This window comes from Chaetodon trifascialis, chromosome 22 (genome assembly GCF_039877785.1).
Source record: "Chaetodon trifascialis isolate fChaTrf1 chromosome 22, fChaTrf1.hap1, whole genome shotgun sequence".
Classification (NCBI taxonomy): Eukaryota; Metazoa; Chordata; class Actinopteri; order Chaetodontiformes; family Chaetodontidae; genus Chaetodon; species Chaetodon trifascialis.
The window spans coordinates 4,789,005-4,919,499 of NC_092077.1; the positions used below are offsets into that span (position 1 = coordinate 4,789,005).

Sequence of the window (130,495 nt, forward strand, 5' to 3'; positions counted from 1 at the left end):
TTGTGTTGCTGTCCTCAGACTTTGCGTTCGCAGTCAAAGCAAAGGCACAAAGCCCAGTCTATATGCCTACAGGTGAGGTTTGAGCTAAGCAGGTAGAGCAAAGACGCCATTCAACTCCTGGAAATCATTAAACATCACAAATCCACGATTTGCAACAATGAGAAAATTAAAAAGCATCCTGAAATCCTCTCTGTTCTGTGCATGCTGTATGATTACTGCCAACCCAGGATTTTAGCCTTATTGTGCTACGTGATCCCTGCCTTGCGTGTAATGCGAAGCATCATTTGAGTGATATTCACTCCGACAGTTTTGTCAGTGATAGTTGCCAACTTCTCACCCCTGCCGCTATCATCTTACAGCTCGGCTCTGCTCAGGCCTTTCTTTGATCGCCTCATGCACTTTCTCAGTAGTTATAATACCATCAGAGTTAGTGCCGCAGCATGACCTGCCAATGACATGCTAATCCAGGTTTGGTTGTAATCAAAAGATCCTTCCAGCCTTCAGTTTGGCTTCACTTTCACAAGCCGATTTGGGTTATGCTATCAAGCCATCACTTTCACTCTTGTATTCTTGGAAATCAAACATTGTGATGCACACAGCAGTATTGTGAGGGCTTGAGTTAAGATTGATTCATTCATACTGAATATTTTGTATTGACCTTAAACCACAACCCACAGTGGTACCTACTGATTTGGCTGTGATGACACAGTGATTCATGAAACCTTTCTCAACATAGGCAGCTGGTAGTAACTCATTTATCAGACAGACTTGGCTGTGGAAGCAGGTCACTTCTTCACTGATTCTGACCCGTTTATATAAGAGTTCCCCGGCATGTGACAGCTGCCAGTAAATCAGCACCCGCTGGGCTCTGAACACAGGCTTCCCGTTGGGTTTGATCTCTCAGTCGTGCACTGGTTTTACTTTTGTTTTAGGCGGCAATTAGCAAACATGAGTCGGTATGCTGAGGGGCCGACAAACGCTGCACAGGACAGTTTTAGATGAGCCTCCATCTCTGGCTTTGACACTGGTCCAAAAAGGAAAGGTTTGAGGGATGTAGTCAACTGATCAAAGAGCAGAGGGACCTTTGCTTGATTGTGCGGTGTTTTTGTCATTGTTAATGTGAATCTTTGAATGAGTGAAATGGGGACACAGTGTGCTTTAAAGGTTGCGTAAACAGTGCAAATAAGCAGTGTTGTCTCATTAGGCATGATAAGGGCAAACACAGGCTGTAGTGAAGCAAACTCTCACATGCATTCAAGTTCACTTCAAGGCAGAGAGTACGTGGCTTGTTGATCAATGTGTGCTCCAGCACTTGATGAGCTGTCTGTCTTAGTTGGCATCTTAGCTAAAGGAACAACAGACTGTATAAAACAGAGAGTGGCTCCGATCCTCACCATCTTGGCAGACTCTGGAGCGTGGGTGCAGCTGAGGCGGGCCAAACGAAGCCTGGTTGCTGAAATGTGTCCATTAAGCTCAGTGCGATCAAGCTAGCTAAGGCCTACAAGCTAGGCTACTCTGCCTTGCTACCTGGCTAGCCCTCTGGTCTTGTTGCTCCTGATTGGTACCTGGATCACGATCGGTCAGCGTCTAGAGTGTAATAATCCTAAAATATCCACTCTAGTATTAATATTAAAATATTTACATTTGGTTTTGTGAGCCGTCAAATTTACCTTTATAGCCTCAATAACCAACTAACCTATGCAGCAACATATAGCTGCCAACCAAAGATTTCTAAAAATTTGCCCCTCATACAGTAGTCATGAACAGGGAAATTAACTGTAGAGACCTGAAGTGATATGGATACCAGGCTGTGAATGTGTTTATTTCTGCTGTAAAGTTGTGCATTTTAATATGGGGGTCTATGGGGACTGATGACTCACTTTTGGAGACAGTGTTGGCTCCATTTTTCAGCCCTAAAGTTGAACATGATTGACATCCATAAAGCCAACAAAGCTGCTGCCAATTCACATGCAAGCACTGGCCATCATGTTATTCCAAATTTTTCCTATTGTTAACAAATCCATTTAACACGCAAAACCAATTGCACGTGGCACTGTAGTCTATAATAAACATTACCCAAACAGGAACTTCACTCAGTGGTGTATTAATCCACATTTGATAGTGACTGCCTGGGGCTGTAGGACAGTGTCTGTGGGATTGAGTGAAAAGAAATTAAAGTGTGTGTTAGTGGTAATGAAGCAACATGCCACCCAGTGTAACGCTGTGACTCACTGAAATGTTTTTAATAGTTTCTGCACAATAATGGAGCTCTGTGGCACAGGGAAATAAGATCAGGTTCTGAATACACACACAATATTCATTAGAGGGTCAGTTCATTGTTGGATTTGGTCTTCATGGGACTTTCTGACAATAACTGAATTATGTAGTTAAAAAAGCTTTTGTAAGGCGCATTCTGGCTGAGCTGAAGGACTTCATATACAAACACACAACACCTGCAGCTTTGAGGAGGACTTATGGCCCCTTTGAGAGAATGTCTGCTTTCTCTTGTTTTTGAGGAAACTACCAGCTCATATATCCAAACAACAGCTTGTCCAAAGCGTACGTTTTTTTTTACGTTTTTCGAGCGCTTTCTCAGGCCTCATTACCAGAGACAGAACAGTGTTACTTCCTTTCTTACTCTCTGCTGATTATTGAAAGCCACGTTCTGTATCAATATTTCTAACATTTGAGACATCATGTTCTTATAATTTGCTTATTTAGTTGTGACTCCATAAAAATAGACCACACCTTAGGAGCACGCCCTCCACCTCCTCCTCCCACCTTTCCTCCTCCCACCTTGCACAAAAAAGATGACTCAGTCAGAAATAATGGCCAGAAATTTCAGCTTTTCTGAAGTCACTGTAATCTCTGTGTTACTTTCTGTACTTATGGATATTTTAGACTGAATGTACGCTTTTATAACTGAGTGAGGTTTATTCCACGAGGAACCAGAGTGTGGTAGTCTAATGATTGCTGCCCCCTAGTGAACAGCATGTTACATCAGCACAGTTCAACATACGGCAGCTCCTGAATCATGATGCTTCCCAGGAGGACCAGGCTGAGTTAACCTCCCAATACGAAACAAATATCATCTATCAGTATATTTGGACAACAAAAGGCAACATGTTTGCATAGCGTTGTCTTGGATATTGAAATAATTTTTTCACAAGTCATCATTAAATCCCTATGAAGAATCAATTTGGAGACATTTTCCCACTGCTGTGCTGTTAGCATCCTCTTGGCTGCTTCACTAAACTTTATTTACATTGCTTGTTTGAGATGGTGTACAACTGAGTTTGTTTGAACAGCTTGTTGTCTCTGTCCGAGCCCTCTCAGTCGAGTTTGTTTGGCATGGCTCACCAGTGCAGTGGTGTGTGGGAGGAGACCTCAGAGGAGGGAGCTAACGGGATGGTGCTCTGCCAGCTTTGTGGACAAATGAGGGATTGGATTTCAGTGTGAGAAAGATGATGGTGAAGGACAGAAGTGGCTGATAACAGCAGAAATCATAGCGCCTGATGAAGAAAGCTGAAGTGCAATGTCCCTGTGCACAAAACCAGGCTGATAAATGGTTCTCCACGTTTGATGTGGAAGACCTTGGCTGGCCTGCACAGAGCCTCGACCCCAATCCCATCCCAACACCTTTGGGCTGAACAGGGAACATTTGAGCCAGGCCTTATCACCATGGTTTTAGGATTAAAAGACCAGAACAATCACATATGGGTCAAGTATAGAACATACTGGGATTAGTGCTTTGCTTAAGGACACTTCAGCACATATATCATTAATAGATTACTGTAAGAATAAAGTATAGCGTAGTAAACTGTAACACACACATACAACTGATTACCTTTTCAAGTCAAGATGAGGGAAGTTTGTCATGCCTGGTGTCTGTAGTCTGCTTTTATTGTGATGTTATTCCATTTTTATTCCACATTTGATGACTTGACTCTCAGGTCCTGAAAACCATCAGTATTTTCTCAATCAGCGTCTTATTGTGAGCATTAGGGTTGTACGTGATAGCAAAACTTTCTATCAAACTTTCACTTTTCAATTTAACAACATTTAAATGAAAATGTGATCATAGTTGGTGGGTTTTGTTTGCCTTTTAACAGTTAATCAAATTGGATTAAACAACACCCATGCTGATCTCAAGAAAGTGGATAAGCAGTTAAAGAGACTGCACTTTACGAAAGATGAAATAAAACAGTCTTCATTCAGAAAATGAAAAGCAGGATTCATAAGCACAGAAAATGTGCCCTTGCTCAGTTCAGTACACTCTGGGGTTTTTGCTGCTTTACTGTTACTTGGTCTGGTATGACCAGTCACTTATGTTGGCTAATGTAAGCTCATGTTACCAAACTTAACATCACACTGATACATCACTTCACTGACATGATGACTCTTCTGTACATGTGGCACAGCTGTACTATGTTTTAGCTCAGTCAGGTCAGCTTATGATGATAACTTTGGAAAATGAGGGGGATTTTCATGCGCCTTAATTTTGTAGTTACCACATGTGACCACAGTGGTCGCTATTCAGCAAAAATTACAGCGTCACTTTAAACTCTTAATAAAAGATACCTGAACGTGATAGCAGTAAATGAATGGGATATCTGGACAGGGAGGTTCTAATGATAAGTAACTATTGAGTTGCATTATGGGAAGTGTATGATCCAAAGTTTTCAGAGCATAACACAAACAAGCGACGAGCATTTCTCAGCCTTTGCTGCTTCCATTTTGAGCATTCTTTATCAATCCATCTCTCACAACAAATGCTCCAACTTTTATGAAAATGACACACTAAATTGCAGGAGTAGCCCTTTAAATGCTGTTTAAAGGATCAATTTTAGGTAACATTGCTCCCAATTAAACTGACCATACAGCACTTATTATTTTATGGCAAAAGAGACATAGCAAAGAAATCTGACACTGCCATGTTTTTCTGTGTGGTCATCTTGTTTTGGGTAAAAACACATTTACAAATCAGGACTTACAGCAGTTTACTGTGCACAGTCTTTTGCCACATTCCCTTTGTGTATGCAGAAACAGATGAGCTCCAATTACAGCAGCGAGATACATGAGACAAGGAAGTTAGTGTGTTTGTTTATGGTTTATCATTCACCACAAAACATAGTCCAGCTACCTGCAGAAGTGTGTAGAGTGTTACACTCATGCAGGGAGCTGGAGTGGAGTGACAGAATGAAACAGAAACATGTGCTCTGACTCTGTGAGCATCTGCTTGTCTCAGCTCACTATGAAACTAACGCATGCAATGCATGCTTAATGAACCATTTTCATGTGCAATGCTTCACCTGAGCTAAGGGGAAGTCGACCCTTGGAATAGCCCCGTGAAGAGCACTGATGTGCGAGAGGCCTTCAAACCACTTCCTGTCTGTTGGTTAGTGTACAGGAAGTCACATGGTTGCTGCATCCTGCACAGAGTGACTTTGTGCTCTGATTGGGGTGTATGTATGAATAACACAGAATCAGTGACGGGACAGATACCTTGCCCGCTTACTTCTTTTTATTTATTCCCAGATATTAATGATGACAAAGGAGAAAAAAACATGAGATCATGACAGAATAGTAAAATAGAAAAGCTGCCACACACATTCATATACATATAAAAGTATACTGTAAGTGTAGCTCTGTCTTTGCGGGGTTGTCTTACGCATATTCCTGCCTTGGCTGCTCCCTGCGCAGCAAACAAGTGATTTCTAGATTTCTTTCAAGATTTCTTGAGGTTTTTTTCTTTTTCCTAATACACTATTTGAATGAAGGGAATGAAGAGCTGAAACAATTAATTGATAAGTTATCCATCCATCCATCCATTATCTATACCGCCTATCCCTTTCGGGGTTGCGGGGGGCTGGAGCCTATCCCAGCTACAATGGGCGAGAGGCGGGGTACACCCTGAACCGGTCGCCAGCCGATTGCAGGGCCACATGAAAGGACAAACAAACATTCACACTCACACTCACACCTACGGACAATTTAGAGTCATCAATTAACCTAATGAGCATGTTTTTGGTCTGTGGGAGGAAGCCGGAGTGCCCGGAGAGAACCCACGCATGCACGGGAAGAACATGCAAACTTCACACAGAAAGGCCCCGCCTGACCCGGGGATCGAACCGGCAACCTTCTTGCTGTGAGGCACGCGCACTACCTGCTGCGCCACCGTGCAGCCTAATTGATAAGTTATTGGACAGAAAATGAATCCAAAAATACTTTTGATGCAAGCATTTGTTGCTTGTCTTTGCCATGATGTTGAGCTGAATATGTTTGGGTTTTGGACTGATGATCATATAAAAAACAAGGAATTTGAAGACATCGCTTTGGGCTGTTAAAAATTATGATTTTTCACTATATTCTGACATTTTATACAAAAAGCAACAAATCAAGAAAATAATCAGCGCTTTAATCGATAATGAAAATAATAATAAGTTGAACAAATCTGGCAGATGTGTTGCATGATTTTCTGTCACTAAGTGCATTTCCATGCAGATCCTGATCCTGTTTTTTATTGGAGTAGTTCAGCAGTAAGAAAAGATTGATACCACTCACACACACGTCTTTCCACAATGAAGCTACAGCCAGCAGCTTAGTGTAGCATCAAAATTTCAGACAGGGAGAGCCAGCTAGATTGTGTCCAAACAAAACAAAATCCACTGACCAACACCTCTAAAGCTCACTAATTAATAAGTTCTATCTTGTTTATTTAATCTGGACAAAATCAAACCTAAAGGGTATTATGGGCTGGACTATTCATTGGCTGGGTGTGGTAACTTCCTGGAGCCTTATTGTCATTCTGGGGTTGCCAGGCAGCCAGGAGAAAGTGTTAATTACTGAGCTTTAAGTTTAATTTATACTTTCTGCATCCTAACATCCTTACATGTCATCTACCTATGTCCACGTGCACTGTTTGTGCACAGTCCAAAATATATGATAGCACAGATGAATATGTCAGTGTATGTAATCAGACACCCAATGTAGAACCATGTGCACATTTGTTTTTGGCTACATCCACACCTTCAGGAGCTTCTGGTAAAGCCAAGCTAGCTGTTTCCCCCTGTTTCCAGTCTTTATGCTAAGCTAAAACAAACCAGCTGCTGGCTGTAACTCCATATTTACTACACATCCATGAAAATGGTGTTGATCTTTTCATCTATCTCTTGGTGAGAAAGCTATTAAGCACAATTCCTTACATTTTGAACAATCCTTAACATGTTCTTTTGTTCTAGAGATGATTTATTAAAGTAAATACTGCAATAGAAAAATGTTAAATTACAAATAAAAGGTTAATTGGTACTACTAGAGGTCAGTGTGCTTTCCACTACTGGTGGTTTGTGTTCCACTTGATGCTTTAGCTGTGCAAAAATGACTTTTCACAGAAAGGCATCATATCTCTGTGCACTATCTCTGTGCTGATGAAAGAGGAACAACTAGAGGACGGGTTTCCAGCTAAACTCACAAGTCAAAGGCAACATTAATTACATGCAAATGTCCATTTCACGGACATTTACAGGGTTAAGGGTTCATTACCATGTGTGTCCGTGTACTCGAGGGAGAGTCTGGGAGAGACTGAGCGACTCTTTATCTCTGTCTGTCTTTCTCACCTGCTGTCTGTCTCTGTGGTTCAAGGTCAAAATACATGAAGCAAATATAAGAATCTAAGCCGCAGTGGTGATCTCAGTGTGACTCCCTGAAAATAGTATTCAGACAGACAGGCTTGAGATGTGTGTTATCTCCTGTTAACATAGCTTTGGGTTGTCAGGCGCAGTGTTTATCAAAGAGCAGCGCTGTCCTCCGCTCACAGTGGCCCGAGTCTCAGATAACTGTGAGAAAAGAGGGAGACAAGTTGTTATTGAGCGGTGGGGAAAACAAAGCTCTTCAAGAAAAATGTGACATCTCGTGTTCGGGATTGTTTTCAACCAGAGAGTGATAAGCACTTTAGGTCAAAGGTCACAGCGCAGGAAGTGTTGAAATTCTCTCGAGGCCGTTACAGTACTGACAGCCAAGGACAGGCCACACGGATGTGGGCCATCAGGCCTTCCTCATATCCCGCTGAAATGTTATCTGCCTCTTCAAAGTGACACTGCAGCATCATGCCAAGGTTTTCTCCAGCCTTACTTAGCATGATTCAAGTGTTTCGCAGCCAAAGGTTCAACATATTTCTGATAATCTGTGATATTTTTCTCAGTAAGGATGCTCTGCTTGCTGCTTAAGGCTGCAACCAGAATGAGGATTGTCAGCAGAGAAAATATCTGAGATAAAAGACGTGAATATTTGAGATTGGAAAATCGTTTGTCTGCAGAAACTTGGATAAATGCTGCACAAGCAGTTTGGTGACATTTATCTCACTGACATTTTATTTTGCTTGAAGCTGTAAAAGGATGTTCCATTAACTTAAGTGCTTTGGCACTCTGGCTGTGTGTTTGTACATTTATGAAACTTAGGACTGAATACTCCAATGAATGGCTGAATTGAAGTATGACTACACACTTCCAACATGTCATTCAGACTACTAATTCCCAAGTAAAATGTAAGTGGAGCTACATGGTCCACATAAGAGGCTCTTTCATCAAAGTCCTGGCAACAACACAAGTAGAATATATTACAGTTGAACTTTTACAGACTTAAACCCAACCACATCATCCTGACCATGTAAAAAAAACATATGCACAAATAACAAATGCACTCACGCAAATGAGTGTGCGATTGGTCTAACCCATACACCAAATTAAAGGGCCAAACAGCCCTTTTGGGTTGACAGAATTCTGATTCTAATAACATTTATTTTATTTATTTATTTATTTATTTATTTATTGGATAAGCAATTTTCTTAACCATATAATAAATTATTTCATTTTAGCAGTATTTTCTATAATGAGAGACTGTTGCTTTGGAGCAATTCTGGCCCCCCTGGAATAATATTGTTTTTAGATGTCTGTGTCTGCACTGGGCTTTTTGTAGATCCTCTTTAGTTTGGTGCCCCTGGAATCATCACAACCTTTCACCCCTCTTGCGACGGTACTGTTGGGTTTATTCTAGGTTTTGGTCAGACTGTTGGCCCCCGAGCTGGTTTGGCTCCTCACATGGGACATTCCTGCCGAGCAGCCCCTCCCTGGAAGTCCTTCAGTGCGCAGACTCGCGGCTCTCCGCTGTCAGGGCAAGGCAGACTGACAGTATGGCGGCGGGGTGCAGCTGGAAGGATGCTACTGTCGCCCGTGATGTGTATATCGCCGGTAGGACGTAAATGGACTATTGACGGCAAAAAGAGAAGAGGATTTAGCGAGAAAGGCCTGTCGCCGTGAGCTCCAAAGATGGCCAGGCTCGCCGACTACTTTTTAGTGGTCGGTTACGACCTCGACAAGCGAGGTGGGTGTTTGAGCTAGCCTGCCCTGCTAGCTTGAACGGCATATTATTAGCTGTGGGAAACAGCAGGCGAGGAGGGAGGCGGGGACGGACCGGGCCGCCGCTCATCAACGGCTGAAGCTAGGCGCTCTCAGCACGCAATTAGCCGTCAACTTTGGGCCGAGGACGCGCAGGCCTCACGGGATTAGTGTACTTACATGCTAGCCTGTCAGCTGGTGTCTCCCGTTTCTGACGGGAGAACACATTTAATGCACAACCCCATTGTAGTGTTCAACGTCCAGACATGTTTTAGCTCTAGCAAAACAAACAGTGTTACTCTGTTGACAGCAAACTTTGGCTAACTTTATTTGCTAAGAGCTAACGTTAGCCGCCGGGCTAGCTCTGAGGGGGGCTGGCTGCTTGGTCGGCTGTGACCTAAGACGGATTTGTTCAGCCGTTTCACAGTTTCAGTTGCATCTTCCCCAGTTGACTCTCTTTTACAGAAATGACAAAGGGCAACTGTCGCCATTTAAATGTGGCGTTTTTGAAGCCGAACTTCAGACAGAGTCTGCTGGACAGCGAGTTGTCAGTGTTGTGGCTGCAGGGTCCTGAGCAGTTGGGACAGTCAGAGCACGAAAATCCGGCTGATTTCCGCTTGGACTTAATTTTGGGCGTTATTTAAACTGGAAATCGATGCTTCTGCTGTGTGGAGTTGCTGATTGTTTTCTTTGTCTGTGTTTTGTGTGGATTAACCCAGATGGCTTTGCCCCTCCCTGAGCCCCCTCGGACCGGAGCTCTGTTCCCTTGTGTTGTTGGGACGGGGTTTGGACCGTTATCTGAGCCCCCCTCCCTTCAGCCTGAGCCTTGGCCTAGATCTGTGTAGTATAATGGCCCGTTTAATCATGAAATATTCAACCCGCCTATCCGATGGAAGCATGCAGCTTGTATCGTGGTAGAGTCTTTTATTTAAAGTGGATTTCTGCCCATGATTTATTCAGAAGAGGCAAATTGTAACATCACAAGCCCTCTGTGGCTAAAAGCAGGCAGAGAACTGGCTTTTATTGCTGGAGCAACCCGCATCACTTTTCTGATTGCATGAACGCACTTATTGCATCTTGCATTTTTATTTTCAGAGGGAGGTGAATGCAGGATGTTAGAACGTGGACACTGCAAACGTTGCAGAAACACTCCTTCCTGTCTGAATGCAATGCAGAGCAGAGCAAGCCTGTAAAAAGCATCTGGGAACCAGACATTAAAACCACAGTGGCTTTAATGGATCAAGGCTCCCATGCCTCGTAAAGCCAAACACTTAAGGGTGATGATGATTGTCGGTGTTGCACCACTGCTGCTGCCTCACTGTTTACACCAACTTTACTCAATACTGAAGTTTCTAGGTGGAGACATACTGTTGTGCTCAACATCTCCAGTAGATGTAGTGAGGTTATCCTCAACATCTCCATCTGACAGCCATCACCAACTCCCCTACTGCAGTCAGATTAATACTGCACAGTTGTTGCTTTAAATAGTTATATTCTAGTATTAGACTATTCTGTCTGGGTCCTAAAACATCATTGCTAGGCTCCAAAAAGAGATGGATATAGTGATTTTGTGCATGTTCCTCTTGAAAACATGCCCCCCAATCAATAATCAATGTCTGCTAGAGTGTTAGAATCAGGCCTCGGGAGGTGGGGTTGCAGTTAGTCTGCCCCAGAGCCCCAGATTTCCAAATAAAGCTATAGTGCATGTGTGTGATAATTTTTCATTGCATTTTAATTTTTCCAGTGTTGGTGCTGCTCTCACTAAGTGACTGTAAAGAAAGCACTTGGCTGTGCATCAAGAATGAGCAGTGCTCGTTCATAAGAATACCAGGAATTCTGAAACACAGCAGAGTTTCCGCTCGTGTCTAAATATTTCATGCATCCTGTCTACGTGTGTGTGTGTGTGTGTGTGTGTGTGTGTGTGTGTTTTTGCGTGAGTGGTTGCTGGTTGTCAGTCAGTCGGTGGAATGTTTCGCAAGCGTGGGTCCTGACAGGTTTTCAAGCCTGACATCATCGCTGCTCGTCTGCCTCTCAGAGCTGTCAACAGAAACGTTGTGGGTGTTTACAAACAGAACATCCTGCCGGCAGAGCTGAGCAGATTTCTTTTTATGATTTTTAAATGAAGCTCTAGTTTGTGGTTCATTTTTAAATACCCAGCGACAGTCTTGCTTGTCTAACAGACACTAACCTGGGGGCAGAGCCTTGAATCTTCCATTCACCCTCTCAGTTTGTCTTTACAGTGTCAGGTTGCTCACATTGTGCTCAACCTAGATGCTAAGTTATACTATCAGTGGATCTAACGTAGAGCCAAGATGGCTGCTTGTGGGTTGGAGAGAGACCATAGTTGCCGGGGTGTGGTCCTCCTAGCAAGGGTCTCTTGAGAAACTCCACAGCATGTCACTGTGTTTTGACAGTGGTTCCTCTGCTGAGCCGAGGACCCAGCGGCTAAATGGATACGCAGTCCGAAGCCCAAACAGGAAACTGGGGAGAGGACCCGAGGGAGACTTGTGTTTAGAGCGAGAATCCAGATTGTCTCCCTGTGCGTGTTTGAAAACCAAGAAAGGGGCGTGTGTTTGTGTGCGACTGTGGGGCGGTCTCGTTCATTTTGTGAAGAGACACACATGCATGCAGACACAAAACACACACACTAACATACAGGCTCTATTGTAGCTCCATCTGTGTGCCTCTGGCGGAGCAGTTTGAGGGTGTTGGTCATCGCTACGTCGGCCCTAAACAGCATGCAGGATGGTTGTTTTTTTGCAGGCGGGGGTGACAAATCTGGCACATCAATCCTCCACTGATGCCCGGCCTCCTCTTCACACACAATTGCACACGCACACACACACACACACACACACACACACACACACACACACACACACACACACACACACACACATACACATACACACCCCTACAGCTTGCAGTCAAGCTAGAATCATTCATTACATTAGAGGCCAGCGAGGACACAGAGGTGCATGCATGGCAGACTGAGTATGCATGTGGGCTGTTTACAGATCTCAGGTTGTCTCTGTTACTGTAATACAGTGTCATGATTGTAGAATTGTGACATAGCTAACCATGCGTAATATTCAAAGGTGCTATTCTACCTCAACAAACAAAATAAGAGCCATCAAGCAGTGTGCTGTAGCTCTTGATTGGTGCGGTTCTGTAGCAGTGATTGTAGTGTCTGTTGGTTGTCAGCTCTGTTTGAAAAATGGCTTCATATTTCACTTGTTACACCACTTTCATCACCATCAAAGTTCTTGTGTTGCTGCTTGTGTTGAGACAACATTTAACATTTGGAAACGTTTCTCCAAAGCTCTTAGAAAAACATATTCGGCAAAGTAAGATATAGAAAAAAGCATTGTTAATAATATGACGATTCCAACCATCAGGAGATTTTTGCTATACAATTTGTACTATGGTAGCTCCTCCTTGAATATCTCTGGGTGTATAAGGCCGTTGTTGGCACTTTTAGAAATCAGTGAGCAGGACTACTTGATTGTAATATTGGATTTTGACATGATTTTTGCGTCAATGTCATGAAATACCTTGATTTGTCAGCTATTGAGTTTTGCTGGATTCCCCCAAAATAGATGTTCCAGGCTGGATATTTTATTACACCTTCTCCTATGATATATACATATATACATTTTTTTGCCATTCTTGATGTCATGTGTTGATGACAGTAGGGAGATGACAGGAAAGGCTGGGAGAGATAGCAAACCACATTGTGAGTCATGGTTGGCACCTTAAACCCCTTGGCCACCAAGGTGTCTTGAGGCAGGATAGTTTTGGCAAAGCTGTTGAACGCTCATGAACGAGTTGATCTAGACTGTTACTGCATTGAAGAAGGGATTTCCGTTATTGTGACAGAGTTGTGACTAATTTATGTAGTGCTCGCAGGTGCAGTCAGTACTGAGAGCATGAATGCATCTGAAGATCTACACGAGGCTACATAAAGCTCAGAGGGGAAATAGAAACTTCTCAGATTGAAAGCAAGATGATGCGAGAGAGTGAGTGGAGGAGAGAGGAGTGTGTGTGATGCTGCCAGCAGTGCCTGCCTGTGGGCAGCCACTTCCTCCTGCGTCCCAGAGCAGGGCTGCAGCCTTTCAGGCCCTCCAGAAATAGCCCTCACAATCTGCCTTTCATAGGGGGACAGAGTGACGCTGGGTCGTGGCTGTGGTGCACTGACGCTTGTGTGTCTGTGTGTTGGCGTGAGCTGCTCTCCTCAGCCATTCAGATGGCTGCCTGAATGTTTGTGGCTGTCTCTGTGTGTTTGCTGCATTACCAAGGCAACGCTTACCCCTCCTGTGGGTTTTGGTTTATGGTGAGCGCCTGTCACATATTGACCAATTCACAACTAGTCATGCGGGCTGCACCATATCATATTGTTCTCAACACTACTGGTATAATTTTTAGTTTAATAATAAAAAAGCTCGCCGTGATATTGGCAGTATTCTGACTTGTTGACGCAATGACATCATACAGTTACACACAGCAACAAGAAGCATGGCTGAAAGCGAAAGTAACTTTGCTACCAGCTCCACAGTGGAGGATTTAGTTACAAAAAGGAGAGCGACAATAGCAGTGTGGGGCTTATTCCCCACCTCAAGCAGAAGCACCTGGTAGCCGAAAAGCACAGCTAGACAGATATTGTGAGTTCTAAACCCCAACTATTTCCCAGTATTTTGTGAGACTGTCCGGAATATCATTAGTCATGGTGCTATTATTTTTGGGCTGAAGGTAGTAGACGCAGCATATCAAGCCGATAAGAAGTAGCTTTTAATTTGAGCAGTGCTGTACCAAAGCCAAGTTTCTTCATAATTGATTTCATCTTTCTAAGCCAGCATTTACACCACCGCAGGACACCAAAACTCTCCACGGACATTATGTTTAATTTTAGTGTCTGCAAATCATGAAGGCAGGTAGACCAAAAAATAAAAAATCAGAACCGTGCAGTTAAAAGAACAGGAAACATATTTCCGGCCGTTACAGACAGCTGGTGCTGTCATGGTGCTGTGGCAAGGGAGAAAGCTCCATCATATCACTGTTGTGACGTTGCCCCAGTCCATGTGTGTGTGCGCGCATGCACATACAAGCACAGTCTGTCTGCTGTGCTGAATACTTGTTATTCATGAGGAAGACGGTGGCCCCGGGGCCCCACTGCTGCCCTCATTCCCTCATTCCTACTACACAGATACAGAGGAGAATGTGTGTGTGTGTGTGTGTGTGTGTGTGTGTGTGTGTGTGTGTGTGTGTGTGTGTGTGTGTGTGTGTGTGTGTGTGTGTGTGTCTGCGTGCTGGGGCTAGGGACGCAGATAGACACACAGCGCCTGCGGACCGCTTCTCTCAGCAGACGTTTATTCTTTTGTCATATACTGTATAAGAAAAAGCTGTGTGGGGCAGCATTATGTGTGTGTGTGCGCGCGCACACGCGCTTGGTTTTATGCCCTAGATTGAAGTACAAGGTACAAGGTTCATTAATTTGTCATTCTACAAGACAGTGTTGTGTAACAAAATGCTAGTCTTAGACCCTTTTGCTTTCCTCACAAAAGAAAAATGAGATAAGCGGATGAATTAATAATAATAATTAGTAATAGTGGAGTTGAGTTTTTTGCGAGATCGTTAGTTTCAGTGTGCATGTGTAAAGATTTGTTGCAATTAAAATCACGTTTCCTGTTCTCAGGTTGGTCTTCAAAGAAAATCCTCATTAATACACACAATTTTAGGCAACTATAGGCCTTTTAAGGACTGAAAACACTCCTAATTTGGAAGTTAGTAAAGGTGAAGACAATATTTAAGTAAACATTGTCATAGTTCTGTAAGTGTGTGTGTGTGTGTGTGTGTGTGTGTGTGTGTGTGTGTGTGTGTGTGTGTGTGTGTGTGTGTGTGTGTGTGTGTGTGTGTGTGTGTGTGTGTGAGAGAGAGTCGGTGTTAGGGATGCCCTCCTCCTTGTTGCTTTGATGGTTTCCCTGGAATTCAGAGAATTTCTCTGTCCCCTCTGAGGACAAAGGCTGAGTCAGTGCTGCTCACAGTCAGTCTGTTGGTGCTTAAGGGAGCAATCATTCAAATCCCTCAGGGGTGATTCCAGCGTGTCCGGAGCAGTTTTGATTTGGAGATAGAGGGTTGTTAGGATTAGCGGAGGTGGTTGTGTGAGCCTGCTGTGGTAACTATGTCACTGTTTGTAACGCTGTCACATGTGTGCATGGAATAAACACTTGGAATATTATCATTAATATCGTTAGATGTGTTTTTAATGTAATATCCATCAACTTTCCCGATCAGATTATGCTCTCAATTGCTAGTTTCAAGTCTTCTTGTCTTCTTCTTGTTAGTTTAGTAAATCATAGGGTAAAATAGATGATAAAGCACGGTGTGCTTTTGGATGTGGCTATTTTATGATGCGTGTCCTTATGTTCTCAGTCATCCAATCAGGATAGAGGTGTATCAAAGTGTATCCTCCCCAGCTTCACAGTCTGGTCTGAATGTGGTCATTTCTAGCTCCGAAAACCCAAGATGGCGACCGCCATAATGCGAAACGTGAGGCTTCAGAACACTAGTCCACAAACCAGGGGGTGACATCATGGTGGCTTTACGCTTCGGCTAGTTTCTGTTCCACTAGCTTCTGAAGGGCAATCTTAGTCAGTGTTTCTTTCATCTGCCTCTCTGAAAAAATCTTCATGGTTTTGTGTGAGCAATGAAAAAACTGCAAGTGCAGCAGCACGGATACTTAATGTTACTGTCACCTGGCCTCATCCATATTCATTTAAAAGTCGAGAAAGGGTCATTTCCAAGGCTGCATTTGTACTGATTAGCATGGTTACAAATTTCAGTGGGATTTTGATTGAGCTTTCCTTACGTGAGTCTATTTCTCTTACTTTTGGGTGTCATTTTTCAGTAATCTTCCTTACGATGGCTAAATAAAAGCATCAGAAACACCGGGCGAGTGACTGGTGGGAGAAGATTAAGGCTCATCTTTATTAAGTTGGCCTCCAGGTCAAATCTGTTTTACAAAAAAAAAAAGAAAACCGAAAGGAAAGGAAATCTGCCTCCCAGACACCCAGTGTGCTGCCTCTAATCTTGTGTGTAGCCTGTGATTGGTTTGAATATGCAGCTCAAAGGACGGTTATTAGTCCAGACCTGGTTTGATGTCTTTATCACTGGACTGTATTTATGACATGATTTGCTGCTATTCCCTCCCCCCCACAGTGAGTTCTGTGTTGTTTAAAGGTTGCACAGATTATTGTTGAAGACCAGGGCTTTAGATGTATTTAACACTCTTGGTGTCAACTGCTAAGACAGGGAGTAATGACCAATATATTACATCATGCTGTCGGTAGGTGTCTTGTGACAAACATGCAGACGTTGTCATATAGCCGGTGTTCCATTTTAATGTTGCCACATCACCGCTATAGCCCATTTCAGACATGCACTTGGTAACGTAAATGAGGTGGCTCTATTACATGTCGGTCTGATGTCTTGACAAGTGCATGAGACAGTTTTGCATTATGTAAATGTCAAGGCTGCAAACCTTTCAGCACAGAACTGTCATTGCTAAAGTAAAGGCAGCATCAGTATCGAGGTTAAATACCTATCATGTTCTTACTTATCAACAAGGACGTAATAAAATAAAACCACCGAACGCTGTGAATGGGGCTGCTAATATCGCATGTCAGATTCGTCTCGTACATCCATTTTGTGATTAGTGATTTCGAGACATCGTACAGTGTAAAATGAAGCCAGTGTTCCCAGTATATTGCCGGCAACCACAGGTAGCACACACTTTTAGGTGTTAATTATATGCGTCACATTTGACTCTTGCTTTACAGACTCTCGTCTGGTTCCTGTTTGGTTATGAGACATGCACATGTCTGTTTCTTAACTATTGGTTGCCCAAGTAACAAGATGCAATTTCCGGGCCATATGCGTGGGTGATGAATGCTGTGGTAGGAGAAAAGGTCTCAGGGTTAATTTGCAACTGAGTACAACATGGCACTAGACTATAGCAGAAGTATTAAAGGAGGGAAGAAGAGTGTTTGGTTGAGATGATTAGAGGGATGTAATGTCTTGCTGAGTAAAGACAAAGGTCTGCATGCCAGAAGATAGGTTGTGATTGAGTGCATTAGCCCACATCCCATCATGTTTCCTGTTGCAGTATTGTAGGGCAGCACACGGAAATGTTGCTTGCATCTTGTTCTTGAGCTGCTTGCATTAAAACCGTATTTCCTGTATTTCATTGTGTCTTTGATGTATTACCAGGTTTATTAAGACAGCCATAAATATATACACAGCTGCTCTAACATACCTGGATGTACGTTACCAGGATCAAGAGTGATGACTTCAGGACATCTTAAAGCTGTTTGTGAATTGGTGAATTATCTCATTTACCCGCAAACTTTTCTCAAGTCCTTCACCATTCACCACCCTCATCACATTGCCCTCTGAAAGCTCCTTTTGAACCACAAGACTGGCCGTCATCTGTGACCGCACCATGCCAGCATGCATGCAATGTGCCTTCCTCATCATGTGATTGTCAGCCACTGATGAGTCCTCGAAGCTGCCCCTGATTTTTGCCACTCTCCTGTCACTCCTGGGTGTCACACCAGCCTCATTGTTACATATTGGGCAATGGGCGCTCTTTGCACACTGGTCATCATGCATACCTGACATCAGATGACCTGACCTGCAGTGTTTTCTTGACTTCTGCTTGACCTTTTTATTGACTTAGATGTTTTTCAGGCAATGCTGACTTTGATTGTAATCACTTTCATTGCTGTAGTCTGCTCATTATGCGACGGCTCATAATGCAACTGTGCAATAGTATAAGGCTGCTCGGATTCCCCCTCACACTGACTTTAACTTTATGAGATGATAATGTTTGGTGATCTTTCAGTTTTTGCTCTTGCTACACGCTCTTGATAACTGATCAAATCAGTGCTATCAAAACAACTTATCACCGGTCATTGTGTTGAATTTGTGTGTCTAAGTTCAACAAAATTATATTTGGCGTGAAGAAGTTTTGCAGATGCACTTGGCTCCATGTTTGCATGCAGCTGTTGTTGTGATTGCATTGAAATGAATTGATTTTGCAGTGAAATGTTGCTGTTGGTGGTGACCAGGACTTCTTTTGTCTTGTGACCTATAAAGTTCTGTGTTGGCAGGTGTTACTGCAGACACTTGTTTGGGGAGTGTGGTTAAATTTCTGTCATTATTATTATTATTGTTATTTGCCAGTTATAATTCAGAATTGCCGACAACATCTTTCCATTTTAATTCAGGTGTTTTATTGCCTGCACTTAAAAATAAATCTGACATACTATTAAGGGCCAGGATGTGAATGACTGAACAAGCCGAGGTCTGTTTGTGTTCAGTGGAAGTTGAATACTGGATATGCTTTAGTCAGGAACACAGCCCAGAGTGACTGGAAAGTAGATGGCCCATAGTGTGTGAGCCCTGGCAGGTTTCCCCCTCTCTTTTGAGTCTCAGACTGAAGCAGAGCGCTCCAGCAGTCAGCCACCTGTAGCTGGGGAGGCAAAATGAGAAGTGAGACGAAGTGAAGCTTATGTATTACTCATCAGTCTATGACATTTTGTTCTTAGCTAGATCTGAAACAACCTACTACCTAAAACCAAAATGTGTTAAGTCACTGTAGCTGCTCCTCCGTCCCTCTCTGAGGCCTTTTCCTCTCCTGGAAAGCCTTTCTGGTGGAGAGGGGAGGCATTAGTTTTGCAGGAAGGATGTGAGTTTGCTGAAGAGCCTTTGCACAAAGAAAATGTCCCGCATTGTCTCCAGGGTGACGGCGGTTGCCAGATGGAGCAGGGGTTTTTTTTTCAGCCTCTGATTTGGTTCCTAAATGGCAGCTTCACTCAGACAGTTGCTTTTAAACATGGGCCAGCTCATTTATTTATGCAAGATTACCATCTTTGCCGTCAACTGACACCAAATTCAGACAGCTGTAAATGTCAGGTGTTACTTATTGATGCGCAGATCCCCTCCGTGGCGTTCAGTGACATAAAGCTGTCCTGTGTTGCTTCTGACCCAACGAGGGGCCTCTGTAGCTGCTTTTAATCAGAGAGTGACTCACACTCCTTCATATTACTCAACAAGACTGTCCTGCCTGTGTGTGCATCAGAAAGTATGTGCCCTAGCATTCGTGTGTGTTTCACAGCAAACTGGGTGGACAGTGCAGAGAGCGCTGTCAGGGTGTGGTATATCGAATAGAATGATGTCATAGATTTGTATGTTTCTGGAGATGTTATCTTAGCACAGTGCAGATACTGTTGTAAAGTAATGCAGTGATGGCAGCTTTTACCTCACATGCACTCTGATCCCACTTAACCTGCATTGTTGTTGCTGTAAGATGGTCACGTGGCTCAACTTAAGGGATGAAACAAATGACACATGGACTGTAGTATTATTGTTGTATGTAATCAGCATGTTTTTGTTGCAGCTTTGAGTTACTAATGCAAGTTGTCACCATAAAAAGGTCACAGAGCTTGTGAATTAAAGTGAGCAGGAAAAGTGTTACGGCTGCAACACAATGCAACAGTAAGATATTAGTAATTAGTTAAACCTTGTGCAGGAGTGAGCTTGCATTAGACCAAATTCTACCTCACACACATACTGTCTGAGCACACAAAGATGCATGGAAACACACAATGCTTGGAGCTCTTTTGTCTTGCCTGCTGCAGTCACTGTGGAAACAGCCTGATGTCGTGTCACTGTGGTTTGGAAGCCTGCAAACGAGAAGCTTTGGTTTGGTTCAGCACCAAGAACATGACACACACAATGAGCTACACACTCATTTCAACTTGACTTCATCATTCAGTGATTACATGACCGGCCAGTCTCCTTCCATCACTCCGACACACACACACACACACACACACACACACACACACACACACTGAGACACACAACCACCGTGTGTGACCCACTTTTCCTCCCCTGCTCCTGCCTCTCTCTTTCCCATTTGAAGTTTTTCTTATGTAAGATTTACTGGATAGGTTACACTTGCTAAGGTTAGCTTAGCAAATGTATTAGCTTCAAGATCAGACCATGATCCTCGGTGGCACCTCAGTTGTGTTGACCGGTAGCTTTGTTTTGCTTGAATGTTGCTGGCATGAGGCTATGACTGGATCTGTGGCATTGGCCTACTGAAATACAGATTTTTCAAAATAAGGGAAAAAAACCTGCCATTTTTTGCTCGTAACTGCTAATAATTACTGATTATAGCAGCCCAAGCTCTCGGGCTTTTAACATATTTTGGTGTCTTTTTTTGCTCAAGTGATATGTAAGCAGTCTGAACCAGGAGTTGATAAGTGCTGCAATTAAAAATCTGAATTAGATCACTAAAATGATACCCATACTTTATTTTTATTTTCCATTATTAGCAGACGCAGTTATTAATGACAACCTGGCTACACTGGAAAGCTAATGTTTGCTAATCAGTGACGTTCACTAACATGTAAGCAGCAGTTGTGCTCCTTTCCAAACCCAACCTTATCATAACTAAAACATTACAAATTAGCCAATTCAGGAAACGAGCAGGGCTGTAACAATAGTTAATGAGTTAGTTTACTTAGTTTAGGATTTTATTAGTTATTAGTCCAAAGATACTTCATCATAGACCCTTTTTTTCTTTGGTAACTGCCCATGTTATAGCAGTGATAATGCTCTGAGGAAAATGATAGAGTTGTAGAAGGGAAATATATGTAATTGTTTGGAATTATTGTTAATATTTAGCAAAGAAGTGGTCTTTTTATAAACAAGATGTAGTCTCAGTTTCAGTTGCTGTTCTCTGTAAAGTTGATAAAGTCGTTGTTGAAAGAAAATGATGTCAGAGGGGCAAGATGGTAGTAGTTGGGGATATTAGATATAAGATGTGTAACAAGAAGGGAATGTATAATTAATAATGGGGTGGTAACAAAGTGGCCATTTAGTTTATATTTATTGTATTTAGAATAGATGTGAACAAAAGATTCTCTCTTTTCATTGACCCCAACAAAGGGGCTTTCAAAGCTTTCCACTTTCAAACCACTTTGAATCAACTTCAAGAGCGTTTTGAAATTGCCAGGCTGAGCTATTGTGTGAAAGAGAATGATTTCGTTTGGCAAACCAGGAAGCGTGGAGGTCTGATTTGGCTGTCAGTGGCTGAGTTCAGCCGTGGCTGAAAGGCCTGTCTGCACATTGACCGAGTCTCTTTGGTTGCTCGCCACTGTAGGAACTGAATGCACTGATCGTGACTTGCTGATTGTCTTCAAAGCTGCAGTCTCCATCATTCAACCTGTCTTTTATCAGATGCATTCAGAAGATAACGTTTTTAGTGAATCAAGTTTGACTCAAATGGCTCAGCTTTGGGCACATTACACACACAGCCATCACCGCAGAGAGCTGACATCCTCTGCAAGCTGCCATATGATCAGGCTCTCATCTCATCTTGTCTGTCACACCATGTGATGTTTTCCATTTTAACCACCGAAATAGTTTTACCAAAAGTGAGTGAGTTTCATAATCATTGGAAGCCAAAATCGTAAAATAAAATGCGATTTATCACCCAGCCCTGCTGTCACACTTCTTCCGAGTCACGCGGTGGATAAGATCACATAAACAGTACAGTGCAGTAGCTTTCTAGCACTTCGGTTTTTGTATGAGTGTCTTGTTCTTGTCTGCTCTCTCGGAGGTGTTAACTCAGGTCGGGAGTGATTTTTGGGGCTGTAGTTTGTTGTGTTTGTGGTGTGACGCGTTAATTGTTAATGCTTTTTTTGTTGTTGTGACTTTGGAGACATTGTTGGAAATGAGGGTGTGAAATTGTGAACGTAATATGCATGGTGTTTGAATGAGCTTTAATAATGAAGGAAGAGATCAGTGAGAAGTTATTTTTTATTGTTGCAGCAAGACATGCATAGACGGGCTGTCCAGGAGAAAACAGATGCATGGTGCAATGATGGAAACCCACACATAGTGTTCATTGCCATATCCTGAGTTTGAGAGATGAGGATATACAGTATACTGTCAGAGGAAATCATCTATATCAGGAGGATACAAAGGCAGTCTAGTGCCATGCAGGCACCCCCAACATGGCGGTGGGGTATATTTTTCAACAGCATAGTTGTAGAAACTGATAGACCTCCAGTCACAAACCTGCTGTATGAAACAGGTGTAGCTGAGAGCGGAATGTCACATCCTTGCAAGCCACTCCACTCGTTTCACATTCCTCTCACGCCGCAGACTGATTGGAAACTCTTCTTACATCATCAGCAGCTCCGTTATACAGTCATGCCTGCAGACTCACTAGTGCCTAAACAGCAGCACTCTTTGCAGAGCTCTAACTTAATTCACCTGTTGCTCGCACACACCCAGTGTAGACATTTGCAAAATCCACGCATTTACCCTGACTGGATGACTGTGGTTAAAATTACAATTACTTTTCATTGTGAAAGAAATTCAAATTCAACATCAGTGCGTGGTCCAAGTGAAATGAAGTGCTTGAATAAAACATCAGTAAAAATGTCAAAGCTCCTAAATGCCAACCTGCAGGAAACAAGTCATACAGTGTGATTGGGTGGGATGCATTTGTACAGTGAGCATCACTCCTTTGCAAACATCATGCTGGAGCTTTGCCAAGTTTTGAGTCAATTCAGCTGAATCTGAATCTCTGGAAAGCAGAGAGTGACATGGAGGAGACCTGTATCAAGTGAGATGCAGGCTGGATATTTTTGCTGAATCACTATGACATACAGGTATTTTTGGCATACTTCAGATTAGGGCTGGGCGATAAAACGATAACGATATGTCTCGCGATAGACACGTAATCAGTATCAATAAAAAATGCGTTCGATAAAACATTCAATAATTTTTTTTCTTCGTCGGAAGAAACCTGAAGTTGTGAAGCGAGGTTGGTTGCATGAACAAAGGCACTCGCTCTCAGGTAACTGAGCAACGTAGGGAGTAATCCCTGATCACTGACACGCTAACACACCAATCATGTAACAGTATCAAGTTCGGTTGCGCCATCTCGTTGTCTCGTGTTTGATTCTTTGTGAGGAGTGAGACGAGAAATAGAAAGTGAGCTCTGCAGCGAGCAAAGAAATTGTCGTTAGAACAGGGAAAGTCAGCTCGCCAGTGTGGAGTTTTTTGGATTTTATGTCGGACCATAGTCAGACCAATGTGGTCTGTAACTTATGCAAGACTGTCGTCCCCACCAAGACCGGTAACACCACAAACTTGTTTAACCACCTTAGCCGCGCTCACCCTTTGGAGCGCAGCCGTATTCGCCAATGTCCAACAACATCTGCAACCGCAGCACCACCACACAAGCAGCAGACCACCATGCAGAGGTATCTGCTTCAGTGCCTGATGACAAATCATCTAAAAGGCACGAAGACATAACGGAGGCAGCGGCGTATCATATAGCTAAAGACATGCTTCACTGAGCACTGAGGAGAAGCCAGGTTATAAACATCTCTTACACATGCTTTTTTTTTTTTTAACACACTTTCAATAAAAATATAATTGAATAGTTCATGTATGTTTAGAGTAAGAAGAGTGACTAAAGTTGTTCATATGTCTAGGCTGGTTTTATAGTTCAGTCAGTGTTACTGTGCTGTCTATCATGTTTGCTTGTTTGTATGTTACAGATGTCAAGTCTTCCTCAGTGTCTATGTTTACAAAACACTGCCCATATCTGAAAACATTTTATTCAGCAGAAGGTGAATCAGCTTGTGAACTTTCTGCACTAAACCTGCAGAGAAAAAGTTCTCAGGTTTCTCTCTGTTTACATTTTTACACTTTTTTTTTACATTTATTATTTGAGTGTTTTCCATGGTTGTGTTGACATTTCCTTTCCTTTCTGCCTTGATAGCTGAGGGGATTATAATCAGAAGAAGGTTCAATTTAAAATAAAAATGTTTAAATTGAATGTATTTTTCTCCTGGTCCTTATTTTAAATAGGTCATAAAAAATATCAATAATTATCGATATCGACCGATATAAAACACATATTGTGATACAGTTTTCAGCCATATCGCCCAGCCCTACTTCAGATGTTGCTTTTGTTTGTGCATGCTACGGCCAATCAGTAAGTCCTGCTAGTATAGTAGGCGGTTTCAAATACAGCCTGACTTTGCAAATTGTTGCCTGGTATTGCAGGAACAGTATAGTTAGGCAGTCCACATCCAACCTATCAGACTCTTAGGAAAGCTAATATGGCTGCATGGTGGCGCAGCAGGTAGTGCGCGTGCCTCACAGCAAGAAGGTCCCGGGTCGGGCCTTTCTGTGTGAAGTTTGCATGTTCTTCCCGTGCATGCGTGGGTTCTCTCCGGGTACTCTGGCTTCCTCCCACAGACCAAAAACATGCTCGTTAGGTTGATTGGTGACTCTAAATTGCCCCTAGGTGTGAGTTTGAGTGTGAATGGTTGTGTGTATGTGCCCTGCGATCGGCTGGCGACTGGTCCAGGGTGTACCCCGCCTCTCGCCTGATGACAGCCGAGATAGGCTCCGGCCCCCCCGCGACCCCGAAAGGGATAAGCGGCATAGAAAATGGATGGATGGATGGATGGATGGAAAGCTAATATCTGACTTCATATAACACAGAATGCAATAACCAACGAATCTCATTTTGTGTTGGAACATTATCATTATGTGAAACAGTATCGTCCACTTCACACACCGAACCTGTGACTTTATTTCTGAGCACAGTGCTGAGAAATTGTGCAAGTCCGCAGGTGTGTGTATTGCACAGTACCACGGCTCTTTCACAGTGATGTTGCAGAATCGTTTGCACACAATTCGTAGTATTTGTTTCAACATTTTGATCACCATCATTAGTTGTGGTTCCACTCAGAGCAATCTTTGTCTTTCAGCCAGTACTGACATGGGTGTGCTTCTCAAAAATTCAGTGTCATACTCCTGGAAGCTTGCAGGTTTTCTCATGAATAATTAGCTTTCATTCAACATCAGATTCTTTCCCTTTCTTTTCAGTGCATGTTAGCCAAAACAACTGATGGAACCTGATCAAAGAGACAAACTGTGAAGGTGTTGGCTGCATATAAAATGTATGTGTATAAAATGAAATGACAGGCAGCAGTTTTACTGTTTCTGACGTCAGAAAGAGTCCTGCAGGCCACCATACAAGCTCAATGCAGCAGTGTTGTCCCAGAGTACGACTTCATTGCTTACACAGGACTTTGATTACCCTCTCTTGCTAAAACATAAGACAAAGCTTGCATCTTGAAGTTTGGTGTTTATGCAGTTGTCATCAGGGTTTCGGTGTAGACCCTGCTGCGTTTGGCAGCACACTGCTCTGCCAACAAACACCATATCAGTCCAGTGACACGCAATAGTATTTCTGCAGGAGCTGGAAAAAATTAGATTTAATAACGGGTAGTTTGATCCAAGCAGTGTGAACAGCCAAAGACACATTCCAGCTCCAATAATGAATCCCAAAAAGCAGTCCCGGCAGTCCTGTATGCTTGAGCTCTTGTGGTAGACCTTGCTTTTTATTCGGGTTGTATGTACATCAATAGGAGCAATTCAGACAATATATATATATAAATGTTGACTGTTACGCAATTGTTGTGCAAAACATGAAAATGCTAATAAATAAGTGTGGTGTAAAATGATGAGAGTGTGAAAGCAGCTTTGGCACTCTGTTAGAATTAAACTTCACTTCTTAAAGCTGAAGAGTAGTTAATTTTTAGAAAGCCACAAGCATCCCTTACACATTGACCTTAGAAGCTTGCAGATTTTATTGACGTCACACAGCTTGATTTTGATATAGCCTCTTTATCTTTGAATATACAACCAGTTTTTTTTTCCTCATGTGAAACCTTGACTTGTGTGGTAGCTGTCCATATCTGTCACCTAGTTCACTTATCTAAACTGGCCGAGCCAAACAGTACATAAGCCAGCGTTTCAATTACGTCAAAGTGACCTTCTGCAACTGCCGGACCATAATTCCTATAGCAAAAATTTTCACCTGTTCAGAGGGTGTCACAGTTTGAATTTTGCATCACACTTGATCTGGCATTGGTTTGAATCCACTCCGGTTCTGCTGATTTGGAGGTACAAATCATTACTGCAGCTCCCTGCCAGGACCGACTCACAGCTCACCGTTTGTTCTGTCCCTTATGCTCCTCTGCTTTCTGCAGCTCTCGTCTGAAAGTGTAAACAGCGGCAGAGGTTGCTTTCATTTTTTGTTACCCGGTGGATTAGCCCAGAAAGGCCCTAAATGAGAGGTTACAGGCTTGTAATTTTATTTCAGTTTTATAAGCTAGTCCAAGGCTGGAAGTGTGCTCCGCAGTTGCATTAGGAATATTCTCAGACTGCTGTCGGCACCATTTGTGAACACTGTAACTCCAAGCGTGCTCCGCTAATGGGAAACCACACCAGATCATCGACCGTCTGAAGCTTGGAGTCAGCAGACATGACTCGGGTTTTTCAAAACAAGAAATATAATTTGTAGAACTTTGCATAATTGACCAACTAAGGGTGACGCTGTGTTGAGATGGTGATGAATAAGGCTTGTGATATGAACAAGGAATCTTCTGTTCTATTTGTAATTTTATGTCACAGTAATGGTATGTATCATGTTAGCAATTCTAATGTACATTTGATTCAGAAATGGTGGAAAGTAAGCATACTGTGCCATACATCGTCTTATTAGATTACTGTCCTGTTGTATTGATCATTTTCAACTGAAGAGATGTCGCTGTTTCTTTTCCAAAAGAAAAATGGTTGAGTTTTTGCTTTTGCCTGGTCGGACTATCCCTGGCTTTAACCACTACTTAGAGCTCTGTGACTAACTTGGAGAACCTCTGAAACACAGCAGAAAGGGCATGGTCTGGCAGATCAGAATAAAAAAGACAATAGTCAGCACTCTGGGTACAGTGTGGGAACACTCACAGAGCGGAGCAGCTGTACATTGTGATTTTAGCTGCACAAAGTTCAAATGCAAACATCATTGTCTTTTTCTGTATTTTCCTTTTGTGCAACTAAACCAGTTTCAGTGTTGTAGTAGAAATATGCCATGGTTGTAATTTGTTTTTACCGTGGCACAGTCACTGTCTCTCTCTGTGCTTTCTCAGTTGTCTGTGTAATCGCTGGTTTTGTGAAGTCATTTGGGAGCCTTTAAGTCTTGTTTACATTCTATAGATTCCTTTCATATACGTGTCTTGACATCACTGGATTAGAGTGAAAATGATCCTCTTGTGACGAGGAGACACTTGTTACCTCTAGCCTGCCTCTCAGTGAACCAGCCCAGTTCAAGGAGTGGCCTGGGTTTAGTTTGTGTTGAGGGTTCTCTCAGGTGGATTGAGTATATTGTGTCAAGTGTCTGGTCGTGAGTCCTGCATGTCACTCCCTCAGACTCTCTTTCTGGTTTGTTCACACACTCCTCCCTCAGCTGCAGGATGGCCTGCTTTACCTGGCTGACTATTGGCTAACGGTACCTCCACACCCACCTCATTTTGCACCTTCACACTCTGTGCATGTGTGTTTCTTCACTGGCAACATATTTTTCGAGAACACAATGTAAGGCAGCAACAGGTGACACGTGCGCCGCTTTTTAAAATCAGAGTGTGTCTATGGAAGTAGTTGGAAGGTTACATCAAGTCCCAGCATGCATCAGCTGCACCAGGTGATTCATCACAGTGTACTGAGGAGGGTTGGCACGTGTTCTCACTGTCATGATGATTGTACACACTGAGTTGTGGTATATGAATAGTCTTACAGACAGAAACGTCAATGTTTTCTTTATTGTATGAGGCTGACAGTCCATCTTGAACTCATACAGGAATATTTTTTGTCAACAAGTCCACGTGGCACTCAACATTCTGGGCCCATGATTCCCAATTTATTGATGCCCACGTATGTGGAAAAAAAAAAGCTTTTTCTGCTTCTGCTTGTCTCATATTGCCTCTCCAGGTTCCAGTGATTTTGGTTGATGCCAGAATACTTGAGAGCAGATTGGGGCTCAGGAGTTAGGGCCAGTCACCTCCCAAAAAAAACAGGGAAATGAACTCATTATCTTTGATTGCTTGATCCCAGAGCACCACTCCCACAAGCATCGACATAACCCTTGTTTGCAAGAGAGAGGGGATGACTTAAGCATTTCCCTGTGTGTTTTGGGAGCTGGCCTACTTTCTGTTTGTGTATTGTCCCTGTGTGTCTGTGCTTCTGTTTTGGTTCCTTTGGTAAAGGCCCACGGGCTCTGCTGTATTCTCTCAGGCAACATTTAGTCCAAACTGACCAGGTTTGGTCTAGAAGCTGGTGAAAACTTGGCCCTTTTGTACCACAGGCTTCTTTGCTTCATTGCCTTTTTATGTTCGATTTATATCCTTTGCATCAAGAGGAATTGTTTTGGGAAGTGTATTCTCTGTGCGGATGAATGCTGCCATTAAGCAGCCTGCAGGGCTTTAGATGGAACCAAGCTGAAAGCCAGGCTTGTGGTGGTTACATAAGTCTGCCTTTGCTGTGTCATTGTGCCACTGTGATGAGCCAGGCCCCGGCCAGCAGTGGAAATAGCCTCATTAACCAGTAGCAAATCAGCATTTAAGCACATATTGCTACTGTTTAACATGCACATATTGACTCATTTGGCCTTTGAGGCTTGATGATACACTCACATGAAAACAGCTGTAACTAATGTGTGTCATACTTAAGTTTTATCTACATGCATGTGGATATTATGTCCACATGCAGACAGAGTTTTAGCTCACTAAAGTGGAAATGTTTGAGACGGCTTTCTGTGGTGCAGACTCCAGTTTCTGTGTATTTGTGTGCACATGTAAAACAGAGCATTTGGGGAATTGATGACATCATCGCCTCAGTTAGTGCATTCCTGCTGTTGCTTTGTGTGACGAGCATGCGCCTGAAACAACAACAATGGTGGACTACCGGTCTGTTTGTGTTTTTATTAGCACTGCTAGGCCATGTGCCAGAAAGGTGTCATGTAAAGGTGAAGAAACGGGTGGCAAATAACGACAAATAAATAGATCATTAGCTGCTATTGTTTGTGTTTTTAAGTTACAGAAAATAAGCTCAGTACACATGCTCCAGTTGTGGGGACAGAATATCTTAAAATCTACATAATGTAGACCTCAATGTGCCAAGTTACTTGGGTCCTCTAGCATAGTTTGCTTCTGCTTAATGACCACGTCTGCATGCCACACTGACACCACACTGATCAAATTCATAGTTGTAATTTGGGTGCTCAAAGCTCAGAGTAGCCTAGTATACCACAAACAGCTACCCTGCCTTTTTTGTCAAAACTGTCATAAGCTCCGTGTTCAATATCGAATTAATGTGTCTTCATAGTGAAGTTGCCAACTTTACACACTTCCCTAACTTCCCTAGAAGAAGCAGGTGATTCTTGGATGCATTGATAGCTGGCTGGCTCCTTGTCAGATTCCTGTATTCACTCTTTGCTCTCAGAAAGGCTAAACGTGGATTGGACCAATCTCTGCACTGAATACACGACATGAATATCAAAGTAAATCTGTAACTCCCAACAAAACAGCACACAAGTTGCTTGTTTGATTACCAACAACTGAAAACTGATATAAGAAAAATGACATTTCTTCCTGAAATGACTGCAAAGATGAATTGATTATCAAAAAGTTACTGTCTGCTACTAATTGATTAATCCCGTTCTTGTTTCAGCTCAGTGTTTGAAAATTTCCGTGAAAGTTCAATGTTTAGACCAAGTTACAGAGATCAATTGATATCCTGAAAATTTCTTTTATTGTGATTATTTGAATTCACAGTTTATTTATATGCTGACATACAGATGATCAAGCACAAACACCAGCATGCTGATATGGTCTAGAACTCAAAGGAGCTTATTTAAAGGAACAAACAGACAACAAACCATCTAAGTCACATGGACTGACCTCTGTGTTCGTGTCTCTCTGTGTCTCTGCAGTGGAGGGTGAAGGTCAAGGTCGCATTCTCCAGAGGTTCCCTGAGAAAGACTGGGAGGACAGCCCGTTCCCACAAGGCATAGAGCTGGTAAGTCGACACTTACAGGCATGTTCCAGTGTAGATCAGTGGCTACAACAAGACGCTTAACCCAGGCAGGGTTAGGGGTTCAATTCCCTGGGCTGCTCAGTGGTTAGAGCAAGATGCTAACTGCCACATTTACAGTATTTATAGTAGGGACTGATGCATTCGTCACACTCAACTGGATCACATGTGTTTTTGTGGGGATTGCTAAATGTTAGAGTGTCAGTTGTGGATAACTGAGTCTGCTGGAAGGTTTTAGCAGAAAAAGGGGAGTCAGCAGTTTTTTGAATGAAACTTTTATGCCTTTGATGAAACTGGTTCTTGCGGTTTGTCTGAGGTTATTTATAGATCCAAGAAAATATATTTTTTTCTTTCACCAAAGAAGCGAGCAAATGTTTGATCTTGAGAATCATCATAGAGCAGCTGAACCATGATGAGTCTGATTTGCGTCTCACAAATAAGCCAAAATAAGAGAACTAGTAACATATTGGTATCATATCAGTACTGGGAGAGGAAAAGTGAAATTCTTACATCCTTAATGTTGTTGCAGGTCAGTTGTCAGGCCTGTTGAGTGAGCATGGACTGAAGGTAAAATCAAATTGAGTCCATCAAATGGCATCTGTACCGTGTGTTTACACGTGCCATTTATAGGCCAACTTCACATCAAGTCAGTGAGGCAACTTAATGAATAATGACCATTAACAATAAATGTCAGTCTTAACAAAAAAAACACTGTGAATACTGACTTTCCGTTGTTTGCTCACCTGAGTCAACACTGCCGCAGTATTGATTGCTTCATCAGCATTTCATGTTTTGCAAGTAAATACTTGAAAATGACATACTGCAAAAAAAAAAAAAAAGAAAAACCTGATTGTTGGTTGCTGTGCAGCACGTTTGTTACTTACTCAGCATTGGTCTTCTGTATCTGTTTTGTGGCAAAATCCAGCTGTTTTTAGTGTAATATTACAGAACAGAACTCTGGAAAATGGCTTCTGCAATCCTAAGTTTTCTCTGGATGTTTGGCTCGAGGATTATCTGATCCCATGTATACATAAAGTCTCTCCATTTCTGAGCACGTGTGAAAATGAGCAAAATATACGTCCATGTTTTTTCCCATGCTTCAGTCTGAGCTGTGGTGCTGTCCCCATATTATTAAAGCGGATGGAAAGTTTTCAGAACCTGTTTTGTTGTGTTAATGATAGCCCAGCACAGCATGAATCACCCTGAGGTGTTGTAAGAACATGTGACCTGCTGTGATATGTCACCCAGGTTGGTATGTACACTAATCTTTTTTTTTTTTTTTTTTCCCCCTTCCCTTTCTTCCCACCTCCATCTCATTTCCAACCCTTGTCCCTGTTTTCCTCTGGCACCAACTCTGCTATCACCTTTTCACCTCTCGTTTCCTTCACCTGCTCTGCAGTTCTGCCAGCCCAGCGGTTGGCAGCTGGTTCCTGAGCGGCAGCCCGCCTCCTTCTTTGTAGCGGTTTTGACTGATATCAACTCCGATCGTCACTACTGTGCCTGCTTCACCTTCTGGGAAGGCTTGGACAACTCACAGGTGAGACAGACGACACCTATTTGGTGTCTTGGTTGTTGTTGCTGCAGCAACAATAACATGATCCCTCACTGGTTTCTCATCAAGGCTGCAAGACTGGGCTGTGTGGCTGTCTTGGTGTCACGTGACACCCTGACACCCATAAATACTTTTTGCCATTTACATCCTTTAAAAATGGTATTTCTTTGAAACTGGAGTAAACATGCTGACACATATTTAAAAATGATCTGTGTAGTACATTCATTGAATATATTTGTGTGAGTGTTTATCTCAGCTTGATATGACTGCAGTTAAATCTGCTCTGTCTCTGTGTTCAGCTGCCAAAGGCCGAGACCAGCGAGGTGGACGAGGTGTATGAGGAGCCGGCTGTCGTCCAGCCAGCTCAGGTCTTTGCCCCCAAGAGCCTGGTGCTGGTGTCCCGACTGGACTACACCGAGGTGTTCAGGGTACGACGCACAAAGCTAAAACACAATACTGAACATAGACATTAGTGCTTTTTTACAAGGTAAACATTATTTTACTAATCTACATGTTGTGTCATGTCTATGTTAGATACATAGACATGTACTGCAAATAGCATATAATGATGAAAACCAGTTAGCCAACAATGCTATTTGGACCCAAACCATGATCGTTTGTTAAACCTAACTAAGTACTTCTGTTGCCAAAAGTGCTTCTGAAAATTGCCAATAATAAGTCTTTTAAAAGAAGAAGGAAAAAGTCAGCGTTGACTTTTGGTTTCAGACAGGACTCGAGCCCCCGTCTCCTGGGTGCCAGTCCAGTGTTTGACCCTTTCGTCCACCACAACCTCCCCCCTATGTGGACTCTGTTGCTCTTTATACACCATCACCTTGTGATGAACGTAAATTAGTGGATTGCTGCCATTTGACTTCTCACCCATATGTAAATAGAGGCACTATCATTTACAGCCTTTCCTTTACTGTAAACATTGTGTGATTGCTGTCTACATGTGGCTGGGTACCATGTTGACCCTTGACCTCTGTGTCCCTCCCTCTTGACTGAACAGAACTGTCTGGGTCTGATCTACACCGTCCATGTAGATGGACTGTCTGTCCCCTTGGAAACGGTGATTGGAAATCTCCTCACCTGTGTCATCCCCATTGCTGGAGGCTCGCAGGTAACAGCTGATCATCTCTTTCTCACACCTGCACAAATGACACTGCCCTCCAAAGGCGAAAGTCAAAGACCGTGATTTGATGTCATTTCAACTAAAGCTCACCAAGACAAACTGAGACACCATTCTTGAGTCTCTTTTCTCATGCTGTTACAATTATTTGGCTTTGCTTGGTGGTACACACTCCTAATGTTAGCCCATGCCTTGCTCAGCAGCGCAGCTTATTCAGGCACTAAGCAGTGTAAAGACACAGAGCTTGGTGCCGCCTGCCAGTGTAGCACCTTGTTCAGCACTGACAGCCGGCTCTTACTGCTGGCATTGCTAAGCTTGCGTCCTTGTTAGGTTGCTGCAGCAGAAAAACATTAGCTGTTGTTGGACCCTGTTTCATGTGTTTACAGTCTGTATGCGTGCCAAAGAGGCTACGACATGCAGAAGGGCTTGTAACGTGCCTGCACATTTCTTTGTGCATGCATTATTAAATCATTTATAGATTGCTATCTAGAGTCATGATGTTTGAAATGACACTATTCTCCTTGACTGCACTGGTTTTACAGCAAGTATCTATCCCTGTGGTGTCATACAGCTCAGTCAGCAGTCCTGTAAACACTCTTTGTTTTAACATCATTCAGTTTATTTTTATTGTTATGGGCTTACTGGGAGACATTAATTTCAAAGCTTTATGGAGCACGTAAGCTTTGAACCCTCCGTTTATAACCAGGAAAACAAATATTATTTTCTTTTCATAATGTGTCCTGTTTGAATACCATACAAACTCAATACTTGCAACCAGGCTTCAGGTTTTTTTTTTATTTTACATTTTACATTTTACATTACATTTGTGTGCTTGCTCTATATGTGGAATAAGTCCACCAATGAGCCACAGTGTTTTTTCTTCATGCTGAAATTACAGCACAGTATACACAAATAAGATGTGAACACGCACCAGTCTGTCCGTGAGAGCACGTATGGGTTATTTTCAACTAATTTCTCATTACATTTTATGGGCTCTTCTTATCATTGTGTCGTTTTTTGTTAGTATTTCTCTCCCCTCTTAACATTTGTTCATATGTTTTGTAAGATCCATGTATTTTTTCATCTCACGTCCATAAAATAGTCACTTCTTTCTGTTTTTTAACCATTCATTTGTGCAAGTAAACTAAATATATAAGTGCAACGGGGAATGGCTATTACCTGTATTCATACCCACGGTGCACATACGGTAGGAAGTGTCTATTTTCTGTAAATGCACATCAGTTGAACCCTCCCGCTGTCCTTTCCAGATGTTATAACCCATGTGTGTCATTTCTGTGCACTCTACTGTACACTGGTTCCTCTGTGTTACAGATAAATGAGTCCCCAGTTTGTAGTTTAGACAAGGTTCCTCAGGCCCTGGCCTGTGACTGGCTGCTGGCCTGTCTCCAGGTAACTTTACCGTTCTGCAAGCTTCACCAGTCAACAGCCGGCTGAATGTTATTGATCCTGTTAATCAAACAGACTGGAGTTGTTTTCTTTTCTTTAAGGAATGCGTCCTTTCTTGTGGTCATTTCAAATCATGCGTGATTGATGGCGCTTCAGCTGTTTCTTCACCTGCTTTTTTTGTGTGTATCATGATCAAACAGTTTCCACGGGATCACGTTAATCATTTCAAACATCTCATGTCTTTTTTTTTTTTTCCTCCTGTTATGTTTGTTGTCAACCTGATTTGTTGCAGCTATTAATGAGCATCTGAGAACATTGATTAGTTTCAAGTTGTGTGTCCTCACTTTTGAAAAACAGCCAAATACACACACACACCCCCACACAAACACACTGTCAAACCCGTTGCTGTGCAGGTCGTAGTTCAGTTGCTGGGTGACCATATGGGATGGCAGATGGCCTCCTACCAGGCAGCACAGCGTCTGAATGAGAGTCTCAGATCTAATCAGTATTAACACAGATACGGACCCAAACAGCAGAGGCTAATGCTCCCTTCACACACATCTGAAAACACAAACACAGGCCAAACTTAAAGCTGAGCCCTAATTGATTCTGACTTCAAATGTTTTCAGTGGTTGCGTTATTGAGCTGTACCATACCTATAATATACACACATAAGCAGTGTAAGTACACAGCTCGTTAAGGCCCTTACAAATGAGTTTGTACCGCTGCTACCCAGCCAAGCACAAACAGTTTTCTTCCGACTTAAGAGGAGGACAGAGCTCTTGGAAATGAGTAACACACAAATACACACACACATTCCTGCGCCCGTTTAATCACACAGGACTTTTCTATCAGCCGCACTAAATGTCTGTCATTACCGCAGAGTGTGTCCGTTAATGTCAACCTCTGACCAAACACACACAACAGAAAGACTCCAGCAACGTGACGCTGAAATCCTGTCTGCCATTAGACCTGTTGTCATGGCAACACCATCACACACTAAGCAGACAATCATCTAACCTTGTGCAAAGCCTACATTCGACTTGCATTTGTGAATATATGTTAATATATGATAAATTGTCTTGTTGTGCGATCAACCACCCACATTTTTTTTTTTTTTTTTCATTCAAACACTTCCTTCCAAGTTGCACATTACTGAAATCCTTTCACTTGATTGAAGGGTAAAAGTGAGTGGAGTATATTAAAGTGTGTGTTAGTCTGCTCTAATGTAAAGTTAGACAGACACTTAGCTTCTTATTCAGATTTTTGTGTCAGGTCACAGTGTTATTTTTGCCACACACATTGCTTAGCCCTCATCCTAAAAGCCTTTTTTCTTGTATCATTAAAAGTTATTGTAAAGTGCATATGTACCGTTTGAGAATGTAACGTTTGAGACAGGTGCAGCAACAGTAACTAAGAGGGCACATTCACCTAAAAGACATGATCAGTTTCAGCTTGTGAAATAACTAAACTGATTTTTTAATGTGTGACCCGCAGGATGTTCCAACACTTAATTCATTTATCTGAGTTTTTGAAGTGAACTTCAGGCTGTTGGCCCAATGTGAGAAGTGGTTAATTCAAAAAGTAAAGCAGCAGGATGGCCTTCTGGGTAGGAAAACCATCCTTAACACAGAAGTGACAGACCATGCATCCTTTCTCATCAAGTCCCCTTGAACAACATAGAGAATCCCTGCAATCTGGACACGACCCTGACCTATGACCTGCCTGTGTGTTTGCATGTGTGTGTGTGTGTGTGTGTGTGTGTGTGTGTGTAGATATATATATGTATTTGGGTTAAGATAAGGTTAGCTTTAGGGCCTAGGGAATATATTGTGTCAATTAGTGTCCTCACAAGGGTAGAAGTGTGTGTGCGTGTGTGCATGCTAGTGTCATATTTCCCCATGGTGGGGCACAACTTCTATTTAATATGGACCAAAGTCAAGGGCTCATCTTCCCATCCATTAGTGATTGAGCTGTTACAGGAACATGTTTAAACATCTGTCTCTGCAGTGAATTCATGTGACAGAGGGAATTCCAGCCCTTGTTTCTGGAAACTGTCTGTCACACTGCCAAGCGCTCTTACTGTCACACTTTGATTAAGCAGCAACACATTAGAACTTTACAGCAAAACTACAAAATGAAAGTCGTCCAAGTTGTGCTGAAAGGCATCAGGTGTTCTCATGGAGCCTGTGAACTTCACTTTTCCCATTAGCTCTTATCATTGCATCACATCAGTGAGTTGGCGGCTGGAAGGTGATGTGAGTGCAGGGACTCGGTTGTTTCCAGTTTCAGTTTGTGTACTTCTTGCGGTTTAAACAAGTCATACATTGCTGGAAGAGCCAAACAGTGACCAGATGTTTTCAGTTCTGGAATAAAAGTCTCTCAGTTTTAGAAATTCCCTTATCACACCAGCAGTGTTTTTAACTTTATCTGTCACAAGACATAAGCAAATATTGTACCTTCAGTGTGTGTGTGTGTGTGTGTGTGTGTGCGTGCGTGCGTGCGTGCGTGCGTGCGTGCATGCATGCGTGTGTGTGTGTGAGAGAGAGAAAGAGAGAGACCTGCACTGAATTGAACTAGTAGAAGTATTCACCTGCATACATCTTTTCCCCTCTCTTACTGTTATCATTGTTACATGTGACGGATCAGCGTACCAGTACTTGTGCTGCTCTTGCTCTCTCTGTGTGTTTATTTGGAGTTTTGAGTAAAATGATGTAACGTATCATCTGTTGCTTTTATCGTCCTCCCGAATGTTAAATGAAGGCTTTACTTTGTCTTGCATGAGTGTCTCTCATGTCTGATGTTGCACTCATCCTATATTTTGACACAGCCGTCATCTTGCAGTTCATGTTGATGATGTTATTGTTTGTGCAGCTTACTTCTTTTGCCATGCTGATACATTACTGTCATGTTGTTGTCAAGTATGGGCATTTTGTGCCCTCACTGCTGTTTCTAACCTGTGTCTTATCCTGCTGGTGTGTGTGTGTGTGTGTGTGTGTGTGTGTGTGTGTGTGTGTGTGTGTGTGTGTGTGTGTGTGTGTGTGTGTGTGTGTGTGTGTGCGCGTGTGTGTTTGCGTGCGTGCGTGTGCGTGCTGGGTGCTTGTGTAGCCGGGCCAGGAGGAGAGAGAGGAGAGTTTGGTACGCCAGCCTGACTTCATTCTCCCCTCGCCAATAATCAGCTCTGAGCATCCTCAGCTTCCTTTTCTCCACCCATTCCCCTCAGCCAATCCACGCACACCTCCTGTGATGGGAGAACCAATCAAAATGCTTTGATACAGGCTCAATATGTGACTCACAACTGATCATTCATATCATATTAAGTACACATCAACTGTGTAGTCAGGATAGCAGACATTCTGACTTCAGTGGGTTGTTTTATTCATGTAACTGCTGCAGTTCTGTTGAGGGTCTGACATCCAAAGTATAAACAGTAGTGAAATTTGGATTCCATAGTATACTTTGAGATCAGTGCACTCTGAGCAGCATCAGTCAAGATGTGTTCACAGGACTAACGCAATGTAATGAGGAGCGTGTACATAGTCATTGCGATAGATTTAGATAAATGTATGAGTAAGGGGTGACCCATCAATCCAGAGATGTGTTTGATAACCGCCTGGCACTATGTATGATTTCTGCCTGCTAAGCACACTGGAACATTCCCTTTGTTCCCTGGTCCAAAGAGTGCATTTTTGTAATAACCGCATGGCTTTGCTGTAGCATTTATACCTGCTTTTAACTCCATTATAGTGTGCTGTGAACCATTTATTCCATCTTTATATGTTTCTTTTCAAGTATTTCCCAGTAGTTGAACCTGCTGACTTCGTTAGTTTACAACTCCAGCAAGCATTAGAGGCCAGTAACCTGTAGACTTCCTGTTATGAGAAGTTATTCAAAACAGTGATGAAGATGCTACATCCAAGCCATGCTGTTATTACAAAAACAGATGCCTACCAGAGTCAGCACTATGCATATCTGCACCTCATCACCAAAACTCAAAAGCCAAACTGTGAATTGAACTGATCTGATGATCAGATGTTGGGTCACTGTATTGAATTGCTAACAGCTCGCCTGTGGTTGCTGATGTTATTGCTGCTGCTGTCAAGAGCATGAAATAATGCTGCACTTCTCCTTCCCAGCTAGCCTAATGTACACACAGCCATACTGACTGGGAGCTTTTCAACCACTTTCAGAAATCACTCATTCAGGCTGGTTTGTGAAGCCTAAAAGCCCTCTGGCAACATTAAAGGACACCTTGGATGTCTACTGTTGCTCAGTCCAAGTGTTGATACGGCTGCTTTCATGCCTCTTTGTTTTCTCTATCCATAAGGTCATGATATTAAGATTATATAAGAAGAATATCTGGATTTTAATCAGCTTAACTCAACTGAAGCAGTGGGATGTTTTTCATTTAAGTTAAAGAAGCCAAGTGTACATCAGAAATCATCCCCTAATGTATACTGTGCTCAGCATTCGTGGTCTTGCCTCGTAGGTCTCATCTCGTGCTGCAATGCTTACAGTAGTTGTACTGTGTTGTTGTGCTGTATTGATTCATGTTTTTATAGTCTAAATCCTATTTCGACTCCCGCATATGCTTGTAATCCAGACCACACACAAATCAATATTTATTGGCTTTGTATTCTGTCTGGAGAACAGTAGACTTTCAGTTTCACAAAGTCAGTTTGGTTATCTGTAGTGGATGGCATAACGATGGGACACAGATCTTAAATGTCCCATCACAAGCAGTATCTTTGCTGTTGTAACCTTTCATCATACAGATTGCCCCTGATCAAGCTCCTCTCCCTCCAACGATCACCTCCGCATGACACCTGCCATGTGCGCTGGGACATCTCTCTCCCATAAAGGCATCATTGACATGGTGGTGCTGGTGTTTTGTAGTGAGGTCGTTGGCATGGAGTCCTGCCCTGCTCCATTCATAGTCCTGATCAGCTGGAATGGCTTGTGTTTTATTTGTGATGTACCTGCTAAGCTTCTGGGATTCTCCATCTCGCTGTTGCTGACTCACGCTGCTCTCTGGACACGCACAACTGATTAAACCACGATGTCAGAGCCTGATTTCCTGACAAACAGCCTTCGTTCTTTGGTTTTCTCTCACCTCCCCTTTCAATCCCACTTTTCTCTCTTTCTCTCTACATCTATAGAGGACTATAACGTTAGGTGCTGGTGACCGGCAAGTTATCCAGACCCCCATCGATGACTCGCTTCCTGTCAGTGGCAGCAGCGTGGCCCAGCTCTTCAGACAGCTCGGTACGGGCAGTCATTTTGTAATACGTGATTTATTGTACAGCTGGTCCAATTCCAATTCATGTTTCTGTGAATCCAACTCATGGTTTTGCTAAATGATTATGAATTAGCTCTCTGTCCATGACTCTGTGCGATGCCCTGCCTGTGCTCTCCTCTCCCTCAGGTATCGTGAACGTGTTGTATCTGTTCTGCGCCGCCCTGACGGAACATAAGATCCTGTTCCTGTCCAGCAGCTACCAGAGACTAACGGACGCCTGCCGAGGACTGCTGGCCATCATGTTCCCCCTCAAGTACAGGTGTGACGCAACTCCTCAGCCTGTCCTGTGCTGTGTCTTTAGATCTTTCTTTGGCCCTTCTTTATTTTTTTTTATTATTATTTTATTATTATGAGTTGCAATGACCCTTAAAGGTCCAATGTGTAGGATTTTAATATCTTAATATCTATTCATCTCACCCTCCCCTATGATGGCTGCTCCAAATGTGAAAGGTGCTCTCTAGAGCCAGCGTGCCTATTCTGGGCTACTATAGCAAAACTGTCCCTCTGTAGATATAAAGAGCTCAATCCAAGCTAATGACAACACAGTGATGCTTATTTTCAGGTGACTATGCACTAATGAAAACACAACTGTGGATCTTATATTCCATTTCTGCCAGTAGATGCCCATAAATCCTGCGCACTGGAATGAAAACAGGTGGCAGCCCTATTCACACTTGATCTAATATTCAATGGGTAAAGCACAGTAAAGCATGGAGCAGTGCATTGGTACAGTTGACAACAGATGTGCTCAGTATCTTCCTGTGTGTGTGTCCCTTTCAGCTTCACCTACGTTCCCATCCTGCCAGGAAAACTACTAGAGGTCCTGAGCACCCCCACTCCCTTCATCATCGGCGTCAATTCATTCTTTCGCTCTGAGACACAAGAACTGGTGGGTTCTCATTACTCCAACATGACAGAACGATGTAACAGTGCTGGTGTGTGTTTGGATAAGACAAAGGGTGCCAGAGATGATCACTGCAGCATCAGTACTCCATACTATGGTGCTTCTTTTAGGTCAGATCTTGAAATGTCCTGACTAAGGCCCACCATAGTTGTTTTATGGAGACTGTTGGCTGCCTTTCTGAAAGAGGACATAAAAAAAGCTTTTGAACAGAAAGCAACCAGAGATGCAGTCTGAAGCAGCAGAAAGTGTTGGCACAGCTCAGCCAGCTGGAGGAAAAAAAAGCCAACTACACACGACCCACTCCATCAACAATAAACAAACAAACCAGTATCATTAAACAGCCCAGCGTGCACTCGGGGGATACACAAGCTGAAACACCTGCGACCAGTTCCCAGCTGTGTGACAGAAATGGGATATTATAAAAGCAGCCTTAGTTGTTAAAAGCTGGATGCATTGTTCCTTAGTTTAATAAATGTGCTCCCAGAAGGACAAGAGGAGGAGGCCATACTTCTCTATGAGGAGCCCTGTTGCATGCTTGCCCTCACCTACTCATACATTATTATAAGAATGTTTCATGTAACTCCTCACTGACCCTATAAGCAGTGGGTCACCTGTCTTTTAATAAACTGCTCCTGCTGCTAGCTGGTCATTTACAGTGTTCTTTACAAACCTTGCCAAAATACATTTTGCCAATATACATTATAATAATCACTGTCTGGATGTCATGATCAAAGAAAATAACTGGCTGCTGTCTTATTAAAGCCTGATGAGAGTGTAATGAACACTCCTGTCTGACTGTACGCTGCTGCATGTGCCTCTGCTGCCCTGATGGAGCCATTGTCTCACATCACAACAGGGCCTGTGTTCTATACAGTAGTCACACAATCAATGCGACAGGGTCAGAGGTCAGAGGTCAGTGTTTGGGCAGCCTCTCCTGCGGTCTGCAGCAAGATGTGAATGTGTGTTTTGTTGTTCAGTAGCTAATGAGCAGCCGTTGATGGAGACGACTCTGTCCGTCTCTGCGTTTGTCTTTCATTTGCTGTAATCAGCTCATCTATCCAGCCAGCCACTGTACGTTTATCGAATGCAAAAGCAGACATGAAAAGTGTGTTTATGTGCGTGTGTGTGCGTGTTTTCAGTTGGACGTGATCATCGCCGACCTGGACGGCGGCACGGTGACCATCCCCGAGTGTGTCCACATCTCCCTGCTGCCTGAACCGCTCCTCCAGCAGACTCAGACTGCGCTGTCCATGGTAAACTTCTGAACACACCCTTAACACACACGAGTACTGGGAAATCTCATCAATATCCAGTGGGTGGGTTGTATTAAGCAATAAAATATCTCACCCGTGATTTATGGGTGGGGATGCCAGTAAGCTGCTCAGGGTTTGTTTTCCTCATATTTCTTTGGGTGACTTTTTCAGGTTTCATTTTGGTTTTGGTAGGATTAGGTGATTTGATAGGATGCAGGACTTTCTTAAAAAAACAACTGATAGACTCTTACTGCAGCCTTTGGACAGTGTGTGTGTAGCCCCCAGCCAATAACTGTCGGGACTTTAAAAACGTACCCAAGAGGAAGCTGCAAAAATGGTGGACACAGTCCCAAAAACTGCTTGTTCGTCAACAGTAACCCACACTTCCTGCAGATTGTGCCTTTAAATTTGAGCTCCGAATGATGCGTTGTGACATCATGACAGAGGTTCAGTGCATCTTCTGATGTTCTTATCATGCACTTTCCCTCATCCTGCAGCTTCAGCTCCTTCCAGTGGTCCAGTGCCAGCCCCTTTGGAGAAATTATCTTTATGCCTTTATATGTGTAAATACATTTCCCGCTTCCTTATTCTCTTACTGGTAACACAATACAGGAACATCTTTCCCACATACTACTGGGATTTGTTGTTACTCAGTGAAACTGTTGCAGGAAATTGCACTCAGCTTATGATCAATTTACCAGATATTATGATTGCAGTCACATGTGAAACATCAAAGGGAATAATAGGTGAACACCGTAAAAAGGCATATTGGTGGTGCTCTCCGCCCATTTTTTTTTTTTTACAGAATTATACAATGCTCATAAACGACATTCATGTCACGTAACTTCTCCGTGCTGGGGCCCCTCATCATGTTTCGGATGTTTATTGTTAGAATCTCTGATAAGATTGGAGAAAACTAGATAAACTGAACTAGCTACCTGTTCATATAGTAGCCTAAAGTAATCCAGTTTGAGGAGTGACAACAGTAAAATGCTGTGTACACATTAAGATAAGATAAGACTTTATTGTTCCCATGTCAGGGAAATGCACTTCTTACAACAACAAGAATAAAAAGGAGAGGTAGAAAAAAGGACAAATGGACAATAAAAAGATATTACAAAATAAATCCACGATAGAGGCTACATGCATTATATACAAAGAGCATAAAAAACATTGCCTTGTGATGAAGTGATGCAATTTCATAGTGGATTTTGAATTGCACATGTAAAATGTGAATAGTAAAAAAACAGTATGTTTGTGCTATTGCACAAGATAAGCTGCACATAAATAACACAGGATCCAATTAATCCAATCCAATCTAACCCATCACAATTTCTAAACTTGTTAAATATATTCTTTGTTGTAAACCTATCTTTGTACATCCACTGTTTAATTATGTTAAATGATGTTGACTTGAACACTCTGACAGCTGTTGGAATGAAGGACCTGCAGTAGCATTCATTCTGACACAGTGAATCCAGCAGTCTGTGACTGAAGGAGCTGCTTAAGCCCCCTGCCGTCTCATGCAGGGGGTGGGGTGGGTTTTCATTGATTGATGTCAGCCTGGCTAACATCCTCCTCTCACCCACCTCCTCTATGGTGTCCAGAGGGCAGTCCAGGACAGAGCCAGCTCTCCTGACCAGTTTGTTTAGTCTTTTTCTGCCCCTCTTGGAGCTGCCACAGCCTCAGCAGACCACTAAGTGAAAGATGGCAGACACTAGCACAGTCATAAAATATTTCAGTGTCATGCTCACTCCAACGGACCTCAGCCTTCTTAGCAGATGTTTGTCCAGTCCACTTTGTTGTTGAGGTGAACACGCAGGTATTTGCACTTGACCACGATGTCGATGTTCACCGGTGAGGTCAGTGGCAACTTCCTGTGCTGGTCTAATCCATTAGTGCTAATCTCTTATGTAATATATAATAATATTTCAGTCAAGAGCCATTTTTCTCTAGAACCAGTACTTTTACTTTAAGTACATTTAGGATTTTAAAAGGATAAGTTGGATTTGAAATACAGGATTTTTTTTGTGCATTCCTCTATCTTGTGCATTTCCTCAAGTGGAGGATCTGAATACTTTTTCCACCACTGTTACTCTTCATTGGGCTTGTCAAAATATACAACAGCCATCCACATAAAATAGGATTTAATGACTTTCAGACAAACATTGTCAATCCTGCTGTCTGTGAATTTGATTGCTTGTAGTCTCTTGATTGTCAGTCAGTTGTGGGAAAATCCCTCTGGTGTGTTTTCATGCCAAGGCATCCCTTCCTCAGTAGTGTTTGTTTGATGTTGCGATTGCACTCACGTGCAAAGCATGATGGTTGACTTTATTTTATTATTGTGTCTATAAACTGACTGATAAACTGGGCACAAACAAGTGGATGGCTTTCCCTCTGCTGGCTGCTGGAGTTTCTGGAGATGTGACGTCACTGAGGCAGAGGGTAGGGTGTGTTTGTTTGTGAGAGGCTGGAGCTGCTCTGTCTCTACTCAGACATGCCGTGTGTGTATTTGGATGCTGTGAGGAGCCTAAGTTTTGGGAATCAAACATGCTCTTCCCACACTGTGTTTGAAACATTTGTAATGTAAGAAATGCATAGTCTTGTGTTTGTTGCTTGTCAAAATAGAAGCTGAAGATGCCGTCTCTGTCTGCAGACGTCAGGTAGAAAAGCTGCAGTAAACTTGAAACCAGCAGTATGAACTCTTCTCCTCCTCAGACCAAACTGGCATCTTTGTCACACTTCACCTTACTGCATCCACTGTCTCACCTTTGGTTGTGTTGGATCAGTTCTGCCCAGACTGCAGCCATCTGCTTTAATGGTATCAGTCATTATTATTACTCTCCCTGTCTCTGCTTCCCTGCAGTCTCTCACTCTGACACACAGACACAAGATCAAGCCACAATACTTACTGCACAACCTTGCAATGTGCTTCTTTTATCTTAATTATATCCTTTTAATTGTTTTCTTATCTTTACTTCTTATCTGTGCTGATGTCCTTTGTTTCTTGAGAGAACACAGGCTAATTTAAAGTGTCTGTCAAAGTGACTTAGTGACAGGAAATGAGACCTCCTGATATAATTTTGGCCCCTGGATTTCTTGAGAATATTGTTGTTTTAAACTCGTAATTGCGTCAGATTGAAACCTGTGATTACGGTGGTCATTGTTCTATGTTGTCCAATTTTAATAATATCCTCCTCATTTCACTGGTAACTGATCTCTAAACCAACAGTCCCATTAGAGAAAATGTTTACTATCTTAACAGTAACTGTGTTGTGCCTGCCAGCAGCTGTGTGTCAAAGTGTCCTCAGGCAGGACGCTGGACCCACTGACCGGGGCAGCTGTTAAATGCCTGAGATGACAAGGCTCTGAATAAACTGAGCTAATAAAAAGTTGAATCGATTTTATGAGGAAATCTTGGGATGATCTCAGATGTTTTTATGTTTGTGTTCCAGTCACTGGTTGACCTGTGTGCTTTATGGCTTATAACCTGGAGACTCTTGTGTGTTGTTGTCCTTGCTCTGCATTGATGGAATGAGAGCTGGAAACGACTCAAAGAGAAGTTCACTGGGGTATGGGCCTGAGTGCTCAGCCAGATGAGCTGTGTGTACTTACACCACACACACTCTCAGTTTTTTTGAATTGTCTGAAACTGTTCTCAGGGAGAGATAGCATCTGCTCTGGGTGAAGGTTGTGGCCATGATGATGCTGTAGATTGCTGGGCAGCAACATGAACCACGGCTTAGCTGCTGTGCTCTCCTTACAGTCAGCTGAATTCATTTTCATAGAAAGGCCTGAGACCAAAGGCTGTTTCCAAGACAGTATCTGTAGATGGGATTGGTTGATTGTGCTCTGCATGTGTTGCCGCTGCAACAGTGTGTCTCCACACACAGTCTGAGTGATTTTCCTTAAAAAAGCACAAAAATAATTCTGAGTAAAACAATAATTTATGATAAAGAAAAACATCAAATCCTCACATTTACCAGAAAATTTGTCCTTTATACTGTCGCTAGATTTGTCTCAGGTCTTGACTGAGTTACTCAGTCAGAGAGTGATTAATGGTTCATACTTGTTGTAGGTTTTGGATCCAGAGCTGGAAGTCGCTGATCATGCCTTCCCCCCAACCTCCACACAACCCTCCGCACTCAAAATCCAGGTAAGAAAAACACTTCTGAGAAGCCTCAGATTTATATCGAGGTTTTCACTTGACTTTTTTTTTCTGAGAAATTAACCGAATGAAAAAGTTATTTTTATTACCTCCAACGGTTTTTGTGCAGCACTTTTCCTAAATGTTGCCAGTAAAGTCAGCACAGTGATGCATTCTGGGCACAGCATAAACTTCAAGAAGCTTTTCAGCAGACAACATAATGAATCACCGCAGTCTATGATGTTGCCAGAGTAAGCTATTGGTACAGCCAAATTGCTAATACTCTCAACCAAAAGTGGCCAAATTTAATTTAAAGTCTGTGCGCTCCTACTGCTCTGATAGGTCTGACTACAGTGGTTTGTTTTATATTTTATTCTTTTTGGATAAAACATATGTTCAAAGGCCAAAAATGTAACTGGATTAAATCAGCAGCTCCAGCATTCTTTCAGTTCCTCATTCCATTGTTCCATCAGTTATTGTGTGTGTGTGTGTGTCTGTGTCGGCTTGAGCTTGACTGTTGTGTGTGTGTGTGTTTCAGGATAAGGAGATCCGGGCAGTTTTCCTGTGGCTGTTCGCTCGGCTCTTCCAGGGCTACCGCTGGTGTTTACACATCATCCGCATTCACCCGGATCCAGTGATTCGCTTCCACAAGGTCTGTGAGCAACATTGCATGTGACAACAACTCTGACCAATCATCTGCATGTTCTAAAGAGAAAGAGGGAGGCCGTCAGCATGTGCGCCTGAGTGTGCATCAGATGAGTGTAACGTGTGTTTCCACAGGCTGCCTTCCTGTGTCAGAGGGCGCTGACAGAGGACGACTTCCTCATGAAGGTGTTGGATGGGATGGCGTTTGCAGGCTTCGTGTCAGAGAGGGGGCCTCCTTACAGAGCCACTGACCTGTTTGATGACGTGAGTCGCTGTTTACTGTACGGTTTCTACTCTATGTAAAGCCCTCAAATCCACACAGTGGAACTGCTAACAGTGCAACCAGTCCCATTCTGTTGGTGTCAGAGTTCGTCAAGTCACACTACAACTGTGATGATGCAAAAATGATGATGATGATATGGGTCCGATATCTCCATTTACTGCTCACTGTAGAGGAAACTGTTGAGTGTCTTGTTATATTGAGAGTACAGAGAGCTCAGAGAGTTGACTGTCTTGATTTGTCTCTACAGCTCAGTGTTTCCGTTCAGTGTTTCTCACCAGAACGCATTGTGCATATATTTAAGCACATTTCCTTCTTCATCAAACATTTGTAAAGATAATTCTTTCTAAGTTATTAGATTTTTTGGGATTTTCTGGAACATACATTGAGTTATTTTTTGGAGTAATTGGAAGTCCATGGCTCAGAGATCGATGCTGAAATCTGTGGCAATCTTCCGTCTTTGTCCTGTTTCCACAGCTGGTAGCCAATCATGTGGAGCGGATACGACAAGAGGAGGCCTGTCCACACAAAGTCATGAACCATGTGAAGGAGCTGGCGGAGAAGCTCTTCAAAAATGTATGTTCTCTGATGAAACTACATGGAATACTCAGCCCTCATTGTGCTGGTTTCCAATCAGTCCTGTTACATACTCTTTCTTTCTCTTGAGTTTCCTCTTGTGGGACTCTCTTGCCCTTCATTTTCTTTCCATTTTTCTTTTTCTCTTCCTTTCTCTCACCAAGCTAATGACAGGAGTCATATCTCTCTCTCTTGTGGCTCTGTTTTCATTCAGTTGCTTTTGTTGTTCTTATCTCATCAGCTCCCCTCTTTGTCCCCTCTTCTCTCTCTCTCTCTCTGTCTCCCCCCTCCCTCTAGGAGAATCCTTACCCCTCTGTGGCAATGCACAAAGTCCAGCGGCCATCAGAAAACAGCCAGAACACTGCACAGAATCAGACGCCCTTCCCTGGGCTGGACGACGTCGCAGTGCAGCTCTTCATCGACCACGCCGCCGCCAAGCTCAAGACTGCTCCTCCTGTTGTCAAAGCAGAGGTGAAGGGCATGGTGCCATCTGGACCCCCACTAGGTGAGCTGCAGTACTGTTGTAATATTCTTCATACAATCATGTGTTCACAAAGTGGTGAACTCTCGCTCCATCCTCGCTTATGAAAATCAGGAGACTGGAAAAAAGTGTGTAGTTGTAAAGTAGAAAATGTGCAGCCACGATGTTTCAAAAGACACCCAAAAAAGAAAATGTTAAACACAAGACTTTGTTGTACGACGGCAGGTGTTGATAGTTGCATTTGTAAAAACGTACCACCAAGTTGAACTCGCACCTCAAACTTCCTGTGTGATCTTTTCACTCCGACAGCCTGCCTCACAGTGTGTGTTTAATGGGGTTCGGTTCTGTGCTGCAGTGATGAATGAGTGTCTGATCACTTCTCCCCGTCTCCACAGGAGACATCGTGGACAGGAACGGCAACGTGATGGCTAACAGCGCCCGCAGGCTGGAGGTGGTCAGGAACTGCATCACATACATCTTTGAGAACAAGATGCTGGAGGCCAAGAAGGTAAGAGCGACACATCTCTGCAGGAGAGTTTCGTTTGTCTGAATTTTATTTTTGTGAAGCAACGGTGTTTGTGACTCAGCTGTTCTCATCCCCTCTGTCCAGTTAATGCCAGCTGTACTGCGGGCATTGAAGGGTCGGGCAGCCCGGGTTTGCTTGACCCAGGAGCTCAATCAGCATGTCCTCCAAAACCGAGCTGTGCTGGATGACCAGCAGTTTGACTACATTGTCCGAATGATGAACTGCACCCTACAGGTGAGTCTGCAATACTAGAATACCACTAGAATCAATTCTGATCATTTTCTTCCTTTCGATAATAAAACAATTGTTAACAGTCCACAGCCATACTTGCAGTAGTTGTAGTAGTAGTGCAGTAGTTGGAGGAAATGTCAAAGATATTTTCAGAGACATTTCATTCTGGCCCAAAGTGGTGAACCGACCAACATTTGCCATACCTGCCATCCCAAACATGTGGAAGCTTGTTGCAGATATGTACTGTTTAAAGATGCTCAGTATAAAGAGGAGGTCGCCCAATGATTAGCCTCAGATGATATATTTTGAGTGCACTTCTGTTTTATGGTCTGTTTGTCACATCATTCAATGCATCTGTTTCTGTCCAGGACTGCTCGCATATCGATGAACACGGTATTGCCGCCGCCCTCCTTCCGCTGGTCACGGCCTTCTGCAGAGTAAGTTCATAACCAGCGTTAGCAAAGTCCTTCCACTCTGCACAAATTCAGCCTTAACTACAGCTTTTGAGATGCTGTCTTTCTCTAAACCCTCTGAATGTTGAAACTTTTAAAGTGTCTTTTTCCCTCATAAGAGTCTCTACTTGTTTGTCTGACAGAAACTGGGTGCAGGCATCACACAGTTTGCCTACAGCTGCGTACAGGAGCACATGGTGTGGACCACCATGCAGTTCTGGGAGGCCATGTTCTACAGTGACGTCCAGAACCACATCAGAGCTCTGTACCTGGAGACCGAGGGAGAGCAGCAGAACCACTCTGTGAGCACCTGCGTTGCACTGATATGTTACCAGGGCGAACATAGACTGATGAACGATAGTCTTGCATGTTATAAAAAGTTTTTTGTGAATTTTTGGAGGAAAGTCTGCCACCACAGCCAACAGACTAATGAGTCAGTGTCCCAACCTGCTGAGCAGAATGTCATTTTTATCTTGAGATGATTAATCATTAATAAGCAGCCTTTGATTTGTTCTCAGGAGCAGCAGGATGGGTCAGGCAGTGGGAGGCAAATTAGCGCCTTGGAGCTGGCATCAGAGCAGAACCGGCTGTGGCCGACGCTCAGCAAGGAAATGCAGGCGGAGCGCGTGCAGAAGGAGGAGAGCACGGTGTTCAGCCAGGCCATCCACTACGCCAACAGGATGAGCTACCTGCTGCTACCGCTGGACACCAGCAAGAACCGCCTGCTGAGGAGCTCCGGCCTCGGAGACGTGGAGAGTGTCAGCAACAGCTATGTCACAAACAGGTATGAACAGGATCAGATGTGATGTTCGGCTTGTAGGGAGTGTGACAAGAGGGTGTAATCAAACATTTACACCTCATCAGCAAACGCTTAGCTCACACACTGCTTTGTTTTGTACTCTAGCACTTTTCTGAAGTTGGTAGTTTGGAACCGTAAATGTTCATGGCAGTTTATGTGTCTTGCAGTATTGCAGGCAGCATGGCGGAAAGCTACGACACAGAGAGTGGCTTCGAAGATGCTGAGAGCTCAGACGTGGCCAACTCTGTGGTGCGCTTTATTAACCGCTTCGTAGACAAAGTGTGCAATGAGAGCGGCGTGACCAACGAGCACCTGAAGGCTCTCCACACCATGATACCAGGTATGAAGGCACAGAGGCACCAAACTTCATGACAAAATCTGTCTCTTCTGTCCTCCTCCTTTATTCATCTGTCCATGTCTTTACAGATATCGTTCAGATGCACATCGAGACATTAGATGCAGTCCACAGGGAGAGTAAGAGACTGCCTCCGATCCAAAAGGTAACCAATTCCTATTTTTACGTCCCACTGGACAAAGGCCTTGCAGAACCCCAGCCAGCCCCGCCCACTCCCCTCTCCACCAATCCCTACAGCTCAGGCTCACAGTGTCACGCCAGGTACGTCTGTCTGTCAGAGACAGAACTGTGTGACTCACAGCACGCCTGAGCAGTGCATGCTGGGTGACCGTTCTCCCGTGTCGTGCCGTTTGGTCTCTTGGTTTGGCGGTGCTCAGCCTGGCTGCTGCAGCTCTCCGAGGCCCTGCAGAGCTGAGTGCCTTCAGTCTGAAGGGTGCTGTTGGTCCTGCGTGCAGTGTGTTGGAGAGGGATGGTGGCTATGCTGAGCTTGACATGACATGTTTTGTCATTTCACTAAATGCTTAACTGCTCAGTGCCCCCGTAATGTCTTTCTCCGTCGTCTCCCTACCTCTGCTCTCACAATGTCTCGTCAGCGTTTTCTTTCGTAGCATGCAAATTCACATCCTAGTGGATAACACAAAAACAATGGTGTGCAGTTTACAGCTATTGGAGTCTCGATGTTTAAAGGTCGACAGAGGAAACTCTGCCCTTTTCCCGCCATGTGGCTGCAGCTGGAGTGCGGATATGTGTGGCATTAGGTGTTGTGCAACAGATTATGAAACAGGTTTGCAAAGTTGTCATTCATTTCCTATCAGAGGTGGAGTTGCTTAGGAAGCTCTCCAGGCCTCACGGGGGACAGGAAGTGATGTAAGGGGCCAGAGGACAAAGTCAGTGTCATTTCATACTGTTGGTATTCAGAAAAGCTCAGCAGCTCACAGAGGCCTAAGAATGCGTGTCCTGTACCCAAGCTTTGATCCTCAGGGACTGCTCAAAACATGTCCTTGTATTGTTTAAGAAATATGAAATGAACTTCCATCGCATAAACATAACCAAATGAATATTATTCTACATTTATTTTCATGTATTTATCTTTTTCTTGGTAACATTATCTCTGCCAAGATCCCACCACTCCAGATCAACTGACGTGCGTGTTGTGCACCAGTAATCCGTTCATTTCAACATTAGCCTGTCTAAACTTCCCAAACAGTGCAGGTCATCCAGCCAGTAACCTAACCGCATGGTTATGGAAGCATGAGACTGATGAGTGGAGTGTTTGTTTGGTCTTGTAATATTTATATATGCACTTATTTTCATGTGTCATTGTGCAGCCTTATTGTCCTTCTGGACCCAAAGTCTGCACAAGGTTCCCACTGGAATATGAGGCGCTTTACGCAGCTTAAAGACCAGCAAAGAGTGATAGTTATGGACAAATCTGTGGATCGCTTCTTAAATCTTCTGGAGTTTTACTAATTGGCAGCTGCACAGGAAGGATTTTACAACTTTCACTGCTAATTTTTGACAGTGTGAAGTCTTGAAAGTGCAGAAACTCTCCAATTCTGTCAGGGAAAGTAGTGACGTGTTACATTAACGCCGCAGTCGGGATCCTCCGTTTTCACATCTCGACTCACTCGTTTCATAAAGCTGCATCATTAATCTCTGTCGTGTCCTCTCTCTCTCTCTCTCTCTCTCTCTCTCTCTCTCTCTCTCTCTCTCTCTCTCTCTCCCTCTCTCTCTGTACAGCCTAAACTTCTGAGGCCAACACTATTACCCGGTGAGGAGCTGGTGATGGACGCCATGCGGGTCCACCTCATCCCTGACGGGCGTGAGGAGGCTACGGGGCTAATGGGAGGTCCGCCTCTGCTCCCTGCTGAGGGCGCCATCTTCCTCACTACCTACCGGCTCATCTTCAAGGGCACACCCACTGACCCCCTGGGTGAGAGATCACACAGCTTTGAAAAGCTTGAGCTTCTCCATGTTTCCATGTCTGTGGGTCCTCTAAACCCTGCTCTTTGTCTGTGTGTGTTCCTCATGCAGTGGGTGAGCAGGTGGTGACTCGCTCGTTCCCCATCGCCTCTCTGACCAAGGAGAAGAGAATCTCTGTCACTTTACCCATGGACCAGTATGTCCAGGAGGGACTACAGCTGCGGTCCTCCACCTTCCAGGTAACCTTACATTCTTAACTCTTATCACAAATACCCACTTCCTCTTACTCTTTTCTCTTGCTTGCCAGTCTTCTTCTCCGATTTCACTGTTTCTCCGTCTGCCTGTAGCTGATGAAGATTGCGTTCGACGAGGAGGTCGCGTCAGACCTGGCAGAGGTTTTCAGGAAGCACATGCACAAGCTGCGCTATCCTCAGCACGTCCAGGGCACCTTTGCCTTCACTGTGGGTCAGTGCGGGAAGTTGGTGGTGGAGCACAAGACCAAGGACAAGAACCAGTCGCTCAAGTAAGGATGAATTTGTCAGTGCTCAAAATGATGTTTATACAAGAGAAGCTATAACTACTTGCAGCTTTGCTCCAAGGAACCATCCATCAGCAACACAAGCACGATGTGTGTTAAATCACCATAACCTTAGACCCCGTCACATGCTGTGGGTCAGGCACAGAGCATTCATTAGAGCGTAACAGCTCTCCAGGTGACACAGACAGATTCACAGCTGAATTTACAGCTGTCCCAGCCCCATTTTAAATTATTCAGTTACACCTCAAGCTCAAGAATTTTCACCCCATATTTCACCAGACTGAAGGTCATAAGCAGTTAAGGTCTGTTGTGTAACCTGGATGGTAAAGCTAAGGGCTTGTTTCCATCACGAGTCTGTTGGCAGTTGTTTTAAATGGAGGTGGTACCAGATTTGATCAGTAACGTGTTAAAATGCTCTTTTTTGTGTGAAATCTGGTGCAAATCATGAGGGCAAATAAACCAGCTACATTACCAGAACATAAATGACATGAAAATACATCTGTTCTCTGTCTCATTCTCTTCTGCTGGTTGCGTAATGAGAACATTACCCTTGCCCCAAGCCGAGCTGACGCTGACCCAAGAGGTTCAGAGGTCAAAGTGGGGAAGTTTCTCCTCACTTTGAACAGTAGAAAGGCGCTCCCTTGTGGCTGATTGAAATAAAACAACACATGAAGTCAGGAGCGCTGTGCCGTGTGAACAGGGAAGAAGGAATATAAACTAGGGAGACCAATTTCAGGGCTGGGTACATGCCAAGCCTCAAATCATGTTTTTAGTCCGTTGGGGAAAGGAGCACAACTCTGAAAAGATGACAGATAAATACCCTGCTGGCAGATCACACTAATGTGCAATTTGGCAAAAGGTCAACTAATCTGACTGCATTACACAGCACACATAAGAGTGAGATTCTTTCAAAGGAAAATAAATTCCCAAGAGAGCATACAGCACTATTCTTAGCTGTTGTTTCTGCAAACCTGCACAAACACAAGCTACTAAAGTGCATGTCAGTCCGTAAACAAGCCTGGCTCCCCTGTGCTTTGGCTCTGTGACCCTAAACAACGTGTGTGCAAAAAGGAAGGTTTTCCTGCATCTGAAGCAGTCATGTGACCCGTGTGCATGCTTGCACAGCGCAGTCGCCTCTGTCACGACACGGCGCACTAAGCCTTGAGTGGGAGTGTGAAAACATGCCCTCGGGTCTGCAGAGAGTGAGTGGAAAGTTTCACAACAACAACATGGGAGAGTTCATTAATACGTTGCACTGAGAGAAGACTGCTGTAATCTTCCCTTTTGGCTTTTAATGATCATTTCAGCGACCTCGGGAGGAAGAGGCCTCACATGTTCGTTTCTTGATGAATGTATTGGTAAATGCTCCAGTCAAGCCACAATGTGAATCCGTCTCCTCATTATTCAGTCCCCTCCCAACCCCCTGCCCACACACACACACACACACACACACACACACACAGAGTTCTCCACTCTTTCTTTTCTGGAGAATGAAAGGAGCATGAGAGAAGCCTTTGAATAATTCATCAGTGGAAAATGTGGCAGCCGTTTTATTGGCCCTGTTGTTTCCATCTCTGCACCGTATGTGTGTGTATGCTACTCTCTGCGTCTGTGTGTGTGTGTGTGTGTGTGTGTGTGTGTGTGTGTGTGTGTGTGTGTGTGTGTGTGTGTGTGTGTGTGTGTGTGTGTGTGTGTGTGTGTGTGTGCGCGCGCGCTAAAAACCTCCATTCATACATTTTAAGTCACACTCTGACTGTGTGGCATGCTGAACCAGTGACACACTGTTGAATTGACGGCTTGCGATTATGCACTGAGTCGAACATGGAGTCACATCAGCTCTTTGTCAGCTGCAGTCGGTGCACAGTTTCAAATCGACATGCATATTTGTTTGCTAACAGGAAGTGCATACCAAGTGACTTCATGAGCTGTAGAATCAGCGTAGTGATGCATTATAACAATGATCAGCTTTAACATTTCTTTCTCCCTCCTTGTCTTTGTCAGGACGCTTTCCAAAAACCTGGTGAAGAGTGCGAAGAGGACCATCGGCCGGCAGTATGTGACCAGGAAGAAGTACTCTCCCCCCACCTGGGAGAACAGGAGCAGCTTCCAGTCAGAGCTGGATGAGGATGAAATCTCAGGTAATCACACCTTTATGCTCTTTTCAGGCCTTCTCACATTGTTACTGTGAGGTGCGAAATGTTCAAACCAAGAGTGAAAGACATCATCACAGTCAGGAGATCTGTGGAGTCATTTGACCTTTAACAGCGCTTACACTACCAGTAACATTTCAGCAGCTTACAGCGCACACGCCTTCACTGTCAGTGGGGCTTCCACTACATATGAAACTTTAACTAGTTTTACCACTTACATGTCCACTGACGTCCCAACTGCTTTCATCTCGTACTCTTCAGCTGACACTTTGTGTGCCTTCATTTCTTATTCATTAATGTTCAGTGATGACACAATTGACATCTCAGCTTCTTTTAATGGGTACACTGAACTTCATCCAGCACTTCCATTTAAACTGACACCTTAACTTCCTCCAGTGTTCATCCAGTTCAGCCAGTGGACCTTTATCATCAGCTTCCTGAAAGGTTTCAAATGGGCTTGAACACAGAAGATTGTCCTTAAACACCAGACATGGCTGAACTCTTTATGCATAAATGTGACAGCCATGATGGAAACCTTGAGTGTGACGTTGTGCCTCCACAGTTTCAGAGGAAGTGGACCAGAGCTCCCTCACCCTCTCCTCCACCATCCGCTCCTCCGACAGACAGACGATGAGCAACGTGGTGGAGCGCGCCTGTTGCCGCGACTACCAGCGCCTGGGTCTGGGCACGCTCAGCAACAGCCTGACGCGCTCTAAGAATGAGCCTTTCAGGATTTCAACTGTCAACCGCATGTACACCGTCTGCAGGAGGTGAGAGACCGCTTGAAGACAACGCACACAGATGAGGGGTGAGAGGTGGATGTCTGTCTAAATACAGTGTGTGTGTGTGTGTGTGTGTGTGTGTGTGTGTGTGTGTGTGTGTGTGTGTGTGTGTGTGTGTGTGTGTGTGTGTATGTGTATGTGTATGTGTCTGTGTGTGTCACAGCTACCCCGGCCTGCTGATTGTGCCTCAGAGCATTCCAGACACGACCATCCAGAGGATCTGCCGCTGCTACCGGCAGAATCGCTTCCCTGTAGTTTGCTGGAGGAATTCACGAACCAAGGCCGTCCTGCTACGGTCTGCAGGCCTCCACGCAAAGGGGGTGGTGGGCTTCTTCAAGTCCCCGAACGCCCCTGCTGCAGGTAAAAACAAAATATTTATTTCAGGCAGGGTGTTGGTAATTTCTATAGCACTGAATGTTTATATTGGGGAATGTTTTCTGTGCAGTGCCCTCGCAGGCTGACTCCACCAGTCTGGAGCAGGAGAAGTACCTGCAGGCCATCATCAGCTCCATGCCCTCTTACAGTGAGAACAGCGGCAGGAACACACTCAGCGGCTTCACCTCGACACATATGAGCACCTCTGGTGGGTGAACACACACACACACACACACACACGCAGACACACCGACACAGCATGCTACAGTCTGCAGAGCCTCATTGCTCACTGATGCTTTGCTCTGTCCTCAGACTCCTCAGATAAGCTGCGGCAGCCCAAGATCGGTGCTCTGATGAAACAGGTGATGGGCACCAAGGAGGATGTTCCTGGAACCTTCAGCAGAGGAGGTGAGACACGTCTGTGTGTGTGTGTGTGTGTGTGTGTGTGTGTGTGTGTGTGTCCACATTGCTCCTGTAGTTTCTCTGTTAGCTTTAGCTTCTCTTACAGTCCTGGTTTCAAAGCAAAACGTTTGAATTGTGTTTCAAGTCTTAAATCTGTTACTGAAACTGGGACTGGACCAGGAGGATGATGAATGACCTCATGTTTAGTGTGTGTGTGTGTGTGTGTGTCTGTGTGTGTGAGTGAGAGAGAGCGTGTGAAACCATCCTCCGCTGTGTGGTGTTGTTTAACGGGCCGTCTCTGTCGTTTGACCTCAGCTCTGGGTCAAAGGGCCAAAGTCATCTCCCTCTCTCAGCCCAAAGTGTCTGGCAAGGCCAGGAACCCTCCTAGAGGTACAGTAGGCCCTGCCCCCCTCCACTCCTGTCTAACCAATCAGATCTCTTTCCCAGTAGCGTCAGTGTGTTTGCCGTGGTTCCTGATAGTGTGCTGTCTCTGCGGACTAATGTTGTGTTGTTGTCGCTTGTGTTTATCAGAGAGCGGCTGTGTGTGCATGCTGCTGCTGCAGCTCTGCCGTCTGACGTCCTCTTTGTTTAATTCTTCTTCTCTCTGTTGAATGTCAGCAGCAATCAGAGTCAACTCTGTTTCCTCATAATGTAGCTCATAAGTAGCACTGAGCCAGATATAGCCAACTGGACTGAGTAGTTTTCAGTGGTTTCTGCCTTGGTTAGCAGCATGGCTGTCAGTAACTGTGGACATTAAACACATCAGTGTGCTTTAAAGGATCGCTCTGGTTTATTACAGCTCAGCTGGCAATAAAAAAGAACCATCCTTTAATGGCTGTTTAACATGGAAAAGGATTCCACGCAATGGTTAGTAATTCAGTTTTCATCTCATGACTCCTGTGAAGACTCTACTTCGCCTGTGTGTGTGTTTATGGCAGGTAAATGGGGCAGTATCCGGGGCAGCGGGCGTCTAAGTGCCTACAACCCAGACGTGGGGACGCGTCTGGCAGGGAAAGAGTCTCCACAGCCCAACGGAGGGCCGAGCGAGGCTCTGTTCCTCCGCCAGCAGAAGGCCTACCTCTACATCATCGGAGACAAGGCCCAGCTGAAGGTAACCAGGGACACGCTCATAACTGTGATGGTTAGAGTGTTAACTGTGATTAAGGTGCTCGAAAAATACAAATAAGGTAAACAATGTTGTTTTGCTCAGGGAGGGAAACAGGACTCGTTCCAGCAGTGGGAGGTGGTTCCCATCGAGGTATGTGACGTGCGGCAGGTGAAGAACAGCTTCAAGAAGCTGATGAAGGCCTGCGTGCCAAGCTCCCCCACCACTGACCCCAACATGAGCTTCCAGCGCTGCCTGGAGGAGTCCGAGTGGATGGCTCTGGTTGGTGCTCTCAGTCACACATCCACTGTCCCAGCTCGCTCTGTCAACCTGGCCTGACCTGTCAACCTTGACTCACCCTGCATATGTGTGTGTGTGTGTGTGTGTGTGTGTGTGTGTGTCCAGCTACACAGGGTGCTGCAGGTGTCTGTCCTGGTGGTGGAGCTTCTGGATACGGGCTCGTCGGTCATGGTTAGCCTGGAGGACGGCTGGGACGTCACCACGCAGGTTTGACTGACACCCAGAAACGCCACAGGTGAAAGCTGCTGTCTGAGGATTAGCGTTGATGCGCTGTGTGTGTGTCTGTGTGTGTGCGCAGGTGGTGTCCCTGGTGCAGCTGTTGTCTGATCCATACTACAGAACCTTTGACGGCTTTCGGCTGCTGGTGGAGAAGGAGTGGCTGTCATTCGGCCACAGATTCAGCCACCGTGGAGCGCAGACCCTGGGCAGCCAGAGCAGCGGCTTCACCCCCGTCTTCCTGCAGTTCCTCGACTGTGTGCACCAGGTGGGTCTGCAGTGCTGCTGTTTTAATGTGGAGGTCAAAGGTCAGCAGAAGGACAGCGCTGAAAAGATGCTTCACCCAAAAATCTAGAAAATAAACAGCTTCCCTGGTGGACAGCTTGAGTGCTTTCATCGCAGCGATGCAAATGATACGTTTTTGAGCATCTAAAGGTCAGATTCAGACATAATGACAGTAGGTTTGTTTAAAAATGCACTTTTCAAAGAAGTTAGACTGACTTCAATTCATCTGTCCATGCACAAAGAATTTGGACTTGACAAGATAATTGCAAAGTGAGCGACTAACTGCGCGCCAACGCAATATTAGTAAGATGTGAGACTAGAAGCAGTGTGTAATGATAGAAGGCTTCACTGACGGTCAGCAGGCCTCTGCTCTCTGTCCTCTTTCTATGTTTATCTCTGTGTTTACCTGTCAGTCACACTGTATTTCCTGTTTTGCTGATTGGTGACGTGGGCTCTGCCCTCTTATGACATGCAGGAAGTGTGGTTTAATTTAGCCCCAGGGGCCCTACAGCTCTGACCCTACAGACAGGATCTGTGACGCTTGAAAAACTCTATGGTCCCTTGAGAGATGAACCGACCGACTGAAGGTTCATTCATGTCACTTAGAGGTGAAGTTAGAGACTGAACAGAATGCCTGAATATAAATGAGCACCCTCTTCATACTTTGCAGTGTGTTTTTAGACCAAAGGTTCCATCAAACTCACAGGAAATTGCCTCGTAAAGTTTGCGCACACACGATAAGGTATGTGTGATGTACATCAGGCCATCTGCCCATGTCTATATAGAGAAGGAACCATGCGGCTGTCAGCACCACCTTTCTGCTCCCTTCAAACTGTAGCTCTGACCTGTGTGTCTCTGTCCCTCCACCCTCAGATCCACCTGCAGTTTCCCATGGAGTTTGAGTTCAGTCAGTATTACCTGAAGTTCCTGGCCTACCACTACGTGTCCAACCGCTTCCGCACCTTCCTGCTCGACTCCGACTACGAACGCATAGAGCTGGGTAAGAACATTCTGAGCAGCTGTGACGCTGCTTCACAAACCCACAGTCATAGTCATGGAGACAACGCGTGTGTGTGTGTTCTTGACAAGCCTTGTGTGTGCGCAGGGGTGCTGTATGAGGAGAAAGGTGAGAGGAGAAGCCCCCAGGTGTGCAAGTCCGTGTGGGATTACATCGATAGACTCAACAAGAAAACGCCCATGTTCTACAACTACATGTTCTCTCCTGAAGACGAGGAGGTGAGACCGCTGCAGGGGACACACTCAGCCAGTATCTCATACTTTTAAGATTCTTCAGGGATCATAGACGTGCTGAAACTCTGAAGCGAGCGACTAAAGGGAGGAGCTGTGTGTTTCAGGTGCTGCGGCCGTACACCTTCATCTCCAACCTGAAGGTGTGGGACTTCTACATGGAGGAGACTCTGTCGGAGGGGCCCTCCTACGACTGGGAGCTGAGGGGCCGGCAGGAGCGCGTGGCGGAGGAGACGGCGGAGAAACCCGACACGAGCGGGCCAAAGTCCCAGCGGCGCATCGTGTGGCCGTGCTACGACAGCCTGAGCAAGGCGGTGCCTGACGCCATCACCAAGCTGCTGCAGGACCTGCAGAGCCTGGAGGCTGAGCTGGGCCAGACGTCAGAGAAGTGGAAGGACACGTGGGACAAAATCAAGACCACACAGAGAACCGAGGCCAAACTGGAAAGCAAGGTGAGACAGGTGGTTTCATGTCCTCCATTTGGCCCAAAGATAGACTTTTATTAAGACTTCACTGCATTTATTATGTGAGTCTGGACAGACATGGATGGAGGTGCAACTCGACTGGTTGGTGGAGGCATTAAACTGCCAGGTGGTAACTCTAGCTCTCCTAACGTGACCCTGACACCACCCCCTGCTGCGGTTTGTTTATGTGAAGCAATACTCAAACAAATGTTATCACAGCTTCACTTCACCTGACTGTAAACAAACTTTTTCCTTCTCTTATTCTCCAAAGTCGTATTGGTTGTCTCTTCATGGAAATTTGGACAAACGGAACAAAAACAGACTCAGTGTGTCCTGTGCTGCTGCTATTTGTCTGTTTCCACTTTCTCCTGAAGTGTTGTATTCATGTGCAGGCTTTCAGGAAAATTCCTGTTCAGAAGATTAGTGTGTGAATACAAACAATACTGAAGAGCAAATGTACTCTCTGTGGAGGGGATTTCACTCACTGGTTGACTGCAGTGGAGCTTCGGGCGGTCAGTTATGGTCACATTCAAACACATTTCTTAAATATTGCTCACTTGTAAAGTACACATACTGTGCTTCAGACCAAAATAACAACACATCAATCAAATCACATCATATCACACATGCTGGGACATCATAAAGAAACAAATGAATATATTCTATACAGTTTGAATAATGAAGCCTGTGTGTGATGGAACGTGAATTCAGTGAAAAAATATTGGAATGAGGTGACTTTTATTAAGTGTTGAAGAGCAGCTGCTGAACATGATGAACATGACTCTGACTTAAATACATGACCTACAGTCAGCAGCCTTGACTGTCACCATGACACTAGCATGTGTTTTCCACACACCTGACCGTGAACGCCTCATTGAGGAGCTGTTTCAGTGAAAGGCACCGATGAAGCGTTTCCACTGACATCTAGTGGTGAAAAAGCAGAATGCAGTATCGCAGGAGCGTCCTGTGTACTTCTTCCCTCTGTTGGTTTGTTTCCAGCATGGTGTGTGAAGCAGCTTGCAGACACTTGCTTGAGGTGAATGACTGAATGAAGCGAGCCTTTTAAAAGAAGCTGAATCTTTTCCTCCTGCCTCCTCAGCCGTCGTTCTCCAGCTCCCTGCTGATGTCGTCCAACCTCAGCCACCAGCGCCGCTCTCAGGGTGTCTACCTGCAGGAGAGTGGCGTGGGCTCCTCCATCAACCTGGCTCTGGACTGCGAGGCCAGCGCCACCTCCACGCCTGTCGCCGGCCGGCCCAGCACCAGCACGCTGTACAGCCAGTTCCAGAGCACCGAGAGCGAGAACAGGTCTGTAGCCGAGGCAGTGAGAGCAGAGCTGCTGTGTGTGCCAGAGAGCTCTCTAAAATGTCTCTCATTTTTGTCCACCTAGGAGTTTTGAAGGCATCCTGTTTAAGAAAGGGGCATTGTTGAAACCCTGGAAGCCGCGGTGGTTTGTGCTGGACAAGACCAAGCATCAGGTAAGACAGAGGGAAACTGTGTAGCAGCGATTGAATTCAGCGTTCAAGCCCGCAGAGCCACTGAGACGTTTCTGATCCCTTGTCCCCAGCTGAGATACTACGAGAGCAGGCAGGACAAGGAGTGTAAAGGGGTGATCGAGCTGGCTGATGTGGAGTCCGTCATTCCAGGAACACCTGCCATGGGAGCGCCGAAAAACATTGAAGAGAAAGCCTTCTTTGATGTAAGTGTGATGTGAGCTCAAAGGTTAATCCAGGGTAGGCACAGCACCACAGACACACATATCAAACCTCAACTTTTGAGCTGCAAACAGGAAGCAGCACCAAGGAGCCGTGTTCAGCCATGTTTTGTGTTCATGTCGCAGCATGTTTGCGTGCACACCTGCAGTGACCTTCTCTCCTGTCGTCTTCCAGCTCAAGACGACCAAACGAGTGTACAACTTCTGTGCCCAGGACAGCCTGAACGCACAGCTGTGGATGGACAGTGTTCAGAGCTGCCTGTCAGACGCCTGAGAGGGAGGCGGGACTCTGCGAGGAGGAGCGGCGCAAAGCAGGAACGAGCGAGCGGTGCTGCGGGGCCTGACGGACACCTCTGCCGACCAATCCCAGCAGATCAGGGAGGGGAAAGGGGCCTTTCACCACTTAAGCTCGGTTCTGTTCGCTAGTGTTGAACTAATAACCTCGCATCACGATGTTTCAGTGTTTTTGTTAAAAAATATGAAAAAGACAAAAAAAAAAAAGTCCCTGAAGAACCACTCGCTGACGTCTCACCAAGTAGCTGCAGCGTCTCACCCCCCCAACCCGACAGTCTGACCACTATGTGCGCTTCATGTCAGCATGCACAAAAACAATGCGTATGAGCGCATGCATATCTGTGAGGCATCCTGCAGCTCGGACCAGCATGAACATCTTTCCAGAACCTCCACCTGTAAGCCACAGACCCGCTGTCTTTCCCACTAACCCTGCTTACCCTCGATGACACTCCGGGGAGGAATGACGGAGGAGCTGCAGTTGCCCGGCTACACACAGGATTCATTGGACTGCTCCGATCAGAACGCTCAACGGACCAAAACAGCCCTGAGGAACCTGCTGCGACGGTCCTCCCTCCGGTCCTCAGAGGCCTCTGCTCTCTTTGCCTCTCACTGCCTGACGTAGCTCTTTCGCAGAAGCAGTTGGAGGTCGCTGCAGCTGCGAGGGGGAGGGAGGGGAGGCTCCTCAACAGTTCATGAAGGATTTTCTTTTTTTTTTCTTTCTTTTCCAAAATCTCAAATTTGTACCAGAAAGAGACCCAATGCTCATCACCTGCGCTCAGCAGGTGGCGGTGATATACTGTGAAAGCCACGAATCAGTCGCAGAGATCAAAGCAGGAGAGCCAGCCGGAGAGTCTGTCAGGTATAGAGAGTGTCGGTGGACTTCCACCGAGAGTGTTTACAGAGTAAACAAAAGCTCCCTCACTAAGCTAAACTCTGCGTTCTTCATCCGTACAACCACTATTAACATTCAGATTTTTAAGGGATGCTGAAGGAAAATGGAGGGATTTATTTTGTAGTGACGTCTTAAAAACAATCTATAGAAGGAGGATCCGGAAGGTGGGAGGTTAAGAGGAGGGATACTAATGAACAGAGTGTTATTATGGGATGCTTTGGAGAGACTACGGTTTTTAGAGATGGACAATGACTCGCCACAGTGCTCAAAGTGTCAGAAACTGGACGTTTGTTAGAGGAAGACAGGTATTTTTTCAGCATCGCTGTTTGTGTTCTGTTTCCGATGAACGCTCGTCTCCAAGCCCGACTCAACATAGACACAGGAAGTAGTCCCCTTAGATTAGCTGCTGTGGCTAACTGCAAGCTGCTCTGCTAAACCAGGGCGACCAGCTGGTTTAGCGGTGTGGCTGTAGAGTTAGCATGACACCCAGTCATCTGCAGAAATATCAAATATTTCCTGCACGTCACATCATACGTAGCAACAAAAATCTCTTGAATAGTTGAATTTCCTCACTGCGCAGCCTCAGACGGGCTCATCCAGGGGGGCTGCGCTCTGCGTCTACCTTTGGCTGAACTCTCAGAAAAGCTTGTGAAACAGTTTAAGTTCATTTGGAGAGTTTCAGCAGTCACGCTGCCGACCCAGATGCATCTTGGAAAGAAGACTCGGGTTGAAAACTTCCGATCGTCACACACGGACGAGGTTCCATCACGGCGAGAGTCGTAGAGAAACGGCACGTTCAGCCAGAAGATTTCAAACATCACGTCACTTTTTTTTTTCTTTTCTATTTTTTTTTTAATGTCAATGGTTTGTCGGACTGCCCACCCCCTCTCCCCTCCACACACACAAACCACTCTGACCCACACCTGTTAACACAAGCCCTGCTATGTAAAATAAGGTTCTACTGCTGTCTTTGTTGAACATAAAATTTGAAATTGTAGATTTTTTTTGTGTCTAATAACTCTTTGTATATACTACTCCAGATTTGTATGTAACGTTTATGGTAGTAATTTATTTAACTTGTCTCCTCAGTAAGAAAGTTCCTCAAGCACCACTTTATTTTTAAATTAGGAATTCAACGTGCCATTTGTTTATTTCTGTATTAATGTGACTAATGCTTTTTTTTTTTTTTTTTTTGGAAAAATGTACAAGTTAAACCCTCAATGTCTTTTTTTTTGTGGTAAACGTGGTTGTCCTTACTCAATAGCAACTGTTAATGCAAGAGTGGACGTGGTGTGTTCAAGGAAGAGGAAGCCTCTGGGCTGGTTTTTAAAGGCTGGTTGGATTTTACTGTGTTGCTCACCTTCAGCGGTGGGATGTTCTGGACCGAGGTTACAGTCCCAATAAATTTCACACACATGAAGTCTTCCTGGTGCTGGGTTCTGCTGACTGGCTGAATAATGGACTCCTTTTGTGCTCATTAAATAGTGATGAGATGGAGCATCGGCTGCCTAAATGTGCAGCATGTCAGAAACCTCCAACTGAAGGATATTATTTATTTAAAATGTAGATATTAATCAAAGATGCAAAACATGCTAATATTATTTCATATAGTAATTTTAATAATGTAACTTAAAACCAGGTTTCACGGCCCTCTCTGGCTGAAAGCTCGCGTGTTGCCCCTGAAGTACACATCACATCTGCAGCAAGGTGAGAGGTGGGGCTGCAACTGATGATTGGTCAAAAAATAAAAGTCAGGAAAACAATGAAAAATGGCCCACATTACCGATGTGTCAGTCCAAAATGTAAAAACATACTCAATTTACTATCATTAGACAAAGAAATACTCACATTTGAGAAGCTGGAAGTAGAAAATTGTGCATTTTACTAAATGAACTTCTTACTAACTGATTTTGAGCTGCTCTTTAAGCCCAGTGGAAACTCACATGATTATACTGAAACTGTTCCTGTGACTCATTCATCCAAACTCGTAGACTCAGCGTCCAGAGTACCTTCAGTCTGTTCTGAGTATTTCACAGTGTTTAAAAACATGCAGTTCCCTGACAGCAGCAGCCTGATTTCTGCCTTAATAAGCATGAGAGGAAGGTTAAAAACAAGCTGGTTTTCAGAGACGTCAGCGTCCACTTTGCTGGAAGTCCGGCGACCAAGTGAAGCTGCAGTCCACAGCCACCCTTGTCATCGCACGGCGTTAAGTTTAAGGTGACCTCGCGCGTCTTAAAATAATCGTCCCCTGAGGAACAGATGGGCGGAAGCGACAGCAGCCAGAACCCGCCTGTGGGGAGACTCGGTGTGTCCTCGTGTTGAGACTGAAGTTGGCGTCCAGTCAGGCCCAGCTCTTCTTTTCAAGCGTCTCTCTGGTGATGCTCAACAACAGCTGCATTAACCGCCACAACATGACATAATCCTTTTTATTTATTTTTGTTCTTTTTTCGTTAGACATGACTTTCTGAGCCGGGTTATGTTGTCAATCATGTCAATATAGTTTTTAGAATCCAAATAAAAACTGTGGGTTTAAATGTTCATCTGTGTAATGTGTGTGTGTGTTCACCAGGTTTATATGTCCATGTTTCTGGGTTGTAGCTGCTGTTAAAGGACCGTACCACCATCCCAAGAGAGCGGCCTAAACCTGCTCCATGTCTTGATACTTGTGTTGTGATCTGGCCCTGCGTTGATTTTGGCCACTTGGAAACAGAGGAAAGCAGCCGTAAACGGGACACTGGCTTGTTTGATGCCGAGCGGGTAGTGTCAGATTTTAGAAATCAGATTTTTTTGCTGTCTGCTGCAGCTGGACATGATGAAGATGAGACTGAACCAAAACAATAAGACTGCAGGCCTTAAAAACCAAAACAATGAGCTGGAAGCTGCTTGAGGGAAACTGGCTTTATCATCACGAGTGACACCTTTCACGACCTCTGAGTCATTTCATCCACTGATATAAACTCTGATCAGAGCAGCTTTAAAACCAGATGATCCCACTGTGAACACATCAGGCCTTTAAGTTTTGGGAGGCAAAGTGACATATTTTTGCTGTGAGGGTCAGCAGTCACAGGCAGGAGCTGCTTTCTGACTCTTTATGTGCGACTTCCCAACAGCATTACAAGAAACGCCACTGAAGCAGCTGCTAGCTGAGTGGGACGGCTTCTCATCATCCCTCTAGGAGCTGAGGACACCTGGGGGGCCTTTAAACTGAACGCCTTCAGCAGGATCAGAGAGGCAACAATCACAGAGCAAAGCCAAGCTTTTGGTATTAATGTGGTCGACCAGACACTTTTAATTTCAATGTTTTTTTAACAATGATCGTAAAACCTGATAGCTGTCAAATGATTTAAGTAGGTACACCAAAGAGGCCTGGAGCTCCACAGAACCCAGACCCGCCCTCTTTCCAATCCTGCTGCTCGGACAAAATAAAATTAAATCTTAAAAAAAGAGGGGAGGGAAAAAAAAAAAACATACAGCGTCACTCCAGATGCCACTCTCGCCCTGTGAGTAAGTGCTTGGTGGAGAGAGAGAGAGAAAAAAGAACAGACAACAATAGTAATCTCAAGACTGCTTGTAAAATTACTTTTAAATGTAGATAATATTTGTATATAGGTAGATAATGTTTGGTTGATTTAAGGGGAATAGTAATAAGAACTTAAAGGTCAATACAATCAGAAGGTCTTAGCTCACTAGCTAGGTCAACAGAGAACCAGTTATACATGCACTAAAAAAGAAAAACAAAAAGAAACTTTTTAAAATCTGAAAGATAAATTGAGATTATATCCAAATTTTGTTTTCCCAAACCGACACCGAATGAGACTCCATCGCTAGACTGAGTTCTTTTAAAAGAAATAATGCTGAATTTCATTTTTAAATAAAATGGCTAATTGACATTATTGCACATGAGCAAAAGACAGTAATACTATTAGAGCTCTGTTCATCGACCTCCTCCTCCTCCTCCTCCTCCTCCTCCTCCTCCTCCTCCTCCTCCTCCTCCTCCTCCTCCTCAACGGACCCTCCTTCAAAACATTCAGACAACTGGTGATGTACGACAACAAGAGATGTTCATCAACAGCAACCGAAAAGAGAGAGAGAGGGACAGAAACGGCTAAAAACCTTGATGTGGGTGAGAGGACAGATAAGACAGCCAGCACAGATGAGGGTGGAACACTTACATTGTGCTATAATGTACAGTAAATGGCTGCATAAGTGCTTTTTCTTAAGCTTGAAGGAAAAAAAAAAAGATTTCCAACAAAAAAAAGAAAAAAAAAAAAAGGTATTTATTGTTGAGGCATCGTTAAAAGTTAGCCTGTGCTATCCATTCAGGGGTGGTGACGGCAGATCCGACAGCTTTGAACGAGTAGGAGAGAAATCTTTCGCGACATAAAAAAATAAGGATGATGACGTGACCCCACCCCCCCGACTCTGTCGCTTCAAAGATCGCTGCTACATTAACACTGCACAGATTTATGTGCAACATTGGGAAAAAGGCTTTGAAGATGATTCCTCTGCACTCCGTCCTCTCTGTTGGATTTTTTTTCTTCTTTTTCTTTTTTTTTCTTTTTTTTTTTTTACATGTTCCGCCACCTCATTATTGGTGTTGATTGGCAGTGTCCAGGTCCAATAACGTGGCAGAGTGATTCGGTAAAAACACCGTAGTTGCAGTGAGGTTCTTTAGGGGAGTCACTCTGGAGGAGGCCTGACAGTCCGCGCCGCCATCGCGACGGCTTCGGCTCGCGCTCACACCGGCCCGTTCACCGACACTTCCTGGGCCTGTGGCGTTTCCTCTCTGTTGGGGGTGACAGAGGAAACAGTCACAAACACAGACCAGCTTCAACTGCGTGTGGATCACAGACAGCTGTTTGAAGTCAGTTCACCTCACAGCCACTGTTGGTTCATCACAGCACAAACATGTTTTTGACACGTTAAAGCTGCAGTAACTGTCAAACAGCTGGAGCCACTTCCTGCACAGAGTCAACTACGACTGGGACTATCTTTTGTTTTTTACCTTTGTTTATTCAGGGTAGTTTCAGAAAAACCTGATTACATTCAGACCTGGAGGCCGCTCTGGATGACCGCAGTCTGATCTCCAAGCCGCTGAGCAGCTGAGCTAAGGGCCTTGCTCAAGAGCACCTCTGAGGTAGTAATGATGGAGCGCTGTCTTTTCACTTTCTCCACCCAAATTTATCCTGAACAGACGATCTGCCGGGAACAAGCTCGCTTCTCCATCATTTAATCTGCAGAAATCAATTAATCGTTTGGTCTAAATGTGAATTTTACATCTTAAGCAAGGAAAGCCAAAGCAAAGCAGCCAATCACCTCCACTGAGAAGAGAGAGCTGGGCTGTGTTTGGCACTTTTAATCAAGTAATCCTTTCAGATACTCTCCAAAAACAACTTAGTTCCACTTGTCCCTTTAGACATCCACTTGCTACTTGTCCACTATGTCCATGTGTATCCCAGAAACCATGAGCACACAGTCTATGCTGTTGACAAACACGAGCGAACACATACACAGAAACCACACATCAGCATTTTATAACAAAGCATCAGTCAGTTATTGAAGGTCTCCACACGCCGTCACCAGGCAGCCACTTACTTCCTGTCAGTCTGTGTGCTCACAGGTGAATCCTCAGCAGGCTGCTGCTCTGATGCTTTTGGAGGATCTGACAGAGACAGGTTCTTCAGAGACACCGGACTCTCCTCACTGCAGGACACACAGGGACGCTCACAGTTACACTCCAATACAGCTTCAGCAGCTTACAGGTTCCATGGCACTTCATTTCGCTAGTTTAAACGTGTGTGTGTGTGTGTGTGTGTGTGTGTGTGTGTGTGTGTGTGTGTGTGTCTGTGTGTCTGTGTGTGTGTGTGTGTGTGTGTGTGTGTGTGTGTGTGTGTGTGCGTGTGTGAGTGAGTGACAGTGCTGCTTGTAAACATGAAGAACCGTGTGTGACTGTGTGAACACTCTCTGAACAGAGTTTCAGCTCAAGTCTGTGCACAGGATATACTTTACTGGAAAAGGCAAAACGGAATGAATCCAGCAATTTGAAAATCCCAGTCCAGTCTATAATTACCCCAATGTGGTAATTATGTTTCAAATATAGACGTCTACACACGCACGGGGCAGCGTTTTGTGTGTGGCTGCAGGGTGGACTGGTCAACGGAGGATTTTACTGCTCGGCATCTGACGGCGAGGCTTTTTCGGCTAAGAGATGCAAACCTTTTGAGGTCAGCTGTCTTGTTGCCGGGGGGGCAGGTTGCAGTGGCGGCAGCGGGGGGAGGAGCGCGGGCGTTTTTGTCATCCTCCTCGCTGTCGGATCCACCGGAGGAGCTGCTGTCTGAGGCCACGAGAGGAGCCTTCCTCCCTTCTCCCACCGGCCAATCACCAGATGAGGCACTAACATCTGCTCGCACACATTAAGACAAATGAGTTAGTTGTGTTTTCCAGGGCATTGAAGACAGCAGCAGACTTCAGCAGGATTCAGCGAGCAAGCTGAGCTCTGAGGTAAATGCTCACCGCTCTTCTCGTGGTTTTGTTTGGCTTGTTTTTCTGTATCACTGCTGCCCGAGTCCACAGGAGAGCTGCACCTGGGATCAGTCTCTGTACTGTACGAAACCCACAAGAAAAGCATGTTAACCAGCTGTAAAGAGCGAAAGGTTTTCACAGAATCTCCATTTGTCTGACTCTCTGTGTCTGTATTCAATAAGACGATACAGCTGCTGGCTTTTGTTTTTCTCCCTGTCTTGAAACTTAAACCATTGAAGAGCATCCCAGGAGGCTTTGCTTGAGATGTATTTGGGTCAGCGCGTTTGCTTCTCACCCAGAGAATGGCTGGAACTCAGTGAAGTTGGCCCAGCCAGTTTCCTGTGTCTCTGCTCCACCCCTGGGTGAGCTGTCCCACCCTGCTGGGGTTTGGGAGGCTGTCCCTCTAGAGTCCCTGAAATTCGCTGTCCAGCCTGGACCTGGAAACAAGATGATGAGAGCCTTCAGTTAGAGGGCTGTTCAACTCTTAACATGACATGCGGTTGAGTCCAACAGTAGCTGCTGTCTTTAACCTACCTGTATCTGATGTGTTCTGCTCAGAGTCCTCATCCTCATCAGATTCAGATCCGCGATCCCGCTCCCTCCCTCCATTCTCCATGCTGCTCCTGGAACCCCCCTCTGAGGACTGAGAGACCCCAAACCTGGACGATAGTGACATCAGATAGAGGTTGAGGTCAGACGAAATGGTTGACAGCAACTGCAGCGAGGAAAGGAAAACCCAGAAGCCATCACGTGGTTTACCTTGTTCTGGATTTAGCTTGTGTTGCATAGTTCATCTCCTTCTCCTCCCAAATGTCCTCTTCTTCTTCAGCATCATCAAATTGGCGTATCCTCTCTTTACAGCAGGCTTCAAAAGCAGCCGCATTGGCCTGTGTAGAGACAGACACTTCAGGTCTGTGACAGTGCCTAATATACAGATGGCCAATATGCTGTAACTACTTATGGCACCCACTAAAACACTAAACAACAGTGATCAACAGTAGTTGTAGGGACATGAACAGCAAACAGCTGTAATATTATGATGAGTACAACACTTACACTATTATCATCAGCATCTAGATTGAAGTTTATTTCGGCAATTCTGTCAAATGTGGCACTAAGGACAGAGAAAAGAGAAAAGTTGAGCTGTTAGCAAACATCCTGGAGGGTGAGGTTGTCTGGGGGATTCGATGCAGTTATGTGATGGTAAGAAGCAAATCTTAAATAATCTTTAAAGGGCAAAGCACTGTGTAAGACTTTCACTACGTACTTGATGTTTTCATCATGCTCACTGAACTCCTCATCATTGAACCCAAACTGATCCACAAAGTTGGCTGTCATCTGTTGGATCTGATAGTCGGAGAAGGCCTGCGAAGGTCAAAGGTGAGATCATTATGGACAGAAGAGGTTAGTAGAGGTGGATATTTCTCTATTATTACTAGCAACAGTGGCGCGAAGAGTCACTTCGTTTCCACGATGGCGTTCATCATACCTGCTGAAGTGACAGGTCGTTGGGGAAGGGGCTCTCCATGTCGTCATCCTCACTAGATGAGTGCATGTTGTGGGTGCTTACCTGCAGGACACACATCAAATCAGAGGTTTGGTCGACAGTGTCCAAAAAGACAAACATGCTGTCCTCACTTAGAGACTATTTTTCCAAAGGGGTACAGAGGACTGATGGCTTCAAATGCTTCACATATGGATGCTGATGCAGTTACAGACTGGAAAACATGAATGCTTCACACACATCTTCAACCCAGCAGCACAGAAGATCTGTACAATCAGCACAGCTTCAAGGTGGAAACTCAAGATTAGTGTCACCAACACAGTATCTGACCAAATGGGAAATATGGGCACAATCTGCCACTCTGTTCCTGAGTTATGGTGTTGAGTAATGGCCAGAAAAGTGTTTCTGTAGAACATTATGATCTCACAGTGAAGCTGACCTTTGACCTGATGTCATCACTTCAAAATGTTATCCTTTGAGACATTTGTGTGAAATGTTGTCATAACTAGTCTGAATTCTTGAGTTATGGTCAAAAATGTGCTTCGTGTGGTTACAGTGACCTTTGACCACCACCAACTAATCAGTTCACCACTGAGTCCAAGTGAACGCTTATGCCAAATGTGAAGAAATTCCCTCACATATCATGTTCGTGAGCCGCGGCTCTCACAGGCACAGAGGCATAATCACTTTCTTTCAGCGTGGGAAACTGCAACACCCCAAGAAGAGGTTTTCTGTCATCAGCACGGTACACCACTGAGCTATGGAAATTAAGACTTAAACTCTTTTTGAATAGAACTACTTCCAGTGCTGCAAACCCATTAGAATTTGTAAACAGGTCTACTCTCAATGCAGCCTGTGACCTTCCCTGAGGGGAAGCTGTCTCACTTGAACTCTAGTATCTTCTGAGCCACTGCTGTTGTTAATTAATCATAACACTTCTGACTTCTGTTGCTTATGTTTTTAGATTTATTAAATGACAAATGTCAAAATAAAAATGTAATTTGATGAGATGCTGGTGACGGCTGCTCTGACACTGTCCTGGGCTGCTCGGTCCTGTCATGAATACAACTCGGGCTTAAACTGACAAAGAGGAAAGGAGAGGAGGTTAATCTATCTATTCACAAGAAGCTGAGTGCTACGAAACGACATCTAAACGATATCTCACCAGCTCTACCGTGTTCCTCCTGTTAGTCTCTCTCAGGGTCTCGTCCACGAAGCTCTCCCAGCGACCTCTGCAGTCTTCTGGAAGCTCTGCAAAAGCAGAGATTTTCATTTACACTCACTTTTCAGTGAAACGATATCTCATCTGGAATTACTGTAGTCTATGGTAACCTTTGATGAGGTCAGTGATCTGGGCCTGTACTGGTCCTTTCTCCAGGTTCTGGACCACCATGTTGGAAATTCGGGTCAGATGACCCATGTTGCCTCTCCTGGTGCCGCCCTCAGCCCTGAGATTGACAGGAACATACTAATCATTAGCTGCAATTGGGAAAATAACTGCATTGCAAAACCACAACTGATCTGTGATGCTGTGATGTTGCAGCACACTGATGGCTGAGGTACTGAGAAGATTCAGATCAGCAACAGTTAACAATTTCAACACTACTGCATACGTTTCTCTTTATGTTAATCAGACTCAAGCTGAATAAAAACACAAAACATTTTTGGTATTTTACGTAGCACAATAACTATACAAGATATACATAAAGGTATAGCAGAGCACATAGCTATGCTATGGATGTAAGACATTCTTACTGGATTTTATCATTCTCCTCCCAGGCGTCAAGGATCTTCTGTACCAGCTGACACTTTTGGAAGAGCTGAGAGTTCAACAGAAACATGGAGGAGTGTGGAAACAAAGGAGAAAGAATGTCAAAACCTTGCAAAAAAAAACAGAAGAGAACATTTTGAGTGGCAAGTCCAGGACATCGCCCTGCTGAAGCCACCTACATGTGCCACGAGGGTAGCGTGGATGGAGGTCTGTGGGTCACTGGTCCTGCCCGTATCCCCTGCCTCCTCCTGCGCTTCAGGGTTGGATGCTGCAGGCTTCCCATCGTGGTTCTGGAGGCCTGGACTGGGCCGCTCCTCTGAGGAAGGGTGGTTCAGGATAGCCGCCACACACAGCTCCACTTGGAAGTGCAAAAAGTTATTCCAGGAGTATTTGAAGAACAGATCCTGTTCAGAGAGAGGGATGTAAAGCAAAGTTAGTGACATGCAGCAGAAGAGTGCATGCAAAGGCAGCAACACCACAATGTTCTGTGTCCTTCTTACATTGTTACCTAGAAATACTCAGTGGTAACATCTGAATGTCCAGTGCTATCATGTTGTTAAGCCAGGGCGACAGGAGAAGGTTTGAATCCACTGTCTGACGAACTACACGCTATGTCGGATGACCTTATATGAACTTGGTACAATTAAGTCACACCCTCTGCCCTTTGGTCAGGTGGTGTGATAAGCTAATCACTGCTTCCCTGCCTCATGGTCAACCTTGTGCAAATCTAATGCAACTTGTTCAGACACTACATACAAACACAGTCAGACAAAGCATCCTTCTAGAGACAAATGAAAGCTCAAACACGTCGTACTCACTATGTGTGCAATGACAAAGAGCAGCTACAGAGTTTCAAAGTCCACACTCAAGCCAGGCTTAGCCTACCAGTAGTAGGTTCATGGTGGAAAGATTGCAGAGCTCCTGACAGATACTGGGGGCATTGGTCTGCAGCAGGGCGGCCACAAGCCGGGCCACGTGAAGGCGGGCGTTCCCCAGTGGCTGCTCTAGAACGCCAACGGTCGTCAGTATTGCACTTTTCTGTAGAGGGAATGAGAAAAGTACATCAACCTGTACTGTCACAAAATGTTATTTGAGTGAGTTTCAAGGGTGAAAAACAAATGAAAAACAAGGCTGTCTAACAGTGCATAGTGCCGATTCACCATCAGCTACTGCAGTATTTTTAAAGATAAGGATATATGATGCATTAGCTAAAGGTGCTACCTGTCAACCATTAGAAATCACTTTTAAGAATGATGGGCATACCTATGATCACTTTTACAAAACCACTGAAATACCAATCATGTAATACACAACATCTAAAGCACTTATGTTTGGACTGTATTTTGCTTCACTTGGCACTGCTCCGTGGCTTTACCTTGGGGGGATCCAGAAGAAGCTGCTGGAAGTCCTTTAAATGGGGCTCAATGGCATTTAAAATACTGCTGTTGACAGTGTAAGACCTTTCATAACCCTGAGAATACAGATCCATTAGCCCTTCCAACCTGAAAGGACAAGCAGACAAAAACGTTAGCATGCTACACTTGTAATGAAGTTCTATTTGATGGTATTTCACTCTGTATTAAATACAATACAAATTTACCATGTGGAGGCCCAGGAACCAGAGGAACCAAAATTAACTATGCTCCCAATGGTTGAAAACTTGACAGGAAACAGACTCACCCAGACCTCCTGGTCTCCAGTAAGGTAAGTAGCACTTGAGTTCCGTTAACGATGGAAGCTTCACTCCTCTCGCCCTCGAACATGTTCTTAAGGAGCCGCGCTACACTCTCCTGCCTGAAAGACAAAGGTTCATACAGTGGCAGCTTTAAGAAACAAACTAGATGATGGTGATGACATGCTACTGAGGTGCTCCCCCCTTAAAACCAGACAACCAGTGGTCCCATTTGTTTGCTATTGTTGATACTGAGGAAGCACTAACTCAAACAAAAATTACAACAGTTGTTTAACAGGTGTTTGCATATACACTGCAAACCTGAGGGATTTTTGTTAAGAAGACTCCAACACATATGACAGCCCCTGCTCGTGTTGACATGTAAACACAAACATCTTGTCATAACTCTACCAAGTCTAACCTCAACTCACTCAAAGGATACAAAGAAACACGAAAAGACTGTATCATTGTGACAGCATTAACCAGCAACAGATGGGACACGTTTGACGAGCGGGCCATCAAACAAAGCCAATCTGAGGGCTTTTTGTTTCTAGTGTGCTGCAGCCAGATAAAGGCCAGTTTGTCAGTACACACTGACTCCAAATAACACAAGCAACTGCACACAGATGACATTTACTTTCCCTCCGACAACTTTACTGATTCAACAATCAGTGAAAACTTACGACTCCAGTACAGCCAATAGTGGGTCGGCCTCCATATTCTCCTGCATCTGATTGGCCTGGTCTCGACTAAGGCGGATGATGTCACAAAGCGTTTGGGATGCATTTGATTGTCTCTGAAATGGAAAAGATTGAATTAGAAAACTGAAATGAACAGAGGACTTTCTTAAGCTTTATGTACAGAATGACAGCGGGAGCATCGTGACAGTAACTCCCAGCATGCCTGACACTCACCTCCTCATCTTTGCCAGTATGGATGAGCTCTGTAAGTCTTTGTACCAACTTCTCCTCATTCAGCCACTTCAGGGGAAAAAAAACAAAAAAACAAATGGTGTTATACTACTTCACAGGCTGGTGTTAGGGGTGGACAATATGACCTAAAATTTGTATTACAGTATACTTTCCCTTTTTTAAAGTGACAGTATTGTATCACAGTATTGCAAAAACAAAAGCAATACTCCACTCAATATATGTTTCTACCTCTTTTCGTTCGATCAACAACATAAGGCAACACATCTAAAATGAGGTATAGGATTATGTGTGTGTTGGAGGGAGAACCCTGACCCATAATGTAGGTTAACTATTAAATGTAAAGTGATTCATTCTCAGAGCTAGACAGGGGTAGGATTAGGCATTTCAACAGTATTCATTTGGAAGAAAACCCAAAGTATAAGTACGAAAGTCTGTACCACAGAGCATGTCTGTCAAGAACAGTTATATACAGCAGCAACAGACACCAGTGTTGGGAAAGGCACTTGGAATGTGCAATGATCTAAGCTACAGCAACATGGCAAAAGTAGTTTGCTACATCAAAGCTGCATTTTTTTTAACATTGACCCAATTCATTCCAAGTTAGTGCTACCTCAGTGATCAATAAAACCATACAACAAGCTGATAAGCAGACTAAAATGTTACTTTCAATGGCTTATTAAACAAGTCAAGCTTGTGTGTCTGTATTCCCCTGCTGCAGAGATGTTTTAGGCATGTGACGTCAGCGTTACATGTAAGCACTTCTGTCAGCTACATATACATGTCCGTGTATGGTGGTGGCGTCACTTCCTGATCTTCAGAGGTTTTATTTCACTGCAGCAGAAAGTTGAGCTTCAGATATGCTTTGGAAAATGTATCTCGTGTGGACACTACTGCACTACTTGATCAATAAAAGAGCTGAACTGCTGAAAAGCTATTTGACTCAGAAAACAGCGAGGCTACAACCACAACACTGAAAAATGCAGATCAACTAGTAACTGCGCAACACTGACAGAAACGCATTCCAATATAATGCACTTTGGCAGAAAGCCCAAAGCTTATTATATAAGTCAATGTACCAAAGGGCATGTCTGTCAAGTACCTTTACATACAGTAGGAACAGACACACAGACTGACAGAGCACACTGCAGAGGAGGCTCTCCTCAATCAACCAAACCAGCTAAGCTTGTGTTGCAGTATCAAGTGTGGAGATAATGTCAGCTCTGATTCTGTGAGACTACAAAAAAACAACATGCCAAAACAGTTTCCTACATCCAAGCCACTGCTCTGGTTATTTAACTGGCTTCAAATGAGGCTTAACATTAAATATGCCAACATTGTTTCAGTGTGGGTTTACAATAGATGCCACCAGCCATATTAGACACGGAACTTGCTAGCACCAAATTCAACAGGCTAACCAGAAACATAAACAGCAAACCAACATAAAAACTTACAGGTTCTAAAAATTTGAGGTGGTATGAATTCATCCTAAAGCTTCAGGTTTGAGACATTTTGTAATGGCCCTCATAGCAGTCCTAAATAAAATGATTAGTGTAGCGTAAGAACTGCCCAGTTGTTGTTGTCGTTGTTGTTGTGGGGACATTTCCATCATGTTAATCCACTGGCTCTTCACTTCCTTGAATGGTGTGATTAGATGAAGACTTTTGTGTTGGTTCTTACAGCCAACAACAGAGAAATTGGCCTACCCTGCTCATAATGTTAGTCTCTGCATCTTCGTGTTCATTCAGCATTATAGCAAGGAAAATAGTAGTCACTGTATATAACTCGAGTTCTATGAGTATGAGTGTGTGTAGCCCTCTACCTCCATGTTTTCACAGCCATAGTAAAACAAATTATTTTTAATATGTTAGTTGTTGAGAAAACCAGTATACGGCGCACTCCTAGCTGGTGTTCACTCATGGGAAGTACACAAAGACATATTTAGAGAGCTTACATGGAGGACCTCCTGCCTCAAGGGGGCAGGCTCCACACAACTGATGAGGCGAAGGAGCAAGTCCATCATGGCAGAGGCGTCAATATGTTTCAGCACCAGACCAATGAAGCCTTCCTTTTTCTTTAGAAAAGAAATCACCTGGAAAACATCAAGTGCTCATTACTTTGGCTGGATGTGTCATCTTTAACATCTTACTTTTCCAAATTACCACACTTCTGTTTTGTACTGTATGTAAGTTTTTTGCTATCCAGCGCCTCTTTTTGCTCATTGACATGCTCTAATCAAGAAACCCTTTCATGATCATTTTCTGCATACCTGTTCGGTTTTCCTGGCAATGAGATTGCCGATGGTTTTGCTGAAGAAGCTGGCCAGTAGCGGGTTAAGGGGCGGGTCCTGCTCCAGGAAGTGATAGAGCATCTCAAGGAGAGACTCTTCCCCACCCAGCTTATCGTTTATAATGGACACATCTGATGTCAGGAGCTCACAAGCGATGTTAGGAAACCTTAAATAAAAAAAAGATTCTGTATCAATTAATGGTATTTTCAGTGGCATTTCTGAAATGTTTTCTGATGACCAGAGTCTTGCTGTGCTTGAAAGAGGTGAAAACCAATTTGATTACATTAAATCAAATGTAAAAAATACATAAAAAATCAGAGCAGAAAGGGGGAACTAAACACAACCAATAGCTCCAACTCTACAGCAAATTATTCTGTTCTTTTCTATTTTTTCGAATATGAATAAAAATTACACAATAATAATACATGATTTTAATGCATGTTGATAATCCCAATCAATTATACCTGGTCCAACAATACTGCAGATAAAGAACAGTACATTTAGTATGAAATCATTCATTTACTCAATTTATCTCATAATTTCTGTCATTTAAAAAAAACAGACATTTATCATATTTATATTATTTATTTAAAATACCTACAGTATTTTTGGTTATCTGTCTCAAAAACTGAACTAAGAACAAGAACTGAGTTAAGCTTGCGCTTCCCTGATGTCTTCATCTAACAAAAATGAAAACTCACTTAAAGCGACTCTTCTCTTCCAGGTCAGCAGGCGGCTCTGTGGTGATGAGGCTGACCAGCTCCTGCATGCAGTGGTCCTGGGAGAGGAAGAGGAGCAGCCGACGGTTTTGGGCCTTGCACTCTTGCAGGACGTCATCCTCCTCCATCAGCTCTCTCAGCGTCACGTCCTCCCTGTCCAGCAGCTGGTCAATGTGGGAGGTGGTATGCAGATCGAACTTCCAAAACATGATGGCCGCTGGGACAGGGGACACAGCCCTGGACGGTTGGACAGAAGAGTGATCAGGGAGGGAAGGTAAAGGGAAATAAAACCCCACAGCATTGGAGGAGGATGGGGGAACACAGAGAGGCCCAGCAGTGACAAGAACAATGAAAGAAAGGGGTGGGAAAGGGAAGGGAAGATTGGATGCGTAGGTGGGGAAGGAAGCAGGGGAGAAAAATGATGTAAACAAAGATGTAATCCAGAGGATTAAACCAATAATAGCTGGAACAATAACACAGCACTATCACTTGCAAAATGTCCTTACAGGAATTGCAGTACTTTTGAATTACATTACTTATGATCACATAAACACAGAGTATTTCAATTTATGCTGCATTAATGTAGGTCATTTTGGCCATGTTTACACTTTCATGAAGTAAGACTTTATGGACGTTTTCTCAGGAACACGTGCTCTACTGTTTGCATCTTTCATGTAAAGCTATAAAAGAACAGCCAATATTTCCTCTACATTTGCATGCTGATGCCTGCAAAAGTAAACATCATTAAAATATCAGAACTGAGCCTGTGGTTACATACTGTAGGGTAACTCCAATATTGTGACAGGTGGAGGCGATGTCTTCCATCACAAATCAAACTGTGTTCTACACAACTTAAATATAAGTTTAGAATTTAATAGATCTACATGCAACTCATAAACCTGGTTTGATCAACATATTAAAGTATTTAGAATAAGGACAACAGTTGGGTTATTGTGGTACCAGTAAATGTAGCCATAAGTACATTACACATACAATTACAAAGACGAAAATGCCAAAAAGCAAAGTGCTTACACATACCAGTGGATGAAATGTGGATATATTTAATCAGACCTCCCCCACGGGCAGGCAGGCATTTGTGTTTGTGCAGACGACAGAGTGTGTAGTGAGGCCTGGCATTTATCAGCATGGGTCTCCTCTTAAAATGCAGGCCTCTTTAGGAGATGAGACGCTGAGAGGCTCACCATAACCTACACGACACGAAAAAGAGCAGAGATTATTCATTAGCTGTGCAACAAGATTTTACAACACATATCATTCAGATGTTATCTTACATCTGCATACAGTATACATGACAAGTGATAATGTATGTTTTGCACCAATGTGAACGTGTGTTGTCCTACAGACCAGGGTGCAATACTCGAATGCAGAAATTCTAAAGTGCAAGTTTTACCCAGAAAGTTTTGGGTTAAGTGGCTATCCAGGTTACTGAAACGCATGTAGTGCTGCTGCCATCTGTATGACAAACACAAATGAGAGACCAGAGCTGAAAGGTCCTCCCATGACATTTAGATCAACTGTATAGGAGCATCACATATCCTGGTAAGTTACAGCAAAAATCCACAAAGATTAGCAGATTGGACAAAAACCCTATACAGATATTCTTCAACTTAAGTTGGGTATGTCTGCGGGAAACTTCAAACATGTCATTTACAACAAAATCACATGAATGTGGCAATTAGCAGAACAAGACATAAACAATTCCTTCTCCTCTAACTAATGCTACAGGAGTGTTTATTGCTGCAGATATGTGAACAAAGTCAGTCTAGAGAATGCAAGATTTGACATGGTCAAAGTGCATGCACCCTGCTATATATGCCTTCAAGTGTGTATTTTAGTCAGTTCATTGTACCTGCCCTGTATAAATGAGCACAAGCTGCACTTGTTAAGGAATTATTAACAGGTCTGAGTGGGAAGCATTACTGACATTTCTGCTATCTATTTTTGCCATTTGTTTATTTAGAAGATGTGGCCTTGAGTGCCTTTCCAACTGACAGCTAATAATGTTAGAGAGCACCATGATGTAATATTTATCTATACAAGTCAAATTTACAGAATGCATGATTCACTTTAATGAACAAAATAGCAATAAAACAGTGTTTTCATATGTTAACTGGCTCCACAGTAATGGAGGCTAAAACACCCTCTTTTCAGACAACATCTCAACAGGCCTTCCTCGCGCTTGCCTCATCTCTTTAAGAACCACGTCCAACACTGATACAACACTGCAAGCAGTATTTTCTTAATGCTTACGTCCAGCTGTCAAAAGTCATTATATTACTTTACTAACATAGGCCTACTCTTTGCAGCTGCATTGCATTATTAAAATATATATATAGTGAAGAGCTGCAAGGATTAATCAATTAGTTAGCAACTATTAAATCAATCACCAACTAGTATTTGGATAATCAATTAATTGGTTTGAGTAATTTTTTTTTTAGAGAAACAAAAACTCAAAATTCTCTGATTCCAGTTTTTTTAATGTGAATATTCTCTAGTTTCTTCACTCCTCTATGACAGCAAACTGAATATCTTTGGATTTTGGTCAAAACAAGACATTTAAGGACATCGTTGTAGGATTTGGGAGACACTGATTGGCATTTTTCACCATTTAATGGAACAAATAACTAATCGATTAATCAAGAAAATAATCAACAGATTAACCAACAATAAAATAATTGTCAGCTGCTAACCTAAAGCACTGCATTGGACTCTTAATGCCTGTGATCAGATTGCAGTAATGCATCTTAAATGATGATGCATTACCACAATCTGATGATGATTGATGCTTTTGTGACTATGCAAGTATGTTTAGTTTGTTTTTCCTCATGTGGTTACTGTGGCAGCTAATCTAGACAACCAACCACAACAGCAGTGACAAAAAACAGCAACATCTTCTGGCTCTGTCAAAGCTACCATGTCCCTCTGAACAACACGCTATCAACTGTTGATCACTGAAGTAAAACTGAAGGAGGAAATCAAAAGTGCTTCCTCCTTTTTCCTTTTCCTTTTTTCCGAGGGAGGACCCATGCCTGCACATGCAGCAGCAGCAGCGTCCATCTGGCATACATTTACAGAGTACACAAGTGCAATAATAACCTGCTGAACGCTCCCTGTGGACACTGAGCAGGAAAGCAAATGCTTGACTTTATATCCAAAATAGAACCCACCAGAGGCAACCTCAACAAAAACAGTCTACTGGCACATATAACAGACGATGAAAAGAGGAACAATGGCACATATAAAGGGCATACATGTGGATGCTGTCAGCTAACAATAGTCTGCAATTGGGCAAGTTAAATAGCAGTGAAATCAAGCAAAAGGAAACTCCACCTGAACTTTTACAGGAGTTCTCTACTCACTGAATATAAGTAAGGATGAAACTGGTATTTTGTGACTGAATGTTTATCATGTTATACTAGATACTTACAGTACACCAGTGGTGCATGCTGTACAACTGTATATACCTCGTACAACATGGACTAAAAATAATCACCCAATCTGTAACAGTGCGATTCAAAAGGACTAACAAAACATAGAGTTTTGCTCAGCCTGTTGCTGCGTACGTGCTCTGAGATGCAATGAAGTTTCAAAACTAGGCGAACAGACCTGGATCTAATGTTCGATACACAGACAACGGTACAAAAACATTGACACTTTTTTGTGTGAATAAAGTCTAGTGGTTTTACTTTTGATTAATCATACTAATACAAATGCATGAATATGAGTTCATGGCACTTACTCAATTCAAATTATTGATCACCTTTGTATGATCACAATCAAGCCATTGCTTTACACTTTGATAACGTGAGAAGTGAGAACATGTGACAGCTAATGATACATCAATTTCTTTTCAGACAATATCAAAACACATACATACATATATGCTTCTGCATCCCTAGCTTGTAATATTTTTTTATGTGAGGGGCCCACATTTGTTAGGACTGTCTAACAATGAGAGACACACACTGATGTGTGGCTAAAGAAATGTAAACTGAGCCGCCATAGCCTTGGCATGAAGTGCACATCAACTGACTTGCGGTAGGAGCTCAGATTTCTGTTTACTTCAACTCCAGTGGCGGTACCACCACCAAGTAGTAGAACAATTTAAAAACAACCTATTTACAGTACGTTCACTACAGTCCTCAGTGTTAATTACGTTCCGTCGTTTTAACACGAGGTCCCTTTCCTTTTTATCCATCGGTAACTAATGTACAAAGTAATCTAGACGGTGTGTGAGGTTACTTGATTTCAGTAGCTCAGCAAGGCGTCGTTGCTACTGGCCTTAGCCAGATCCGAATGGCTGCAGTCAAGAACAGGACTGAGTTAACTCCTTAGCTCTTTAACGCTAATTATTAGGCAATATTGAACTTTTAAAAATGTGTGCTGTATAATAAAGAACATATGAGTGAGTAGATAAGTTATGTTTATTTCGATGGCACCCAACTATAAATGTTAAAGGTAACGCGATTGTTACCTAGCGTTAAAAGATCCAACAGCTTCACATATTCCATTGTCAAAGTTAGCAGATTACTCAACATTGGGTCTTTATCAACGCTAACTAGCGCCTTTTTGGGCACCAAATTTTCAAGTTAGCAAACAATTTAGCTAACGTTAACGGTAGTTCCTCCTTTCCTCTGATTAGCACGTAAGCTAATTAGCTACTAACAGTTAACGTGTACTGAGCTGACTTAGCCAACTTAAATGGCTCTCCAACTTAGGTTCAACTTTGTCGATGCAACAGCAAAGTAACATTTGCTAGTTGCTCAAACTCATTACGATCTTTCCGTCCAAAACTTACCCTTTGATTTAAAGTCCGCTGCTATTCCTTCCGTCTGTATTAAGTTGCTGGTGGACTTTTTCGTCAAGCAGCCAGCTACTAAGTCACTAGCTTTCCAGCTAACTATTAGCTAGCTGTGTTGGCTAACATATATTAGCCTGTGAGCGAATAGTGATTTGTTTTGAAGGGTCAGTCTGCGACAGCACAGGCTACTGTTAGCTAGCTCAACTTAGCAAACGTTAGTCAAATGTGGCTTTCAAGTCTATCAAATGAACGGTTCCCCAACATTAATGGTTACTAGATATTAATAGCAATCACGTTACCTGTTATTATAAATATGGAGTGTATTATTCGTACTCACGGACAAAGTTATTCAAATGCGGGGCTAAGTTTAGCATACAAAGCAGGAAAAACTCAGTCATATTTTTCGAATCAAAATGGCGACATGGCTACGGGAGCGCGCAGTAGACCTACACGGGGACGTGCATTGACTTCGTGCAGTGCACACTGAATTTGGCAAAGTGATGAACAGGACGGGCAGATTTGCAAAATAAAATAAGTAAAGTGAAGTAAGTTGAAAGGTATAATGGCAGTAGTCACCATTTATTTTCACTACTGATTAATAAACACGGGTTTTTTGGTCCATAATGCCAAAATAATGACAAATATCCACCTGAAGTTATGGAAGCAAAGGAAGCCTCTAATTATTGGATTTTTTTATGCAAACAACAAAATATCTAACTGCGAAATTTAAGCCATGGTTGAAATGTAATTATCGCTGAATAAATAGTGTTGAACTATTTTACTTCGAAAACCATCAATCTGAATATATGAGGTTCCCCTCTTGCAAGTTGTGACTGCACTCACCTAAGCTTATCTTTCTTTGGTCATATGACTGACAGAATGCAACCTAGTAGCTCAAAGATCGATTTCATTCAGCTACGGTAGTCGAGATTTTCAAGTTTGAGTGAGGTTTACCAATTCAACAAAAATTGTGACGAGACTCGAAATTCCAGATCTGAAATTTATCACCTGAAATTGAGGACCTTGAATATTTTATTTTGTGAACTTGATGTCAAGTTTTTGAAATTCCGCATAGTTTGAAAATTTAGAATAGGGAAATTCCAACGATGGCACCTAAATTCAGATAAATGGCTTTCAAAATAAAATATTTCATTGCAGTTAAGTAGATTTCAATTTCAGTATTAAAAAGAAAGAAAGAAAGAAAGAAAGAAAGAAAGAAAGAAAGAAAGAAAGAAAGAAAGAAAGAAAGAAAGAAAGACATCCCAGTCACACACACAGAGTTACAGAGGGGGGACACTGCACACGTCATGCATTTGTGAAATACGTTTCTCCGCATTTAACCCATCCTGTCACATCCTTCCTCCGCGGGAGACCAGGAGCGGTGGGCTGCCAGCCGACAGCGGCGCCCGGGGACCCAGTTCTCTTTTGTCACCATTGGTCAGGTGGTGATTTTCTTGCGTGTTTTTAGTGGGGTTTTAGGTAAGGAGGATACCCCAGGTGAACACGGGGAGAACATGCATGCAACACACCCCTTTTTCCTCAAGCAGCAGGCACCGAAGACATAGTGGCACCGATGGCGCCCACAGCGGGAATCGAAACCGGGACCTTCTAGCTGTGAGGCAACAGTGTTACCACCGTGCCACCTTAAGTAAATACTTAATTACACAATTAAGAACTCAGTTGCGTAAAAGATTGGAATTCCTTTTATGTGATGTAAGATAGTTGTCAAAAAGATGTGTCCATATTTTAATGTTCGTATTTGTAAAGTTACCAATTTGTATGTCATAAAAGTTGTTTTACACAAAATTCTGCTGTCACATACGTGAGTCTGTGAAATTGGATTCGGGTTACGATTGTTTTTATATGAGTATGAGTTTAAAAACTGAGTGCAAAGTCTTATGAAACCAACTCATTTTTCTACGACTACGAAGTCTTCACTGTGAATACGAATTCAAGTTTAAGGGTACAAGTCGAAAAGTGCTGAAATGACGTCACTCAGGTCACAGTCAAGTCTCAGGGGAAGGTAATCGATCGGCGATTCGTCCAACTGCGCATGCGCATGCCCTAGACGCAAACACGCAGGGCAACGCCGCCAGCCCCGGAGAGACTTCATATGTAACGTCAATAATAACATGCATAGCTATTATTGATTTCATAATATCGAACCATTTTATACAATATACGTGTATTCTTCTTCTCACATACTTATTGCTTTAGCTTGCAAGCTAAAGATATTTACATGCCGATGACGCTAGCTTAGTGCTATCGTTACTGGGTGCTATCATTCCTAATTTTCGAGAGCATTAACAATCAAGCCAGATTTGGGATGAATTAACGTGAACCAGTAAATTTGTGTAAAGTTAACACGGAAAGAGGGAGAAGGTTGATATGGAGAAATAAACCCGGACATGATGAATCATCCTGCTTAATGCACGGTTTACGAGTGAAATTCTAAATTTGAGACAAGAAGTTACTGGTTCACGTTAACTCATCCCAAATCTGGCTTGATTGTTAATGCTCTGGTCGAAAATTATGAGGACAGTGCTTTTTTTGGGGGGGGGGGGGGGGGGGGGGGTAACGTTATATGTTTCATATTATGCTGTTTAGTGGTAACTAACTGGCCCACTTCTAATCCCAGTAATGGTAGCACTAAACTGGCCTCATCAGCATGTAAATATCTTGCAAGCTAAAGCAATAAGTAGTATGTGAGTTCAAGAAATGTATATTGCATTGCATTATGCAATATATGCATTAAATTTTTTTATTCAAGTGCAATCTCTCGTGTGTCTCCCCCACTGTCTCCTTCCGGTGTCACACTTAAACAGGTCTGTGTGACATGATTACTATTGACACACTAATTAGGTAATTATCTCAAATCAGAACTGCATGAAAGTGGAAACATCCATATGTACTCATCAAATAATGTTTAAAACCATCGTGCCATGAGCAGTATCAGTTGTATGAAAAATGCTGTGTTTTTGTCCATTTTATTGTTTTCAGTTTTCCCTTCCACAGGAAACACAGAAAAAGTCCATATCAATTTTAAATCTTTCCAGAGTCTTTTTTGCTGGATAGATGTTGTGTATTATCTTGAAAGATGCTTCCTTTACTTTGTTTCCAGTACAGAACCTTTCACTAACCAACCACACTTTGCTCCAGTTGATGTCACCATATTGAGAGTTCCAAAAGATTTGTCCTGCTGGCAGAGTCGTAATTTGCAAGCAGTTTCTAATATATTTATTGGAGCAACTTGTCTTTGTGATGTCTAGTCCATCAATGAAAATGGCACTGCTGAGTCCTCGTTAGAGACTCCTGAGCCTCTCAGGAGGTGCAGTATGCCCCTTGGTACAGCATCAAAAACTATAGCATATTCTTTTGGTGAAACTGGGAACTGAAACTTAGAGAAAAATTCATCATGACGCAGCAGTTGTTCTTCTGTATTAAGAAGTTGACTTACTAGAACAATACCATGGTCAAACCATTTTTGATAAAACAATGACTTGTTTTTATACAGACTACTCTCATTGTTCCAGATGTAAAGGTTGGTTGGTGAAAAGTTATGGCTGTAAATCAGTTTCAACGTGAGTAGGGCTTGTTTGTGGAAGTTAGATAGGTATTTTTTCTATTTTATAATTACATTTCAGTAGAAATTTTATTCCACCAACACCATTAAAGACATACTTAGGGAACGTGTTCCAGATGTTTTCATTCTCTTTGATCACATTTGATAACCATTTCACTTTAAAGGTATTATTCAACGTTTCAAAACTCAGTACCTCCATTCCACTAGGGATTACACATAATCCCTTTCTTTAAGTAGTGACATTTATTCCTCCAAATAAAGTTAAGCAGAATTTTATCTAAGCTTTTGCAAATAGCAGGAGGCGTTGCTAATGATAAGGATACATTAACAGAGCTTGATGTACCTTCAGCCTTAGTGAGAAGCACTCTCCCATTCAGTGAGAGGTCCCTCATCAGCCACGTATTAAACTTTTGGCTTACTTGTTGAATTATTGGATTATAATTCAGATCGCAGAGAATGTTTGCATTTTTATCAATCACAACACCTAGATAAGTAACTGAGTTTTTCACAGGAATGTTGTCAAGTTGTACTAGGTCACATTTTTTAATTGGAAATAGCACAGATTTATTTAAGTTCATTCTCAGGCCCGATACAGCTGAGAATTCTCCAATGCATCTAATGGCTGTATTCACCTCATATTTGTTTTTTAAAAATATTGCTGTATCATCAGCCAGTTGAGATCATTTTAATTCTCTGTCTTTTGCTCTAACACCTAGAAATGGAGATTTTTTCATATGCACTGCCATAACCTGTGCAACTAGCAAAAATAAAAGAGGACTCAGCGGACAGCCTTGTCTAATTCCCCATCTGATATCAAATCTGGGGGTTGTTCCGTTTGTTAGCTTCACTGAGCCATTGCATCCTTTATATAAAGTTCTGACTACTTTCAGGAATCCTTCTCTAAATCCCAAAAATTGAATAACCCTGGTAATAAACTGGTGACTAATGGTATCAAAGGCTTTATAAAAGTCCATAAACAAGATAAGGCTATCATCCAATATATAATCATTATAGTCAATCATATCCAGTATTAGTCGTATGTTATTGGTTATGTTTCTTCCAGGCATAAAACCAGACTGTTCTTCATCAATAATTTCATTTAATCCCCGCTTTAATCTTTTGGCAAATATCAAGGCAAAAATTTTGGCATTGTTGTTCAGTTGACTGATTGGTCTCCAGTTCTCAATGTTAAGTTCATCTTTTTGTGGGTTTTGAATTAATTTGATAAGACCTTGTTTCAAGGTTGGGGGCAGCTCCTCTTTTTCTAGAGCTTCCTCAAACATTGCTACCAAAAAAGGAGCCAATGTTGTATTGCAATTTTATAAAAACTCACCTATTAGTCCATCATTACCTGGAGATTTATTGTCTTTAAAAGCATTAATACAGTTTTGTACATTTATTATATAAACTTGAATTCGTATTCACAGTGAAGACTTCGTAGTCGTAGAAAAATGAGTTGTATTCATAAGACTTTGCACTCACAGCTTTTAGACTCATACTCATATAAAAACAATCGTAACCCGAACCCAATTTCACAGACTCACGTATGTGACCGCAGCATTTTGTGTAAAACAATTTTTATGACATACAAATTGGTAACTTTACAAATACGAACATTAAAATATGGACACATCTTTTTGACAGCTATCTTACACCATACTTCCTTCTTTCCTTTCCTCTCCCTTCACCTCTTCTCCTCGTCTCCTCATATATCCCACAATGCATTGTGTTCACTCGTTGGATCATGGACCAAAGCGGTAAGCAAAAAGCAAAGTAGGGCCGACATTAGCAAAGTTCTTTTATGTGATATATTGTTCAATACGCAGTTAGAGCTGTTGCTGTACCAGCAGTTCAGACAACGACATATCATACTCTCAGTGGACATGTTTGCTACGGCTTTCTGTTATCTTCCAGAGCAGCGTTAAAGCTAGCATGGTCCAGGCTAACGTTAGCTAAAAACAGGCTAACGGTGGAGTAATGCTACAGCACTTCTGTTCATCAAAAGTTAACGTGAAGTGATTCTATAAGGTCACATGCAATGTAGCAACTGAGTCTACACAGTTATGATATTAAATGGCAACACCGGCAATTTTTGACATGATAGTAACCCTAACCGCTTGCTGCAATTGAACTGGGGCGCGAAGGCATCCAGACCAACGTTAGCATAATGCTACCTAAGCTAGTTAAGCTGTAAGAGCTGGCATAACTAATAGCATGCCTTCAGAGTATTTGCTGAAAATGTGAGTCATTCCCCTCAGCTGTTTGTCTTTTAATCTTAAACCCTGATCGCTAAGGTCATAATAGATTAATTTCGACTCCGTAACCTCCGTTTGTTGGTTATCCAAAGTTACAGGACGATATGAGGCGTTACTAACTGAAGTATCATTCTTCATCTACCAAGGGGGAGTTGAGGGCTTTGACAGCGAGGATTTTCTCCAAATTATATCCTTTAGTAACATTCCCAGCAAAACAATGGATTGCTTATCTGTAATGTAATTCCTACCTCATACTTATAACTTTCACACGCCCTGTTATAGTGCATTTGCACACCCTGCCTTCCTTCAAGTCAGTTGCTAAAGCCTGTCTCTATAAAAAGGTATACTTAATTTCATTCATTTTAGTCATTTCATCCATCACTAGAAACTACACATTGAGTTGCTCTGAGTCAGTCATTTAAATTAATCTTTACTAATCATTTGTAAAAATGATATCAAATAGGTATAACACAGACAAAATGTTGCCATGTCCTTTGAGTCTTTGTTGTATAACTTGTTGGGTAATATTGATTTGAAAGCATGTTCTAAACTGACTGCAAAGTGAGTTTTTCAACATTACCTTTTTCCCCAGCAGACAATGATCTTCAAGGAAGCGACGGCTCTGGGAGTTTGGGTGGCCCAGATGTTCGCAGAAGAATCCCCATCAAACTGATATCCAAGCAGCCCTTAAGGGGCAAACCTCAGCCCCGCACCCAGAGACCCACTAGCAGGCCATCTAAAAGTGAGGTTGGAGAAAATGGTAGGGACAGCCTGCAGTACACTGTGCCTCTTAGCACCATGTGTTAAGTACCTTGAAGACAGCATTCTTAGTGGGACTCAGACAGTGTGCATATTCAAAGTTTCTGAGTATTTTGCAAAGGTAGCAAAAATAAACATAATATATACTAGGGTTAGGCGGTAATAAGGTATCCCGTGGTATCTAAAAATAGCAACAGTATCAGTTTCATTACCGTCATTAAAAAAAAATGTTGCACATATAGGTCTATAGGGGCCTAACATAATTGTAGCATCGTCATAAGAAAAATGAAGTCCACTCCGTTCAATGTATCTGGTTGAATTTTTACTCGAGAAAAAGGTGACTGTGCAAAAGTGCATGCTAAAAAAATGAACCTGAGCAGTTTTACAGATGTTTTAACACAGGTATGTCCAGGCACTCATTTAGGCGCATCTGGGCAGAGTACCGTTATCTCGTCCAAGCACACGGAGAAACTCCTCTGTTGAAAACACTTTTTCAGCCTTTTTTCTGCTTGCTATTGTTCTTAGCTCTCATAAAAGGATGAAATGCAAATAAAACAGTAAAATAACACATCGGGCTGCTCAGAGTCCTCTGTGAGCGCTCTGCTCATTCATGAGACAGAGTGGTGAAACTAACTGCGTGGTCAATAGCTCAGCGACTCACCCGAATTCACCATAGAAACACCAATGACGACCCAGAAGGAAGTAAGCCCAGAGATAGATTATCACATGAAGAGCGCTCCCACCACTCTAGAAACCCCCTCCTTTTTATGTAAACAAGCAGGACCTTTGTGATTGATCTCAGACTAGCACAGAGTCATAGGAGGAGACATTAGCAGCGTTAGCAGCAAAGGTAAGACATACTGATTTAGCAAAGGTTTTTTTTCTGCTACTCTTTTTTTTTTCGTCGCACAGTGAGGAGGCAGACATCTTTGTGATCATAAGACTCTCTGCTTTCATATGATACTGGGCTGTTGTAGTTTGCGTGAAGTGGTGAAATCAGCAGTACCGTTGAAGTGCGCTATTTTCGTGTTTTTGTTACATGTGTATATCATTTCTTGGGGTATGAATCATGTTTCGTTTGGGTGGCAATGCTTGGTAGAGGCTCTTAGCTGAGAGAAGCAGGGGAGACAGAATATTTTCACAACTACCTCAGGAATTGTTTTCAGGGGACATTATGATCGGAGAGGTTTAAATATGTTTGATTTCAACAGATTCTCACAGTAATTGCAGCAGCCCAGGCCCACGATGGCTGAAGTGTGTTAGTCATTCAGGAATTTGGCACAATAGCTTTGACAACGTTAACCCCACTATCCCATGTCACACATGCCTGTTTGTCTTCTTTGAGATGCCATAAATGGAAAAACTCCCTCAAACCATTTGCTATTATTGTGTCCTGTGTGGTCCATGGGCGAGTAGCTTGTTTCAAGGTAGGAGCTGCACAGCTTCCATTCACTGCTTACATAGTGCGCAGTCAGGCTTAAGTGGAGCTGTGATGCGCTTGACCACATGTTCATGTGGAGCCGGTAGCAGTGTTAAAATATTAATTAAAATATTAGCATATTAAAAACCATATATGGCACACCTCTAATTGGGAGGATGTGTAATATTTGATACAACATATAAACTGGGATTACTGTTGCTCAGTTACTGATATTCTACCCTCTTCTTTTTTAATCAAAACTATGGCGACACCATGCGGTTTTCCTTTAGAATTACCAATAAGGTGACATTTGGTCCTAGCTCTATCATGGGCTTTGGTCACTGCTTTTGGAACACTTGAATTAGACTTATTAATCCCCAGTTGCCTGGGTTTCAGAGCAGCCTCAGTCACTAATGCTTTTCTCTTTCTTCTCACAGATAACTTTGGCTTCAAGCAGGAGGAGAGGTTTGATTGTGGAGCTAAAGCTGGTGATGTGTTCGCAAATCAGAGGAGATTCCCCCAGGCACTGTTTTGGGACTATAAGGTACATCACCATTGGGGAGTGAAATGACTCAACAGTCCATACAGCGGTTCCAGATGATTATTAACAACACTGTCTCACTAATCTCTGCCACACAGTACAGGGTGTCTCGTCTGCAGACCCTCAGAAAAGTCATGTCACACTGGTTTCAACAATTATCTTCCCATTTGTGGGGAATTCTCAGATTCAGCCCAAAACAATGAGCAAGCAAAAAATTAGACAAATCCTCAGTGTTAATGATATCATAGTGCATTTGAGTTTGTCTTCATGGAATTTAATGTGTTTTTTTTCCTCCCCCAACAGTTAAATTTGATTGGAGAACGGGATGAAGTACCAATTCACTTTTGTGATAAATGTGGTCTTCCTATTCAGCTATATGGCCGGATGGTATGTATTTTTATGTGTTTATGTATTAATTTCTCCTCTGGAGGATCAATAAAGGATGATCTCATCTTATTTTTGTTGAACTGACCTTTCTTGCAGGAGGTCACAGAGAAATGTTGATGTGTAACACTAACTCCTTCTCCGCCTGACTCCTCAGATCCCATGCAAACATGTTTTCTGCTACGACTGTGCTTTGCTCCACGAGAAGAAAGGAGAAAAGATGTGCCCTGGGTGAGCTCTTCGAGAGACATTTTTAACTATTTAAATGTGTTGTGGTGAATATTGCAGTTTTTCTCACAGTTTTAACAGCTTTTATTAAGTGCTAGATCACAGCTGTTTTTGAAATATTCACTGAAACTGATGTAGCAGTATTTTTTTAAAGGGTACGCAGCATTAATGTCGCTCTTCAGCTGCTCTTCATGTGTTTTGTTCCTGCTTATTGTTACTAACTTTTGTCCCTGTGTCTCCAGCCTCACTTTGTACAACTGCACCGACCCTGTGCAGCGCATCGAGCAGTGCCAGCGTGGTTCCCTCTACATGTGCAGTGTTGTCCCGGGATGTAAACGCACCTACCTGTCCCAGCGAGACCTGCAGGCCCATGTAAACCACCGCCACATGAGGGCAGCCAAGTCTTCCTCTGGGCGGCAGGAGCCTGTGCACCTGCCCCCTTCATCTGAGGTCCCTGACCGGTTCCGCGTGCATCCACCTCACTTACCCAAAAACCATGTTCACCTCACCAGCCCGCTCCAGCACAGCAGTCATGACCCCTACAGTCAGCCGCCCCCGCCCTCTGCTCACGAAGCCCCGCCCCCAACTTCCGCTCTTGGCCCTGAGACATTCCGCATTGCCACAGTAACAACCCGTAAACACAGTAATCTCATCACCGTACCCATCCAAGATGACTCCTCTTCCTCTCGGGAACAACACTCAGGTGGGCCCGGCCCTGCTCAGCCGCCCCACCACCACCCAGGGGACTACCCTGGCCAGCCACCTGTAGTGTCCCACTCTCACCACATGATGGCACCACCGCAGCAGCACTTTGGCCCACCACCTCCCCCACCTCCTCCTATCAGCCACCCCATGCAGCATCCTTCCCAGGCCACTGGGACACCACATATGGTGTACAACCAGGCCCCTCCACCCCCCATGTCCACAGCTCCCCCACCGATCACTCCACCACCAGGGCACATCATGGGCCAGATGCCGCCCTATATGAACCACCCTCACCCAGGACCTCCACCACAACACAGTGGCCCCCCTGTCAATGCCCCCCCACCTCATCATTATAACCCAAACTCCATGCAGCAGTTCCCTGAAGACCAGGGTACCCTCAGTCCCCCGTTCAGCCAGCCAGGAGGGCTCAGTCCTGGAATGTGGCCTGCTCCAAGAGGGCCCCCTCCACCACGAATGCAGGGCCCTCCTCCCCAGGGCCAGATGCCTGGACCGCACCACCCAGATCAGGGCCGCTACCGGCCTTATTATCAGTAAACTGCCAACTGAATGAATGGGCAACAGTCTGCGTCATTCTGTTCCATACCACTTGTCTGATAATGTGATAGTAAACCTCAGGGTTACAGGATGTAGGACTTTCATTTTGATAAAACTGCCCCAAAGCAAATGTGTATGTGCTGCACATTTTAGTTAAGTGTACTGAACTTCCTGCTGAACATACAATAGACTTGGAGAAGAGCAGGAATGCCCCCCCCCCTTTTTTTTTTTTAAATAGCGTATGGTTAATATTTCTGTATATATGTCAGCTGATTTCACCCATATGTACTGTTCATTGAAAGACACCAACTATGTCTCAATAAATTTTTAACAGAACATTTGCATCTCATCTTTGTTTGATATGACAGCTGATGAAGGATAACCGGCTGCTTTGTTTGCTTTGGAGGTTATGAAGAGCAATAGGATCTTAACCTAATGAAATTGTCTGTTTCTTTGATAGTTCATGTACCCAGGTTGAGTTAGTAATTCTTCTCATGTCTCTGTCAAATTGCTTTTCAGTGAATGTTAAACTAACCCAAGGTGTAGGTGGTGTAGTAAACCTGAAAGGACACTGTTTCCTGTTTATCAGGGATTAGCTGTCACTTTGGCAGCTGTTCATCCTTGGGTTGTTTTGTCACGTACACACTTTGGATGTTTGTGTAATGGTTATTGCTGGAAGTGTGGCGACAACTCACTTTTTCCAGCTTTCTTTATCTTAGTCTGCATGATTAGCTTGCATTCAGGCACCATTTAAAAAATCTTGCTTTGGAAAAACCTGCCGATGGTGAGGGCTGGTTTTAGCCATCTAGATGTCACACAGAGATTTTTAAGATTCATTTGATTGACACAATGAACGTGTTTAACGCCCTTTGTTATAGCAAACGTTGCATTTAATCTGAAATGTTTTCATGAAAGCAACAGCATGAAAAAGGACATTACAGTAGAGAATAACAACTATGACAACAAAGACTGGATGTAAAAATCATGATGAACTTCAATAGACTTAAACAGAATTTCAAAGTAAAACAACTCTATTTAGCAGAAAAACTACATTACAATATGTCTTGTGGTATGTGAGTACAGCAGATTAAAATGGTCCACTTTATTTAACAGTAGTTGTATGTGGTCTGTGAGTGCATTGTCTTTTTGAAAGGACCTTCCCGGAGACAGTTGCTCTGCTAGAGATGTGTATCACGTAACTGCAAAAAACAAAAAGTCAAATGATTTTCAGAGTTGTAAAAGCTGTCAAGTTAAAACAAACAAAAAAACCAGCAGTAATCAGACCATTGGTCTGTTTATACTTTGTTCTTGAGATATCTCCATGTGCCAGACATCTGACCTACAAACTCCTCACTTTGTTATCTGTGTTGTGCTGTGAGGTCAATGTGGCATGGAAAATTGATAATCAGAAACAATTCATTCACTTTTGTAAGAGGAGAAGTCAAATGATAGTCCTTTTAAAGGTGTGTTTAATCAATCACGACACATGACGAGGAAATACATGTTTGTTTTTTAATTTTGGCATACTTCTCATCTAATTCTATCAAGGCAATGAAGCTTTTGATTATAAAGACCCAATGACCTCTCATGATGATCCTGTAGTGCCACCCTGATTCATTTCACTTTTTTTTCCATGGCCCATAATGAACAATGAGGCTTTTAAGTCCCAATAGAAGTGAGTTATGTATATTTTTGTCTTGTTAGGAATACTAAGTCTCCATACAGAAGCCTAGCACACGAAGAAGTATACATAGAAAGAGTTTTCCTTACCACCCTGCCTTTGCTGTCTTCCTCCTTGTGTTTTCCACACACATGCAGCATGGCGTCGTGGAGGGTCAGGAAGAACATGGAGGTCAGGATCTCATCGTCGAAGAACATACAGCTGTGCAGCTTCTCCAGGATGTACACTGTGAACGCACAAGAAGCATGTTATAGGTGCTCACTGCACATATGTCGCCACTGATGCTAGGACGTTGTACTTTCAATGAAACTCACCATCACAAGAGACAATGTAAACATCCACATCAATACGGATGAACTCTTTGAGCGCCTGTGGGGAATACAGTGAGGTTTTAGGCCATGTGGGAAATTCTTTATCATGTAAACCCCACATGTGTAAGAAACTGTTATGGTATAATGTATAAAATTACATATGATGAATCTGCCTATAGTCACCCAAACCCCACCAGCTGACAATCCAGTGAATGTTACAATCTTGCCGCCACCATTGAAATGCAAAGAGGATGTTGCATCAAAGGATATTGCTAAAATCGGGAAAAAAAATGGTTTATAGAGGTTGATAGAGGTTTGGAGTTTTCATATTAAGTTGTCGTTGCTGTGTTGCAGACGTTTGCTGCTAGTGCTGCCTCAAATGAAAAGCTTTCTGATGGTCAATCATGGAAGACCTTTATTGTGAAACAACACTAGGAAATGTAGTCTTATTCAGAGCTGGTGTAATTAATCAGTTAATTAATGGGTTTTGCACTGTTGGTTTGGGCAATCTGAACATGGTGCCTTGGGCTTCGGGAGAACACGTTTGGCATTTTTGAAGGTAAGACCTTTATTGTAACATCCTGTCAGCGACTGTCACTTTCTCAGCTTCACTGCCACTGCCATTTATTGAACTCCCTTATGTGATTGATTTTGTACCGTTCTGAGTCCCTTCAGAGCAGAGATATCCAGGAAGGAGACAGCAGAGAAGTCCAGGATCAGGCTGTGGAGGTCCACTCTGGGAACACTGATGTTAGCAGGAAGCTCAGCGTTCCAGTCCAGCCGAAAAGGCAGATCTTTGATGTCAGAGGGCAGATCCAGCTCCTCCATTTTCATGTGAGACTCATCACCCATCTGGCTGAATAAATCCTTCAAGCCTTTCTGTTTGACATATGTAGGAGAGAAGGCTTAAAGTTTTTTGGAAGAACACTCTAAAGCACTCACTGGTGCAGTAGTTTCTAGTATATATGAGGTCTCACCTCTGTAATGTCATCATTATTCCGCAAGAGTTTCTTGATTTTCCTGAGAGCCTTGTTCCTCTTCTTCAAAATCCTCAGAGGGTTAAATCCAACCTGGAACAGCCAAGTGTTGGCATTACTTTATTTGACATGTATTTTAGGAGAAAAGCAAAGCTGAAGCAGAGGAGGGAATAGATGTGTCGCACATACAGCTTCTACGAGCTTGTTCTTGAAGAACTCGATATTGGCGAAGAAGATGGGTGAGGGTATCCTGAAGATTTTTACTCCTGCTGGTTCATCTATCTGAGAAGCAAAGCATCATGATAAGGCAAAAGCGATTCAGACGGATGTGAGGACATGAACTGAAACTCTTCAGCAGTGTTATTGTTTATTTGATTTCATTTAACAGACTGACGTACATTTAGGTAATCCTTGCGATCTCTGTAGAGGTCAGTCCCTGGGATGTTAGCCAAGATGGAACAGCGGGGGCTAGAAAAACATGGAGAGGGTTTTAGATACATTTCAAAAATTAGCACTGATTTCTGCTTTATGTTGCATAGTTACTGTGCATCATATTGGGGGAGTTGATGCTGTTTTTCATCCACGACAGCATGGATGAATGGAAATCCATGATTCTCTCATTGTTTCCTTTTTGCAATCAGTTTGCATATTAAAAAACGAATATCAGCCATCATGAATCATCAGTATTCTTACAACTGAGTCCTGAAGACAACAGTGAGCAGTTCCACTACCAAGCCAACCAACAGACCAAGATCCAGTCCCAGCAGGATGGCAGCCACACATGTTACCACCCACACCACCTGCAAAGAAACACCTGAGGTCAGACACAGACCAAGAGTACACCAGGCCAAGAAAATAAGCAGGTAGACGCAGCACACCTTGGATTTGGTAGTGACCAATCAGACATTGTGAAAACCTACACATTCTGGCTTGTCCCTCCTCCACAAGTATGGGATTTCTCCAAACTGCATCAGCATGCCCTTCAAATTAACGACGACCAAGGCACCCAGGACAGACTGAAGTCAAATGTTAAGGCAATGTATAATAAAGAAAGCAAAATTTTAGACCAACAGATATACAATCACAACGGAACTTTCTCCCATATATGAATTAGCACAATAGATTACAGAGATTACATCTCACCTTGGGAAGCGGCTCCAGCAGGAAGCCAAGCGCCACGGTTACGATCATTGCCATCATGGCTGAGATCAAACCTGCAATCTGTATTCGTAAAAAAGTTAATGTTTCATTATAAGGTGCCAATGAAGTGAGAGAGTGTGATATAAACCAGATTATATTAGCCAGACAATACAACCCTGATTCTAAAAATAGCGGTGACACTGTGTAAAAATTTCTGACCTGTGTTTTGCCTCCTGAGCTCTCCTGCACAGCCGTCCTGGAGAGTGCTGTGCTGGCTGCAAACGACTTGAAACTTGCTCCAAATATGTTGCTAATCCCAAATGCAATGAGCTCCTGGGACGGAACAGTGAAAAATAAAGTTAGTGCTCCAGCAACAAAAGGTTACCTTTTGTTTTTACCCTGAATGATTCGCTTGACCTTGAGCTAAAAGCAATATTCAGTGTAACTTTATATCATCGTAACCAAAATTATGAGTCTTATTCTCATACTTGCTTTGTATCAGTGACCAGTTAACGCCTTTAAGTGACAGTGTGAATATGCAGTTTGTAACTCACCTGGTTCCCATCAATGGTGTAATCATGTTTGATGGCGTAGACTTTGGCCACAGAGAAAGCAACAGCAAACCCCACGATGGCTATAGGAAAGGCCTCCACAGCACTATGCTGGAACACTTCTATATCGGGAGCACGGGGGGACTCATACCTGAAAGATTATTGGGTTTAATTGTGCATTTAAAGGACCTGATGGAAAGTAGCTAACTACATGTTATGTTATTTACTTCAACGACTTACCTGCTACAATTTTCAGGTACTTGCGCTTTACTTTTCACAATAATAATCTAAATATCAAATAAAAGCCAGACTTGTGTGATAAAAAAAATGTCTTTTCTTCTATCCTCTCCCATCTTATGACGCCTCAAATTTATCTCATGAACCTTTGGAAAGTAATCAAAAATACTCCAAATGAGCTCAACCTCAAGTAGCCGCAACTTTAACCACAGTACAGTACTGCTGAGACACTGAGGTGTCAGTATTAACAATCTAATAATGTCATATATAATATCACTCACTTTTCTTACAGAACAATATTTATATTAATGTATTTAACATAACACTTGCATAGTATTGCTATTTTCTTTCCAAGTAAGACTTTCAATCCAGTACCGTAACATGATATAGTAACCCCCCCCCCAACTCTGCATGTTGTGTATGTAACTGTGAAGAATAAAGGATTTCTTCTTCTTCTTCTTCTAAATGGAGCATGTTTACATTGTGGTATTGCTAATTTTACTTAAGTAAAGATTTGTTACACTAATGGATCTAAATTACCTGAAGAAACAGCAGTCAACTTTTTTTTATACTGCATGTGCAGAGCTTGAAACTTACCCACTAGCCATTTTGCCAATAACGCCAACATCAAATCTCTTGCTGAAGTTGAGGCCATAGGACGCCCCACAAGCTATGATAGTCTGTGTGAATAGAAAAGAGAGAGAGCTATGAGCATTGGCACAACTTGTTCTCCATTCATTATGGTTTAAAAGCAATTTACAAGTACCTTTTTTTTATTGCCAAAGTCACTTAAGTGTAGATGTAAATAATAACATTAATGATTTCTGAATTCTATTTTGCTGCTCCAGTATCATGGTCCAGGTAGCGTTTATGTTGACTCAGTGTTACGCTGTCATGGCTTACAGGGACACTTGAATAGAACAGAACCATGGCTAATGTCAATGTCATTGCTTTTGAAAAGTGAAAAAGGAGCATCTTCCTTGAGGATTTCTCTCACCACGAGAGCTTCTATGGGGATGGGAAAAGGCAGCTTGGATTTGTATATGTCGCTCAGCTCCTTCACGATGAAGACCACAATCATGATCAGTATGGACATCACCAGGTCACAGATGTTGGTGGAGGTGATTTGGACAAAGTTCGCCTCCAGGGTCTTTGCAGAAGAAAGCACATTTTACAGTCTTTGCCAACTCATTTTCAGGAAGACAAACTGTGGAAACAAATGCCATGATACCTTCAACATTAAAACATTAACTTAATTCTCTGCTTTTAAAGGAATAATTGAATATTTTTGGATATATGCTTGTCTACTGTCTTGCCGCGAGTTAGAAGATAGAAACCATTCCCTTGTCTGTGAGGTAACTTAGGCTAAATAGCTGGTTAGCTCAGCTTGCCTAAAGACTACGCATTAAACAAACGAGTCACAACACGTTAACTGATGAGTTTTTTGTCACCTTTGGACAGGTTCAGGCTAGTTATTCCCCCTGTTTCTAGTCTTTGTGCTAAGCTAAGCTAACTGGCTCCTAGCAATAGCTTCATATTTACACACAGACTTGGGCGTGGTATGAATCTTCTCTCCTAACTCTTGATAAGAAAACAATTAAGTATATTTCCACAAATGTAAACTAATACTAAGACAGGCCATTCTAGCCACAAAATTGGCTGTATTTTTTCACTGACGGTTGTGCAGCTTTATCTACATTCAAATCACTTTTTCTTCCTCTCTTCTGATCTGTTTGCATGTTTAAAGCCGTAGTTTATGTCCTCTTTCCCTGCTCTCCCTTATTCTCCTTAAATTCAAGATTAGATTGGATTCAACTTTACTGTCGTCGTCAGAGTGCACAGAGACAACGAAATGCGGCATTTAACCAGAAGTGCAAATAGTCATAATATCCAAAATATAAATTCATAAAAGTAATGCAATTGGCATGAGGTATAAACAGTATGAGGTATGTGCAGGTAGTGCAAATAATTTCTTTGAAACTATCAAACATGCAACACGGTATGTAAACAAGTGACATGTGCAACAGGTAGCAAGTGGCAGTGCAGTAAAAAGTAATATAAGAATATAGAGTGTATATAAAATATATAGTGATTGTGCTGTCTGAATAATGAAAGTACTGGGTCTTTCTCTGCTTGCTTCAAATGTAAAACTGCATAGATAATGATAATAATATAACTTTCAGATGTATCCTGGACTTACGTATATGATAGAGAGTGGACCACTGATGCCTGGGACTTCCAACCCTAACACAAACTTGAGCTGGGACACCAGGATGTGGACAGCAGCTGCTGTGGTGAAGCCAGACACCAGAGTGTCAGACAGGTACATGACAATAAAGCCAATCTGCAGAACACCCATGGCAAGCTGCATGGGACAGAAAAATGAGGAGAAAAGAAGCTTGTTTTAAAAACCATTCACAGGACACAGAGAATCGCTGGTATGGTGTGGAGACTGAGTCAAATATACCTGGAAAATCCCCATGAGGAAGGTCACAGAGGACGCCACTATGACTCTCTGCTCGTCCTGGGTCAGGCCCTCAAAGGCAGCGATGTTGGCCACTGGTCCGTCCTCTGGGACCAGGCGGGTCACCACAGCTCCCACCATTAGACTCAGGACTGGGAAGGCGCCTGTATGAAGGTGAGTGTGGAGGTGTGGGAGGACACTGTTAAGCCATATCTCATCCAGTCTTATATGCTTGTATGAAAATGACAAAACATCCCCAACTTTTCCAAACAGACCACTTCACGCAATGTGCTTGATGACAGAAAACCAGTTTTATTAGTGAAAATATTTTATAGTGACATACCTACAGATAAGTGTCTTGAGGTACCGAGGAAGAAGTATGTCAGCACGGGGAAGAAAGCTGTGAAGAGGCCATAGCTTGGAGGCAGCGAGGCCAGCAGAGAGAAGGCCAGTCCTGAGGGAGACCACAACAAAACAAGAGTGAATATCTCTGGGAAAACTAAAGTGAACATCAAAATGTTTGCCTGCTAACATTTGCCTATTAGCATAAAACACAAAGTACAGCTGACGCACATGGGAATGGTATTACAATTGTAGTTTGCAGGTGTTTGTTCATAAACCGAAGTATTGGACAAATGCAAATTGTGACACTGAGAGAGACCTCAAGGAAAATAAAGGATCATCCAAATGAGTTTCTGTACTAAATTTCATGTCAGTCCATGCAATGGTTTTTAGGATATTTCAGAAACTGAATGTTTGACCATGACGCCAGTGTTGCTAAAAAAAATACCGCGAAGTGTTCACAGATTATGGCATGAACATAATTCTTTGAAAAACAGAAAAAAAAAATTCAGTTTTTGGACCACAGAACACTCAAGCCAAAAAGTTCCAATGGGAATCATGTCCAAATGAATTCAGATTTTAGGCTTCCTTCAGATTACCGGGTAGTGTCAAACAACTACATTACACATCAGCTGTCATAATTGAAAATACTACTACAAAACTAATAGCCAATACTCAGCCAAAATATCAATCTAGTGCTTCTTGTTTTGACCAGTGCTAAGTGATACTATTTTTACCAATACACGTGTCTCAATACACTTGTATGAGACACATGTATTATGTTGCATTGAGCTCCTTTGTTGTATTTAGTTGAAGAAGTTATTACACTTACTTGTCTATATGATAATGAATCTGTTCTCGTAGTTCCTGTTGCTGTTGCAACTCTTTCATTTCACTGCAGGGGATCAATAAAGTTTTATCTTATCTGAAGCCAAATTTCTCAAATGCAGCTTTTATTTACTGGCACAATGGCCACAATCTCTCCCTAAGGTTGGCCAATGGTATTGGTTGCTGGTGATGCACCAGCAACCAACAATGATCAGACTTTGCAGCCACACACTCGGGCTCTCTCCACTCTGCTCCTCACCTTGCATAATGGCCACCATTCCAGTGCTGATCCCGGACACCACATCACCCAGCAGCCACTCTTTAACTCTGTAGATCCTCATCCAGCCAATGATGGGAAGGAGGGAGAGCACTGCATTCTTGGCACGTTGGGAATCACAGCTGGATTTAAGTGACAGAAAAAACTCTTTCACATTGTCTACTAATGTTTAGAAGTTTAAAGAATTTTCCTCACACCCATTATCACAGTCAGACTGTTACTTTGCAGAAAATGAAAATGAATACTGGAGTTATTATGTCAAAATCAAACACAGTGATCCTGATCTCCAGAGAACCGAGCTTTACTTACGTCAGATAGTCTTTCACATGGTCCAGGATGGTTTTGCGCCGCCTGGAGACTTTCTCATGATTTTCAGCAAAGCTGTCCTCAGAGTACACTGGTCTGTCCACCGTATATTTTTTCCTCAAAGTCGCCATCCTCACACCTCAGATGTCTGAGGAATCCTATGCTGGTACAATATGAGAGGTTCTGAAGATAGATCCCTTAATAACCTTTGCCCGTTTCTTCTTTGTGCACTGCTGTGAGTCTGTCTATCTAATCTGTGATCAGAGATCAATCTCATCCCTCTCTCAGTTTTGTCTTAACTCTGCTCAATCATTAACTCAAGCAGCTTTGTGAATCATTGTGTTTATATGCCATTTCATTTCCTATCTGTTTCGGTCAAGTTCAAGAATTGTTGGTTTCTTTGTAGATAAAAGAGCTTGGTCTGTACCAGCTCTATATGGAAAGTGTCCTGAGACAACTTCTGTTGTGATTTGGCGCTATACAAATAAAATTGAATTGAATTGAATTGAAGTTCAAACTATGGGATCAGAGGGTTTTCTAAAATATTGAGGTTTTTTTTGGGCAGGACTTGGTTAGTTTCAATTTGAGGTGTTCATTTCCTTTGTATAGAAGTTTGGCTTAAAAATGATCTGTGACAATCACATGTTTTCTCTTTTTTTCTCCCCTCTATCAGCATTGTTTATCAGTGAGGAAAACTAGAATATGTTCCTGTTGTGTGGGCTCACTGACTCCATGATCAGCGTGAAGTCCCCTGAAAAGGGACATCCAAAAGGTTGGCTGATACTTGAAATACTGAAATCAAAGAAAGTACTACCATATCAAAACTTTGTTACTGTGTGATATTGGACCATATGAGGTTCATCAGACTGGTGCAGCAGTTTAAGAGAAGTTCTGAGTCAGCCCATCCCATCTGATGGATGAAAATCTGCTCAATTCTGATTGGAAAAATATCTTGTCACATATTTAGATGCAACAATCCCAGTACCAAAATATGTGAGTTGAATGTGATGACAGTCTTTTAACAGTAAGCAAAAAACAAAATTTTAAGATTTTTATTTTATTTATTTTTTTTATTATTATTAGAACAGTGTGCCAAAAAGGTAATTATCATGACAGTAATAATAACTTTACAACATAAAAAATATATTGCACCTAACATTTCTACAAATTCACTATATACAGTATAAAACAAAGAAATTTGTTTTCTTACATAACAGTAAATAATCTATTTGTAAACTTAGATTGTCAGAAACAGTATCTTATTATTAATTACATTAGTGTATTGTACAGCATCATCTGTAAAACATTTGTTTCTTCTTTGGTCTTTTTTGGTGTTTTCTCCCAGAAATCATTGTCTCCTCACTGACAAGTTAGAACTTGGTTTCTGGAGCCTGTGTGAGAAGAAAGGGTTGTGTTTCAGCATTTGTCACACATGGAGCTGTTGAAAATGTGCTGTTACAAAATGAAAACATGAATCATGGAACTGTTTTAATGATTTCCATCAAAGCCTAAGGCCTCACATTTGAACAATGAGTATTTCAGGTAGTAAAGATGGCTAACTGTCGTGGATTTTGTAATTTCTGTGTGTTGATCAGAGGGCTTTGGAGATGAAAACCGTACACTTACATTTCTATCTCTGCTCCTCAAATGGCCTGCAGGGTGGTGAACGGTGACTGTTGTTATAATCTGCAGAACAACACAAAGAGTTAAGTACATATTCACAGCACTAATATGTGGAATTTTTTCCTCCAAAAATTGTAAGCCTTGTCTTCTTTACCCTGTCCAAGTCAGATTTCTTCTCTGTAGATTCTGGATGTCTCTCAAGGATGTGCAGCATGGCGTCATGTATCGTCAGGAAGAACATTGATGGCTGAACTTCATCATCAAAGAAGCAGCAGTTATGCAGTTTCTCCAGGATGTACTCTGCAGGTGAAGAGAAGAAGTTAGTCAAAGTACTTCATTCATAGGTCTATAAAGAATTGGGAGACAAAGAATCTGTCATGAAGTTGGCTTACTTTAAAGAGAGATTGTGACTAAGTGGGCTATTATCTACTGTAAAACCAGTCGGCTGGTATGTAACAAATACTAAATTAGCACATGCTGAACATTTGATTGCACAAAAACATGCTTGACAATAGGGCAGAAAGCATTTGAGGATAAACAATCATTAAGTGAAGTGAATGCACAAGTTGCTAACCAAGGGCACAGTAAAAGCAGCAGTAGAAAGTAGAAGCTATTTTGCAAGTCTAAATTCCTGACGGCCAATTCAGGCCAAGTGCTGCTGCTTCCGCAAACTTAACGCATGCACTTCACACAAAAACAAGCTCTTCTGGCCTTCTGGTGTCTCCATTTTTTTGTTACAGTATAAAATAACAGAGAGACGTGACCTTGCTAAGCAATATTCAAAGTAGCTGCTTGCTTCTGTAATATCAAATGATGGGTCTTGCATTCATAGAGTCAGCTATATCTTTCATTTTTATTTGAAGAAGTCCTTCATAATAAAATCTGATGTTACAAGTAATGATGTCATGATATGCAAAAACCAGCATTTATGCCACAGAGAGTGATAAGCTTGCCACAGGTCTGTTTGAGTGATTCAGGGCTTAAATCCTGTGGGTTCATACTTACGATCACAAGCTACAATGTAGACCTCAACCTCAACCCGGACCAGCTCTTTTATCGCCTGCAAAAGTTAAAAGTTAAAGTTAAAGAGAAGAATTGCATGAGTAAAATCACTGTGTGTGTTGCTGCTGTAAATGCACAACTCACCGTTTTGAGTCCCTTCAGAGCAGAAATGTCCAGGAAGGAGACAGCAGCAAAGTCCAGGACCAGGCTATGGATGTCCACTGTGGGGACAATGATGTTCGCAGGGAGCTTGCCGTTCCAGTCGATCCGGGCAGGAAGGTCCTTGAAGTCAGTCGGCAGGTCCAGCTCCTCCAAGTTGCTCTCATCTTCTGACTCATTAATAGGTCCAAATGACTTATTCAGGAAGCCTGTCTGTAAAGGTAACATATTGTTCATGCTTTTGATGAAACACAAAGGAATATCAAGTCCATCATATATAATGCCATCATATATCAACTTTTCAGTCCAGGAAAAAAAAATTCACTTTCACATTAATAACATGGACTTGGCTGTCCTGCTTGGGATCATTTTGAGCTGAAACAAAGCAAAAACTCCAGTCTATGCAAATGCTAATGTCAACATTTAACACAAATCAGTGAGATTACTAGTTGAGATGAAGGCCAGTAGAGAATGTATATTATTTATGGCTATGTGTAATAGCTGGTTGAGAACATAAATCAGTATGGTGGCAAGTCCCCACAGCTGAAATTAACAGCCAACAAGTACCAAATGTGGGTAGAGTTTCTGATTGGTGAGTAAAATCTCGGAAGGCTCCACGAGATTTACATAGTACATAGATTTTATATGTAAAAAATATATCTTATATTAGGCTATATGTTGATTTACAGAAGTGATTTGCTTTCAATATCAACATTCAAGTGACAGTAATGTTAATGTTTCCATTGTTTATTGGTGACCTGCACAGAGTCATCAAACCAAAACAAGAAGAGACAACAGCAGCCACAGCAAGAGTGTCGTTGTTACAACTGAACAAGGTCAAAGCTATTACTTACTGATGTCCACTGCAGGTCTCCCTTCTTCAGCAGTTTCCGGATCTTCCTCAGTGCTTTATTCCTCTTCCTCAACACTCTCAGTGGGCTGAAGCCAAGCTGAGAAGACATTAGTGGGAAGTACACCAGAAGTTTTAGAGATGGAGTCAGGTCAAAGATAAGATCTATAAAGCGGTCTCTTTACAACACGACCTTCAATAGCACATTCATGGTATTTTCCATTCAACAAGATGCTGTCTTAGAAACACGAGTAGCTAAGATGGAAAGCACAATCTGTAGCCACAGTTGTACTTACAGCTTCCACCAGTTTGCTCCTCAAGAAGTCAATGTTGGCAAAGAAGATCGGTGATGGAATCCTGAATATCTTCACTCCCTCTGGTTCATACATCTGGAGAGAGTCATTAGCATTATACCCAAATTATATAAAGTATAACTCATAAGATGCAAACATAAAACAGACAGGAAGGAGGAGCCATGTAACCATAGACTGTACAAAAGAAGTGAACAGAACCCCCTCGTCTGAAAAGGGAAGCCCAGTGTGTAAGTGCCTTAAATCCAACAGGGGACGACTCCACTGGTGGTACAGAACTCTATAGCCCCACTTCAAACTTGGTTTATTACCTCAGTAAACATCTCCTAATGAGTTTATGATCTTAGTCACTAGTTTGAAGTCTTCTCCAACACAGCATGATGTCCATTTTGAAATTATGCAATTTCAGAACCTCCACCAACCTTTTTAAACTCAACCAACTTCACCACAAGGATGAACTTTAGGAGTGACAGGTTTTAATTTGTGCATGCCAGCCCTGGGCAGTGTCCTCAGGCGGCATGTCACCCCTTGTGGCCATGTCTCCTGGCCATGACACCGGGCAGACTGACTGACTTGTTATCTGTATTTAATATATAAGCTGTAATGTCACAGTTTTTTTTACAGCTCAACAAGGATAAAACAGAAGTACTGATCACTGGTTCAAAGGCTCAGAGAGAGAAACTCGCCTCAAACCAAATACACTAGGACTCAACTCAAACCAGGAAGCAGGATCTAGGAATGATTTTTAACTGATTTTAATTTGCTGATGAGCAAGGTGTCTTTCATCATTTGAAGAACAACTCCAATTTCCCAAATTGCTTCAGTCTCTTAAAACCAGCAGGCTAGACTATTGAAACGCTCTCCTTTCTGGTGTACTCACGAACACACACACAAACAAAGAGGGCACACATTAAGTCTATCTAAGCCTTGTCATTGGTCACCTGTTAGCTATTGTTTTGTTGCTACTGAGTTTAAAATCCTTTTATTAGTTTATAAGGCATTACAGGGCCTTGCACCTTGTACCTGTTGGTTTATGAACCCTTAGGTCTTCCTGTTCTTCTGTTATGGCTTTGTCACAAAGCATAACAAAAACATTTGGTGATGCTGCTTTCAAGCTGTGTACTTTGCTACTTTTTTTCTTGATATTATTAACTGAAAACCTATCTCTTCAATCTGGCTTTTGTTTGCATTTTATAATTTTATGGTTTTATTATTTATACTTATTTTGTTTATTATCATCAGTATTGTCATTATCATCTTTATTATACATATTACCAGTTAATATCAGAGTTAATTAACTACATGTGCACCTTGCTAACCAAGCTAGCTAGCAGGTGCTAGTGTTAGCTGATCACTGGCCCCACTGGGCTGCAGCTCCACCATGTCATCCAATTGTGGTAGTCAACAGCCAAACAGCCAAAATTTCAAACTCAGCCACAAACCAGTCGGTGACGTCACAGCAGCTATTTTCACACCTTTCATACAGTCTGTGAATGTAACAATCCACCACAAAATTTCCAACTATTCATTCGAAATTCAAGTTATTGACACACATCAGCTTACTTCAATATGGTCCTTTCTGTCTTTGTAGATATCAGTTTCTCTGATGTTGGCCAGCACACTGCAGCGAGGACTGAAGAAAACAAGAAATGAAAACTTGTGGGCAAGACAAAGGTTACAGTGGAATAGTCTCTTTTGTTTAGGAATGTTCCTCGCTGAGTGAAATGACCTGAGACAGCAGCTGGATGTGGGCTGGAGATGTGACCAAAGGCCAGTTCATCATATTTTCTCGTAAAGCAGTGCAGTGAGGATCCAGATCCAGGTCTGCACTGGAGTTCATACACTTCACTGACAAACAACTGTAAAGTAACATCAGTCTTCGTGATCTAAGGAAGGTTTTAGATCAAGTTGACACTTGTGTCCTTATTCTCACACTCTGTTTCTTCTGCAAGTCTGTATTACACTGTCTTATAAACTGATGTTTTTTTAATCTTTCCTGGATTAAGGGTTTCTTCTGTCGCCTCAGCGCTCCTATTTCCAGCATCCATACCTATATTGCTTTTTTTTATTCCAATTCCAACCTTGGTAGTAAAGCGCAAGAATGCATGGGGCAAAGTATCTTAAATACACTTTTAATAGTGCATCTTTGGAACACTGTAGTTTCATCATGGCAGACTTATGTCAGTAACATCCGGTGTTGCATAATGATGTAGTGAGTGTAAGTACAGTTACACTCTTAACACCATGGTTGTCCTTTCCTTAGTCCTTATGAATTCTCCTTCACGTCTTTCCTCGACCTCATTATGTATTCCACTGAGGATATATACCCTAAATATATGTTAGCATGCTAACATACAATGACAATGCTAACAGGCCGATGTTTCGCTGGTAATGTCTTCTATTTGCATCATCTTTACATTAGGATGTGAGCATGCTAACATTTGCTTATTTGCACTAAACACAATATACACCTGAGACTAATGGGAATGTAATTAGTTTGTAACTATTTGACTATAAATTAAAGTATTCTACCAAAAGTGTATGTACCAAATTTTGTGTCAGTTGATCCAATTGTTGCTTTCATTCATTCTTTTCACTTAAAACCCCAAATGTGGACCTCATGGTGGTTCTATAGGAAAAGACTGCGACTCACCAAAGTTATTAGCGTATAGTGTCTGTGAACCTTAAATTGAATTGCAGTCCATCCAATTGTTGATGAGATTTTTCAGCCTAGACCAAAGTGGTGGACCAACCAACCAGCATTGCCATCCCCAGAGTCTCATAAATTGGAGCACTTTCGCCAGACAGGAAACAGTTCAGACTTGACATTTACCAAAAGGAAAATGTTGCCAAGATTCAAAAGAAAGTCAGAAGCTAAGAAAAAATTAAAATTAAACCCATTTCAACGTTATGTGTAAAGAAAAATTAAAAAGTTGACCAGATACTTACAACTGAGCTCTGAGGACGACACTGATCAGCTCCACACCGAGGCCTACAGCCAAGCCAAGATCCAGCCCCAGCAAAGTGGATGCAATACAGGTAACTAACCACACCACCTGGACAAAGGTGGTAAGAGAGGTTTTTCAAGAGGGGCAGCACGCCATCTTTTTTATTGCCAAGTGCAACATAAGAATCATGATCAGTCTTCAAACGCAGAGATTTTTGGCTTTTAAATCTTTCTTTCTAACTATTTAGAACTTACACAATCTGGTTTGTCCCTCCTCCACAGGTATGGGATGTCCCTAAATTGCATCAGCATGCCCTTCAGGTTGACGAGGACCACAGCACCCAGCACAGACTGTTCAAATAATGGGTCAAAGGTTACTTTTCAGCCAGTCGAGACTCTAAAAACTTATGAGTATTAGGAAGTTCTGAGGTTTACCTTCGGGAGAGGATCCAGGAGGAATCCAGCGGCCAGTGTGACAATCATCACAATGATAGCTGACAGTAAACCAGCTATCTGAAAAGGAAGGTAAGAAGATGGCATGTTAAATTACAGAGATGATGAATATCTTGGTGCCTCATGTCTTAAATAAGCTAAAACAGAAATTTAGGGATAAGAAAAAATGGTCCAAGACATTCCTCACTCCTTTCCTTTCTACATGTTGGTCCTTTTTTATTATGCCTCAAAAAAAAAGTGTGTTTTAATGCATTATCCCAATATAAAGAACCACATAACAAACATGAAACAGGAAGAGCTTTCAGATTACTGACTCCATTACCCTGAGCAAATTTCAGTCTCACTAAACTGAGTTTTAGTTAATCTGTAAAAAATACCTCTGCCTTACTTTTCTATTTCAATTTTGCTAATTAGATAACTATTGGTAGAAATATCACACCCCGTTCGCCAAACACTAGAGGTCAATGTTGTTTGAAATAATTTATTGGTCCCTCACTGTGACTTGTTGGAAATCATATTAAAGTTTTGTTCTTCCACATAGTGCTACCAGTGTTTTCAGGGATTTGACCGCCTGCATATTCTATCAATCTTATGCTTATAAGCCCTCTTCACATATGTAGGTTATATGTTTTGCATTTGGAAAGTTCAGCTTATAATGAAGTAATATTACGATTTAATGATACTAAGAGCAAGTAAAATTTAAAGTACTTATCATGCTATTTATTGTGCAGAAGAATGGCCCCTTTAACTATTATATATTTCATTATTGGAACATTATTACTGTTGCTTTCAAGCAAAATTCTAATGGTGTTGCTGAAGCTAATTTTTTATTACTTTATATACTGTTCAGTAGTTTATAAAAAGGCATCACATTTTGATGGCACTGATGATTTGAAAAAAAAAAAAACACCCCCCCCCCCCCCCCCCCAAAACCTAAAAGCGCTGAAATACTAAGGACAAATTCCTCAAAATTGTACTTATAGGAACAGTTCGAACAGCTACCCTGGCTCAGTCCAAAGGTAACAAGCTCCACCTCCTCGCACTTCTGAAGCTCACTGGTTAGCATGCTACAACACTGTGGTTTTATGGGCTGTTTCCAATCTCATTTTCAGTCTTTGTACTAAGTGAAGCTAAATCTAGCAAAGGGTACAATACCATGTGAGTAGAATAACTGTTTTGAGGAACAAAAACACATGTGATATTAGTTTACCTGTGTCTTGCCACCTGTGCTCTCCTGCACTGCGCTCCTGGAAAGTGCTGTACTCGCAGCCATGGACTTGAAGGAACCGCCAAAGATGTTGCTGACTCCAAAAGCTATCAGCTCCTACAGCCAGGCAAGGGAGAAAACTTGTCCTGTTATCTAAGCTCTGATTAAACCTGCACAGCAGCTTTTACTTTGTGTGAATCAGGCTGACTCCATACCTGGTTTCCATCTATGGTGTAATCGTGTTTTATAGAATAGACTTTTGCCACGGAGAAGGCGACGGCAAAACCCACTATGGCCATGGGAAATGCATCCACTGCTGTTCGCTGGAAGATTTGCAGGTTTGGGGCAATGGGAGCCTCGTACCTGGAGAAAGGATATTAGTGCGTTATGTTGAAATATTTTTGTGATATCTGACATTCTTGTGTGTTGTGAGTGTTATGGATTTCATATAATATACTAATATACTATACTGAAGATGTGTCTCAGTTAGAAAGACAGCGCATAACTTTTGAGACACAGTATATCTCTCAGTGTATCTTTATGCTTATGCCCCCAGTCAATAATAGAGGTAAATGGACTGTCATTTGCGGTGTTCACAACATTGAAAAACAATGTTTTAAAACCTTACCCTGAACAAGCCATTGGCACAATGGATTAGACAGAACAACAAGATCACAGGTTTAAACATGGCAGTAGGTGAACAAAAGCTGGCCCTGTTTGCGGACGATGCGCTTGTTAGCCTTTCAAACCCAACAGAATCTCAGCCAGCATTGATGTCTTTTTTATATAAGTATGGGTCATATGATATAAATTAAACAAGAAAAAAACTCAGGTCCTTAGTTTTCACTTTGATCCCCCTCAATGTCTCAGCTCCAGGTACCATCTAGACTGGGACAAAAGCTCTATAAAATATTTGGGAATTCTCCTTCCTTTAGACATATCAAAACTAGAAGAAAAAAAAACTATGGCCCCCTCAAAAAAGAAATTATAGCAGACATTAGATGGAACTTGATCCATCCATCCATCCATCCACCCATTGTCTATACCTGACTATCCCATTTCGGGGTTGCGGGGGGGCTGGAGCCTATCCCAGTTGTCAACGGGCGAGAGGTGGGGTACACCCTGAACCGGTCACCAGTCGATTGCAGGGCAGGAACTTGATCCCTTATCTAAATATCAGTTCTCGTATAGATTCGGTTAAAATGAACATTTTAAGACTTTTATATCTATTTCACTCAATACCAATAGAGAAACCAGAATTGCATTTTCGAGAGGGGGATAAAATTCTTTCCAGATTTATATGGGCAGGGAAGAAGCCAAGAATAAAATATGAAACTCTACAATTACCAAAAGAGAAAGGTGGATTAGTCCTCCCCTGTTTGAGAAAATATTACAGAGCAGCTCAGATCCAGCCATTAGTGGGATGGTGTACAACAAATTATAGATTGAAATGGAAAGAAATAGAAATGGCAATGGGAAAATGACTATCAGTTAATAATTTAGTTGGAGATCCTTCATTAATTAATCACCTGTCGGACCCCAACAACACACTTATAATTGGGTCTTTGACAACATGGGGTGAAATAATTAAAAAATATCAACTAAAGAGAAGAACCGAACTGTTTAAATGGTTTGCATATGATCATGAATAATTATGACACAAGGTTCAGAAATTGGACAGAAAATGGACTTACAGCATATTGTACACTCTTAGATACGGATAAGGTTTTGAGTTTCCATGAAGAAAAATTTGGTCTACAAAATCAAGATCACTTTAGATATTTACAAATCAGGGATTTTATGAGCAAGAAATTCCCAAGGGATGTTGCTTCAGGGAGGGAGATAATTCTTAATATTTTTCAGGGAGCCTACAGGAATGTCACCCTCCAAAAGATAATATCCAAACTGTACTCAGCTCTCCAAAATCTTGGGGGTGATCATACTTTGGATATTGATGAAAGATGGGAAGCAGAGGGAGGTTTCACAGTTTCACAAGAGGAATGGGACAGGACTTGCAGACAGCAGTGGTCAGTGACAAGCTCCCCTCCTGGAGAGAATTCAGCTGGAAAAATGCAACTCGATTCTTTTGCTCTCCAGCAACAAAGTCTAACTATTTAAATCAGACTGTATGTTGGAGGTCCTGTGGGAATACTTCAGCAAATCACTTTCATATTTTTTGGAGCTGTCCCTCTGTGACTCCATTTTGGAGAGAGATTCTTGGGGTCCTGGAGGCTGTCTTTAAAAGGACTCTAAACTTCAAAGTCATGTACAGTACCTGTGTGATCTGGATGGATTTGAATATACAAAGCGGGACAAATACCTTTTGAGTGTGTTGTTAGTGGGGTGTAAAAAGGCTCTGACCAGAAAATGGCCTAAGAAAGACAAACCGACAATAAATGAGTGGATCGATATAATTTATAATATATATGTTATGGAGAGAATTACATTCAAACTAAGAAACCAAACTGATATTTCTGAAGAGAATTGGTCAAAATGGCTCAGATATGTGTCAAGTGTAAGACCTGATTTCATATAGATCACAAAGATAAGGTCAAATCCTTTAATAAGAAATGCCTACCTTCAAGTAGCTCTAGTAGTATCTTTGTATTTTTATGCATGATATGCTTATGTTGTATGTTATGTTGTTTTACTTAATGCATAAATCCTCCCCTCGTCATGTTTTGTTATCTTATGTTGTATGTCTTTGTGCCCAGCCGGCACGTGTGTGTATGTTACTAAAAGAAAATAAATTTAAAAAAAAAAAAGAGAGAGAGAGAGAAGAAAAAGAAACTACCTCCTGCTGAAGAAATGGTCCTAAACTGTTCCAAACTACCCACCTAACTATACTGTGTATTAACCTCAGACAAGTTTTTTTTGTTATTATCTTTGATCCTTCTATTCCACTGTTTTTGCTTATTTTCAATACTTGCTCGCTGTAACAACTTAATTTCCCTGGCGTGGGAACAATAAAGTTCCATCCATCCATCCATTTTCTATGCCGCTTATCCCTTCCTGGGTCGCGGGGGGGCCGGAGCCTATCTCAGCTGTCAGTGGGCGGGAGGCGGGGTACACCCTGGACCGGTCGCCAGCCGATCACAGACAATAAAGTTCCACCTTATCTTATTTTACTGTTCATGAAACTTCTATCAGTGCTGTTCATAGTAAATCAAGGAAATGCAGCAATCTGGAAAGCTGGGTGAGCAATGCTGTCAATTTGCCTGCTGCCAGTGCACATTTAGGACCAAAGGCTACGAGACAGTGTTTCCTCTGAAATTCTCACGTCTCACTCATGTTAACTTTTTTTAACTGTAATTTCTATTTTCATATGAAATCTGTGTCAGTACCATGTCACCAAAAACATCACGTGGCTTGCTAGATCGTTTTAACAGGGAAAAAAGATCATCTGAGTTTGGTCGGGCACCTCCCATTATAAAGCGGCTGCTCAGCCTTGAAGTTTAATCATAACTGATGGCGTTGCTATGCATGCATGTCTTACCCTTTTGGAATATAGCCCACAACATTAATGCCATATCTTGTCCTGAAGTCAAATCCGTATGAAACTCCACAAGCAATGACAGTCTGGGGGAGAAATGATACAAGTTGTTAGGCCTGACTCATGGATAAGTGCCAAAATGAGAGATACCAACTCTTGGTTGAGCGATTGTGACCTGAACACTTTCTTTTATGTGGCCTACGTTATCTCATAAATCAGATTAATGATTGTTATGGATGGCAGTCCAGTCCAGCACAGTCATAAAAGTCACAACCAAAATATGCATTATCATATATTAGTTTATATAGCTAACAAGCTTCAGCACCTCAGGTTATGGAAAAATTTATAAGGATCATGTTGCACAATGTTGCTCACCATGATGACCTCTATAGGGATGGGTACCGGCAGCTTGGATTTGAATCTATCATTTAACTCCTTCACAATAAACACCACTACCATGATCACCAAGGCGATCACCACGTCACACACGTTGCTGGAGGTTATCTTATTGAAGATGATCTCCAGGGTCTGAAAAAGACAAGGAAATCAAGTCTGATAGATGAATCACATTCTCTGACTGTGATAAACCGCAAGAAATCTTTAAACTCATATTTACATATATGATAGCAAGAGGTCCACTGATGCCTGGGACTTCCAGTCCCAACACAAACTTGAGCTGGGACACCAGGATGTGGATAGCAGCTGCTGTGGTGAAGCCAGACACCAGAGTGTCAGACAGGTACATCACCACAAAGCCCACCTGCAGGACACCCATTGCCAGCTGGAAAAGACAGAGAGATGATGATAATGATAACGAAAACACACTTTTCTTATTTTCAGGTGATTATACACCAATGAAAACACAACTGTAGATCCCCTCAGATTCTATACACTGGACCTTCAACTCAGCTGAGCATGTAAATTGCTCTGCTTTTGACTATGGAAAGATTATTGGAGCTGAAACAGGACAGATTCATGTTGTAACAGGACTTTAAAGCTGGCTCAGCTTGTTTTATAGAAGAATCTCCTAATCACTGTGTTTCCCTGCTGCCCCAACACAAACTTTTCATTTTGTACACACGAAAACTTTAATTGTTGGATTGAGAGGGGAATGTTTATTTGTGATGATTTAGCTGTTGGAGGGATGATCTGTGTGCTTGTGGTGAGCGTGTTTCACCTGCATGATACCAATGAGGAAGGTCAGAGAAGAAGCCACCAACACTCTCTGTTCGTCTCTGGTCAGGCCCTCAAACCCTGTGATGTTGGCGGCTGGGCCCTCCTCCGGGACCAGCTTAGTGACCACTGTGCCGATCATCAGACACAAGACTGGAAATGGACCAACTGAGATGTGTCTGGAAGTGCCCAGGAAAAAGTAAATGATAACAGGGAAGAAGGCAGAGAAGAGGCCGTACCAGGGTGGCAGAGAGGCGAGCAGACAGTAGGCCAGACCTGAAAGAGAAAACCATGTGCATGTTATACAGATTTACAGCGTGATGCTCTTATTTTTTTCACTTCTCTGATGAGGCAAACACTGCATTTTATACTTTCCAAAGCTCATGTTGAAAATACAAAGGATGATTTAAAACTTAATAAAAACAGTGTTTCTCTTTGGACGATAACCGTGACCTGCTGCTAAGGATAACGCCGTTATCTTTCTACATGACTCAGATAGCAGGAGAAAGGTTGACTGTAAGATTATCGTGTATTATCAATCAATTTTTTTTTTGCTCAGGCACAGGTGAGATTTACAGCAGCGCATGTAGTGTAGTAGTAAAAAGACTCCTTAAAACACGTACGTACACGGAGTCATTCAGGCAAATCAGTAACAATATTCCTGTCCACCCCCTCCTGAGGAATGTTCAAACACTGGATTTTTTTCTACTGATACCAACCCTATGTGATCAAAGATGCATTTCTCTACCCCCTTCAGTTAGGTCATGCAGTGGGAATGAAGCTGCTGATAATTATAAAAGTTTCATCTTTATCTCACACACTGGCCAGCCACAGTATCAAAATGCATCATTTCTCTGTACACCCTCTATTGTTAACTCTACTGCTGATCTGTGGACAGACCTCTGTGACACCCTGGTCAATGAGAAAGAGGACCACTTGCGAACACACCCAGTAATGATAACTGACATCTAGGTCTCTTTTGTCAGTGAGAACATCCATTACATTCAAGCCCAAGCAAGTTCACACAGTGCTGATTGAGCCTGTCACTACCAGGTAAATCTCTCTCCAGTAATGATTGGTTTGGCGGAGCAACCACAGTGACACAGTAGGCTCCCAGGAGTATGACGGAGTGTATGGCGTCATTAGCGACAGTGTTTGTGTAATTACTCTTAGTGCCAGAAGGGGGAGACATGTTTGACCTTTAATAATAACACCCACATTTGATCGAGAATTGGGACTTTCTGACACTGTAATAGTGTAATAGAGACACATCATCCATGCAGGTTTTGTCAAAATATGACCAGCAGTGCTTGAGATATTATATTAGATAGAGATATACAGAACAGAAAGACTCAGATGTGAGGTAAATTTGTACCTTTTGTTTTCCACATTTGCCAGTGACATGAGAAAATACAGAATTGCATTTAGGCTGTTAATATACCTCTATTACTCCAATTTGGATTTACATTCAGATACTGTAAAGTGAAACACATTTTACCTTGCAGAACAGCTACCATTCCAGTGCTAACACCAGACACAACGTCACTGAGCAGCCACTCTTTGATTTGGTAGATTTTTATCCAGCTGATTATTGGCAGAAGAGAGAGAGCTGCATTCTTGGCTCGTTTGGCATCACATCTGCAATGGTGCAATAGCATAAAGAAGAGTCGGTGTTAAATAGATAAAGTAATGGATGAACATTCTCTGAAGCTCAACTGTCTGTTTATCTGATCTGTAAAAAGATCTTACCAGAGTAAAATGATACTTTTTAAACTTTCTGTTACTATGACTACTATAAGTAAACATACACTGTAAAATGTGATTTTGCCTGTTTGTTATTTTACCTTATTATTCTATGTCAGTAGGACAAATGATTACTGAGGTTGTTATAATAACATGAAATTCTAAGTTAAAAACACCTCAACTATAAAATAAATGCTAAATTGAAAATCCAGGTCCAACTGAATTAGTAATGTGTGCCAACCTGACTTTGGAGACAGTGCCGGGATTAAAACGCCTACGTCATCACATTTTTGTGACTTGAAATGCATTATGGGCAGCTGCGTGTCGATAACACGTGCTCTGTCCCTCCAATCCCCCTTTTTGGACGCAACCTGGAGGCCGCATGGATGTTGGGAGGCCGTCGTCTACGACATTTTGTTTCGTTAAAATACTTTACTCTGTGAATTTTTGGTGAGTTTTCTTTTGCTTTTCTGTTGAGTTTAGATATGTTTTGTGGTGCCTTTTTTATCCTCAGATCTGAACCCCAAATAGGGGGTCCTGTGCAATCACTGACATGCCAGCTCGTCTCCACTTCCTCCCACTATCCAAAATGAAACCTAAATATCCCAGATTCAAGTGCTTCTATCTTGCGCTGGTGACGTTATTTGGAGGCAAAGTATTGAGTTCTTGCCCATACAGCTGGTAGACTCAGTCATGAGCAGAGCTGAGCTGTCAGCCATGACATAAAAACCTGCCTTTTAATGCGTCAAATCACTACAACTGGCTACATTAGTTAGGTTGAAATGGACCTTTAAGTTCAAAGAAATCTTGGATATGTTCAATAGATTAATTCACTTAATTCAAATGACCTGACACTTTTAATTAAGCAAAAATACATTTGCAAATTCAAACAACGACCCTAAGCAGTTCAATCAATTAATAAATCCAAGTCAACTTAACTGAAACAAAAGGTTTACACAACTGACCATTTTAACTAAGCTGAAATAGATATACTAGTTCAGACAACTACCCGAAGGAGTTAAGTCAATTATGAAATCTAGATCATCCAAACTAACGCAGATGTTTACACAACAAGGAATATTTAATCAAGATAACATTTTTTTTTTTTTTTTTTTTCACTTAACTTTTTAAGGCAGCCCTTTCACTCATATTTTTAAGTTGAAACAAAATGTTAGATTTTACAGGGTACATTTATCTTAAGCAACAGACTGTTTGCCATAACCCCGCTGGACAACTTTCCAAGAACCTCACATGCATTTTATACTTTGTACAAACAATTTCTTCAAAGCTCTTGCACAATGGAAAGCCTCATAAGCAGGTGCTTTGGATCAAAATTAGAGAAGAACCAAAAAAAATGCCATCACTGTACATATTTGACTTACCACCCTGTCTATATGAAAATGTCTGAGGACCAAAACTTTGTAGATAAAATGAGTACAAGTGATTGACAGCGTGCTGTACTGGAATTTTTCACCCAGAAGATCAACTTTTCCCAGACTCCCCTTTAAGTTCATCATCGTGCCAAAAGCCAAAAACCATTGCGTGTTCCTTACGTGAAGTACTGCTTGACATGATCCAGCATAGTCTTGCGGTGCCTGTAGACCTTCTCATGCTTCTCTGCGAAGGAGTCCTCTGAGTACACCGGCCTGGCCACCACATACTGCTTCGCTCCCGCTTGCATCATCTCGCCTCTGCTGCCTGGATGACTGCTGCTTCCTCTCTATGTGGCTCTGAAATCCATTAATTGCATTATGTTAGGAAGAGGATCCTGTTTTGCCTTTGAACGTAACTTATCAAAGAACATTAAGAGCAAACAGCAAAGGTCCAGACCCTCAAATACAAGCAGAGCCCATGAGCCAGGTCAGGACCTGCACTGTCCTGATGATCTGCTCAATTTGAGCTCTGGAAACAGACTAAAACCAGCACAGCTTGTTTTGAATTCTCGCATTGAAATGTCTCAGCTCCCTCTTCCAAGATTTCCTTATCAGCACCTGTAGCATTCCAGCTGCTTATAAAGATCCTCCGTTAAAAGATTTCACCCTCAAAAGCTTCAAAAAGTAATCTTTTCTTTTTCCAGTAACTTTCTTATCCTCATGTACTGTACAGCAGCTGGTCCCACATACCTGACGGTGTCCGAATCTGTCTCAAATCCAAACTCTCCACTCTCTCTTCCTCCCCCAGATCCTGGAGATCAACTGGGTCCTCAGACAGCTTTGCCATCAATAAATGCCACCTCAGTCCCTTATCACGACTGTAATTATTAACAGCAATTATGATGAACTCCCTGTTTCGCACAAATGCTGGATGCCTGCCTTATCCTTGACCATTGTTCTTACTGATATCTGTAACCCGCAACTTTCAGTGGAGCCTTTTCCGCCCCCGAAGACCGCTTGGAAGATATTGTACCAATGGGCAGGATAGGGAGGATGTGGACGGGACAGACAGGACAGGACGGGACGGGTCATTGTTATGAAGTGGAAATCAAGTAGCTTTTCAGGATGGGAAACACTGCTTAAGGCTGGGTGCAGCGCTCTGCTGTGCACTTCAGTGGTAAAAATAGTCTGTGGGTTGCAAGAACCAAGATTGTTTAAAGAAAGAGCTTCTGAGTGCAACATTTGTATTCCAAAATTAGTTTATCCAGTGTGGAGTAAGACATAGTGATAATCTGATATTCTGATAATAGTCTGTATCAAAGTTAAACACACACAGTTTGAGATTCATGAGTCACAACTTGACTGACCTTCAGTGTTGTTCCCCCACCAAGTGGACATAATGGAGAGGTAATGGGAAGAGAGTCTTCCTTCAGATTTAGAGCAACACCATCAAATTGATAAGAAAGAGCAGAAACTGTAGAAGTGTGAGGTGTGTGTGTGTGCGTGCGTGTATGCGAGTGTGCGTGCGTGTAGGTGGTGGTGTGGGGGTATGATCCTCACTGGTTTCGGTGCAATCTTATCAAAGTGTCTATTCAGAATTAAGTGGAGGTGATGCCTGCTCTCACTGTTTGTGCAGGATCAAGCACAGTTCACGCCAGGTTCATGGGAACTCTGTGTGTGTGTGTGTGTGTGTGTGTGTGTGTGTGTGTGTGTGTGTGTGTGTGTGTGTGTGTGTGTGTGTGTGTGTGTGTGTGTGTCAATGTATTACTCACGTTGTGGGGAGAAAAATCTGTTTACACAGTCACATGTGGGGACTCACAGTCACATGTGGGGACTCACAGTCACATGTGGGGACAAAATACAGGTCCCCACAAGTTAAATCATTACATTTTATGGTCAAGACTGAGGATAAGGTTACGGGTTAGGTAATAGATTAGGTTTAGAGTTAGGAATAGGCAAATAGTGGTTATGGTTATGGATAGGGTTAGGGTAAGTCTCCAGGAAATTAATGTAAGTCTATGAAAACCCCCTTTTGTGTGTGTGTGTGTGTGTGTGTGGGGGGGGGGGGGTCACATTGTGGGGACTCACCTGCCTTATGGGGACAAAATGCAGGTCCCCTTAATGCATATCATTAAATTTTAGGGTGCAGACTGAGGATAGGGTTACAGGTTAGGTAAGGTTAGGTGCAGGGATAGGAATAGGCAAATAGTGGTTATGGTTAGGGTTGGTTTATAGGAATTTCCCCTCGCGGGACTAATAAAAGACTATTGAACTGAATTGAATTGAATTGAATTAGGGTAAGGCTCCAGAAAGTGAATGTAAGTCTATGTAATGTCCCCACAAGTGATAAAAACACAACGTGTGTGTGTGTGTGTGTGTGTGTGTGTGTGTGTGTGTGTGTGTGTGTGTGTGTGTGTGTGTGTGTGTGTGTGTGTGTGTGTGTGTGTGAACCCAGACAGACACATGAATACAAAAACATAAAGCTGGGGCAGTCATTTTTTGAATCACTGGTAAAAAAAAAAAAAAATCCTGATAACATCTTAGCATGTTGTTATTTAAGTGATCTGAGGGAAAACTAGACTGCTTTTGGCTCTGTTTTCAGGTTTTAGAAAATCTAGCCGGTGAGGGGACACTTGTCATTTCAGAAACAAGATGATCCGACTGGCTGTTTTACAAACGCAGATGTGTGTCCCTTCAGATGGCAAAAGCCTGATTCAACAGGCGAATATCCTGCCAAAAATCCTTGTGATAAATTTCAATACCTCCTTTGCCTACACTGGCATATAATACAAAACTCATGTGAACACACGGAGCTTGAGGCTCATTATGTTCAATATCACACTCATATCAACAAGTGGCAAAGAGGCATGATGAAAACAAGGGGGGAGTAACTTTTGAGTGGGGACAGTGGTGTGTTCGCTTGTGTGTGTGGTGCATTAGCCTCTCATCTCACATTTAGACCATATAGTAACTGCTTCTCGGGGCCTGTGGCCCTCACACTGTGGAGACTGGACCCTATGAGGCCTGGAGTTTCACTGGGCAACCATCTCCCGCTGCACTGTCACTGCCACCCGACAGTGACAGTGTATTATTGTGAATGCACAAGTACGGGTGCAGCAGTCTTACTCATCCGAACAGTAACATCTTGTTCAAAGAAAGCTCTATAATAAACCTATAATAAAACTGCATGATCTCATTGTATTGCTGTGATCAGGTGGTTTCGGCCAGCCTTTGTTCATACCATACTCAGTGATAATTACAGCACAGTGATTAATATCTGATGAATGCTTAAACAATGATTTGCTGTTGATAACAGCAAGGTCATCTGTCTTCCACTTGGCAGGCCGTGCATTTATTGTCGATTCGTTAATAAATCAATCCTCAGGATATTAAGTCAAAAGTCAAAAGTTAGCTAACATTAACCAACAGCAAAGGTTACAGGTTGTATTTAAACAAACCCTGTTCATCAATGTTGTAGTATTTGAATAAAATAAAGTAAATGTTTGCTGATATTAAGAATATACTATGAATTTCTCAGCAACAATTTGAGTTGAGTGCAAACATTAGCATGCTAACATGTTCACTGACAATCCTAACATCCTGGTATTAAAATAAATTACAAGTGTAATATTGAATATTCTCTCTCATCTTAGTGTAGCATGTTAGCATGCAAACATTTACTAATTAGCATGAAACGCAGTACACATACACCTGAGGCTGATCGGAATATCATTAGTTTTGCAGGCATTTGGTCGTAACGTAAAGTATTGGAAATGTCAAACGTCACCCATTTTGTGGCAATATACTAAAAAATTGTGCATCACCAAAGTCATTAAGATTCATCCTCTGAAGAACTTAGATATTTGTAGCAAGTTTTGTGGTAATCCATCTAGGAGTTATTGAGATTGTCTTTTAAAAAAATAAACGCATCAACATACAGTCATTTCACTATTTTCAGTCAACGTTAGCTAACTTTGCAGCCTGTCCTATTTAACGTTAGCTCGCTAATTGGACAGGATTTGGTTGTGGGGATGGGACGAAGGAGCTGAATCGAAGCATTGCCTCTTTTAAGAGTAACATGGTTATTATTTTTTTGAATTAGCGCTGTTGACTTTATGATTTGGGATGTAATGGAACATAAACACGTATAAGCACAGTTTACCCAACTTTTTTTTGAATTCAAATGCAGTAAAGGGTTTACTCACCTTTTTAGGAATTTACCATTATTCAACACTGGACAGTTGTTATTTTACCACTCCATCTGCCACTACACCTCGCTATATTTGCTTCCACTACATCACTACAGTGCTTGAATGATACAGAAGTTCATTTATATGCAAAATTCCTACAGCTTTGAAGTTGATATCCACTAAGAGAGAAACTTACAAACCTACAGTACAAACAGTAATTTTGCATTGTGCTCCGTCAATGCAAAGGACCCTGGTTGACCTTATGCAACTGTTTTCTGAAAGTGGAAATGTTGCTGTTCAGTTTCACTAATGTAATCTTGTCCAAAGTGAGCTTAAAGGATAACTATACCCTCAAATTCTGCTAGAAATATTGTGCAGTCATCGGCAGGCCCATGTGTTGTGTTCAGTGCCACTGAAGAGGAATACATCGTGTTCATGTACAAGTTTGTTGTCATCGTTTTCATCCCACTGGAGTTTGTAGGCCTGACATAACAATCAAATGTGCCCATTTGTGGGTTGTGTGATATGCTCCTCCCTTTGCATTTCTGCCCTATCCATTGCTTATCACACTGGAGAAAATACTACAAACAACAGCCAAAAATAAAACCCTTGCAAATTCCACAGAACAAGAACAAACTGCAACTTCAGCACACAGAATGTCCTGGACTGTCCGACTGTGTGAACAGGATGCTGTGAGAGGATGTGAAGTCAGGGAAGAGCATGTTTGGAGTAATCTGCTTGATGTCAGACACTTTAAGATCTCTGCTCTGACAGCCATGTTTCTCGGTGTGGAAGTGGAATACTAAATTACTGCAGTACCTCCATAAAAAATTGCCATAGAAAGAGTCAAAATAAAGATATTGGCTCTATAACTTCTATGTTCTAAAGTGCATATTTCATTTCACCACCAATGAAAGTGAAATGAAAGCTGTAAAGCTTAAAAACCTTTCACCTGGAAGCCACATTAAAATTTTTATTACGAAGCAGTTACGGAGAGTGCATCTTTTACCTTGTCATTCCTGTATTAAATGGAAACCCACTTGCAATGTGTTTGCATTCTCATCTGGTCAGTTGCTTACAACACATCTTGGCACAGTGAAAGAGATATCTTTGATTAGTCAGAGCATATCCATTGTTTATTTGGAGATTTTTAGGAGGTGCATTTCAGCTACTGTGTAACCTAATGGCATAGTTTTGAACTATGCGCATGTCTTAACAGAGAAATCCAGCTTCAGTTATGGTCAATATCACTTTATGAATAAATAAATGGGCTAAATGTATCTAACATTTTCTGGCAGTGATGTATCAACAAAACCTTTTGTTTAAAGGTGTGGATTTCTTTGCATGTACATGATGTCATGGAGGTTTTCTGATCTGAGAGGACTTCTTCTGTTTCTATTCAAGCATCCCCTTAAGCCAAGAAAATGTGGCAGTGAGCCTGCAGGACCGATACCAGGAACCTGAAACTGAAGCTGCTATATGGGATCATGCCATTGTTTCATTATTTCATTACTTACAGCTGTGCTTTTCCTGCCATAACATGCCAAAATGTCTGCCATGAAAAAGGACTACTGACAGTTATGCGTGCAGTCACACTGTATCTTTTCTGGTAGCACTAAACAGTAGATATAATTTTAGATAAGGGTCGTGTGGCGATACATTCAAGGATACAGTAAAAATAATCATATCTGATTTATGATTATTAATGACACTTGTGACGTGGGAGGTTTGCTCACATGTGCAAGATAATTAGACTGATGGAAAAGTTTAGAGAGAATAAGAATAAATCTCCAGCAGAGAAGTTTATGGAAACAACAAATGTTCAAATCCATCATATGAAAGCTAGATTTCACATCAAAATAAATGCTCCATCAGGTGATTCTCAAATAAAACCTTTTGCGTACACTAAATACCAGACACAAAGGTGTTTTTTTATGGCACAGACTTTAAACCCATGATGGGCAATAAATATTGATAGCAGATAATGCTGGCAGACAACAGAAGTGTGCACAAATCTAGCAGATGCAGTCACACATGAATGACAATGGGCTGATTGTGAAAATCAACAGCGGATTCTGGAACCATACACATATAAAGTGAACTCAGTATACTAATAATTAAGTTAATAATTCATAATGTATTTGAACAGGATGTACTGATTCAACAGAGTTAAGGTCATATGAAGAAGCAGAGAGAGTGTAAATACTGAGCAGTTAAAATGTCACTTACTGATGCAGACAGCTCACTCAACTAATGATCGGTCCTCAAGAGTCCTTAAAGTTGTGATTCTAATATTTCACCTCCTCTGCTCTTTATATCTTTGCTGACTCACAAAAAAAAGGCAAATGTGTTTACACCAAAATGAACATTCACCACAGACCACGGGCTGCTGTGGTGTACATTTAAAGCGCCTTTTCTTTGGGGTAGTGTGTGGGAGTGAAAACTCTGTGTGTGTGTGTGTGTGTGTGTGTGTGTGTGTGTGTGTGTGTGTGTGTGTGTGTGTGTGTGTGTGTGTGTGTGTGAGCATGTTTCCTTCTGTGACTAATGATACCGACCATGCAGTGTTTTCTCACAGTGGCTGTAGCAATCATGTTTGAGGACAGAGTAAACATTGTTCTACCATAAGTGAAACAATGTCGATGCCCGGACCTTCGGAGCCTTCCACCCAGGAATGACTGCCAACAAGGGGTACAAAGTTTACTGGTTCACGTGGGCCAGCAAAATTGATAATAACGATCAAGCACAAGCATGACAATTAAGTGTAGTTTCAAACATGAGTGCAAAATTGTGTTCAAGTTTTCAATGGTAATCTCAAACCCAATGAGTTGTGTTTGAAATTATGGTCCAAAATTTGAAAGAAAGTTCGATAAAGCCAGAAAGAAACTTTGTACAGCTATAAAACAGCTACTTCTCTCATGAAGCACCATGACAATAAGCTTCATTGTGGAGTAGATATTTAATCAGCATGAGATAGACTTCCTATTATCATTGTTTCATAATCCAGTGAGCAATCTCCTTAAAATTCAGGGCAGACCTTTAACTCAGTGTTCCACGTATTCACTTCACATTTCTGCTTGAGTGGCTTGAAGTTACATGAGATTTAATTGAGCAAGGGTGCGTTTTATTGTTGACTAATTCATTTTAATATTATTTTATAAGAGGAATAATGTGTTATTTCTTATAAATGTCTGGTCGAAGTAAGAAAAAAACCTGCCTACTAACTGGCAGGTTTGGTTAACTTCAGACACACAGGCTAGCTGTTCTAGCCATAGACATATATACGTAGACGCCTCGTTGACTGACGCTTCCTATTGGAGCTGACGTTCAGCGCGGCCGCCATCTTGGATGGGTCTCCCATGCGCCCCCAGTGCATTCATTTCTACGGAGGAAGGTGTATGCCCAGCTACTATAATCATCATAACTCCCCGAATTTTTACCCGATTTTCACACGGTTTGGTTTGTTACAAACGGCAGAGATGTAGTTATGATACAGGACGCTGTCACACATTAAAAACAAATGCTTTCATGCTGAAATACTTTGTCTTTGTTACAGAGCATAATACAGACATATGGTATGGCATATTAATAAATGTATTAATGAATTAATTTTATATTTTAATAAAGAAACAGTTTGATTGTTCATTTGAATTTCTCTCTCTCTCTCTCTCTCTCTCTCTCTCTCTCTCTCTCTCTCTCTCACACACACACACACACACACACACACACACACACACACACGCACAAAAAAAACAAAAAACAAAATTATGGCCCTTCTGTACAAACCAATAACACAAGAATTTCTTCATTTTTGTTTTGTGCGCTGAGTTTATGTAATGTAAAGTTAAGCACAAGCACATGCACGCGTGCGCGCACACACCACACACACAAAAGCCAGACATCTCACATAACCTGTTGACATGCTTATTAAACTTTGAGTAAGTTTTTTACTCAGTTGTATTGGATTAAAATTTCACCAAAACAAACTGTCAAAACGAGGAAGCTTTTTTCCTTTTTGGCCAACTCATCATGTGTGTCGGTCCACAGTTCACTGCTGCTTTCAAACACACACGTACACAAACACACACACCGTCTGGCCTGTCATGTCTAATTTTAAACAACTGTTCACAGCTTTAGGATGACAAAGATTCCACAATAGCCTGGACTGAAACTGCTGATGTTTGTGATATACACTGATCTTAACACATACATACATACAAAGCTCCCATATATTCCTGCTCAGTACATTTTTTTCCTTTTCTTTTTTTTTAAGGCCTGGAAAAGTTAGCTTTAAAATTCCAGGTCATTCCAGCATCTTACACTGCCCTGTTAAGTTGGCAACTGGGGCTGGGAAGCTAAATAAAATAAAATAAAATAAAATAAATAAATAAATAAAATAGGGGCATAGTTGCTCTCTTTACATTGACTTCGGTTGGCTCTGGTGCTAGCGGAGACTCACCCAATATGGCGGCGACGCTGGATTACGCTCCAGCACGTAATGAGGCGTCTACGTATATTATGTCTATGGTTCTAGCTAGCATACTGTGTTCCTGACTTGTTATTTTAATTTTGTGAGGACCTCTTGTGTTTTTTTTTTTTTGTTTTTTTTTTTGTGTGTGTGTGTTTTAATTAATTTATTTTTTTTATCATAAGCAAGGTCTTTATTTTTTTATTTTCACATCAAAAAAGCAATCTAATACCTTTATTCTAGTGAGCATGGAATTATCCACTGCGCAAGTATAAAGAAAACAACAGTGTGTTCAGGGTCAGTGGTGTTTTCAGATGTCCGGTCATCCTGCAGAGGGAGGAAACAAAGTGTTTATGCCCCAGATCAACCGCAGCTACATGGCGAGCAGTCCTCACCCACAGATGAATGGTTTTCCATGTTTAGGCTTCTGTTCCTGTCCAAGCCCCCAACTCACTCTCAAACTCAAAGTGTTGGTGGACATTTACTGAAGTAAACATTGTGCTTGTGCCAGAAGATCTGGGCTGACTTAATAGAGATGGATTGATCTTAAAAATAAATGCAATTTAGTTTCACCCCTGCAGAGGCCCCTGGACTGATAAAGCATGCTACATTTACACATTAAATCTAGACACATAGTCACATTATCTGAAATGACAAGTATCGAACAAGAATCACCTTATGAGGAGGATGAAATGACTCAAATCACACTTAATAATATAAAAATAAATATGAATGGAAGAGGTGTGATCTGTGACAAAGAGTGACATAAAAAGCATTCATCTGACCCAACCAAGGTTATCTCATTACATCACTCATGTTGCTCATTATTGTGTCATTTCATGTACAGCCCTTTGAGACATACTATGTGATATTGGGCTATAATAAACTTTGGCTTGCCTTCTCATGTTTGCTCACCTATTTTCATCACTGGTTCCTCCTTATTTTAGTCACTCTGATGGATTCTGCTTGTTTCTTCCACATCATGTCAGAATTTTTAGTTAAACACCTGATCTATTGCTAACATGAGTGTACAAACTTTACCTCTCATGTTAAGATCAGCGTTCATGTCGGCTATCTTTTCAAGTGTGCAGCATGCTGGATAAGGGATGGAGGAACTCTACAACAATCCTGAACTCCCTCCCCTGACTCAAGGCTGGTTCAGTAACGTGACAGAGCTGTAATGTTCGAATGTTCCAGGATGTAAATTTCCTTCCTGGAATCTTCAATATATTGCTATTATATAACATGAAAACTGAAGGCTCTCAACCACTTTATTTTACAATAAAGTAAGTTGCAGTTTTAAAATGTGAGTCATGCCGAGACTGTCACATTTTATTGACTTCAGGCTATCATCTTGTGGCAATGCTACTGAAACAAAAGTCATATTATTGAAGATATATTGCCTACCTTGAGACAGTATTAAATCATTATGTGTTAGCTGCAACAAACTGAACTGGAGGATGGTTGTTAATATGTATAGTGAAGAAATGTCTTTGTACACATTTAAATGCAGATTTGAAAGCATCAATTGTCCTTTATTTTTTATTTTGCTGATTTTTACATAACATAACAATACAAAAAAAAGAAAAAAAAGAGTAATATCTCTCCATTTTACAGTAAGCAAGTTTAAATGTCATGTTGCCATTATGGATAATGCAGGCACATGCTGCAATGTCTTGGTTGTAGATAGAGATAAAAAAAAATGTAATTCTACTTTATTTTTTTAAATTCAATGCTAATTTATTGATTTTAATTAAAACAGTTGCATAAAGTCACTCTTTTGGCTCTGGTTTGCATCTACAGTTATTACCAATGACTCTCAATAAATCACATTTTAAAGAAGCATAAAGAATAGTTTTGTAAATGTTGATGTAATAGATGTGGCTGTGTGCCTGCACACATGAAAGTACAACGTGTGTCTACCTCATGCAGTCATTGCACTGAACCAGCTGTGAGCCTTTAGCGTTGCATTGAGGAGGACTACAGTGGACAGCCAGCGGAAGTTTTCTTTGACTCGTCTCCACTGATTTGCCCTGTATCTCCCCTTGAGGACTGTGTTTTCTTCCTCCACAGGGACATCCAGCAACACATGCTGAGGGTGCACAACTGTGCTCTCTCATTTGCATTTCCATGCTTACATTGAGTGTGTTTTGGCTCTAACACTGTGTGCTGTGCCTGAAAACTTAAAGGAACAATAATGCAAGAATTTTAGTTTAAAACATTCAAAAATTAACTAAACTTATCAACAGAATGTGAAAAATAGCAGTTCTGACGTAACATAGCTGATGTTAAAGACATCTACATATTGTGTTGCACAGATATCTACTGAGGTTAGCCTGCTAACCAGCTAGCCCGTCCTTTCTCATGATCCAACTTTGTACCTCAGAGGCCATGGTGAGCCACGGTAGCATCCAGCCTGTCCTCATTCCAACAATACGATGGTGGTTTTCTGGTCGGGTTTGGCCTGTGGCCCTCCAGGGCTACCCCACTGTGACCTGCAATGAGTTCCTGTAATGAGTCACAAGGCAAGTTTAGGTTTTACATTCAGAACCTATTGTACAATCGCTTCATAAAAGTGACATAGAGCTAT

At 42.4% G+C, this 130,495-nt stretch overlaps 5 protein-coding genes across 11 annotated transcripts; 2 read left to right on the forward strand and 3 right to left on the reverse strand.

Moving 5' to 3' along the window:
* Window positions 1-9,163: 9,163 nt before the first annotated feature.
* sbf1 (SET binding factor 1) lies at window positions 9,164-64,563 on the forward strand. Of its 5 annotated transcripts, XM_070991637.1 has the most exons (43): window positions 9,164-9,378; window positions 30,322-30,407; window positions 31,822-31,959; window positions 32,274-32,402; window positions 32,984-33,094; window positions 34,436-34,513; window positions 37,619-37,648; window positions 39,670-39,775; window positions 39,936-40,068; window positions 40,590-40,698; window positions 41,853-41,966; window positions 46,045-46,122; window positions 46,652-46,765; window positions 46,894-47,022; window positions 47,516-47,614; window positions 47,912-48,119; window positions 48,491-48,603; window positions 48,706-48,855; window positions 49,221-49,289; window positions 49,448-49,606; window positions 49,823-50,088; window positions 50,271-50,443; window positions 50,530-50,603; window positions 52,199-52,391; window positions 52,493-52,620; window positions 52,729-52,904; window positions 54,921-55,057; window positions 55,632-55,839; window positions 56,015-56,211; window positions 56,297-56,434; window positions 56,539-56,634; window positions 56,944-57,018; window positions 57,567-57,739; window positions 57,839-58,015; window positions 58,139-58,240; window positions 58,332-58,517; window positions 59,408-59,534; window positions 59,640-59,770; window positions 59,890-60,234; window positions 61,346-61,551; window positions 61,634-61,721; window positions 61,811-61,942; window positions 62,133-64,563. In XM_070991637.1, the coding sequence occupies exons 1-43, from the start codon at window positions 9,324-9,326 to the stop codon at window positions 62,229-62,231; spliced, it is 5,835 nt and encodes a 1,944-aa protein (XP_070847738.1). In that variant the 5' UTR covers window positions 9,164-9,323; the 3' UTR covers window positions 62,232-64,563. The 5 variants fall into 5 exon arrangements, with proteins under 5 accessions (XP_070847738.1, XP_070847739.1, XP_070847740.1 ...); XM_070991638.1 differs by lacking the exon at window positions 56,944-57,018; XM_070991639.1 differs by lacking the exon at window positions 34,436-34,513.
* Window positions 64,564-67,151: 2,588 nt separating this feature from the next.
* On the reverse strand, window positions 67,152-83,795 carry ppp6r2a (protein phosphatase 6, regulatory subunit 2a). 2 transcript variants are annotated; one of them, XM_070991646.1, is made up of 24 exons: window positions 83,710-83,795; window positions 79,589-79,758; window positions 78,533-78,787; window positions 77,811-77,997; window positions 77,496-77,633; window positions 75,527-75,592; window positions 75,296-75,408; window positions 74,621-74,734; window positions 74,316-74,442; window positions 73,826-73,978; window positions 73,120-73,344; window positions 72,925-72,989; window positions 72,502-72,617; window positions 72,335-72,420; window positions 71,155-71,235; window positions 70,933-71,030; window positions 70,722-70,779; window positions 70,425-70,552; window positions 70,200-70,324; window positions 69,961-70,102; window positions 69,657-69,745; window positions 69,360-69,543; window positions 68,739-68,846; window positions 67,152-67,929 (listed from the first exon to the last, which is right to left on the reverse strand). In XM_070991646.1, exons 3-24 carry the CDS (start codon window positions 78,757-78,759, stop codon window positions 67,881-67,883), a joined length of 2,679 nt encoding a protein of 892 aa, XP_070847747.1. In that variant the 5' UTR covers window positions 78,760-78,787; window positions 79,589-79,758; window positions 83,710-83,795; the 3' UTR covers window positions 67,152-67,880. The 2 variants fall into 2 exon arrangements, with proteins under 2 accessions (XP_070847747.1, XP_070847746.1); XM_070991645.1 differs by having other exon boundaries at window positions 83,370-83,787.
* Window positions 83,796-88,650: 4,855 nt separating this feature from the next.
* On the forward strand, window positions 88,651-94,909 carry cbll1 (Cbl proto-oncogene-like 1, E3 ubiquitin protein ligase). 2 transcript variants are annotated; one of them, XM_070992554.1, is made up of 6 exons: window positions 88,651-88,712; window positions 89,806-89,970; window positions 91,827-91,933; window positions 92,234-92,317; window positions 92,472-92,545; window positions 92,785-94,909. In XM_070992554.1, the coding sequence occupies exons 1-6, from the start codon at window positions 88,700-88,702 to the stop codon at window positions 93,800-93,802; spliced, it is 1,461 nt and encodes a 486-aa protein (XP_070848655.1). In that variant the 5' UTR covers window positions 88,651-88,699; the 3' UTR covers window positions 93,803-94,909. The 2 variants fall into 2 exon arrangements, with proteins under 2 accessions (XP_070848655.1, XP_070848654.1); XM_070992553.1 differs by having other exon boundaries at window positions 88,700-88,712; window positions 89,803-89,970; window positions 92,785-94,136.
* A 71-nt stretch (window positions 94,910-94,980) lies between these two features.
* On the reverse strand, window positions 94,981-103,047 carry LOC139350932 (chloride anion exchanger-like). Its single transcript, XM_070992609.1, has 19 exons — window positions 102,920-103,047; window positions 102,593-102,732; window positions 101,507-101,617; window positions 101,167-101,327; window positions 100,900-101,064; window positions 99,697-99,849; window positions 99,297-99,379; window positions 98,466-98,613; window positions 98,131-98,244; window positions 97,915-97,992; window positions 97,692-97,787; window positions 97,465-97,571; window positions 97,166-97,239; window positions 96,961-97,049; window positions 96,772-96,864; window positions 96,452-96,673; window positions 95,798-95,852; window positions 95,573-95,709; window positions 94,981-95,001 (listed from the first exon to the last, which is right to left on the reverse strand). The coding sequence occupies exons 1-19, from the start codon at window positions 103,045-103,047 to the stop codon at window positions 94,981-94,983; spliced, it is 2,175 nt and encodes a 724-aa protein (XP_070848710.1).
* A 1,203-nt stretch (window positions 103,048-104,250) lies between these two features.
* Window positions 104,251-119,561, reverse strand: LOC139350447 (chloride anion exchanger-like). Its single transcript, XM_070991868.1, has 19 exons — window positions 119,431-119,561; window positions 117,633-117,772; window positions 116,139-116,410; window positions 115,578-115,742; window positions 115,337-115,489; window positions 114,965-115,047; window positions 111,684-111,831; window positions 111,472-111,585; window positions 110,244-110,321; window positions 110,064-110,159; window positions 109,811-109,917; window positions 108,425-108,494; window positions 106,847-106,939; window positions 106,555-106,650; window positions 105,686-105,913; window positions 105,545-105,599; window positions 104,694-104,839; window positions 104,537-104,602; window positions 104,251-104,307 (listed from the first exon to the last, which is right to left on the reverse strand). The coding sequence occupies exons 1-19, from the start codon at window positions 119,559-119,561 to the stop codon at window positions 104,287-104,289; spliced, it is 2,262 nt and encodes a 753-aa protein (XP_070847969.1). The 3' UTR covers window positions 104,251-104,286.
* Window positions 119,562-130,495: the final 10,934 nt, after the last annotated feature.

Excerpts from the sequence above, each read along its gene's own strand:
- sbf1 (XM_070991637.1), top strand. The coding sequence starts at position 9,324 with ATGGCCAGGCTCGCCGACTACTTTTTAGTGGTCGGTTACGACCTCGAC. Across the intron at positions 30,408-31,821 it reads TCCCACAAGGCATAGAGCTG|TTCTGCCAGCCCAGCGGTTG; the intron begins GTAAGTCGACAC and ends CCTGCTCTGCAG. Across the intron at positions 57,740-57,838 it reads GAGACAAGGCCCAGCTGAAG|GGAGGGAAACAGGACTCGTT; the intron begins GTAACCAGGGAC and ends TGTTTTGCTCAG.
- ppp6r2a (XM_070991646.1), bottom strand. The coding sequence starts at position 78,759 with ATGTTTTGGAAGTTCGATCTGCATACCACCTCCCACATTGACCAGCTG. Across the intron at positions 69,746-69,960 it reads GAGTTCCAGCCATTCTCTGG|TACAGAGACTGATCCCAGGT; the intron begins GTGAGAAGCAAA and ends GGTTTCGTACAG. Across the intron at positions 69,544-69,656 it reads ACAAAACCACGAGAAGAGCG|ATGTTAGTGCCTCATCTGGT; the intron begins GTGAGCATTTAC and ends GTGTGCGAGCAG.
- cbll1 (XM_070992553.1), top strand. Across the intron at positions 91,934-92,233 it reads CACTGTTTTGGGACTATAAG|TTAAATTTGATTGGAGAACG; the intron begins GTACATCACCAT and ends CTCCCCCAACAG. Across the intron at positions 92,318-92,471 it reads TTCAGCTATATGGCCGGATG|ATCCCATGCAAACATGTTTT; the intron begins GTATGTATTTTT and ends CTGACTCCTCAG.
- LOC139350932 (XM_070992609.1), bottom strand. The coding sequence starts at position 103,047 with ATGGCGACTTTGAGGAAAAAATATACGGTGGACAGACCAGTGTACTCT. Across the intron at positions 101,065-101,166 it reads TCCTCATGGGGATTTTCCAG|CTTGCCATGGGTGTTCTGCA; the intron begins GTATATTTGACT and ends TGTCCCATGCAG. Across the intron at positions 96,865-96,960 it reads AGAACAAGCTCGTAGAAGCT|GTTGGATTTAACCCTCTGAG; the intron begins GTATGTGCGACA and ends TGGCTGTTCCAG.
- LOC139350447 (XM_070991868.1), bottom strand. The coding sequence starts at position 119,561 with ATGATGCAAGCGGGAGCGAAGCAGTATGTGGTGGCCAGGCCGGTGTAC. Across the intron at positions 105,914-106,554 it reads GAGACCTGCAGTGGACATCA|ACAGGCTTCCTGAATAAGTC; the intron begins GTAAGTAATAGC and ends TTACCTTTACAG. Across the intron at positions 104,603-104,693 it reads AGAAATCTGACTTGGACAGG|ATTATAACAACAGTCACCGT; the intron begins GTAAAGAAGACA and ends GTTGTTCTGCAG.